Source organism: Ziziphus jujuba, chromosome 3 (genome assembly GCF_031755915.1).
Source record: "Ziziphus jujuba cultivar Dongzao chromosome 3, ASM3175591v1".
In the NCBI taxonomy this organism is placed as follows: Eukaryota; Viridiplantae; Streptophyta; class Magnoliopsida; order Rosales; family Rhamnaceae; genus Ziziphus; species Ziziphus jujuba.
This window is the reverse complement of record NC_083381.1, coordinates 7,448,517-7,592,695: the sequence shown is the minus strand read 5'-3', so window position 1 is coordinate 7,592,695 and position 144,179 is coordinate 7,448,517. Positions and strand designations below refer to the sequence as shown.

Sequence of the window (144,179 nt, the reverse complement as noted above, 5' to 3'; positions counted from 1 at the left end):
AAGGAATTAAGGTTTCGAAGGTTAATGTGATGCATCCCACCAAGGTTTAGGTCGTCTTTTAATACAAAATCATAGAGTAGTTGCTAATCTTCAAGAAAATTGAAGAAACATGAGTCGAATTAACCTACTTGTGATTTGAAACTTAATGTAGTAGTCTTCGCCTTGAAGTCTTGGAAACATTACTTGTATGGAGCCACACGCTAAATCTACACCAACTATAAAAGCTTCAAGTACATTTTTACATAAAAAGAAATGAAAATGAGATAAAGGAGATGGATGAGCTATTAAAATATTATGACTATGTGATCAATTACCACACAAGCAAGGCATATGGTAGCCAATGCTTTAAGTAGTAAAGCTACTAAATCCATAAACTATGCATAGTCTGTCCAGCTTCCTTTGAAGATTGAGTTAAAGAAAATGGGATGGTAATGCATATGCAACCCTCTAGTGTACTCTTAGCAAGTTTTCTGATGCAGCCAATGTTAGTAGATTTCATTTTGGAAGTTCAAATGGAAGATCGGAAGCTGAGAATAATCAAAAGCAATGTGGAAAAAGGACTCAACATAAATTTCTCCAATAGAAAGAATGAAGCCTTAATGTATGGAGGAATGCCTTATGTTCCTAACCTACCAGAGCTAAAAAAAGAGATTTTAGATGAGGCACATAGTTTGATGTACGCAATGCATTCAAAGAGTACGAAGATATATCAGACATTAATAAAGTACTACCAGTGGATTGGCATGAAAAAAAGTCATAAAATTCTTATCAAAATGCTTGATTTGTCAACAAGTAAAGATGGAAAGATAGAACCCTTAAAGACAATTTCAACCCATGCCCATCCCCATATGGAAAGGGGAGCACATCATTATAGATTTTGTAATGAAACTCCTTCCCACAATAAAAAGATATGATGGTGAATGGCTGGTCATCTATCAACTTACTAAATCAGTACATTTTCTACCGATGCAAAAGCAATTCTCTCCAGAAAAGTTGGCTAAGTTATTTATGAACTATTTAGTGAGTTTGCATGGGTACTAATAAGCATCATATCTGACAAAGATCCGCATTTCACTTTGAGGATGGTGAAATTTGCTAAATGCACTGGGAGCAAATCTAAATTTTAGCACCAATTTCTACCCACAGACAGATGTACAATCAGAATAAATAGTTTAGACCTCAGATGACATGGTAAGATCCTGCATCATGTAATTCAAAGGAAGGTGAGATGAGCAATTATCATTGATGGAATTTGTTTAAAAATATAGTTACCAAGAAAACATTGAGATGTCCTCTACAAGGCACTACAGGGAAGCAGTGCAAGACCCTACTATGTCAAAGTGAAGTGGGCATAATAATGCTTATAAATTTTGTAATGTGGTTAAGCTTGATTGTCTGCAGATGACCATGGACAAGGCCAAAGTTATTCTGGACGAACTAAAGGCAGCACAGGATCAACAGAAAATTTATATAGATATGCAAAAGAAAAATATCGAATTTGAAGTTGATGATTAGGTGTTCTTTAAGTTGTCCCCATGGAAAGGAGTTGTGTAATTTGACAAACAAGAAAAGCTAAATTATTGATACATAGGCCCGTACGAGATAATCGAGAGGATTGGCCCGGTGGTGAACAGGTTGGCATTATCAATCAAGCTAGCACGAGCGCATAATATGTTCCATGTTTCCGTGTTACAAAAGTACATTTCCGATCCACCGCACGTATTAGAGGCACTGAACATCGAGCTAAGAAAACATTTATCTTATGTGGAGTAGCCAATACAGATTTTAGATTATAAAAAGTGGGTGCTTGGCAACAAAGCCATCCACTTAGTCAAAGCCCTTTGGAGGACCCGTCTAGTTGAAGAGGCTACATGAAAACTCAAGGAGTAAATGCAAACCTAAAAACCGTTACCTGTTTCAGTAAAGTACAAAATTTTTTTAGATGAAATTTTTATAAAAGGGTAGATTACAACACCCCATACCAAAGTGTACTCGAATTTTTTTTATCTTGACCAAGTTTAATCGAAGTTGACTAGGGTTAAACAAAGTAGATCCTATAGCTGACTTTTTTATCATGAGATGAATTTTATTTTGACCAAGGCACCATTCTGAAGTAAGCATCGTCTCGAGTTCATAGACCAGTAGTATGCCCAAATCAGAGTTAAGATTAAAAAGTTATGATCAAAACAAAATATGGTCAGGATTGATTGAGCAAGCTTGAGGTTGACTTTTTATTTGTATCGATTATGATTTAACTTGTATACCATTGTACAGTGCTCGTTAATACAAGTTAGTAGACTAGTAGCATACTCAATTAGGACTTACAGTTGAAAAGGTATGGATCTGTAAAGTTTTAATTATTTTTCTAGGACTAACTTTACCGGGTATTTTTGGACAATGTGTGTTGCAACAGACACATGCTAGGTGTTAGCACCCTAGCCACTCCCATGGCTGCACAGTGGCACCAAGGGTGGCTCTAATTGAGCCACTTAGCCTTATGAGAGAAAGGAAGAGGGAGAGAAGGTAATTTCTTTTTCTAGCCACATAGCCCACCTCCGATCGTCGTCCAACCACACGAGCAACCTTGCCAAAGCACCCACTCAATGGTGTCTGTTTGCTTTGCCGACCAATTTCTCCCTTTCTAGCCACCATCTCACCTCACCACTACACCTTGCTCTTGCCCCTCAAAAATTGACCCCCTTAAAATTTTGTTGTCGAAGGACTAGCTACACTCCAACACTAGTGACCTTCCTAACAACGGTGGTGGCTCACCAATCTTCCAATTCTAGTAAGTTTCTGACCAACCTACAACCTTATTCCACCAACTTTGACTCTTTTAAACTCAAATCGAAGGTCCGTTTGACTGAATTTAAGTTAGTATGCGAGACCTTGGGACATTAAATTAACTAAATCTTTTTGATGAGATCCCAACAAATGTCGATAGAATAATTAAATTAACTAAATCTTTTCAATGCTAATTTGGGTTGAAGATTGTATTTAATTCCTCAGGTAAATTATGTGTAAAATACCCTATAAAAATAATATTTTAATGGGTGTTTGTGAATATTTTAGGTACTCGTGTAAACTAAAGAATGGATCCCATGAAGAATCAGTGGCTAATCTTCATCTTTAAGTGAGTAGTACATTTTTCAGAATTTATTTGTGGTAAATTACATAAAACGCCATATGAAGCATTGATAAATATTATGTTATTTACATAAAAAGGAAATTGATATTTATGTGAGTTTAATGAATGTGTTTCTATATACATTGAAAAATTGTTAGTTGAATTTTATTTTTTTTTAAATAAAAATTAGTTCTAATGGAAAATGTATATATATTGGTAAAAGTCATGATTTTTATAGATATAATTTAAATAGGTTAAATAATTTATATGAAGTTGGTGTGAAAAATCTTGGTAAAATTTATAAATTGAAATTGTGGTAAAATTCATCCATCTATATTATTTTCAGATGCATCATACAGTACTAGTGTTCTATACTGTCATTATTATTGATCAAGGCGTAGGTATTATTTCACCATCTTATGGGAGCTAAGTGAGAAAAGATCAATAGGTATTTTACACTGTAAGCATTAGTCGTCTTGCTCTTAGCCATAGTACGACAGGTTGTATCAAGACCCTCCTAAAGTTACCTATCGAAACCCTAAAATAGCCTTGACTAGGAGAAACCCCATCATAATTTCTATAGAAAATCCAACAACATATCCTTTATAAACAGGACTCTTCAAACTTTTTTTTTTGCATAGAAAACTCATTCCAAAAGTATGTATTCACCTTATTCCTCCCTTTCTTACTACAATTTTGTCCACACATTTGAAAGACTTCGATAATAATAACATCAAGGTATAAATATAAAATTTACGTAATAAATAATGAAACATAAATGCCTTTTTATGTGTCAAGATCCCTCCTAAAGTTTTCTACCTAAGATCCAAGACGGCCCCTAACTCTTCCTGAGTTTTAAATCAGTATAGGAAATGCATTTTTTTGAAATATCCATAGCCAACCACGCATCCCACTTCATTCAATCTCACAATTTTACAATACTTTATGGATATACCAACACATAAATGTAAATAAAAATATGATGATAATAATAATAACAAGAGATAAAGACAACCTGAGTCCTAAACCCTAAATCATACAGTCTACTTTTCGACATGTAAGAAATATACAGATACAAACTTATACCGGTAAAAGCGAATAAATTGTAATATATCTTTAAATAAAATAAATTGCGTTAACATATAAATATAGAAACAATACTTTAAATCAAATAGTAAAGGTCGTGGCAACAATTCCAATAATATTATCACTCTTCAGAACCTATGTAAATACATATTTTCTTTATACGCATACACAAATATGAATATGTATACAATTTCTCGAAGGATTTAATGATTTGCCAAAGGGCTAATTCACCTATTCAAAGACTGAATTACCTATCGAAAGGTTAATACACCTGCTCGAAGGTTGAATTACCTATCCCAAAACTAATACACCTACCCGAAGGCTAACACACCCACTCGAAGGCTGGAATACCTATCCAAAGGCTCATACATCCAATGTACCATATGATATACCAAGGTATGGTCTTGTGATATCAACTGATCATAGATATACTACTACCAATATGACTAAGGGTGGTTGCCTATTTTGGCCATCCAACTCACTAATCCTATACATAGCAAAGATATGATGCTCCGTTCATGAGCCTAACTGAGTGACTGCCCAATATGATACGATACACCTAATAATAGCATAATATATATATATATATATATTTACATATACATTGAGATGACATCTTATGCACCATATAACATAGAAGTGCTGCGACACGATGTTTGGCATCACAAGCACCACTTAATAGATTTGAGGGGGAAGAGAACCTACACGTGGCCCTTTAACATCCAAAACGTACCAGTACTAAATAATTTATCATCTTACGACTAAGGGGAGGATGGCCAATGTCGTCATTGTAAAAAATACCTGCCTGCCTTTGCTCATCTTAACACCTATAGGAATGGCTAAACCTATCATCTTTCAGCCAAAAGGAAAATACCCAATGCCATCACTATAAACTACCTGTCTACCCTCACTCACCATAGATTACAAAAAACGACTAAATATAACTTGCACACTAAAATCAATCACAAACATATTGAGAACACAGGTAGTATATAATACATCTATATACTAACTAGTCATATATAAATATGATTATGAAAACTTCAGCTCCTCATAATTATATTTTAAAATCATAATTAAATATTTTAAATAAGTAATTGAATAAATAAATAAATAAACAATTAAATAGATGAATATATAAATAATAAACAAATAGAAATAAGGAAAATGATAAGATTTAAACATAATAAATGAATAATCTTACAATATCCATAAAATCAAACGTAACTCTAACTATTTAAATATTACTCAAAAAACATAACCAGAAATAAAAATTTTTGAAAACTCAAATATAAAAATCATCTTAATATTTAAATACTTTTATAATTCTTAATTCTTTAAAAATCAACATTTAAATTAATAAATATATGTGTGAATAAATAAATAATCTTACCAATCATACATATATATATATATATATATATTTAATCATACACACACACACACACACACACACACACACACACACATATCAACATATACATATACATAGATATAATATATATATATATATAGATAAATAAATAAATAAAAATAAGTAAACAAATAATCTTACATAATCATAACTATAGATACATACATATATTTATATAAATATATAAATAATCATGTTCTAATAATATAAATACCACACTAAATGTAAAATTAGCAATAAATATTTTACAATGCTTAAACATAATTTAGGAAACTTATACCACTTAATAGACTGATTTTTAAATATGAACCTTAGCCCCCAAAACACTTCAATATGAACCCAGGTAAAATTCTAAACATTTTACAACCTTATGCATAAATATATTCCTATATGAACATATATATAAAAATGGTTATATAACACCCCATTAAAGTTCAAAGTTAATGATAAATAATAAATAGATTATTGAATATTTAGTTATTCCCATATCACTTAGAATGGCCAAACTACTCACATCTAAATGTCACACACAACACAAACAAAAACACACACACACACACACACATATATATATATAGAGAAAAATAATCAATCTAAGTCATTAAAACATTTCAAAATAAGGATCATATAAGTAATACTCTTTAATTGCAATAGCAACCCAATGGCAACATAGCAAGTTCAACTAAATCATTCTCATAAACAACTTAAATCAAAATTCCAAAATCCGCATAATAAGATTTAAAATTATAAAATTAATATACTAGCAAGCCCAAAACACAATCTAAAAATTATTCTAGCCCAAAACCAAGTTGGAGGTACCCACAATACTTCACAATAGGCCACCTTCTAGCTCTAGATTGAGTGTCTACAAAAACACAACTAAGATCCTAATATCTCAATTTCATTCCATGATTCAATAAATACCAGATATGGACATCCAATTTGACAAATTACACAATAGACCCGTTTAGCATAAAGGTCAAAATTGGGGTTCAATATCTTGAAAATTAATTAAAATGAATCATTCCATTAGCTCTTAACGATCATTAGGAACCCAATTGTAATGACAATTTCCTAAAGACTTGTCCAATTTCTATCCAATTTCAACATAATCATAAACTCAAGCACCATCAATGACAACTTTCCAAATACTTAACAATAACTTACAATCTAGGTGTCAAATTAAAGCTTATGATGAAAGGATCAAGATGATACCTTCAATTTACCTTACCACTGTCAGTGGTTGCTAGAATTTCGTCACAAAGGTTGTAGCCAAAATGGATTTTATTACATCTTACAAACGACTAAGATTTGAGCTAATATGAGCTTGAAAATGGTCTCAAAAGTGTTCGAATTAGTTGGAAAGAACCACTCATTCGACCTGAATCTGACAGGAAAACAATGATAGGATTCCATGGAGCTCGCTGGATTTCCTCGTTTTCCTGCAAAAACATGTCATTTCATGGTGGCTACGAGTTCCCGTGGTCACAAGCTATCCAATGGTAGTGGTGGTTTGCAGTGGGTGGCAGGAAATTAAGAACATTGATGCAGATGGGTTGTGATGCGTTTTGCCATCGGAAAGGAAAAGATGAAGAAGAAGAAGAAAGGAAAGAAAGGAGGAAGGGCACTGCACGTTAGGGCCGGGGGGTTGGGGGTGTTTCCCCTACTAAAATCAATTTTGAAAATAAATTATAAGAAATTAAAACAACATAATAAAAATAAAAATTGGTTAAATATTAACTAAAGGTATATTATTTATATCTATATAAATAGACCACCGGACATGAATAAAACTAATAAAATAATAATTTAAATACTAATTTATTAATTTAAAACTCAATTTTCGATTTTCCCATTTTTGGAAAAAATAAAAACCTCCACTTGTAAAATTACTAAAATACCCTTAAACATGGTCATAACTTTTGAATAGTAACTTGGAATGAGACGTGCTATCTCTTTATGAATTCGTATTGACTAGCTCTATATAATGGTACATAGGTCAACAGTAACTCTTAAGCACAAGAAAAGTCAACCATGAAGCTCAAATCCGGTCAACATTTAAACCTTGTTTGGATCATATATTCCTAGTTTGAAATCGAAAATGCATGCCACTAGATTATGAACTCATGTCAACGAATACTACACAATGATATGCTATATGCTAGTCAGCACCCAACCTTGAGCATATAAAAAGTCAAAGTTTGGTCTCACTTGGTCAATCCCAATCAACTACGGTCAAACTTGGTTAAAAATTTAAATTTGAAGTGTTTTTTTGGATCTAGGTATTACATGTTGTTCGGCACCTTGGAACGCTAAGGTGTTCAATTGCATATATCTCTTCCATTCTCCTTTTTTAGGGGATGCTTGGAATGCCAAGCACCTTCTGGGAATACTTGGTATAAAGTGTGGTGCATCAAATATACACCAAGTTTATGCTTAAAATAATGTTTTTAGTACATGTATATTTATTGATTTAATTTATAGTTTTTAAAATGCTTAGTTAATCATTTATTAAACTTATTTAAATTGTTTGACTATAATATTTATTATATTATTTTATGTTCACCTTAATTTTATTTATTTACCTTAAATGAAATTATAGGATATTTATCTAAATGACATTCTATTTCATTGTAATTTTATTTTAATTTGATTTTTACTCTATTTTATTTTATCTTCAATAATAATATTTAAATATTTTGAGATACAAAATTCTAGGCTTTATGAAAATGATTTTTAACCAGGGATGTTTTCAAATTAAGTAAATTAGTGAAGGTTTGGGGAGAATTAAAATTTTCTTAAAATTTCCTTATTAACATTATCAACCCTGATAATATATTGCTATAAATGCAACTTTTAGTTTCGAGTTATCAAATTATTGTTTTAATATTAATGTTATTTTAATTGTTAATATTATTGTTATGATTAGATGGGTGCTATTTACAGAGATGATTAGCATCTCATCCGATTCCTCTAAGTACATGTAAGTAGTGGATCAATCGTCTGGCTACAAGTTCCTTTGACTACCTCCTTCTATTGCTGCACATGTAGATATTCCTATTTCGATCTCTCTGTATTATTTTTTATTATTATTTCTCCTGTTTTCCTAATGCTCAGGTTTCTTAATTTAACCTTAGAATGCTCTTGTAATAATTATAGAATTGGTGGCCCGTACAATGGTATTTATGTTTATTAATTATTTTTGTGCTTTTTTTTTCTTTTTCTTTTTTTTTTTTTTTCTTTTTGCTTGGAGTGCTGTAATGTTGTGAAATTTTTTGTAGTAAGTGAGGAGGGATGAGGTAATTGTCTTTTTGGATTGTGTTTTCTATGCATGTAAGTTTTTAATGAGGTACATTTCTAATGGAGATGCTGTTAGATTTTTTATAAAATTTTTGATAAGATTTCCCTTAGCTGAGGCTAAGGATTCAATAGGCAATTCTGAGAGGTCATGACATATTGGATATTTGTTATGACCACTACACATGTATTACCATCCTCTATTATTGAGAGTAATGACGATTTTCCCCATGACGTCTTTTGGATACTAAAGAGTTGTGGAAAACTTTCCTTCTCCCCTTTACATTATGGTGCTATAGACTAGTTGGTGGCAATAAATATATAAGGTACATAGGTTTCTAAAAAATTAGATTGAGATTTATAAAAATGCTTTATTATTATTTTGTTTCTTTAAATCTTAATTATTTCCATATTTAGCCCATTTTGATATTCAATGTTAGCATGATTGCTGTTATAATCTGTGTCTTTAATACAAAAAATCCAGGACTAGAAGGAAAACATGCCTAAAACTCCTTGGTTATGCAGGTTACAAAAAAAAAATTTAATTTTTTTTTTGCCCTTTTCTATCTGCTTTCTTCTCTTTTAACTTTTGCACTTTATATTAATATTTTAATCCTTACAAATTACCATATCTAAATTTTGCTCTCGTCGCAAATCATTTTATAAAGTTGTGTTAAAGCACATCATGTAGAAAACTTTTGTCTCTAGTTACAAACACAAAGTCTATCAACGCAAAGCCTATTAATATTTTTCCCAAAGTTGTAACTCTCAATTGTCTTCCTTTTTTTCTGTTTTCCTTTTTTTAAGTGTTTTTGAACCCTTTAAAAATAGAAGAGAAAAATAACATGAAGGGGATTTAACATGGTTTGGTTAAATATCAATTTACATCCACAAGATACAAAATTCAGAGGCTACATTTTCATTAGGGAAATTATGTTCATACTTTGATATCTAAACTTCAAATTTTGGTGGCTCTGTCAGTTCCTAAACTATCCTCATAGGAGCACCTTTAATATCTAAACTTCTGACTTTCGTGCACTGTTTTAATATTTTTCCCAAAGTTGTAAATCTCAACTGTCTTCTTTTTTTCTTTTTTTTCTTTTTTCCTTTTTTAAGTGTTTTTCAACCTTTTAAAATATAGAAGAGAATAATAACATAAAGGGGATTTAATGTGGTTTGGTTAAATATCAATTTACATCCACAAGATACAAAATTCAGAGGCTACATTTTCATTAGGGAAATCATGTTCATACTTTGATATCTAAACGTCAAATTTTGGTGGCTCTGTTAGTTCCTAAACTATCCTCATAGGAGCACCTTTAATATCTAAACTTCTGATTTTTGTGCACTGTTTGTACATGTAGAGGTTGCAATTTTATAGTTACTTTAATATATAACAAAAGAAATAATCAATCGTATCCAGTTTAATTTCTAAATTAAAAGGGAGTAGTACATGTTTCAAACTTACAAAAGAATACCACTGGGCCAACCTTTCTTAACCGGATAATTATAACATCAAATGGATATATGTATTCTGAAAATTAAAATAAAGCTATAACAAAATACAATGATTTAGAAAGCGTTTGTGGGCGTTCCCTCTGGGCATGCCTTGAGCCAGAGCGTTCCAAAGAGCCCAGAGATGACACTCAGTACTACTACTACTCTCTGATTAACATATGTATCATTTTTCCACGTCAGAAAGCCTTGTCATCCCTTTCTGTAGACACCGTTTTACTCCTATTTTCTTCATATCCGTGTCATCCCTTATTCCTCTACCGGTTCTGAAATGGAACCCACTTCCAGACTGGTCTTTCAACTCGTTCATGGGTTTACTTCTGGTTGTTGGAAATGAAACAAATAAAAAAACTGAATTATAATTACAAATACCAAATAACAAACAACAATAATAAAATAATAAATAATTATTTAGAGTTTAGGATGGCCTATTTAGTTGGATCGAGGCATGCAATAATGTTGTCGTTAAAGAAGATATGCCCCCTTCTGCATTGGATTGTCTAACGTTCCTTCAGGAATCTTATGTGCTGCTAAGAATTCTCACAAACTCCTTAAAACTCCTGTAATGCTCAATATATATATATGCTAAATTATATTTGATAGTAATAAAATAATTTTATAATAATAATAAGAAAACATGGAGGATTTGAGAGGAGTATTCAGAAAGAAGAAGAGAGAATAAATAACTTTCTATTGTTGTGTGTTTCCAAGTGCAATAGAAAGCTTCTATTTATAGAGCTTGGAGCAAGAGATAGTTATGGATATGGATAATTTTTAGGAATAAAAATAGCAACAAAAATGTAACACCCCGTCTCGAAGTACACCAGAAATTTCTCAAATTTGACCGAGGTTGACCAGGTTTGACTATCATTGACCGAGAAGGGATTAAATGTTGACTTTTTGCTTCCAGTGGAATTTCACATTGACCGAGGTCCCATTACAAAGTACACATTGGCATGAGTTCATAGACTAGTAGCACGTCGAAAACGGAGCTATGGTTTGAAAGTTATGAGCAAAACAAATTGAGGTCCAAATTGTCCAAGGGTACCGGGTTGACTTTTTTTTTTTGGAGATATGAGCTTTGACTCATGTACGAATGTAAATTACTTCTCAATACGAGTCCGTATACTAGTCGTACACCTGATTTGGACATTTTGTTGAAAAGTTATGGACCTGTAAAGTTTTTCAAATACAATATTATTTTATTATTATTTTTAAATATATTAACAGTGTGCCACGTGTGACTTAATAAAGAGTGCCATGTGTCACAATGAGGAGATGTCACATTTCAACCATATTAATTACTATATTATCTTAATTTTATTTATTTATTTTATTATTTTATTATTTTAATATTTTTATTATTTTATTATTATTTAAAAATAATAATAATATTCTTTCTTCCTCACGTAGGGAAACACCCACGAAAATTTCTTTCTTTTTCTTTTTCTTTTCTTTTCTTCTTCTTCTTCTTCTTCTTCTTCTTCCTTCTTCCTTCCTTCTCCCTCTCGACTTCACCCCGTTTCTCTTTTTTTTTTTATCATATGAAGCCACACACGCCTGATGGGGAGGAAGAAGGGGAAGATTCCAACCAGCAGCCAGAAAATGGCGACCAACCATCGCCGGATCGGGCTTCGTTGCCGACGATGGCAAGATTGGCTCCGTCGGCGATTCGACCACCACTCAACCAAATTGATACTCCTTTCCACCTATTTTGGACCTCCAGAGCTCGATTTTGAGATCCATTCAGCTCAATTCCTTGTCGTCTGGGAGATACGACAAGTTGAAGTTTGGTCGAAACATCCTGTCCATTCTACCGGTCCCTGCCGATCAAATTGAGTCCAACGGAGATCGGTAACGTATTCCTTGTCCCCTTAGCTTTCCGTTGATACCTTATTTACTAATTTTGGACACCGTTTGTGTTAAACCTCCCGGGTACCAAGTATTATTTATTCGAATAAAATATTAATTTATTTGATCCTATGTAATATTGTTGTTTTAGGAGCACGTGTGAACCGTAGAATTGATCCTATGGAGGATCTTGGTTGGATTGCATACACGAGGTGAGTGACCCACCTTCAAAACTATTTTGGGGACTATTAAAAATATATATTTTGTGTTATTTGAAATTATGAAAAATAAATGTGTTTGACATTGAGAGGAATTGATATTTAAAATTTATGATGTCAAATTATGATTGATTAATATATGTATTGTCATCGAACTATATTTTGGGATTGTGAAAAAAAAAATATATATATATATATATATATATTTATATATATTTATATATATATATATATGGTGCTGATTGAATTTATGAAAAATATGCTATATATGTTTAATATTTGAGAAATTGTTATTTGAGCTTATGATGATGATTTATGTTGACTTAGTGCATGTATTGTTATGTTTTAAATTGTTATTTTGAGCTTATGATATATATTTTGGGTTTTTAAATAAATTATGTTTTAAATTGTTATTAAATTTCTTTTTGAATTTATGATGCCAAAAGTTTATTGATTTAAGCATATATTGCATGGAAATCATATATTTGGTTTTAAAGAAGTTATGGATTTAAATTATGATCGATTATTGTTAAATTTATATTATGGAATTTATTGCGTATAATAAATGTACTTATGTGGATCTAAGCAAATATGAAGTTTATGTGATTTTGATGTAAATTGATTTTAAGATTTTGAGAAAAATAATTTTATTAAAGTATTGAGTTCAAAATCCGTATTTATACGTTTGATTATTTATGGATCAAGTTTTCATGGTGTTGAAAATTGTTATATTTAAATGGATGGATTTGAAATTGATGGATTTTAAAGTGATGGATTTATGATGAGGATTAAAGAAAAATGTAGGATTGTGAATTTGAAAAATGGTATAATTCCCACGGTGAATTTTGGAAAAACTTGGTATTTTAATAAATTTAGTAATTGATTTTAGACGTAGCACTCATACAGTACTGGTATTCTGTACTATATATGTGGATATGATTAGCGCGCAAGTTATAATGTCTCCCGTGAGTTGCCATCGGACCGAAGGCAGGCAAGTTTGATATTGGCCATAAGCCGCCCCCTCCATGGCTGGGATTACGGTTTAAGCAGCGGCGCTGTCAGGACGCCGAAGTGACCGTATGCAAGCTTCTCTCTTTAACCTCCCGCCAGATGATGCTCGGGATGCTGGATATCATAGGACATCACTGGTATATAGTGTGGTGCGTCAAGTATTGTTTCTCATATATAAATTTCAAATCCTAAAGTTTTAAAGTCGTATTTGAATTAAATGTATTTAACTTGTTTTATCACCTATTTTCAATTAGTATTTTCTAAATGTATTTATTCATATTATATGTCATTTATTTTAAATTAATGTTTTTTAAAATGCATCTTGCCATAAAAATATTATATAGATTGGTTGAATATTTCAAAATGAATATTATAGTATTTTTCTACCAATTATTTTACAGGATCGTTTGTAATTATTTAAATTATATTTTTGACACTGTTTATTTTGATTTATTAAATCAAATTTTATGAATTATATATTGAATTTCACTTTTATGTTATATTTCTTTAATGCAAGTATTCCAAATTTATTTTATTATATTTTATTCGTACTTGGATTATTTAAATTTTTATTAAATTAATTATTCCTTGATTCTTGGGGCATAAAAGATTGGGTGTTGTGAAAATGTTTTAAAAGAGAAACTTTTCCAACTAAGTAAGGATTTTTTAGAGAAAACATTATTTCAAATATTTATTATAATTATTTATTTAATTGTTTGGTATTGATTAATTAAGTTTCTTTTATTGTTATATTATTAATATTATAATTGTGTAATAGATTGGATCATTCACTGAAATGATTAGCATCTTATATTTTTTAAATTCCATTCCTCTAAGCCCAGGTTGGGAGGCGTTGATCGTCTGGGGTGAGCCCGACATCTCAGTTCATTGCCGAAAGTCCAAGAAGCATTTCCTCCCTTTTTCCTCTCCATCTTGTATTGCTTCATCTGTCATTGTATTAATTTCATATTTATTTCTATAATAATCTGTGTACGGATTGGACAAATATTTGTTTAATTGCTTACTGATTCCCTATTATTATTTTGGAATGCTGTAAATTTGTGGAAACAAATTGTAGTAAGGTGGGAGGAATAAGGGGATGTTTCTAGAAGTGTTTTTTGTGCAAATAAATTTTGTGGTAAGTCCAACTCTTAGGGGAGGTTCTGCCGGATTTTCCATTGGAAGATCTAGTAGGGTTTCCCTACGATCAGGGCTTGTCTAGGATTCTTGTGAGGGATCTTGGACGAGACCTGACAAAAATATATGTTAAAAACCGAATTAACGTTAATAAACTAATATATACATTGAAACAGTTGATGAAATAGGAAACTAACTTTTACTAAATGATTAAATACAAATACGTTAAAAGGTACTATCTTGTAGGGACTAAAAAAACAACTTAGACCTAGTCTTTCAGTAAAATCCTTCTTTATATAATATATAAAATAATTTTAATAATTTTTTTAAAAAATCAATTATAACAATCCCCCACATGATTTAAAAATATGAAACTATAACTTTATAAGATCAATATATTATTAACCATTTTTTACTGTGCAATGAGTGTAGGTACCTTCTGGGTTTGAACCAACACTTAGTATTTATAAGTTTCCATCTGAAAGAACCATAGTGAAATAAGTCTTGAACTAGGCTCTTTGAACTAGATTTTCACTTACAATAGACACGGTACAAGTAATTCTTCTTGAGTTCTATTTTGGTTTTTGCTTTAACGGTCATGCATACGTATCTTGTATCATGAGTATTTTTAGGAAATAGCCTCATTTCCAATGGTAGCGACCACACTACGATACTCACCTAGGTGAAACCTCCAAGGGATGTCTATGATCAACTCCCTGCAAATGTACATGCCTTGGTTTCATTTAAAGTTATACTCTTCCTATACCATCACAATTTTAGGTACTATCACCATAGGAATGGAACAAGGAAATTATCCTCAATTATAAAATAATACTTCATAGTCACACTCTTGTTTTTACCCATTGAACCTTTTTCATGTGATCTCCAGTCACAAAGGTTGGGTATCTACTGTGGTGACGCTTAAGTCCCATTCCCCTCAATGATTCGATAACTCACCAACACGCTAAGCCTTTTGTAAGTGGGTCTACAATATTCTTTTCAGATCTGACAAAATCAAGAGAAATAACACCATGTCTTAGTAATTGTTTAATTGTTTTATGTCTAATCTTTATATGTCTCCTCTTCTTATTCCCCTCGATGATTCAATAACTCGCCCACATGCTAAGCCTTTTACAAGTGGATCTGCAATATTATTTTTAGATCTGACAAAATCAAGAGAAATAACATCATCTGTTAGTAATTGTTTAATTATTTTATGTCTAATCCTTATATGTCTCCTCTTCTCATTATTATTTCTACTCTTTGCCTTTGCAATAGTTACTTGACTATCATAATGCAAAGGTACTGTAGGAATTGGATGAGGCAGAATTGGTATGTCTGCTAGAAGACTTCTCAACCATTCAGCTTCATTACTGGCAAGGTCTAGAGTAATGAATTCAACTTCCATAGTTGACCTAGAATTTATAGTTTGCTTTGTTAACTTCCATGCTCCTGCACCACCACCCAAAGTAAAAACATAACCACTAGTGGCTTTAGTTTCATCTGAATCTGAAATACAATTAGTATCATAAAATGTAACACCCCGTCCCAAATCGCACCGGAATCCGTGCATGTTGACCGAGGTTGACCGTTGACCGTTGACCGAAGGGGGTCAAAAGTTGACTTTTTGACTCGGTGAGAATTTTGAGTTGACTAGGGTACCGTGGCGAAGTGCACGATGCCACGAGTTCGTAGACTGGTAGCACGTCGAAAACGGAGCTACGGTTTGAAAGTTATGAGCAAAACAAGTTGAGGTCCAAACTGTCCAAGGGGTGCCGGAGTTGACTTTTTATTCATGCAAGGTTGAGTGTTGACTCATGCATGGTTGTGAAGTGCTCGTCGATACGAGTCCGTAGACTAGCGGCACGTCCGATTTGGACATGTGGATTGAAAGTTATGGACCTGTAAAGTTTTTCAAATATTGTATTATTTTAATATTATTTTTACACGCATAACGAGGTGCCACGTGTGACTCAACGAAGGTGGCCATGTGTCAACATGGTGAAATGACACATGTCAACCATGTGTAAAAAAATCAAATTATTTTATTATTATTTTAAATAATAATATTATTATTAATATTATTTAATTATTTCTTTTTTTTATTTTTTATTTCTTTTTCCTTTTCCTTTTTCTTTTTCTTTTCCTTTTTCTTTTCTTTTTCTTTTTCTTTTTCTTTTTCTTTCCCCACGTGGGAAAACACCATTCTTTCTTTTTCTTTTTCTTTTTCTTTTTCTTTTCTTTTTTCCCTTCTTCTTCCCCGAAATACACACACACGCAGCTTTTCTTTCTTCTCTCCCGACCGTCCCTCTCTCTCCCGTGTTTTTGAATTCTGGCCACCCATAGCCCTCACGCGCCAGCCACCAAGGAAGCCCACCACCTCGCGAGCTTGGCCGCCAAGTTTCACGGCCAGCCGCCGCCGGACGCGCGCCGATCGGGCCGGAGAAGCCGCCGGCCGGCCAAGTTTCTCTCTCCTCTTTTCTTGTGTTTTCCGGCCAGCCCACTCCCAATTGAGCCTCCTATCCCCCTATTTTGGGTCCTCTGAATCCAAAAATGGCCTCCAATCCCAGAAATTCGAAGCGATTTGCGAGATATGGGGAAGTGAACACCGGCCGAAACTTTCCGACCAAATTCCGGCCACCTCCGGTGGAATTGAGGTCGACGGAGACCGGATTGGTGATCCTCGTCCCACAAGCTTCGATTTGGTATATCATTCGACCATTTTGGTTAAAGTTTGTGTTTGAGCCCCCGGGTACCGGGTATTATTTACCCGAATAAAATATTAATTTATTTGACTCTCTGTGAATTTTGTTCTAGGAGCACCGGTGAGTTGTAGAATTGATCCCGTAGTGGATCATGGGTTAATTGCGTGCTCCAGGTGAGTGACCCACCTTCAAATTAATTTTGGAGAATTTAATTGATGAATATATTATGTGTGAATTAAATATTTGGAATTTAATTTCTATGTGCCAAATATTTATTGAATTTATTGTAGAATTATTTATGAATTTATTGGATTTAAGAAAATGCGAATTCTACAATTTATGCCATGTGGAATTATTTTATGGTTTTGAGGATTTTGAAATTGGTGTGGTTTTAATGGTAAATTGGGCATGATTTGATTTTCAAATATTTCAAAGAAAATATTTGGTTATATTGGTGATTTCAATTTTTATAAAATATGCCCATGGAATATTATGAGATTTGATTATGATATTTCGAGAAATTATTTATGCTATTGGGAAAATGTGGATATTTGAATTGATGGATTTGGAAGTTGGTGGATTTGAAAATCATGGAATTTATGGTATGGATTATAAGGAAATTGTGGAGAATTTCCCGGTTCAAGCGGATGGATTATGCCCGCTATGCTTATGAAAAATGTGAAATTTGTTTTATGATTTAAATTTATGGATTTTATGATTTTTAGATGCACCGTGCACGTACTGGTGTTCTGATTATGTGATATGGTATATGTGATATGGTTAGTGTGCACACGGTTGTGATTAGCGCGCAGGTGGGTGTGATTAGCGCGCAGGTGATGTGATTAGCGCGCAGGTGGGTGTGAGTAGCGCGCGGTTGATATTATGAGGGTGTCCTGTGGATGCCATCGGAGAGGGCGGCCACCCCCCTTTGGCCGGGACACCAGGTTAGCAGCGGCGCTGTGGGACGCCACGCGACCGTATGCCGGTTTCTCTCTATAACCTCCTGTCTGGCGGTACCTTGGGACGCTGGGTACTGTTGGCGCCACTGGTATATAGTGGGTGCATCAAATGATTTTCAGAACTGTGTTTTAAAAATAAAATGTTTGGAAACTGTATTGGAATTAAAAATATAATATTACTGTTCGGATATTTATTTGATGTCTTGGTTTTCGGGGAATATGAATAAAGGGTTTTGTGAAAATGTTTTAAAAGGGGAACTTTTCCAACTGAGAGAATTGTAAGGGTTTTGAGAGAAATTATTATTTCCAAATAATTATTATTTATACTTATTACTGTGATATGATATGGTATAGTAGTAGGGTCGCTCACTGAGATGATTAGCATCTCACACTCTTAAATTCCGTTCCTCTAGGTACCAGGTTGTCGGCGTTCACTCGGAGCGGACTTGATCTTCCTCGCTGTTTTAGTTCGGCAGTACCCTGTTATTCTTTTATTGCAGTTGTAATATTTCTTTCACTCTTGTTGTATTTATTTTGCACTGGATTACTGTATTTATTTTTTTAAGTACTGCAATTTGTGGAACCAATTTGTAGTTATGGGAGGAATAAGGGGATATTTTTGAAGTGTGTTTTCAGTGCAGGTAAATTTGTGGTAAGTAAATCCCTTAGGGGAGGTGCTGCCAGATTTTCCGTTGGAAGGTTCGGTGGTATTTCCCTGGGATCAGGGCTGTCTAGGGTTCCGGAGGAGGAATTCTGGACGGGTCCTGACAGTTGGTATCAGAGCTCTAGGTTCTAGTATTCCTAAGGGACTGTGCATTGTTGTGCATCCTATCCGTGTCTAATCTCTCGTTTTACCCGTGTGATAGCGTTCTTTCTGTTTGTCTCGAAGTAAATTCGTTGCCCGAGTTTGAATAACTCTAATCTTCGAGGGTGTCAATTAGGATCATCTAGCCTAACGGGAAATTCCTATGGCCTAGTCGATGGTCGAGGATGCCTTTTCTTTTTGAAGGTCAAGCTTATCATCGTGAATGGTATCCGTTTCGTTCATGGAGAAGAATGATGATTGCCTAAGGATGTGTGTTGATCGATTTCAAGGCGTCAAAATATTTTCCCGATCGATTATCAAAATTTAAATGCTTTTCAAAGTGGTATTTGAAATTAAAGGTGTTTTATTCAAGTATTTTTGGTTTGTGTTCATACATGTATTTTTATGTATGTTGTTTGAATATTATACTGCACCATATGGAGGCGGCGAACCAATGTGGTCCATGTAGAGCTAGCCCCATGATCATGTTGCCTACGAGTCCAGGGAATTGGACGGCCAATATAGGCAACCACCCTGGTTTGTATTGGTAGCAGAGTGTCGGCGACAGTTGGAATCATGGATTACGTAACATGTAGAAGGTGTCGTACGTACCTCCATTACAAGCGTGCATATTTTATTTTATGCTATGGATTTTAAGATATGATTTTCAATGTGGAGTTTTAACAATTGCCTATGCAAGTTAGGTATATTTGAAAAATATATTTTATTATTTGTTTTATGTTATGGTTTTTCCAAAAGCGACTTAAGGTTAAGTATCGCCAATTAAGAATCCAAAGCAGGGTATCGTTGAGTTCAAAAAGCAGATCTTAAAGGAAGCACGCGATTCAAAGTATGCGATACACCCCAAGGGTACCAAGACGTATGGAATGCTCACTGGATGACATGGTGGTTTGGCACGATAAAGGAAGTTGCAAGATCCGAATAAAGGTACTTAAGTCACCGACAAGTAAAGTAGGGAGATGTAAATATGGATTTCGTGCTTAAACTATCGTTCACAAAGAGAAGGTACGACAGCGTTTAGAGAATCAAGCAAGATCCGGATAGCGACTAAAGTTCTACTTGGTGGTTGATGAGGTTAATGAGATGAGGATGATTCCTTAGGCATGGTTAGATGATTAAGCATGGTTATTTTCATTCTAGAAGCTAAGATCTTGATATCTTATTTCCTTGGAGATTTAAGGTTCATATTGGTGGTGTTTTATCTATTTAAGGTGGTTGATATTGTTGGTGATAATTTACAATGATAAGGAGTATGATTTTTGGGACGTAGTTAGAATTTAAGAAGTGTGGAATACTTTGTTGGGTTAAGGATCTAGTGATTTGTTCATAGTATTGGTGGTGATGCTAGAATTAAGATTTAAATTTCTTATTGCTTGAGGTGTGGATTCATGGAATTTATTTAAAATGAGGGAAACTTAGGGTTTTCAAGAATGGTATTTGGATGTTGAGAAATTTTATTCATGACCTTGATGAATTTAGTTAAAAGAAAGATTGATGTTTGTCGAGGTTAAGACTATTGGTTAATCAATGAGGAGCAAGGGTTTTATAATTGTAAGTACTAGGAGGGTAATCAAGGACAAGTGAATTAATCTCAACCTTAACTTGGTGATACCAGTATTTGAGGAAATTAGACTTAAGTTCTAATCTTACCTTTTGAATTGCTGATCGAGTTACGAGAGTTGGTTGTTGGTTTAAGGATGCATGCTTCAGAAGCACTTTATGGTTAGCGTTCGATTATGACCAAGATGACATTATTGGTGGATTGGTATGAAGAGAGAAGTGGCAGACTTCGTATCAAAGTGTTTGATTTGTCAACAAGTGAAAGCAGAAAGACAGAAGCCTTTGGGACTACTCCAATCTTTACCGATTCCCGTGTGGAAGTGGGAAGAACTCAACATGGACTTCGTATTCAAGCTTCCTTCCACACCTAGAAGGTACGACGGCATTTGGGTAATCATTAATCGTCTCACCAAGTCGGCACACTTCCTACCGGTACGAGAACATTTTTCACCCGAGAAGTTAGCTTAGTTGTTCGTGCAACGCATTGTAAGTCTTCATGGAGTACCGTTAGCCATCGTCTCCGATCGAGATCCGCGCTTTACTTCACGACTATGGCGGAAGTTGGCTGATACACTAGGAGCAAGACTTAACTACAGCACCGCTTTTCACCCGCAATCTGATGGACAAGCAGAGTGCACAATTCAGACATTAGAAGACCTGCTAAGGTCTTGCATTATGCAGTTTCGTGGTAGCTGGGATGAACAACTGCCATTGATAGAGTTTTGTCCTCCTGCGTACCGTGAGGCGAGAAGGAGAGAGTTCGAGGAACTGCGACAGGGGAACATGACAGTGACCGAGTACGAGAGGAGATTCCGAGAACTATCAGAATTCTGCATGCACCTGATTCCCGACGATCACACGAAGAAGCTGAGGTTCATAGACGGATTGAAAGAGAGCATCGGCTACACCCTTTCTGGATCAGTACATCCCACCTATCAGTCCGCCAGGGATGCAGCGCTCGAGCTAGAGAGACAGGAGGAGATACACAGACCCTCGAGGCGCAGATCATTCGAAGGTTCGTATAGCGGAGTACCTCGACAGGGGGGCAGCTAAGAAGAGCCATAGCTCAGGCTCAGACAGTGATGGGTTAAGCCCACGAGGCAGATTCCAGAGGAGAGATAGTTATCGTATGCCCCAGCCAGCTCGCCATTCGATCAGTGTGGATACAAGCTCGTATCAGCAGTCACGCATTAGTTCTCCGCGGATTTGTCCACTTTGTAGGGGGAATCATTCTGGGCAGTGTCAGATGGATGGTTTATGCTTTCGGTGTGGGCAGCCAGGCCACATAAGGAGGGATTGCCCTTATGGTAGCGGCAGTGTGCTAGGAGCAGGTCGACGGACACAGCATACGGGGATATTTCCAGGACAGAGTTCCCAGGGGAGTCAGCCAGTAGGAGTTTCTTCGGGATCAGTCCAGCTGTCTGCAGGATCGAGTCGAGGTAGAGGAAGGAGACCCCAGCAGACAAGTCAAGGCCGGGTGTTTGCTATGACGCAGCAGGGAGCCAGGACTACACCCGACGATTTCACAGATCAAGTGATGGAAGCAGACCTGATCCTGTTGGATCTATCCGGACTTGAAGTAGTGTTGGGCATGGATTGGTTGGCAAGGAACTACTTAGTCGAGGAAGCGACATGGGAGCCCGAAGCGCAGGTGCGTGATCAGAACCTTTGTTTGTTCCAGTGACGCGCGGAAATTTCGAGGACGAAATTTTTGTAAGGGGGGAAGGCTGTAACACCCCGTCCCAAATCGCACCGGAATCCGTGCATGTTGACCGAGGTTGACCGTTGACCGTTGACCGAAGGGGGTCAAAAGTTGACTTTTTGACTCGGTGAGAATTTTGAGTTGACTAGGGTACCGTGGCGAAGTGCACGATGCCACGAGTTCGTAGACTGGTAGCACGTCGAAAACGGAGCTACGGTTTGAAAGTTATGAGCAAAACAAGTTGAGGTCCAAACTGTCCAAGGGGTGCCAGAGTTGACTTTTTATTCATGCAAGGTTGAGTGTTGACTCATGCATGGTTGTGAAGTGCTCGTCGATACGAGTCCGTAGACTAGCGGCACGTCCGATTTGGACATGTGGATTGAAAGTTATGGACTTGTAAAGTTTTTTAAATATTGTATTATTTTAATATTATTTTTACACGCATAACGAGGTGCCACGTGTGACTCAACGAAGGTGGCCATGTGTCAACATGGTGAAATGACACATGTCAACCATGTGTAAAAAAATCAAATTATTTTATTATTATTTTAAATAATAATATTATTATTAATATTATTTAATTATTTCTTTTTTTTATTTTTTATTTCTTTTTCCTTTTCCTTTTTCTTTTTCTTTTCCTTTTTCTTTTCTTTTTCTTTTTCTTTTTCTTTTTCTTTCCCCACGTGGGAAAACACCATTCTTTCTTTTTCTTTTTCTTTTTCTTTTTCTTTTCTTTTTTCCCTTCTTCTTCCCCGAAATACACACACACGCAGCTTTTCTTTCTTCTCTCCCGACCGTCCCTCTCTCTCCCGTGTTTTTGAATTCTGGCCACCCATAGCCCTCACGCGCCAGCCACCAAGGAAGCCCACCACCTCGCGAGCTTGGCCGCCAAGTTTCACGGCCAGCCGCCGCCGGACGCGCGCCGATCGGGCCGGAGAAGCCGCCGGCCGGCCAAGTTTCTCTCTCCTCTTTTCTTGTGTTTTCCGGCCAGCCCACTCCCAATTGAGCCTCCTATCCCCCTATTTTGGGTCCTCTGAATCCAAAAATGGCCTCCAATCCCAGAAATTCGAAGCGATTTGCGAGATATGGGGAAGTGAACACCGGCCGAAACTTTCCGACCAAATTCCGGCCACCTCCGGTGGAATTGAGGTCGACGGAGACCGGATTGGTGATCCTCGTCCCACAAGCTTCGATTTGGTATATCATTCGACCATTTTGGTTAAAGTTTGTGTTTGAGCCCCCGGGTACCGGGTATTATTTACCCGAATAAAATATTAATTTATTTGACTCTCTGTGAATTTTGTTCTAGGAGCACCGGTGAGTTGTAGAATTGATCCCGTAGTGGATCATGGGTTAATTGCGTGCTCCAGGTGAGTGACCCACCTTCAAATTAATTTTGGAGAATTTAATTGATGAATATATTATGTGTGAATTAAATATTTGGAATTTAATTTCTATGTGCCAAATATTTATTGAATTTATTGTAGAATTATTTATGAATTTATTGGATTTAAGAAAATGCGAATTCTACAATTTATGCCATGTGGAATTATTTTATGGTTTTGAGGATTTTGAAATTGGTGTGGTTTTAATGGTAAATTGGGCATGATTTGATTTTCAAATATTTCAAAGAAAATATTTGGTTATATTGGTGATTTCAATTTTTATAAAATATGCCCATGGAATATTATGAGATTTGATTATGATATTTCGAGAAATTATTTATGCTATTGGGAAAATGTGGATATTTGAATTGATGGATTTGGAAGTTGGTGGATTTGAAAATCATGGAATTTATGGTATGGATTATAAGGAAATTGTGGAGAATTTCCCGGTTCAAGCGGATGGATTATGCCCGCTATGCTTATGAAAAATGTGAAATTTGTTTTATGATTTAAATTTATGGATTTTATGATTTTTAGATGCACCGTGCACGTACTGGTGTTCTGATTATGTGATATGGTATATGTGATATGGTTAGTGTGCACACGGTTGTGATTAGCGCGCAGGTGGGTGTGATTAGCGCGCAGGTGATGTGATTAGCGCGCAGGTGGGTGTGAGTAGCGCGCGGTTGATATTATGAGGGTGTCCTGTGGATGCCATCGGAGAGGGCGGCCACCCCCCTTTGGCCGGGACACCAGGTTAGCAGCGGCGCTGTGGGACGCCACGCGACCGTATGCCGGTTTCTCTCTATAACCTCCTGTCTGGCGGTACCTTGGGACGCTGGGTACTGTTGGCGCCACTGGTATATAGTGGGTGCATCAAATGATTTTCAGAACTGTGTTTTAAAAATAAAATGTTTGGAAACTGTATTGGAATTAAAAATATAATATTACTGTTCGGATATTTATTTGATGTCTTGGTTTTCGGGGAATATGAATAAAGGGTTTTGTGAAAATGTTTTAAAAGGGGAACTTTTCCAACTGAGAGAATTGTAAGGGTTTTGAGAGAAATTATTATTTCCAAATAATTATTATTTATACTTATTACTGTGATATGATATGGTATAGTAGTAGGGTCGCTCACTGAGATGATTAGCATCTCACACTCTTAAATTCCGTTCCTCTAGGTACCAGGTTGTCGGTGTTCACTCGGAGCGGACTTGATCTTCCTCGCTGTTTTAGTTCGGCAGTACCCTGTTATTCTTTTATTGCAGTTGTAATATTTCTTTCACTCTTGTTGTATTTATTTTGCACTGGATTACTGTATTTATTTTTTTAAGTACTGCAATTTGTGGAACCAATTTGTAGTTATGGGAGGAATAAGGGGATATTTTTGAAGTGTGTTTTCAGTGCAGGTAAATTTGTGGTAAGTAAATCCCTTAGGGGAGGTGCTGCCAGATTTTCCGTTGGAAGGTTCGGTGGTATTTCCCTGGGATCAGGGCTGTCTAGGGTTCCGGAGGAGGAATTCTGGACGGGTCCTGACATAAAAACCTTCCAAGACTACAGGAAAACCAATATAGTTAATACCATAATCGATTGTACCTTTAAGATATTTAAAGATCCTTTCTATAGCAATCCAATGATTACTACTAGGATTACTATTATACTTGCTTAACCGATTAACAGCATAAGAAATATCAGGTCCTGTGCAGTAAGATAAATACATAAAGGAACCAATAATTTGAGAATATAAAAGGTGCGATACTGCATCACCTTTATGTTTTGTTAACTTTGAATTATGATCAAAAGGCTTCACATCAAAAAAGTTAAACTTTTCTAATAAATTTTCAACATAATGTCCTTATGTCAAAGTAATACCTACATCACACTTTATTAGTTTCATATCTAAAATAACATTAGCAATGCCAAGATTCTTCATATCAAAATGCTTAGACAAAAACAACTTTGTCTCATTAATGACATTCAAACTTGTACCGAAAATAAGAATATCATCTACATATAAACAAAGAATTACACATGCATTTTCTAATAATTTAATATAAACATATTTATCAACATCACTACAAACAAAACCCTTAGAAAGAATTATACTATCGAACTTTTCATAATATTGCTTTAGTGCTTGCTTTAAACCATAAAGAGATTAACTAATTTACAAACTTTCTTTTCTTGACCAGGAATAATAAAACCTTTAGGCTGGTCTATGTAAATCTCTTCATCTAATTCACCATTTTAAAAAGTAGTTTTTAATCCATTTGGTGAATTTCTAATTCATAAATGGCAGCCAAAGCAACTAAAACTCTAATAGTAATGATTTTAGTAACAGGAGAATAAGTATCAAAGAAATCAATACCTTCTTTTTGTTTAAAATATTTTGCAACAAGTCTAGATTTAAATTTTTTAATGGAGCCATCAGTTCTCAATTTTTTTCTAAAAATCCATTTGTACCCAATTGTTTTACAACTAGGAGGAAAGTCAGTTAAAACCCATGTATTATTTCTTATTACTGAATTCATCTTACTATTAATAGCCTCTTTCCAAAAATGAGCATCAAGAGAACTCATGGCTTCACTAAAATTCTTAGGGTCATTTTTTATCAGCAAAAGTTAAAAAATCATTTCCAAAATTTTTCTCAATTTTATTTCTTTTACTCCTCCTAAGTTCAATTTGATCTTCAAAAGGAACAAATTAGAAGTTGAGTTTTCACTAACTTGTTTTGAAATTTTATCTTTCAACGGAAAAATATTTTCAAAGAAAGTCGCACCATGAGATTCTATAACAGTATTCATAGGAAAATCAGAAACATCATATTTTAATATCAAAAATTTATAAGTAATACTATCTAAAGAATAACCAATAAAAACACAATCAATGGTTTTAGATTCTAATTTTCTTTTTTTATTTATAGGAATACTTACTTTTGCAAAACACCCCCACACTTTGAGAAATTTCAAATTAGATTTCTTATTTTTCCAAAGCTCATAAGGAGTTTTATCAAAATTTTTACAAGGAATTCTATTTAGTATTAAACATGCAGAATATAAAGGTTCACCCCATAAATTATTAGGCAAACCAGAACTAATAAGCATAGGATTTATCATATCAAGTAGTGTTCTATTTTTCTTTTCAGCTACATCATTTGATTGTGGTGAATAAGGCGCAGTTACTTGATGAACAATACCATGTGATTCACAAAGTTCATTCATCTCATTAGAAGTATACTTACCACCTCTATCAGATCTCAAAATCTTAATTTTCTTTTTAAGCTGATTTTCTACTTCAGCCTTATAAACCTTGAACATATTAAATAATTCACTTTTAGAATTAATTAAATAAACATAATAATATTTAAAGAAATCATCAATAAAGGTAACAAAATAACATTTACCATGACAAGTTAAATTATTATTACAATCACATATATCACTATGAATTAATTGTAACAAAGTGGTTTCTTTTTCAACAGATTTAAAAGGTTTTCTATGCTGTTTTGCTTGAACACAAACATCACATTTTTCAAAAATAAAAGAAGATTTTGGAATAAGATCTAAATTCATCATTCTCTTAATAAAATTGAAATTAACATGTCCAAGCCTGCCATGCCAAAAATTAGAACATTCAACATTCATAACAGAAGTATAACAAGTAGACAAATCATAAATATTACAATTTATAATAGGAAGTTTAAACAAACCATCATAACCTTTGCCAATAAAACAACCATTCTTCGTAAGTACAACTCTATTTGACTTAAATACAACTTTGTAACTATTTTGAACCAATAAAGAAGTACTAACCAAATTTTTTCTTATATCTGGGACATGCTTATCAATATCTAAAATAATAGAATTGCCAGAAGAAAAGTTCAATTTCACTTGTCCTTCTTTTATTATTTGAGCCAAATTTCCATTTCCTGTACTTACAGTTTTTATGTTTGACTCCTGATATGAAGAAATTATTTTTTTTTATCAAAAAAAACATGAACATTAGCCCTTGAATCAATCCACCAATCATTTGTTTCAAGAATAAAATTTGTTTGTGGGCTAGAAATAAAATATTTGTTAGCATGAAAAGAAGAATTTGTCTCCAGGATGTTTGCTTGTGGTTTTGTGCCAAAAGGTCCATGGGTATTCTGAGTAATTCCTTTTTTGAAAAAAACAATGTTTGGCTTTATGATTTATTTTGCCACATACCTAACAAGAACCCATCTTTTTCTGAATAATAGGTTTATATTTTTTATCAAAATTGTTGGCATTTTGGTTTTTGTTAAAACTAATTTTCTTAAAACCTTTGGTTTTTGGTTTATGCAAATTTTCAACAATATGGGCTTTGGCTTGAAAATCATTTTTAGAAGATTTTAAAGTATCACAGTGTTTGTCTTCTGATGCGAATCTGCACGAGCCCGCACAACCAACAACCTGCTGGGATGCTAACCCGATACGGATGAAGGCCGGGCCATTCACTAGGGCTCAAGCTAAAAGGTTTAAGGAAAATCTTGCTGCCTTTATCCAAGGAGTAATTCATTCTCATGAGGACTTATTCATACCCAAAGATCCAAGACCTGTTTTGAGCATACAAGTGGTGGAAGCCGATATGGACCTAGGTAGGGTTTTGGTACATTTATGGAGTCCGAGTAACAAGAAATGGTTCCAACTCTTTATGGATTCAATAAATATCACTAAGAGGTCATGGAAAAAAGTCAAGGTAGAAGTAAAACCAACTTGTACAGACTTGTACGGACAGCTTCAAAATTTGCTGCATTTTCCTCTAACTTTACTGTATTTTGCTGAGTTGGCTTTTTCTCTTTCCTCCAAGCAAGGGAAACATGTGGGACTCCATAATAATCCTATTTGGCATCCTACGAAGCATATAGAAGCTGATTTGGAGCTCAAATTGGTCAAAGATTGATCAAAGTCAATTTAGTCAAAAAGCTAGTATTTTAGTTTCCTAATTTGATTTTTACTTTTTGTTTTAGGAAATTACCTTTACTTTTGGTTTTTATTTATTTATTTTCTGGAAAAATAAGTTTATAAAATTTATTATTTTATTATTTTCATTGCAAATTAATTAATTCCTAATTCAAAATAAGGGAATTAATTAATCCAAATTAGATTAGGAAAGGGTGTGAAATTAGGCAATTTCCTAATTGGATTCTATGTTGGCTGAAATTTCCTAATCCTTTTAGGGTTTTATTTTGTTCATTCAAAGCCTACTTAAAGGCTTATTTTCAATGATAAATCAAGCTTGAATTTTATATAGAAAATTATTTGTGAGATTGAATTCTCTTTGTTCTTTTGAACACCTAAAACACCATTAGTGAATGAGTGTTTTAGTTTGACTTATCAATAGGCCTTCCATCAACTATTGTGACATCTTCATTATATACCAAAATTTCTAATCACAAGTTAGTTAGGGGTCAAGGTGACCATTAAAACTTGAACATAATTAGAACCAGGCTAATATAATACGGGTTTAGATGCAGGTCATCCTAGGTTCGTATCATTTGATATCAGAGATTGGTCCATGGGTATTTTGAGTAATTCCTTTTTGGAAAAAAAAAAAAAAACAATGTTTGGCTTTATGATTCGTTTTTCCACATACCTAACAAGAACCCATCTTTTTTTGGATAATAGGTTTATCTTTTTTTATCAAAATTGTTGGTATTTTGGTTTTTGTTAAAACTAATTTTCTTAAAACCTTTGGTTTTTGGTTTATGCAAATTTTCAACAATATGGGCTTTGGCTTGAATCATTTTTAGAAGATTTTAAAGTATCACAGTGTTTGTCTTCTATCCTAAGACAAACAAGCAATTCATCAAAAGAAAAATCTTCGGGTTTTTGTTTTAGAATTCTTTAAAAACCAGACCAAGAAGGAGGCAGTTTTTTAATCAAAGAAGCAACAAGTAAAGTATTATCCAAAACAATACCTTTTATTTTCATATCAAAAACAATATTTTTCAAAATCATGAATTTGATAAGAAACAGATTTACCATCAATCATATGAAAATCAAGCCATTTTTCAATAGAATATCTTTTAAAACCAAGTTTCTCAGTCCCACATTTTTGTTCTAAAGCATTCCACAATTCAAAAGCATATTTATTAGAACAAAAAATACAATAAATATTTTTAGACAAAGAACTAAAAATTCTACCATGACATAACATATCTTTTTCATCAAAATCATCATCAGTAGAAAGAGTTTAAGAATCCTTACCAAAATCTAAAAATACAACAGATTTAGAAGAACCAATAGTTTTAGAAATATTTTCTTTTATTTTTAAAGATTTAAGAATAACAGAATAAAGATCCAAAGTAGTGGGCCAAAATTTCATTTTTTGTTGCCAACATTTGAAATTTTGACTAGAAAATTTTTCAAGTTTGCAAAGAAACAGAATCAACGGATGCCATAGTATAATGAGATGCTATGAAAACAAAAATCCTAATAGAATTTCTTCTCTAAGAATGTTGGAACTAAAACAAATAACAAAAGTGAATTATAATTACAAATACAATATACCAAACAACAATAATAAAATAATAAACAATTATTCAGAGTTTAGGATGGCCTTGTAGTTGGATAGAGGCACGCAATAGCATTGTCTTTAGAGAATATACACCCCTTTCTGCACTAGGTTGTCTAACGTTCCTCTCCTAAGATACAACAATCCTTCAGAAATCTTGTGTGCAACTTAGAATTCTCATGAACGCCTTAGAACCTCCATAATGCTCAATATATATATACACTAAAATATATTTGATAGTAATAAAATAATTTTATAATAATAAGAAGAAAATATGGAGGATTTAAGAGGAGTATTCAGAGAGGAGAAGAGAGAATGAATAACTTTCTATGGTTATTTGTTTCCAAATGGGAAAGAAAGCTCCTATTTATAAAGTTTGGAGCAAGATATAGTTATGGATATGGATGATTTTTAGGAATAAAAATGGAAACAAAAATAAATGTTAGAAACCAAATTAAAGTTAATAAACTAATATATACATTGAAACAGTAGATGAAATAGGAAAATGACTTTTACTAAATGACTAAATATATATACGTTAAAGGGTACTATCTTGTAGGAACTAAAAAAAGAACTTAAACTTCTTTCAGTAAAATCTTTTTTCATATAATATATAAAAATAATATTTAATAATTTTTTTAAATCAATTATAACACTGGTTTCGTGTGGAATGTTTGAAGGTGAAGAGAGAATTGGCAGGGAAAAAAGTGAAGAAGGGCTTGATTATAAAGGGAGGCGCTGGAGGATTATGAATATGCAAAGTTGTCATACAAAAAGTAGATAAATAAATTTGCAGAGCAATAGACATGAAAGTCAACTAAGTGGGCTAGAGAAAGTATGAGGAAGTAGCTTTCTTGTTACTGTATGGCTTTGGTCTTCATTGTTGTCACACTAACTATCTTCTTCTTTTTTATTATTTTTTATTTTTTTTAAATTTTTTCACTTAAACTTATGCAAAATAAGGTTTTGAAATTAGAGAAAAAAAAATCAAAATTTGAAATATGGGTTAGTTTATGTTTGAGACACTATATGTAATTTGTACTACTGCAAAATATTTGAATTTCAATTAATAACAATTTTGAGATATGGGTTGTTGTGTTTGAGGATTTAATTCTATCACTTTTTTTGATTTTGTCATACCAATTCATCTCCAAAACTTGAATTTATTTTCTTAACAGGTTCAATTTGTAAAAAAAGAACAAAGAAATTCAACGACAAAAAAATACGAGGACAGGGAATAAAACCCATGAGAAGGAATAAGGAAAACGATTAGAGAGAGAGAGAGAGAGAGAGGGAGCAGAAAAGAAAAGGAACAAACGGCGTGAAACGGAGAAGACAGGAAATATTGCTAATATGGAATAATGAGATATATGTTAATTAATGTGACGCATTAGTATTGAGTGGTCAGTACTCCGGGAGTACTAGAAATTTTTCTGTGGAACAAGATATTTGCTTTCATCAAAAAGAGAAAAAAGAAAAAAAAAATGCTCATCTATTTGCCCATTCACACCTTGCACCATAGATAGATCTTTTTGCCCTCATCATCTCAAATAAATCATCTCGGTTTTCAAAGATTGTACACAACAAATCAACCAAATAAACCATGAAGACTTGTAAATGTTGAATTGAGTGCATTAATTTTCAGATTTGGCTTTATATTCCATTCTAAGATTTGTCTATATTCCTTTCCAAGTGGTGTGAGCTATTTTTTCTGGTGAAAGCAGTGATTTGAAGTTAGATGGTATGGTGCGATGGGTATACGGCAGTGGACATGTTTCACGGCATTGGATTTGAGAGGTTAACTACGTGACATGGGAGAGGAAGAGATAGGGTTGGTGAAAAGCTACATTTTATTTTTGGTAATTGTGCTGGAAAAATGGATTGCTTTTATACGTGTTTGTATAATAGAAAAATTAATAGGAATCTAAAATTAAAAAAAAAAAATTTGTTTAGATGATTTCTAACAAAAAAAAATTTATAAAATCCCGTAGAAAATAAATCTTATAATATAAAAAAAAGATAAAAAATTAATTTTTTTAAATAGATGTAATTTTAAAATTTTCTAAAGAAATTAATATATTTTTTAAATATAATTTTATTTTTTAATTTGAATATATAAATTTATTTAATTATTTGTAAATTATATATTGTTTTTATATTATTTACCAAATATTATAACAAGAATCTAAGAAAATTTATTCCTAAAAAACTAAATTTTGAAAGTCAATTTGCTTTGATAATTTTTCTTCTACCAAACAGATTGTTATTCATTGTGTTTTTCTGTTTATTTTTTATTTTTATTATCATCATTATTATAACTTATTCTTGCCTTGGGGACATTATGTGAAAAAGAAAAAAATTTGTGGGATGGTTAATATAATGATTAATGAGGAAAGAAGATAAATATAATTACTTTTGATTTATTAGACACAATAGAATATAAAATATTATTTCATTTTATGATAACTAAGAAAATTATATCTTATCAAAAATAAAAATAAAAATAAAATAAGGAAAGTATATATTGAAAATAATAAGATATATGAATTTATATATTTATTTAAATAAATGAAATTAACAAAAAGGAATATAAAAACATAGGCTATGCACTAAAATTCATAATGTTAGAGTTGCAATTATATTTATTTTTATCTTCTTCTTTTTTTTGGTTATTTATTTTTTATCTTACTTTTTTGTGGTTATAAAATAATTATACTTGTTACAGATATTAATTAGTAAATAGTCGAAATGCTTACCCCTCAAGGCCCTAGCGCTTCCACCTAATCGTATGATAGATAAAACGTCTCGTCTTACACCTGCGCTTTTTAAATTTAACTTATCAGCAACCTGTTGCTATAAACATTAAAAAGATAATAGAAAAGAGAGGAGAGAGGGTCAGTGTAACACGATATCACTAAACTTTTCTTAAAAACAAAAAATAAGAAGACAGCTGTGAAGTATAATTAATTAATTAATCTTAGATTTTTATTTAAATAATTTTATATAACAAAGAATATAATCATTTGTAAAAGTAATTAACTTAATAGAATTTTATTTAATAAATTCATTATCTTAGAAAGCATTTGCATTACCATGGATTAATAACATTCTTAAAATAACGTATAAAAAAGACAATTGTAATTTTATGTCTTTTAACATGTTCACTATTAATTTATTAAATTAAAATATATTTTAGTATTTAATCGGTTGTTTTTAATAAACTATTTAATTGGTTTGAAAAGGGCAATCTGTGTGCTTTTTTTTTTTTTTTTCTCTTTTTGATAAGAGGGTAATGCCTTATACATAATCATGGTTAATTAAGAGGTTTATTTGATATTTTAATAGTTTAGTGGGTTATTTGTAAGTTTTAAATAGTTGTAGGAATTTATATAATTTAATAACCCTAATATTTATAAATTTAATCTCCTCTATATAGGAATGGAGAAGGCTAAAAGGCAAATTTTGGTTGGACCTAATTGAGAATTGGTTATTTAGGTGTCAGTTTGTTAACATATTTTATTTTTTATTTGTTATTTTTTCTACTAAATTGTATATAGTTTTCAAATCCAATTGTTTATTTGTAATAGCTGAATATTTCGACTAACTATAAGTTAATTGTTTATTTGTGATAGTTGAATATTTCAATTAAATATGAATTTAAGATAAATAACTAAAAAAATCACAAACACATCAATGAAATTGTGTTTTTTTTTTTTCCTTCTTTTATATTGGTAGTTAATTAATATGTATAGCAAACTCCAACTAATATTAACAAATAATTATAATAAGCAAACTCATATAATTTAGTGCAAAAACAAAAACAAAAAGCAAAACCCAAACACATCAACAAACCCACAAAACCCAAACACATCAACAAACCCATCTTACTTTCTTTTTTCTTTTTTCTTTTTTTTCTTTTTTTTTTGTGTGTGTGTTTGTGAGCGGCGGGGGGAAAGCAATTTGGGATGTACTTATAAACGTTTCCTTACCAGAGTGGTAAGCTCTTCATGGGGTCCATGTATAGTCTTGGTGAGACCATTTTTCACCCTCACAGGACTAGCTAATATCTCGCTCTTTAATATATGTGTGTGTAGTGTATATATATATATATAAATTCATTCTATGATGTAAATATCCATAATATAGTTTTAGAATAGATATCAAGTAATATGTTTCTTGATGATTTTTACAAGCAACATATTGCCAAATATAAACATCGGTGATTTCTGCATTATAGAAAAATTATACACATAATAGGAAAGCGAAGGAGTTCAAACTCAGATTTTGGCAGAGAAAACAGAGGTTTTAGTAATACATGTATAAATGTACGTATATTCCATGCAATAGAAGGCATGAAATGGGAAACATCAAAGAAAAAGGCAATGGAAAAACAACAAAGAAAAAGGCAGAGTAATACGTTGCTTCACTGGTCGATGACTTCTCATTGACTTAACAAAAAAAAAAAAAAAAATCTTCGTTTTATGTGTTTTTCTCCGAGGAATCAATATTATATAACCGATGCTTATGTCATTTGTACATCTATTTTCTACATAGCCGACCTTTCATTCCAAAGTGATGTCTATTCATTTACAAAAGCATTATAAAAAGAAAAATTAAAATTAAAAAGAAAAAAAGAAGCATCAGAATAATTGCATGCCTTTGCTAAAAATACCAATATATTGGAGATCTTGTAAAGTGAAAAGAAACTCAACATATATAATTGTACTGTGGTGTGTATTCTTTTCTCACATTGAATTTTCTGCCGATTGGGTACTTATTCTATTTCCTTAGCTTCCTATTTTCCTTCACTGGTAAGGAATTTAATTGTTTTCCAGTTTGCTCTCTCTCTCTCTCTCTCTCTCCCTCTCTGATACAGAAGTTTGGAAAATGGAGACAACTGAGGTGAAGAAGGAAAGAGTGGTTGCCGGTAGAGGCTTAATAGATTTTGTTTTCTCTTGGTCGCTCAAGGATGTTCTTAATAGCAATTTCTATAAGGGCAAGGTACAATGCTCACCAATATTGAAGTCATGGATATGTGAATATATTATGTTGATCATATTGCACTTTTTTATTTTTTTGTCTTTTCTTTTTTCCTTCGTTTTGCTTTTTTGGGTAGAATTTGATTGCTAACTTGTTTGAGTATGAATAAGTAATATGCTTCTTCACATGTGACTAAGCATAGAACATTGAATTTTAGGAATTTTTTTTTCCTAATTGAAAAATGATAAGAATGTAAGATGGTTATTTCTCTAATGTTCTGTATCAAACTTGCTCTGTTCTTCAAAAATTATCGTATTCCATGTAGATGGAGGAGTATGGATCAACTTTGACGTGGAGATTTAATATTGTTTTTGAAAATAATGGGTAGTTTTTTGTGTGCTTACTTGAATTCCACATAAGAAATTGAAATCATCCAAATTTGATTTGGAAATTTAATATTGTTTTGTAAAGTAATGGGTAGTTTTCTATGCGCTTATTTGAATTCCCAATAACAAATTGGAATCCTCTATGTGGTTTTCTGCATAACTTTGATTGGACAAGAGGTTGTTGGTTAAATGCAGTTGGTTCATATGAGTTTATGTGATTTTCTTAATCATGTTTCTCATTTTAAGAACCATGATGAAAAGTTCTAAATATGCAATTAACCTTAAAATCCTCTTGAAAATCCACCCAAATTCATTCTGAAAATTATTGTTCGTGAACAGATGATGAAGATCCCAATGACATTTTCGTCGGTAAGAGAATACAAAAAGTCATTCATCCTCCCTCTTTTGGAGGAAACTCATGCTGATCTTTTATCAAGCATGGCATCACTCCCTCAAGCACCTTCATGTGAAATAATCTCTGTCAAAAGAATTACTAAAGATTATAAACCTCCAAAAAATTTATTTTACAGCGTTGCACTGAAACTGAAAAAGGTGAGGAAAAATAATGAAGAATATGAATATGAACCTCAATGTGGAGACGTCATTGCCATAACAGATGCAAAACCGAAATCTCCTGGTGATCTCCACGGGCGTAAAATGTCTTATGTCATTGCAATTGTCCTGGTAGCACAAGAAAATCATACTAGACTCTCAATATTATCCTCAAGGCCTATTCTATTCGTTGAAGAGAAAATGAAAAATATCAAGAGTGGAACTATGTTTGCTATCAATTTGATAAACCTGACAACGAATATTCGTATATGGGAAGCATTGAAAACTGATGTGGAAGATCATAATCTCAATATTATTCAGCAAGTTCTTCAAACCAATTTTGCTGTAAGCTATGTTCTTCTTCCTCTTCTTTTTATCGGTGTAATACTTAGGTAGCTTATATAAAGGCTTTTAAATCTGATTATGGTTGTTTACAAGTATATCGATATGTTATATATATATACTGCTTGCAGGATGTAGAAAACTGTAGTATATGTCAACACCATTCTAAAGAAAAGCGCAGTTCAATGTACTCAAATATGATTGCCAGAATCCGCTCTTCGGAGTTTAATGGATCCCAAGAATCTGCAGTGTTAAGCATCATAGATACGAGGGAATGTCATCATCAGAATTCTGTGAAACTGATATGGGGTCCTCCAGGGACAGGGAAGACAAAGACGGTCGGTTTTCTGCTACATTCTCTTCTTACGATGAACTGCAGAACACTCACTTGTGCTCCAACTAACACTGCAGTATTGGAAGTGACAGAAAGGCTTCTAAAGACAGCCAAAATGTCACTTGAGTATGGTACATATGGTCTTGGAGACATAGTTTTGTTCGGGAATGGGGAGAGAATGAAGATCGAAGATCACGATGAACTTCTCGATATCTTTCTTGATCGTCGTGTTGATTGTCTTGAAGAGTGTTTCGTATCATCAACTGGATGGAAAGAGAGTTTGATATCCATGATTAGTTTCCTTAAGCACCCTAAGAGGCAGTATAGATTGTACCTGAGAAATCGAGGAGTGCAATACTACGAGGAGGACAAGGGTGAGGAGAATGAGTTGTTGGATGAAATCTCTAAAGACAAGAAAGACAAGAAAGGCAAGAAAGTATTGAAGAATGTCATTATTGAAACCGTAAAAAAAAACAAGGGCAAGAAAAAAGTGGAGGATACGATATCTTTGAAGGGAAAAAACCAATCCAAGCATAAAGAAGAAAAGGAAAAGGAACAAGCAGAGGAGGACAAGAAATGCGATGGTCCTTTGACATATGAGGAGTTCATGCAGAAGAGGTTTAGTTGCATTGCTAAAAGGCTGTCTGATTATATTGTGAATCTGTACACACATCTACCAACATCTTTTATTTCACAACAAACGGTTAAAAAAATGATTAGAGTTCTTGATTCTCTCAAATTTTCTCAAAATTTGTTGGATAAAGAAGTATTAAGCAGAGATGAAGGGGGTGGTTGCTTAAAGTTCAATGTTGCAAGAACAAAGTGCCTTAGTGTACTAAAATCACTTCCTCAAGAGTTTCCTGTTCCTGAATTTAGTGACAGTTGGGATATAAAAAGATTCTGCTTGGAAAATGCATGCCTGATTTTCTGTACTGTATCGAGTTCTGCTAAGTTACATACAGAAGGCACGAGTAATCCATTAGAGCTTGTGGTTATAGATGAAGCTGCTCAGCTTAAAGAATGCGAATCAGCAATTCCATTACAACTTCCTGGTGTCCAACATGCTATACTCATAGGAGACGAACGCCAACTACCTGCAGTGGTCAAAAGCAAGGTTTTTGAACTTTACTATAATGTTAATTCTATGTGATTTTTTTATTTCTTGTTTGATGAATTTTGCAAAGCTTTGTTATATATAGCATTCTTAAAATTTAGTATTATTAGATATCTGAAGAAGGAGAGTTTGGACGAAGTTTGTTTGAGAGATTGGCATTGTTGGGACACAAGAAACACCTTCTCAATATGCAGCATAGGATGCATCCATCCATAAGCTTATTTCCTAATGAGGAGTTCTATGAGAACCAGATTTCAGATGGTAAGAATGTTAAAGGAAAAAGTTATAACCAGTGTTTCCTTCACGGAAGGATGTATGGATCCTACTCTTTCATAAATGTTGCACACGGAAAAGAGGAATTCGGCTACAATTATAGTAGGAAAAATATGGTTGAGGTTGCTGTGATATCTGAGATTGTTTCCAGCCTCCACAAAAGTATGTATTCTTAGCAAACTACTTGAAATTATTCATAACAAATTTGTTTTGCTAGAAATGATTTTATAAAGGATGCAGAGTAATTTTAGTGTCAGTACTGCTACAGAATTTAAAGAAACAAAGAAGAATGTCAGAATAGGTGTCATCTCACCATACAAGGCTCAAGTGTATGCAATTCAAGAGAATCTCAAAATATATAGTGATGATGCCAGTAGTGATTTTGCTGTAAGTGTTCGATCGGTCGATGGCTTCCAAGGAGGTGAGGAGGATGTTATTATCATCTCCACAGTGAGATGTAATGGGAATGGATCTGTAGGCTTTCTTTCCAATCGTCAAAGAGCGAATGTGGGATTAACTCGTGCAAGGTAGTAAGTACACGTGCACAAACTCACATACACACACACACATAAAACTTTGCAGTTTGAACTAGTTTTTCAGATTTTGGTGTTGCAAATGGTCAATGCTATTGCTACAGGTACTGCCTTTGGGTATTGGGAAATGCAGAAACTTTGATTAGAAGTGGATCTGTTTGGAAGAAACTAGTCGTTGATGCTAAGAAAAGACGGTGTTACCATGATGCTGGTGAGGATAAGAATTTGGCATATGCTATGACAGCTGCATTGGTTGATCTTAACCAGCTCAATATTTTACTCAACATGGATTTACTTTTGTTTCAAAATGCAAGATGGAAGGTATACTTGATCTTTTTAATCCTTTTTATCCTAGCACTCAAAACTCAGAAACTAGTAAAACATTAAGTTGCCAATAACTGTAAATTTGTGCCATATTATTAGTCCTTTCCTTGGTAGCAATTACAGAACTTATTAGCATTTGAATGTACATTTTTATCGAAAATGAAATAGCCAAATGATTTGAATTCGCTAAAAACATGTGGTTGTTTAACTTGAATTTCCATTCACAATGTAGGTATGCTTTGATGATGCTTTCTGGAGATCTATGGTAAGAGTTAAAAACAATGAACTGTGCAAGCAAGTATTTTCTATGTTAGAAAAGCTTTCGAATGGCTGGCGTCAACCTCACAAGGGAAGAAAACGTATCGTTCATGATAAGATTTCTTCCGAATTGTTGGAGCATTACAAGGTCAATGACCAACTCTACCTTGTTTGGACAATAGATATTATACAAGAAAATTCAAGTCACATTCAGGTTTTGAAGGTTTTGGATATTCTACCATTATCAAAAATAGCAGAACTAGCAAAGCAGCTCGAAATATTATTTGAAAGCTATGAGTTGGATAAGATTAAACACTGCAAGTACAAATGTAGTGAAGGGTAGGCATCGTTTATACTTTCCGGATTTTTCAGAGAAAGTTTAAATTGTTCTTTTATATTACATAACATATTTGTTCTTAGTTATGTTTTTATTGTATCAAAATTTAACATTTTGCAGGGATTTGATTGTTCCGATGAGATGGTCAGTCCCGAATGTCTCTGCTAAAGCCTATCGTGTGAAGTACTTGCTGTCGGAATCACTGGCTGCACTTAGTCTAAGTGATGATTAATGAAGAACCTTCAACGACAACTAATAGGGGTGAGTAACTATTTCACAAATTTCAAGTAAAAATGTGAATAATTTCATGCCGGGTATAGGAATTTTGAAACTCTGCTTCAATCCATACAACTTTTTTACCCCCTTACATATATCTGCACCTTTTCATTTGATTTCATGGTTTTAGATTGTGAGGACCCCATAACTAGGATTGTGAAAGGGTTAGTGATATATTTGTAAGTCCCAAATGAGCCACTTTTCTGATATTTACTAAATCAAGATGGGAAAGATTTCATATGATGACTAATGGGAAAGAAATTCTCTGAAAAAGGATATCGGTTTTCATTGCTTCCTTAAAAAATAAATTTATAAAGTGACAGATATAATTTAAAATGATATATAAATATATATATATATATATATATATGCACGATAAGGTGGAAACTATGCTTCCAAAACATCAATATCCAACATAACTTGGAATAATGTTTCCAACATATCAAAGCTCATATATCTACATATAGATATGTATTAGGTTTCTATTTCTGATGAAAGCATGTAAGAATTTTTATTACTATTTTTATGAAAGTTTTGAATATTCATATTTGGGATCATTTGCAAAAGCAACATAATTTGCCACTTAAATTGTCCCTAAGTATAACAAGAATTCGGTCCGGTGAATGGGTCCAATTGTGTGGTTCGGAAATAGAGTACGTGATAATGGGCCTTGGGTTTGGTAGTTCAAAAAGCAGCTTTCTGGCTTTTTTTTTTTTTTTTTTTTTTTGAAAACCCCATAAATTGTTTTTAGTCATTATTTTCTAAAAATTTGTTGTGTCCAAAATCCTTTTACGGGACTCAAATTTTATGATCCAACATTCCTTTCAAAGTTGAAAACAAAGTTAAACGAGGTTATGCCAAAATTTAAAAATGCAAAAAATGACGCAAGCTTTTCAACTAACAATTAGAACTATTATATTTTGACATTTCGAAAGACTGTCCCAAAATGTAAATTTAAAAAGGGGAAAAAAAAAGATTATTCTGAATGGCTGATTTTACCATCAACTAAAAGTGTGAAAATTACGAGCAATTAGAATAATAGTTCCAAGTAAATCAAATTACAAAGCTTGGCTTTGTTCCTCCAAAATCAAAAACAAAAACTTCACAATCAGTTTAGGGCCAATGTCCTCTCAATAATAGGAGATGGTCCAACCACCACTGCTCTGTAGATGCCATTTGCTTGTTCTAGCTTAAACCCTTCTATCAGATTTATACATTACCAGCTTCTCATCCTTAATGTGTTCCTAATTATTCTTCCTTTGATTTTCTTTTTATTTTTCCTAATCATCATATGAAAATTGTTTCCCTGATTTCCTTTTAACTTTACCATTGAACAAAATAGAATCTAAATGAAGTTTGTGAAAAACTTAATGTGTGTGGTATTCTCTAATTTTTTTTAAAAATGCATCAAGAAAGATAAATTTCTGGAAATAAATTCTCATCAAAATTTACCACAATCCAAAACAAAGCTAAATTGTTAAGGTGTTGTTTGTCATAATTTTTAAAATATTGTTTTTGGCTTGTAAAGCTCAAAAACAGTTTATAAATATGATTTCAAGAAGTTTTACGAAGAACTTCACATTTCAAAAAAAATAAAAATAAAAAATTCTAAATAAAGTAAATAAAATTCTTAAAGAGAAAACAAAAAATATTCTTCAACAAGAAACAAAGTAGAAATTTAGAATCATAGATATTGTTTCAAGCATACGCACATACGATATTTATTAAGTTAAGAGAAAATATCTTTTAGTTATTATTATTATTATTATTATTTCATGATAGTGATGGATTCTTATACGAGGAATCAAGTATCACTACCACTGTATTGTTTACTTGTATGAACAAATATGCTTTTAAGGTTATTTGGAGTTTTAGTCCTTAACTATAGAATATTTGATGCATATAACCCTCAAATTTTTTTCTTCTATATTTTTGTCCTTTAATTATGGTAGTTGTTGCATTTATTTTATTTTGACATTCTTTCATGAGACAATTAATTAATATTTTTAAATGTGTAATTTATTATGCAAATGTATTTTAAACTCCAATTACAAAAGAAAAATATAACTGCACAAACAAAATGTGTCTAAAAAAGTGCAAAAACAAGAGAAATACAACAAACATTGCAGTTTAAGAAAAGATCAAGTGTAGAAAGTGTCAAATACTATATATATACATTGAATCAAACACAGGGACTAAAAAATATGCAAATAACCATATATGTTATTAAAATTACAATTATGAATTAAAAAAATAAATAATAATGGATAAAAAAAACTTTGTTTGGGATGGAAGAAAGTGGCGGCACAACGCAGGTGGAGGTGGCACTATCGCGTGAATTTGAACAAAAAGCAAAATAGAGCCGTCAAGCGGAGTCGTTGTCGAGAAAACAGTTTTCGTAAAAAAAGTGGGGACAAAAGCGCCATTTCGGATTTGTGGACCCCACCAAAAACCAAAATCAATTGCCTTTTTTTGGGGCAAAAGCTACGTCACACCCAAACAGTTTCCGCATCTTCTAATTTGCCCGCCAAACGCACCTTCTCTCTACCTCTATCTCTCTCTCTAACTTTCTCTCTCTCTTTCTCGTTTAGTTTTCGTTTTCTCGCATTTTCTCGGGAAAATGGAGGTCGACGATCGCTTGGCGGAGCTAAACCCCAAGACGAGAACCTGCGTTGTTCTTGGGGGCAGAGGCTTCCTCGGGCGTTCGCTCGTACTCAAGCTCTTGGAACTCGGCAAGTGGATCGTTCGAATCGCCGATTCCGCTCAGTCCCTCCAACTCGATCCCTCTGAGTCCGACTCCTCACTATCCCATGCTATTTCCAAAGGTCGCGCTTCTTATCATTGCGTCGACGTTCGGAACAGGTCTTTGATCCTCAAAGGTAATTTTCGGGAATTGCATGAATTATTTTTTTTTACGTGAATGTTAAAGATGAGGAAATTCGAGGAAAGAGTGAAATTCTAAGTTTAGGTGGAAATGGAGGATTTTAGCTGAGAGTGATACTATTTTTGGCGATAATTTTGAGCATTAGGTTTCGTTTAACATGCCTATTTTTATTTATTTATTTATTTATTTTTGCTGTTACTGAGAAAATTCAAAATGGGAAATTATTTATTTTAAAATAATATCACCATAACCTTTGAATCAAGGACCTCTATATGTATCACCATAACCTTAAACAATTAAAATACAGAGGAAGTGTGCGGGACAGTGAATAGTTCACTTATTTATTTTAATTGGTAGATTCAGCATTTACTTTAGGATTTAATAGCAGTAATGGCTAATGAGACTAGTACTGCGTTAATCTTTTCTAAAATCTCCTTCTGAAGTTTGTCATAAATGTAATACTCCCTATTTTAAATTTGGTTGAAGTAAAGTTATATGAGGCAGGGATTTGAAGGAATAAATGCAATATTTCTCAAAGTGAATTCTAAAAGAAAGGAGGAAAAAAAAAAAAAAAAAAAAAAAACCAGTATGCTAAGTTACCGTCGATTCCAATAAGACTTTTGGAAAGTGGAATCAATTATGTTTTATCAAGGAAACGTAATAGATAGAATTTAAGACTCTGTATTTGTATTAAGTACGTTTGATCTTGTTTTGCTATGGCCGTCCCCTGCTAAGCTTTTAGTTCTTGTAATATCTAAACCGGGGTTGAGAAATTGACTGTGTATATAATGGTAAACACTTTTTGTAGCTGTTGAAGGTTCTTCTGTTGTGTTCTACATGGATGATGCTGATTTACGGGCACATGATTTTTACCTCTGCTACATGATTATTGTTCAAGGTAAATCGCTTTTTTGCAAAAACCATAATAACCCTGATAAATTCTTACCATAACTTCTTTTCTTTTTTCGAATAAGGTAATGATTTTTTGCATCTTGGCTTCTCATTTAGGTGCAAAAAATGTCATCAATGCTTGCCGAGATGGCAAAGTGAGGAGGCTAATATACAGTAGTTCTGCAGATGTTATCTTTAATGGTTCATGTGATATAAATAATGGAGATGAATCATTGAGGTACCCTGGGAAAGTAAGTCACTTGCCAAAGGTCTTCTTACTAATGAGTTTGTTAAATTGATTAATACTTTCTTTTCTTCTCTAATAAACTTATAAATATATATATATATATATTTATGCATTGTTTCATACAGTTTGAGAACATATTAAGTGACCTGAAGGCTCAAGCAGAAGCGCTCATTCTGCATGCTAACGATATCGATGGCCTTTTAACATGTGCAATACGTCCCTGCAATGTATTTGGACCAGGAGATACACATCTTGTTCCATATCTGGTGAACCTGGCAAAATCTGGTTGGGCAAAGGTTTGAGAAATATTATTCCATCCCAATATATTATTTTTGAACTATTAAAATATGACGTAAATTGTGTATTATCCGAGAAGTATTTAGAGACCTACTGAGAATAATGCACCGTAATTCCTTTCTAGTAGCCCTTTATTTTATAATTAAACTCCTGTTAGCTCTCTCTCTCTCTCTCTCTCTCTCTCTCTCTCTCTCTCAATTCTTTCCTTGATAACCATCTAGTTTTATTTCTTCAGCACCTTTGTCTGTTTTACAAACTAAAATGTCATTTCCAGCTGATTTATAACCTAGAATAGAGATTATTCCTTGTTGTATGAAATTTTGTTCTTTTAATGCATGGGTGTTGCATTTTATAAAGTCTTCAAATTCTCAGCACATTAAAATTATTCTTTGATTTTTCTTTCAAAGTAACGGAGATTCTCATTTCAGTTTATTATAGGGAATGGTGAAAATATGTCAGACTTTACCTATGTTGAGAATGTTAGCCATGCCCATATCTGTGCAGAAGAAGCTCTAGATTTTCGGACATCCTCTGTGGCTGGAAAGGTGCTTCAACAGTCGAAAATACTCCTGCTGTACTGATCTTTTTGTCTTCTGTTTCTAATCTGGTCAATGTTCAACTGTCTCAAATTGTAGGCTTTTTTCATCACTAATCTTGATCCTATGAAGTTCTGGGATTTCGTGTCACATATTTTGGAAGGCTTGGGATATCAAAGGTAAGCATTATATTTGAGAAACTGTTTATCCTTTTGTTGATATATCATTGCATCAACAGCACCTAGTGCAGTTGAAATTTATCATGACGTAACTGCAGAACAGTGATCATACATTGTTCTTAAATATCTGTGCATATTTTATATTGAAACTTCCATCATAGTCTATCTATATGTGACTATACTGAAGTTCCAACTTGTGCTAATTTGTTTTTGCAACATTATGTTGAAGACTCTATATTAAGTTGGAAAGACAGAAAGAAAGAAAACAAAATAAATGGAAAAAAGATAATAGTTTAAGCATCCTCCTGGAGACTGAAAAAGACAGTGAAATAAGTGGGGAAGAGAGATATAGACCTACTCATTATTATTTTTGTATAGGATGTTTATCTTACTAACTTGCTTGTGATTTCACATTTACAACTAAATCATCCAAGGCTAGATTTTATACGGTACTGGTTGCTTTGTTTGATATTAATTTGGTGGTATGATCATTCCTTTTTCTTTAATGGCTAAATTCGTAACTGAGAATCAAGTGCCAATATTGTCTTTCCCAACTGCTAGCTTTAGGAAAATAAAATAAAATAAAATAAAAATAAATTTTACTTATTTTGACAGCTTAAAATGATTTTAACACTGTACTCACTTCTGTCTGTTTCTAACATGTCATTTCTTTGACGATTTTGCTTAAAGCTTTTGAGCATGCTACCATATTTGGTGCTATTATTTGAGAAAATTTTGGTTTTATTACTTTGATGTTTATGTCGTATATTCTTCAATGCTCTGTTGTTGCCTTGGACTGCAGACCCTTTATCAAACTTCCTGCAAGGATGGTTTTGGATGTTTTCATGTTCATCAAAAGGATGCATGAAAAGTTTGGGTTCATAAGATACAACCATTCTCTGCTAGTTCATTATGTTCATCTAGGCTCATGCAGTAGAACTTTCAACTGTAATGCTGCTCAGAAACACATTGGATACTCACCAATAGTCTCCCTACAAGTAAGTTGCGTTTTTTATGTTCAGTTTTCTGTTTTGTGCGTATGCACATTCTATAGAAAGGTAAGATAGTTGACAGACTAATATGCAATCAAATTTCATAAAACGGATACAAATTCTGAAAATAAAGTTTTAGAACCAAAGACTTGTGAATTTGATCAGATTTGATCTTCTGGTTTTGAAGATTTAAATAGAATTGGATGTTTGTTATGCACTGTTTGGTGGTGAATAATTCCATTTAAGGGATTAGAAATCCAGAAGTTCCCTTGTTCTTCATCATATCTTTCAATGTTAGCATCTGGCTTTGGGATGTTTGAGTGGGTCATGTCAAGCAAATGTACTAGAAGTAAATAAACTGGAATGGTTCATTCAGGATCTTTTTATTGGAATGTTCGTTTTTTTTTCCCCTCATGCTAATTACCAAATTGTCTGAGAATTGAAAGCTGTTTTTGCGAGTCCTTTATTGGCAAATGCTCCATCCAAAATAATTCTTTTTCAACTAACATGTTATGCTGAATTTAAAGCACCACACTATTGCTCAAGCTCATAGCATACACAAAACAAGAAGGTGCTGCTTCCTATAGCGATGGTGCCCTTATTGGTTATGTATCTTTTTATGAATTCAGTTACTGAAAGGTGCCTGTATTGCATTATTTGATATCTTAATATTGGAATCGACAGTTTAAAACTTTCATTTGTTTTGTGCTAATTTCTGATCATTCAGGAAGGTATCGCTCTAACTATTGGATCGTTCTCTCATTTAGCAAAGGACATGTCTTTCTCTAGATGTAGTGATCTTGATGAGCCGTCAAAAGCGGATAAGCTGCTAGGCAGTGGAAAAGGTAGGAAGGTTAATTGATTAAACTATACAATTTATTGGACATTTTGTTGATATTAGATTTCTGGGCACATATTTGCAACTGTTAAGTCGTAATGCAACATGGCATTTGTCTTCTTTTGCTTTAAAATTTCTAGATCATTGTTGGAAAGCATTATTTACCTAGCACATTGATTGATTTAAAATCTTACTCCTATCAGAACTCTGACTATTTACCTAATTCTGTTGATTATTTATCTGGCTTGATTGAGTGTTTATTTTTCCTAGTTATTTAAAACTGACCAACTAGGGATAGGCTCATTTCTGACCCTGCAAAATTATTCTTGCTCCCATGCTCCTAAACTTGGTAAAATCCAGGTGCCGCCGTATGCTTCTCAACATAAGGCGTGGTTTTATCTGAAGGACCTTGTAAGTTGGTCCTTTTCTTTCCTTAGAGTGACAGCTAGAGATTTGATTATCAAAATGCACTTGTGGAGCATCATTAAAGGACTTCATTTGTTGAAAACATGTTTCCAACTTATGCCCAACTGATTTTACATTTTTAGTGATGCATCTAGAATTCACAGGCATTTCATTAATAGGGTTTAAATTATTAACTCAATCATGCTTTTAGAATGACTTTAAACAATGTTACTGCAGTTGCAGAGGTTTTGCTGTGGCGTGATGAGAGGAAATCATTTACATATTTCATTGCTCTGGTTTTGTTGTTTTACTGGTTTTTCCTTTGTGGAAGAACTTTTGTAACATCTGCAGCTTACCTTCTACTGCTACTTTCGTTTATTCTTTATGGATATGGCATTCTTCCACCAAACATGTAAGTATTCATTGTTTATGGAAACTTTGGCATTCAGTATTGTTAAATTCTACAATCCAAAAACTTTAGCTGTTTAGGAAGTGAGTCGATCTATGTATATCAAGCTAGTAATGCTGTTTAGCTGTTCAAAACTTTTAAGTTAATCCTGAATTGGATCCCAGATTGATGGGTTAGTGTGAGCTTATCCATGCGGTTATGCACTCTTCAAATAGGAATCCATTTTCTGAAAGGTCTTGGCTTTCGTGCTTTGGTGGGTCTCTGATGATTATAAGAGATTCCCAACATATCATAAGATTCCCTTTCTTGAAAATCCGCATTTTGCAAACCTAGAAAACAGATGGAATTCTAGGATTCCTCCTTGTGGCAAATACTTTTATGCATACTTCTTCCGGTTGATCTATACCATACTCTATTCGCATAAGATGATACACACTGGCTAACAGTCCAAGGGAAACTATGAACCAGAATAGAAGAGCTCGCCCAACCCATGAGTAAATATTTTGTAGGAGCCTCATTAGGCTGTACACCTTTCTTGGTATATCCACATAATTGGTAGGAGCATAAACTGAAACATTCTAGAGCTACAAAGATAGTTATTAAATCGTTAGCACCGCATAAAAACATCCTGCTGTGCAAAATTTCAATGTTGAAATCGAGAGTTCATATTCTTTTTTTTTTTTTTTTTTTAACCTATTCTTGAATCATAAGTTAATGGGAATAAATCCCCAATAGATCATTGTGTACTATGAGGACGTTTAGTCTGTGAGCAATATAGGCTATTCAGAATTCTTGGTAACACAAGCACTTGACTAATAAATGCTCCTATTACTAGTTTTAAGGTTGATGCATCTTGAAGTTTCTAAAAGGTTCGATTTGCCTATCATGTTCTTATCAAAAGCCTTTTCTTTTTGCAATATTGAACACTGAAATGTCCTTTAAAACTTGTTGATGCAATACTTTCTAGAGTAAAATTTTTGTCCCTTGCAGAGACTGTTTACACTTTGCAATGCCTGCATACTTAGTATAAGATGCTGCATATATAGAGGACTTGTTGGCGCAATACTTTCTAGAGTTAAATTTTTGTCCCTTGCAGAGACTGTCTACACTTTGCAATGCCTGCACACTTGGTATAAGATGCTGCATATTTTTATCAATCATGAATGAGCAAAAATATCAACTGTCATTCTGAAGTGAAAAGGAAAACTTGGATGTAAAAATAATCTGGTTTCTCATTGTATGCTGATTTTGGTTTATGTTTACTAGACCAAAATTTCTTGCTTATCGAGTGATTTTCCAAAACAATATAAACCTGGGGCATTTTACTTCTTCATGGGGCTTTTTGTGAAGAACCAACATTTTTTGGAGCATAATGAGCATACTGTTCTGGGAGTGAATAACTTCACATGCTTGACCTCTTTCTTGCACTGTCCATAGCACCTGGGGAAGTGACCAGAGTTTCTGTTGTCTATTACTTTAAACTTTACTATTTTGTTTTGCTTATTGTCATTTGTTTTTTTTTTTTTTTTTTTTTTTTTTTAAATAACAATTCAGTATGTCATCTCCAAGTTTCATCAACTCTTTACACAAAAAGCTTTATAATACAATTTGGTTTCTGAACTCAATTATTCCCAATTTACTTCAACTGGATTATTATCAAGTCATAATTAATGAAATTACAGAAAATGTTATAATGGCCTTTGAATATGTGGTATCTGTATGATTTGGTCTATTACATGAAAAACCTCTGTAATGTTCAAGCGTGTTCCATTCTTTCAGAATTTATTTTATTTCTACTGATTATGATGTCTTTCTAATAGATATGGTTTCACTGTTAAGAGATTATCCTCATCTTGTTTTGAGACCTCTGAGATGGTAGTGAAAGATTCAATTCAGAACATAGTACATTTCTGGAATGGAGGGATGTATTTTATAAGATCAGTGGCGCATGGACAAGATTGGAAAGTCTTCTTGAAGGTATGGCCTGAGATAATAGTTTTTTTCTGTTCTATTGCATACTTTATCTACACAAAGTCATGTTTTATGAAACTTTATGTTCATATGATTTTCTGTTCATGCACTGAAATTTGTGAACTGAGTTTGCTAATTGATCTCTGACATGTGAGCATTTTTTTTGGTTCTTTTACAAACTAAATTCTTTTTATAGGTAAAAGAAAGAATTTAATTGCCAAAAATAGCTTTCCTGCAGCCCTAAAAAACAGGACCTCGGGGGTTAATGTTGGATGTTCCTAGGAACAATTCATTGCTCTCAAAACGTTTCAATGCTCTGAAAAGTCATATTCCTTTCCCTCCACAAACCCCAGAAACTGCATAACAATTCTAAAATCTCACAATTCTGTTCCATACAAACATCACTGACGGTGGGAATGAGGGCACTGGGATTCTTTTTGTGGTTGTGGACATCAAACCTAAGTTGAATTTACATTTTAGGGGCTAGGGAGGGAGGTGACTAGAAGTGTCCACATGATTCACAAGGCTTTTTTTTTTTTTTTTTTCCCCTTAAAATAAAAGAATGTGGTGTATAAAGACATGTCTTGAGTGGATTTAACTCAGGACATGGTCTTAAAATGGGATGGCGTCTTGTGTTCTAAATTAAGGGATATGATTTGATGCATCATGGAAATATGAGACACTTCGGGTTATATAATTTAACTAAGAACTCATTTTAAGTGACTAAGCTATTATTTCCAAAAGGATTCCAACTAATGCAATTGTCTGTTTAGAAGAGCTAAAATTGGTTTTTCTTTGAAGGTATATTGCATGAATTGAGTGTCAGAATGTAGATCCAGTAATAAAATTTAACAAGGGATCTTAATATGGGTAAGGAATTTATCTCGTTAGCCAATGAGATTTTAAATAGTTAAAAAAATTATACTTGGCTAAGCATGGTTTTCCTTTTCTCCAGAACTCAGAGAGTTCAGTCCATCATTGCACTCTGTATATCCAAACAATATCAGACTTGCTATTCGCAAGATTTTAACATCCAAACATGCCTTAACATCTTTATATTTCTTTTCCTTTCTCGCCTAAGTTGCACTACAAAACCATTCATCTGATGATTGAGTTGCAAAATCTTCTATGTTGGTGTACGTGTGAAATAAATCTCTTTATCAATATTCTGAATTTAAAAGTCTCTCAAATGAGTAAGAATGCCTTTAAGAGGAAATTGAATTCTTTCAGTTAAATGAAATATAGAAACTTGACCAAATGAACATGAGATCAATGCATGTACAACCCCTTACATTTCTGAACCATGAAATTGTTAATGCCAGGGGAAGAAATTGCATCTGAAACAGCTGTTACTTTTCCTTTTGGTATTTGCTATCTTATAAATTTTCTTATACAATGCAGGTTGTGGCTTCTATCTACTTTCTCAAGTTGATTTTGTCTCAATTCGTCACTACGTTTATAGGCATGGGTAAGGAACTGCCAGTTTTTCCATGCTAGAATTAAACTAATGTATTTCTTATTTTTGTACATTGTATTGATCGATGACATAAATTGCAGCCTTGGTGTTCGCATTCACTGCATTTTTTGTGTATGAGCAATATGAACCAGAAATAGATGGACTAGCAAAGCATCTGATCAACAGTATAAAGGGATCGGCTGAATTGTTGACAAGAATTCTACCACCTTCTGCTGCATCATTTCTTTGTAGTTATGAACCTTCCATCAACAGAACGGGTGGCCCTCCTACAGTAAAAGGTCCAAAATAGTGGTAACATGACATCGATTTTTAGCTCACGTTAAACTGTTAATACCTTCTTTTGCTAGTTTAGTTAGGTTTGTATCAGAAAAGATAGCTTTGTATATCTTAACAACATATAAACCAGAAGGGATATGTTTTGTGTATAGATTGCCTTTTTCTTGCTTTTAAGACTCTTGTTGATTCTGAAAACTGGAAAAGTAGGGCCAGTCCATGCCTTTAGACACATGTTTAAGCAAGTAAAATTTAGGCCATTTTGAAAATTGATAATCAAATGCATCAAAGTTGTGAAATATTGACCTGAAGAGACAGGCTTGTAAATTCCATGGAGTGGTAAGTTTGGTGGTCCACTGCTACCTTGGGTATGGTGCCAAAAATTCCCATGGGTTGAGCTCGATGACTTATTTACTTTGAATAAATGACTTTTTTTTCTTTTTTTTTTTGGGGGGGGGGCAAAAATATAATGACGTCCAAGCAAAGTTTAATAAAAAAATAATGTTAATAAAATATTATTAAATGATTTCTTTTTATAAGAATTAAAATGTATCTTTGAACTTGAGAGGAGTGTACGAAAACAGATTAGAACAATATAATTCTTGGCTATGAATGTTTTATATTGAAATAATATTGTTGTTGCTTTCAAAGGCTTTTTGATATATCTACGTGTTTGTTTGGTGACGTTTATATTTTTGTTTTAAAGGTTTTATTTTAATTTTGTATGGTTGGTTTGTGCTTTAAGTGATAGTTCGAATTTTTCAGCTAACTACAGGTTTAAATAAACACACTAAATGGAAAACTATTTTAAACTGTTTCTAATTGAGTTTCATATAAAAACATTTCCTGTTTTTATTCTTTTTGTTGTTATAAATGACTATCATATATTGCTTATTTATTATTTGTGTATGTTTGATCTCCAAAATAAGAAAAAAAATAAAAATAAAAATAAAAACGGTGTCTTATAACCAAATTAGGGTATTAAAGTGGCTGGTATGTTGAACGACCTTGGGTCAAGGTGTTCTATAGTTGATAGCCGTTATCAGCTCAAATAGTTATTGGTCTAGAACAGAGTCGGTGAGTTTGAATTGGTATGCTACACCTATTTTTCTTTTTGGCTAAAAAAGGGGGACAATCCTCAAATAAGTACACGAACACAAGAATCTCTTGAGGGGAACAAACGCCTATACACAGAAAGCTTCAAATTTTTGCATCTTGTTTTTTTGTCTTATGTTTTAGCAAGCATCAATTCTTTTTAATACTAACAAAAGCTTTCTCAAAATAATGCACTTCTATATCAAAATGCAAACTATAGTTAGCAAGAAATTAGTTAACTTGTTACTCTTTGTATACACATGATTCACTATGAAAGAACTCAAATTTTGTATGCCTGTGGAAGCCCAAAACAGCATCAAATCTGTAACACTAACAAAAGCTTTTTAAAATTAATGCACTTCTATATCAAAATGCAAACTATAGTTAGCAAGAGATTAGCTAACCTGTTATTCTTCCTACACACATGATTTACAACGGAGAAATTCAAAATAAGTATACTTGTGAGAGCCTATGGAAAAGAAAATGAGTTTGTCTGTAAATATATGGGATTTTTCTCCCATTTAGGAAAATTTCACCTAAGTATGCTTGTGAGAGCCTATGGAAAAAGCAATGTGTGTGTCTGTAAATATATGGGATTTTTCTCCCATTTAGGAAAATTTCACCTGGAAAACGTGCGTTCTCATATAGATAGGCATGTAAACATGTTGTTCTAGATGAAATCCGAATAAAATTTCCTTAATGAAAGAAAAACTATATATATGTATGATCAAACTCAAATCGATCTATAAATAATATTAGGACTTCTTTTTTTTTTTTTTTTTTCCTTAGATCACATTAAGACAGATATTTAAAATTATATTTATTAATTATCAAATTTTAATAAACTTAACTTTTTTTAATAGGATTTTAATATATTAGTAAATTCAAATTTAACTATTTTTTTAATTTTAAATTATAACCTTTGATGTTATTCAAATGTAGCATAAAAAAAAATTAATATTAAAATTACCAGATTATCCTATACAAATAATATATATTATAGTTCTTATTGCTATCAAAACTAGATGTTGTCAATTTGAAATTTCGAACTTCGAATGAAAAGCATGACAAATGGAGGGATGAACAGATTTCAAACATTTTGTAAATTTAGTTATATATATATATATATATATATAATACAGTCAAGTTTTTATATATATACAAAAAATCTCTTATGCAAGATTCTGGATTAAAGATAAAATCCAATATTCTAATTTTCCCCGTTGGATCTTACCAATAGTCACAACTAGTTTTAAGTTAAGAAAAGGTCATGTAACCTCCTTTTACCTCATTTCATCGCCAAATTTCAGATTGTATGTGAGATCAATGTTTGCTTCCCCTCCTTTGGTGGATAACAAGAAGCTCAAGAAATTGAAGATTTATTAGGAACTTAATTTCATGTTCAGTTTTAAATTGTTTTAAAAAAAAAAATTCCCAAACTAAACAAGTATAAAAATTCCACAAAAAATTCACCATTACTACTAGCTTGCATATATATTTGAATTTGCAATTTCATTGGCAGTGTTTTTTTTTTTCCTTTTTTTTTCCCCCCTAGAATTTCAAGTTTAGGAAACAAACAAACACCCAAATTTTGAAAACTTTTTTCTTTAAAAAGTTTGGATGCATTCATGGCAGGATAAATCTAACCCTGTATGTAAGGGGGGGAGTAAGATATAAAGTGATAATGGAGTTTGCTTCTTCATATTCAATTTTGGGTGCATTAAGTCCTAGAAAGATGGTGGTGATGGAGTTTTCATGTGAAAGGAGCAGTCGTCATACATATTAAAAGCCATCTTGTACATATATATTGGTATCTGAAGTTTCAGAATGAAGCGAGGGTAAAAAAAACCACATGATTCTTTTCTGTTCAAATAGAATAGTAATAATTGGTGCGATCCAACAGTCAAAAATTAAAATCTATACTTTATTTTTAATTCAAAATCCTACATAAGAGGCTCCGCACGTGTGATGAAGCAAAGAGGAAAAAAAAAAAAAAAAAAAAAACCAAATGACTCTTTTTTATTCAAATATATTATTGATAATTGGTGTGATCCAACAGTCAAAAATTAAAATCTTATACTTTATTTTTAATTCAAGATCCCACATAAAAAACTCCGGGCACATACGCATGCATGTGTGTGTGTGTTCCCACATAAAAAACTCCGGGCACATACGCATGCATGTGTGTGTGTGTATATATATATATATATATATATATAGAGAGAGAGAGAGAGTTAAACTTACATAAGGTTTACCTATTTGTTCTAGCATCAAGTTCTATTTACTAGTTCTTGAATCATTTTAAAAATTAAAATTTAAAAAATAATTAACGATTTAATTTTAGTAATATATTAAATATTTAGAAAAAAATAATTTTATGGAAAATCATAAATTATAATACATATTTAAATTTCAACCATGAAACAATGAAATAATTAATAAAGAAAATCATAATAGTAAAATTATTAAATTGATTTAACATAAACCTAGGTTTTCTCTTTTTTTTTTTTTTTTTTTTTTGATAATTTGTGAGCATTCCCGGACCGCCATTCGAATCTAAACAGAAATGGAACAGAAGTATGATCTTGACCAACTCGACTACAACCTCTTAAATATATTTATATGTGTGAGTAAATATAAATATATTGCTACATTATTGAAAAGAAAAGCAAAATATAACAAATTCAAAGAAACGAAACACCAACCACATCTACCTCGCATCGAAAAAATCCTCTAATAAACGCATTAGCATCAAGGAGGAAGACATCAATCAAGTAATTAGGCCACTTTCAAGCTCCTAGGTCAAAAATATTGAGAAAGTAAAATAATAACAAAATAAACAAGTTGAAGCCTGCGTGCTTCATGAGCAACTTGATTGTAAGTTCTGGAACCCAGTTGAAAGTGCAATTTACGAAATTAGAAACTAAAACTTAGACATGGTTTACAATAAAAAATAGCTTTCCTAATAAAGATTAAGACAACTCGCATTACAACCATTAGTAACAACTAAAGCATCTCTCTCACATAATATGAGTCCATCTTTCGTTTGTAGCACAATTAAAAGCCCAAATACGAATAAAAGTTTCAACTAGTTTTATAGAAAAAGTATGACTAAATCTTGACCATAAATTCACCACCTTGGAAGATGAATATCTAGCAACAACAACCATGCAACAAGAACTTTCAAAGAAAGGAGAATCAAAGCTAAGGTTAATTACATCAAAGGGAGGAGATTTCCAAGAAACAGCAACATGTTATTTATCAGACTTAAAAGTTTGCTTATCTAGCATAAAATCATTTTTAAATTCCTCAAATTTTTTCTCTAAAGAATTTACATCTACTACAGATTTAGAATCTCTCAAAGACAATAAGTTATAAAGGATTAAGTTTTTTTTTTCATAAAAAAAATTCTAACAATAAAGCCCTAAATAAAAGAAAATTATCTAGATCGAAAGTCTCAATGGTTTAGGAGGCTTAACAATAAAATCAATTGAATTTAAAGGATTTGAAAATTGAAAGGATTTTATTCTAATAGACCATTTTCTTGCAAATAAAAAATCTTTGCCATAACGACGATTAATAAAAAAAATATGTAAAATATCATTTTGAGAATTATAGCAAAAAGGGTAGCCAACATTTGCCAAGTTTCAAAATATATGAATTCTTTAAAAAGAAGTGAGAGAATCAATGGCAATCCTCCATTAAAAAAAGGAAAAAAAAAAAATTCAACCTTTCATGAATTTTCATTTTCGACTAATTTTTCCAAGGGTAAATTGTATCCCTCTCTTGAAGTTTGAGAAAATTAAAAATAGCCCCCTCAAATTTAAAAAATTATAAGTATCTTTATTGCCGTCCAATTCCATCCTGCAAAACACTCTCTTTCCTACATGACAAATGAAAATATAATAATATCCTTATCATTTTTTCTCAACAAATCCATGTGGGACCCACATATATAATAATTACTATAAAATCTATTTATAATAATATTCTATATTGAAATAATATTGGTAAATCCATAAAAAGTTATAACTATAACTTATATCATTAATAAATAAAAATAAACTCTATATTATAATAAGTTTTAATTTTTTAAGTGCTGTGTTAATGAACTTTACTTTTATATAATAACAATCACTATATATTATAAAAAATATATGATACTTTGTATTTAAAATTCAGTATAAAATTAAATATTTATATAAAGTTATTTGGGACAATAATTCCCTCTTTATAGTTGTTACAGCATATATAAACTTGTTAGTATATAATAACTCACCTATATAGGTATCTTCTTATTAAAGCCAAAATATTTTTAACCATAACTCTTAAGTTATAACCCTTTGATAATGATAATATTTATTTGGTTTCAATGGTATGATCTTTTTCTCTTCTCCCTCCCTTTTTCTTACTCTCTCTCTCCCTCCTAAGTCTCTCTCTCTCTTCTCTCTTCTCCCTCTCTTTTTCTTTCTCTCTCTCTCCCCCTCCTAAGTCTCTCTCTCTCTCTCTCTCTCTCTCTTTTCTCTCTTCTCATATCTTTCTTTTTCTTTCTCTATTTTCTGACAAACAAGGCTCTCTATCAATTGATGAAAAAATTACCAATTTTTTTTTTCTTCCTCCTTTTCTTCTATAAGCTTGACGATTTAAGAGATTTGATAAGTTGGAGTATCTTTATTCCATTCCATTTTCCTTCTAATTTTCTTTTTCTTTATATTGGAAATAAAAATTTATAATAAAAAAGTAGAGCTTGGGTATCATCACTCTCTTATGCTATGGATATTGCCTCTAATTTCACCATCACCCTCAAAAGGGTATTTGGATTTATGTCTAGATTTTTCAAGAAGTTATATTTCTCCAATTGGAGCACATTTCATAATTTTTTCGAGTTTTGAAATTAATTGTTTTAAAAATACTTTGGCTATTAAAAAAGTGATTATTTTTATATTTAAATGATTTAAGATTAGATACCAGATAATGTTTGTTCATAAGATAACCTACTAACGTATTACATTTGTCCACATTTACCTCAGTAATGTAGCTTGATAATGCCCTACACTTATTCACATTACTCTATAGCATCACACTGTACTAGCATCTCGTGATTCTTTTACTCTATCAATATTGTCCTAAATTTCATCACCGCATTTTAGATAGTATGTTAGGTTTTTATTTAGAGTTTTCAGAAGATCACTAATTTTAAAATTGCTTTTATTAGAGTATGCTTAAATTTATATTTTTTTCAACTTTGTAGCCAACCACTTTAAAAAAATTGACTATTAAAAGAGTGACTATTTTTATAGTTAAATCATCGTTGTTTTACATACCGGATGATATGGATTAAACACTGGATAGCTTTTCCTAGTAAGTTAGTATGCTAGTATCCCTCACTCGCACTCACCTACCTCGGTAGCCTAACACTGTTTCACCTATAGTTGTCACAATCCACCATTTTACATTGTTCATTAATCATATCCTTCTTGCTTTACATTCTTTAAAGTTTACAGATCTTACTTGGGGCAAAGAACCGTTGATATGCAAATCTAAGTATATATATATATATTTATTATTATTATTATTATTATTTTTTTTTTTTTGTGAAAATGCGAATCTAAGTGTTGTCTCTACAATGGTTCCGAAATTTATATAAATCAATGTTAATTATTTTGATCATGCACTTTCTTTCTCGGGCTCACAAATCCTTCTGTTACGAAAACCAATATTTGCATATATAAAAAACTGTGATACATTGTGAAATTAATTCGTGAACCGTGTGTAGAAGGAGGGAGATAAAATGAATAAAAGAGCGGGAGAGAGAAAAAGAAAAATCAGAGAGGAAGAAGGAGGAGGAGGAGAGAGAAAGAGAAAAAAAAAAAAAAAAAGGGACTAGGTAGAACTGGGACTTGCTTTACATCTTTTTTTTTTTTTTTTCCTTCCTTCATTCATTCATTATTATTATCATTATAATTATTATATTATTATTATTATTTGTAAGATTTAATATTATAAAATCATTTTTTTAATATTTATATATAGTTACTAGCATACTGGAGAAAGAAAAAAAAATATAGAGAAAGAATCGTGTTATTTAACAGAATATGTTACTAACACTCTTTGACATAAAAATAAAAATGTTCCTCTGATTTTTAATAAATTATTTAGACCTTCTGGTGGTAATTTAAACAACATTTATACCCCTTAGTCAAATTAAGTTACCTTTAAATATTTTATTTTTTTGTAAAAATTAATTTTTTTTGGTGAGTTTACAAAAAGTTAATTTAAAAACTTGAAAATTTTATTAATCTATATTTTTAACTAATTTTATTTAAACTATATGATAATTTTTTAGTTAAAAAAAATATATGTGATGATTTTAATATAAACTTTTTTAACTAAGTAATACTTTGTCAAATAAATTTAACTAATTATATTATAATTTTTCAAATATATTTAACTATATGTATTTGTCAAATACATAAAAAAATTTCCTTAAAAAAGCTTATATAATTAAAATTATTATATATTTTTTTCAAAAAAAGTTAAAATTATCAGTTGAAATAAAATTTTATTAAAAATATAGAAAAAAATTGAAACTTTAAATTAATTATTGCAAACAAATAAAGAAGAATAAAGTTTTTAAAAATAATTTAATTTTATTAAGGGTATAAAGATAATTTAAATTGCTTTCAAATGGTGTGATAATTTATTTAAAGCCCGGTTGTATGTATTTACACAAATCTCAGGGGTCAAAGTGAAAGATTCTCTTTTTTAAAAATCTTAAATTATTTTTTAAAAATTAAAAATCTTTATATTTCTATTTTTAATTATTTATATTTGTGTTTCCTTTTCAAATTATTTATTAATTATTTTCTAATATATTATTCTTTTAATATATTTCTATTATTTATATTTTTGTTTCCTTAGTCAAATTATCTCCTTTATTTCTTTTTTTTTCATTTATTATTTTTAAATATAATATAATATTATAAAATCATTTTTTTAAATATTTATATGTAATTATTAGGCAATTAAAAAAAAAGAGAGAAATATTTTTTTTTAAGAGGCTGAGAAAGAAAGACAAAAGAGAGAATAAAAATATGTATAGATAAAAAAAATTAAAGAAAAAGGAAATTCCTAATATGAAGAGAAGTAATGAAAAAACAATAAAATTATAAAAAAAAAAAAAAGAAGAAGAAAAAAGTAAGGTATATTGCATTGTGATCCTGAGGCTTACACCCTGCACACAACTCAAACACCCATATGGGGTGCTAGTAGCTTTTAAAAATTAAATGGAGGATTAAACCTTTGTAATGTTTTATTTAATAATCAAAATCTAATAACATGAGAAGGTTTTTGCAATTTAGAAAAATCTCCAGAAGTGGGAAAGGTGGATACAATATATCTTTTTTAAAGTTTCAAGCTTTGAGAAGAAGGAAAAACCTCAGCAATCCTTTTGAATCGCCCTACAAGCTGACTTAATTGAAACCTTCCCATTCTCATTTAAGGTCCAAATCATTTTGAATGTATTAGCACTTTGATCATATAAAATCTGATGAATAAGTTGATGATCACAAAAGAAACCTCCTTGTTATTCAATTATCAAATGTTAATTTTAATCCTTGATTGGTTTTAATTGTTATTCAATTATATGTTAATTTTATTTTTAACATATACAAAAAGAAAAAAGGAATTAACAGTGATATTTCAAAAAAAAAATGGAATTTAAATTTAATAATAAAAAACTAAAATGCTCTAAATATTTCATTTTCTTTATTTATTTATTGATTAATTCTTGAAATGCCAAAATTGATTTCCATATAAGAAATTTTTAAGAGAAAATTTTATTTAGACTTATTCAGTTTTGCTTTAATTCCCAATTGGTCTATTTATTCGTTCATAAAAAAATGCTAAGTTTATTCTTAAAATATAGAAAAAATAAAAAAGAAGTTGATGGTGATTTAGAAAAGAATGGAGTTTAAATATAATAATGAATAAACTAAAATGCTCAAAACAAAATTTTTAATAAAAATAATATTATTTTTCACAGCCAAGCAAGCACACGAAGGTCGTCCTAGGGATGGCAATTTGCCATGAACGGCTTGATATTCATGGTGTATTGTCGTTAACGGGACAGTTTTTTTATGAAAAATTTGGATTGCGATGAATTCGGAATAAAAGTTTAAAAACAAAATCAAGAATGGGTCGGGATCAAGGAATAAAAACCCCTACCCGGTATATATATATATATATATATATATTTATTTATTTATTTATTTTATAATTTCATTTATGTAAAATAACAAAAAAATATAATTGTAAATTTGGACTTTGATATATTTTTTTATTTTAGTCACTTTATTTATATTTTATTTAAAAAAATATTTTTATATAAATTTTTCAAAAGAAATTATATCAATTAAAAAAAAAAAAAGCCATTTCGTTCCATTCTAGATTGGAAAATTCCCATCTCCACTCCATCTCTAATAAAGTATTGGTAAAAAAAAAAGCGTTGAAGGAAACTGATTTCTAAGAATTAGTTTTTTTGAAATTTAGTTTCTAAAAAATATGTTTTTTTGGAATTTTTTTTATAGTGTTGGTTAATTATAGAAGATAATATAATTTATAAGTAATGAAATAAATTTAAATATTAAAATAAAAAGATAAAATTATATTTAAGAATATATATAAAATTAATTTTTTAAAAAATTTTAAAATAATATTTTTTAAAAAGATTTATTTTTTTTTATTTTTTTATTATAAAATTTATTTTCTAAAGTCTATAAATTTTTTTTTCAAAAATCATGTAAACAATAAAATTTTTTACCTTTTTATTCACTTTACCATAAACTAAATATACCATTAAAAAAAAAAAAAAAAGGAAAAACAAACCTGTAGGGTGGAGAAATTCTCCACCGATACTGAAACGGAATTTTAAAAATCCGCCCATCCCACCCGTCGACATACAAATCCGAATCCAAACGTAAATCTCCAGCGTCCTCTCTTAGCAGAAAAATGAAATCCCCCCCCCCCCCCCAAAAAAAAACAAAGGAAATTGTGTACGACCAAAACGTGTCAATCTCCTATTGGGTGCCTCACGAGTTGTACAAAACCATACCCCATTTACGTATGAAAACGCACCGTCAAAAAAACTTGACTTTCTCCAAAAAATAAAAAAATAAATTTGAAAATTACCATATACGCCGTATCCTAATCTTCTTACTCTTCTACTTTGTTATCATCGATTCCCTCTCTCTCTCTCTCTCGCTCTCTCTCTCTCTTCCCTCCAATCCTTTCAAATCTCTGCAAAACCCTAACCCTAATTGCGTAAAGCGTTGAGGATTTTCAGAAGGCAGAAGTGAAACTGGTTTTCTAGGGTTTTTTTGGTTCAGCAATGGCGCCCGCGACAAAATTCGGGAAGCAAGGTTTGGACGATTCGGAGACGCCGTCGAACAATCTCTGGGTTGGGAATTTAGCTAGCGACGTTACGGATTCGGATCTCATGGAGCTTTTTGCTCAGTACGGTGCGCTTGATAGCGTAACATCTTACTCTTCCAGAAGCTATGCGTTTTTGTTCTTCAAGCGGATGGAGGATGCTAAGGCTGCCAAGGAGGCTCTTCAAGGGACCCTTTTGCGTGGGAATCCTATCAAGATTGAGTTTGCTCGACCGGTTCGTTCTGTTCTCTGCATCTCGTTAGGTTTATTTGGTTGCTTTTTGTTGATTTGGATGGTTAATTATTATTATTTGTATGATATTCGATATGACATTGGAGTTTTTTTGGGTTCTGAAATTGGAATTTGGGGTTTAGTTAATTTTATTAAACTGCATTGCTTCTTAATCTGTTTACTTTTTTCGTTTAAAGACTTTGTAGGATGTAGAATCACGATGATTTTTCTTTTTGCCTCATTGTTAACGTAATTGTTTAACTAAAAGTAAGTAATTTGTAAGTATAAAAGATAAGAAGATGAGCAGCGGGGTTGAATTAAAATGATATAGTGGTTTTAGAAGCAATTGAATGACAGGATGCAATTACAAGTGAAATATGAATTAGCGTTCAGAATTAAATATCAATCATTTTGTGCCAGTGGATAATAAGAAAACAGCTATACTAAATTTTATAAACATGACGAAAATTCATTCTTTCGATGATTGTTGTAATTCATAATGGAGCAAAATGGCAGTATGGGAGTTGTCTAGCTCTTTCGACAAGTGTTGTAACTCACAATGGGGCAAAATGGCAGTATGGGGGTTGGCCGACTCAGCTCTAAAATTTGATGTTTGGGTTGGATATAAGGGTTCTTATTTCTCAAAATAATACTTGGAATTAGCAATTATATCCTAAATATGTTGAATCATTAGGAATTGTCAGTATGTAATCGATTTAACAGTAAGATTCACAAAGTTTATTATAAATGAAAGTTGTAAGATGCATTTAATTTTATACTAAGTCTCGTATTAACCTGTATGTGTAATGTATAATTTTGATATCTTAAGGTGTTGCTCGAACTTGGTGACTTATGGATTGAGGACAGATGAGTGTGAATGGAAAGTTTAAAATAACTTAAATAAGTTGTGCACCTCAATGTATGTCTAAAATCCTAAATTACTCAAATAGATCACTTCAACAGTTCGATGAAGTTAAGGCACAAGATATTGGTTACCATTCGCTTCCTTCTTTTAACTTCAAATAGATACTTGAAAGCTATTAACGTCAGATGGGGCCCTTGAGTTCTTTGTTCCAACATTCTCAATTGCATTAAATTTATGATAGCAATGAATAGATGTTGGTGCAAAACTAAGCTAATTTGAGGACTCTCAGTCATATATACAAAGTATGGGTGGGTCTTGATTGCTTGTTTAGTTAATCTTTTCTTCCTTATTTATTTATTTATTTATTTTTTTAATAAGGTCTTCATTTTTTTTTTTTATCGATTCCAACAACATTGCATTGCAATTTAGACTTTACATAAGACAAACAAGTTGTGGTTGGCTTGGAAAGTATTAATATGAGCCATGGGTCTAGTTTAATCCTGCTTTGTTCACAGCATTGTAGATTAACTTATTAATACACTTTTTGCAAGCGAGTTCAGAACAGTGTAATAAGTACTTATATTATACGTGGGGATACTATTTTATAAACGGATTATCTTTAATGCACGCTCCATATAGGTTACATGTCCAATTTCAGAAGGCTTCTTGTTGAAAATAGACTCCAATGTATTCCAACTTTTCCCCCTTTGTTTTTTTTTTTTTTTGGTGAATAGAAGCTACAAAATCTCTTCTTCAACAAGTTGATGTAGAGATTTGCCTTTCTGAATATATTTGGAAAATCCAAGACTTAAAAGACTGCTTGTACTCAAATATTCTAATAAAAATATAAAACTTTTTTTCCCCCCATTTTCAATTATTTACTTTGAAATCAATCTCCAAATGTGGGATTCCATGCTCAGAAAACAAAAAACAAAAAAAAATACAAAGAGTAAGGAAGAGCCTATTGAGCTGTCTTAAAACTTTGTACTTTAGAAAGTGGAAACACCCTCAAACTTTACGTCATGTTTCAGTGGTTCCTAACTTTTATTAAGCAATGCCACCCTCGAATGGTGATATAATGTCAAACTAGTCCCTTTCTTTTTTTTTTTTTCTTTTCTTTTTTTTTTTTTTTCTTGACAGTCAGACTAGCCTCCTTGTTAGGTACTTTATTAGAGTTTGGTGAAATTGACCACCAAGCATTCAATAAGTTACTTATCTGCACAATTTATGTTTAAAACAAAGCTTTGGTTGGAAAAAAAAAAATAAATAAAGAATGAAACGAAATATGGAAAATATAATGTTTATTTCATTTTTATTTTTCAATTTTGTTCAAATAAAATTATTTGATTAAACACATATTGTCTATATAGGCTAGGTGGTTGATTTCTTCAAACCTTATTTAAAAAAAAAACAAAAAAAAAAAAGGCTAACAAAGGGACTGATTAGACATTATCTCATACTTTATGGGTGACACTGCTTAGGGAAAAAAAAAAAAAGGGTTCAAGACCAAATTGAGACACCACTTGTAAGGGAATGCCCTTTACAATTGTTGCTTAAAAATTTGTTTGACATGCTCGCTAGGTAGCATAGAACTGAGTGCCCTATTGAAAACACTCATACCAAGAAAATAAAAATCCATTACATCACTGGGGGATGATTCTGTTGCTTTATTGCAGCAAATAAAAAGTTTCTAGGAAAAATTTTGCAAACCTCAAATTTGAACCATGGTCTTATTGCCTAGTGGGACTTGAGATCTTGCTTTACTATTTTAGATACAATAGGCTTTTGTTCCCTACCTTTAATTTGTTTTATTATTAGCATAATGTTTTGTTTTTTAGGAAGTGACTTTGGGGCTAACAAATGGGCCATCTGTAATCTTTAGTACCTTGTTTCATTAACTACACCAAGATGAGATTCATAGGATCTTGGATTGAGGAAAGCTTAAATAGTTATAAGCTCTATCTTCTTGATTGTATTTTTCCTCCTGCTATAAAAATTTGATTTGGAGTTGGACATTGATAATGTTGGAGGGGGTAAGACAAGGACAAAGAAACTGCCTTGAGACCTGTCTTTTGCTCTAACATGTGCCTTACTCCAATGGTTCTATTATTCCAAAGTTTTGGTTGTAATTGTTTTGGTGCTTTGCTCATATATGAAACTTGGGAGTCGTTAGGCAAGGAGTAGTTGAGTTAGATGGCCCCTTTTACTAGTTTTGTGGCTGATATATGATACTTGGGATCCCAATCTGAGGCTAATAGGCAAGGAGTACTTTTGAGTCTGATGGCTCATTGAGACTCTTTTAGCTATGGTATGTGTTGAGTTATAATCATTCTTAGAAGTTAATGTTACTAGAAAATTGCACTTCCATCTCAAAGCCTGTCTAATAGACAAAATAATTTGAGCCTTACATTAAGGAAAATGATGGTCATAAGGATTCACACACAAGATAAGTAAACAGCTTCAGCTTTAATACCTTGTCAAGTTATTATTGCCGCCATAAACTTAATCTATCAGTGTGTAATGCATGATATTATTAGCCTTGATGGTATGTAGTATGCATAAGTTACCCTTGCTTTTTAAAGTTAGAAATAGTTTTTCACCGTAATCTCAAATTTATGTGTTACATGAAATGCTTTATTGATTATTCCAGAAAAGTAATTCACAAAATGGTTAATGTATTGGGTTGAATATTATCACATGGTGTTCATTTGGTTCAGTTATGTCTTTTATCCTAGGGGTGAGTTGTCTTCGATGTTGAAATATACATTATCTAGTGTTTTGTAAGCTAATTCCTAAATATGCATTTGTTCCCAGCACATGCTGATATAGCTCAACTTCTATATGATCTTGTTGCATTTATATTGTGGGTGGTATAATTCTTTGTGGGATTAAAAGCCATTTGATCTCCCCCATTTTTTAGCCTCATTTAGTGCTTCTACCAATTAGATTTTTAAGTCAACAATTTATTTTTGCTTTTTTTTTCTTTTTTGGTTCTTTTCCTCTTTTGTTTCTTCTTACCTTTACATAATAGTTATGACATTCATTTTTTGGTTTAACAATTGATTTTAGGCAAAACCTTGTAAACATCTTTGGGTTGGTGGAATTAGCCCATCTGTTTCAAAGGAAGAACTAGAAGAAGAATTCTTAAAGTTTGGAAAAATTGAGGACTTCAAGTTTCTCAGAGACCGCAATACTGCATTTATTGAATATCTTAGACTTGAAGATGCTTCCCAAGCAATGAGGATCATGAATGGGAAGCGTTTGGGTGGTGACCAGATACGTGTGGATTTTCTTCGGTCACAGCCCTCAAAAAGGGTAAGTTTAATGTTTCGAGCATCGATGTTATCTCCTTGAGATGTAATTATTGCTTGTTAAAGAATGGGGTTGATGGAATCTTTCCAATGAAACTCTGATTTGGTAGACAGCAGAAATTAAATATTAATATTGAAAAAATGTTGACTGTTACACTGATCAAATTGAAAAAAGGCTTATCTATTTGATCTTATGAATGCATTCATGTTAGTATTTTCTACCTTTTTGTCGTTATTATCTTGCTACCTTCCGGTCATAAATTGTGGTTGTTATCTCAAACTTTTAAAGTGTGTATCATGTCTTAATGTATTACTTGCATGTTTTTTGTTTTCTGGTTTGGACTTATCTGGTTATAAAAATGCTCTTGATTCTTCTTCCTTCGGTGACATAAACAACAATTGTTACCTTTTTTATTTTTATTTTTATTTTTTTGAGATTGGCTATGCCCTTTTTTTTTCCTTTTCTTGAATTAAGGTTTTGTGTCAAATTACAACAGGAGCAATGGCCAGACTCCAGGGATGGGCAATTTCAGGGTAGGAGCCTGGGGCCTGCTGATTTGCATACTGGGCTGAAAAGACAACAGGTGAGTCTTGACCTGCAATTACTCATTTGCATTTATTTTAATTATTGTGATGCTATACTTTATTGATCATGTCCATATTGCTATGCCTTTTTCTGAAATGTGTTTTAGCTGTTTTTTTTACTTGATTGGCATTATTACTGTTTGTAACTCAAGCAGCACTTTGTAAGAACTTGTATGGAGTTCATAATTAAAGAGGCCTTTTCATTGATGAGTTAATTTTCTTATTTTTTTATGGCTCTGCAGTATTCTCAAGCTCTAGGATTACGAAAAGGAGATGGCCAGCCCAGTAATGTTTTGTGGATAGGTTATCCTCCTTCTGTTCAGATTGATGAACAGATGCTGCATAATGCCATGATTTTGTTCGGTGAGATTGAAAGAATTAAAAGTTTCCCATCGAGGCACTATTCTTTTGTGGAATTTAGAAGTGTTGATGAAGCTCGGCGTGCCAAGGAGGGCTTACAAGGCAGACTTTTCAATGATCCTCGAATTACCATTATGTTCTCAAGCAGTGACCTTGCTCCGGGTAAAGAGTACAGTGCTATTTATACTGGAGGTAAAGGGCCCAGACCAGATATGTTATTCAATGAACATACTTTTCGACCTCTGCAAGTAGATGCGTTTGGTCCAAACCGTTCAATTATTTCAAGTGGTTTTCCTGGATCACTATCATCTGGTGGCGTTCTTGGACCTAATGTGCCAGTGAGGCCTTTTGGTTCTCAAGGTAGATTTGAACCTCTGCTTTCTGGCTCAGAACTTAATGATTTGACCAATCTTCCTAACTATCAGGAAGGTAATTCCAAAAATTTGATTGGTCCAAACTGGAGACGGCCGTCACCTCCCACGCCTGGCATGCTGTCTTCCCCTGCACCAAATATAAGAACACATCCAAGATCTGCCTCTAGTGCGTGGGATGTGTTGGATGTTAACCAATTTCAAAGGGATGCTAAAAGATCCAGGATAGATGGTCCTTTGTCCATTGATGATACTTCTTTTCCACTAAGAAAGATTGATGATAATGTGTTGGGTTTGGAACAATCATATGGGCTTGGTCAAGTTGCTGATGGCAGTGTTTCTGGTTCATTTGCAAATGTTCAAGGGAGGAGTCACCTTAGTCCTGTTGGTGGAAGGATCTCAGCTGGAGGACCTGCCCTAGGTCATCCTGATAACGATTTTGTGTGGCGTGGCATGATAGCTAAGGGTGGGACTCCTGTTTGTCATGCTCGTTGTGTTCCTATTGGAAAAGGAATAGGAGCTGAGCTGTGAGTATAACTTATTATTCGTTTTCTTTCATGTATCTGATTTTCCCTTTTGCTATTGTGTCTATTGGGGTTTGGGGTGCTATACTTCTTTAATTGTTTTACTTGGTACATGCTTTGTGGTTGCATTTTGCTTTGATCTTTGAGTATGTTCTTGTTATACCTTATTGATCTTTTGGGAAATTGGGTTGCTGTACTAACCAATATTTTTTGTGTTGTTAGTTATATTATTTCATATAATGATGTAATATAACTGTTGTAATGTATCTGGTAGGATAGATCAGAAATATAATGAGGTTGATTGATGCCTATCTAAATTTCGGTTTTGTATGTCACTACTTTTTTCATGTTTACATTAGCTGTCACTTTTTGTTTGTACCCTATAAACTTGAAAATTTGCATGAACATTTTGATTTCTATGGTTCTTTTTCTTGCTTGGGTTCATTAGGTTTTTATATATTTAGTATTCTATAACTCATTGGTATGAATTTTGACTGTTCCCTGGCTTTTGATATTTATCACTAGATTACTTTTTGAGTTTAGTTGTATTTCATTTTTTGGTGGGTGAAGTCGACTTACTAGAGAGAGAGGGAGATGGAGGGGTGTAAAGGTTTTGAGGAAATAGGGGAACAAAATAAAAATCTGTACTAGCTGTATGTCCTAGGGGCTATGAGGCTTCTTTCCTTTTTTTTTTTTTTTTTTTTCTTTTCGCCCAGTTAATCTAATCTCACTTATTGTTCATAGTGGTTATTAATTCTATTTCAAATAATTATTGAATGGGTTATTTGGGAGAAAGATTCAGTACAGCTTGTTTTCCAGATGACACCAAAGGGATAGGCAGCATAGGCTTGCATTGTTTGTAATAGATTTACAACATCTTTGTTATTGTTTGATGTTCTCTTCACTGTTTTACTGCAAATTAACATTTTTATGCTATTTCTTTATCATCTTTGACTCATATGAAAGTTTTTCTTTTTAAAAAACAAAAAAATTAGGAACATACATTTTGTATTCATTTTGGCCAATATGGACTAAATAAAAAAAACTAATCCGACTTCTGTGTTTGAAGATCTTCTGTATTGTTGTTCTGATTTTCAAATGCATACTGAGAGTTTAGAACAACTAATTAAATCCAAAATAGATATTTGAGATAATCATCATGGTCATCCTTTAATTCTGATTTATACTTTCTTCTTACCACCAGTACCTACTTTTCTAGCTGTTCATGTTTATGAGAGTATCCACTATTTTGCAGCCCTGAAATCATCAATTGCTCTGCTAGGACGGGTTTAGATATGCTTACAAAACACTATGCAGAGGCCATTGGATTCGATGTTGTTTTCTTCTTGCCAGATAGTGAGGATGATTTTGCTTCCTACACTGAATTCCTCCGCTACCTAGGTGCAAAAAACCGTGCTGGTGTTGCCAAGTTTGATGATGGGATGACCTTATTCTTGGTTCCTCCATCAGACTTTTTGACAAAGGTCTTGAAAGTTGCTGGTCCTGAACGGCTTTATGGTGTTGTTCTGAAGTTTCCTCAACAAGTACCTGGCAGTGGTTCCATGCAGCAACAGTCACACCTGCCTATTCCATCTTCACAATATATTGAGAGACAACACATTCCTCCTTCGCAGGCTGAGTATGGTGTTATACCATCGAAGGACGAACGAGTTCTGCAGATGGATTATAGCAGGGTTTTGCCAGAAGAACCAAAGCTTCCTTCAAAGCCTCATTTTCCACCTGCTAATGATTCTTCTGGATTGCAATCTGTAGCTCATGATTATGCTCCTAATAGTGCTGCAGCTATGTCACAAGCTGGAGTTTCATTAACACCTGAGCTGATTGCCACTCTTGCATCCTTGCTACCTGCAAATGCACAGACTTCTGCTCCAGAGGGTGCAAAGCCATCAGGCTCATCAACCATCACGCCTACATATCCATCTGTTGCACCTTATAAAGTAACCCCTTCTCCTGGATGGAAACAAGATCACCACCAGACTTCTGACCACACAGGACATGCACTCCAACAATTGGGAAGTCAGTTTAATTCTCAAGGGCAAAATCTTTCACAGTTTCAGCCTTATCCCTCTGTCTCAAATGTACCTGGCCACTCTGCACAATCGGTCCTTGGTAACACCCAGTTCCAAGACTCTGCTGTTGGTCTATCGCAGCAGGCAACAGTTTCATCTAGGCCCCCTAGTAGTTTTCCAGTATACACCCAAGCTGGACAAGTGGCTGCTTCCCAACATCTCACCCAATACCAGGTTGATGGTCCCTCTGCAACCCAGAAGGGCTATGGGATTGTACATGGAACAGATGCTTCTGGGTTGTACAACTCACCTGTTTCTCAGCCACTAAATAATTCTATGGCGATACCTAGTCAGTCTTACAATGCCAATGCTGTGCAGTCGCAAACTCTGATGCCTTTACCTGGTGATAAGGTGAATGCGGATGTCCCAAATCAGGTGCAGCAGCTGCAATCTGCACTTCTTGGAGCAGGTCAGAGCACATCTGAAGGTGAGGTTGATAAGAACCAACGGTATCAGTCTACCTTGCAATTTGCAGCTAGCCTTCTCCTCCAAATTCAGCAGCAACAGCAGCAGCAGCAGGTTGGTACTCAAGCAGGACGGGGATCTGGCGGTCAACAATGAAGTTGCTTCTCTTAGGTAATTTCTCCTTCCATGACTTCTGCTTGTTGAGTTCCTCTTGGAGTACAGATATAATCATATATCTTCCTTGAATATGTATGCTTGGGAAATTTGATGTTAGACTTTTTCTTTTGCTTGCATATGGTGAGTTTTGTAAGCTTGGATGTTTTTATTTGTTAGTTGATGTCCTAGGTCTAGCTTAGCATTTTTTATAGGGAATTTGGAACCATATAAATTTCCTGCTATTTAAGCCACTCCAAAGTTGTTTATAAGTGATTTGTCAGCGTAATTTGAGTTGGTGTTGGGATGATGCGGAGACAATCGTTAGATCTGTTCAATGGCTTAGTTATCAGAGATAATTTTGATGGGGAGGATTTGAGTGATTGGGCATTGAAGAGATATCTGAAGTAGCACAATATTTTCTGTACTGGATTTTAAATTGTTATTTGCAGTTGTAACCTGAATATGCCTTGTATTTTCCATCGTTATACGGTTCTTCCCCATTTGGAAAATAGTCTTGGTTATAACTTATCTTTGGTTGTGTTGTCCATTATTTCTATGAACTTTGTCATGTCATGTCTTACAAAATGATTGGTACATTTTTTGTTCATATATTTGGTAACTGTTCTATAATATAGGATATAGTAAGCCAATGCTATGGAACTTTGTATATATTAACAATACATTTAATGGGGAAAAATATGCTGACCTTATGTTTTGCCAATATTTCAAAGACAACCTCCCCTCCGCTGGAAATGCTTACATTACCGTCAAAAGCTCATACCTACTCCCCTATGTTAGTCAACTCAACAGAATATACTCTTTTGATCATTTTTAACATTTATAAAGGCAGATCTGATGTTGGATTATTTGAAATACCATTATTATTAACTCATTATCTACCTTAGAAATTACATGTTTAAAACTAATGTAAATTTTTTAATTGGAAATATTTTATTTAGTTCAGACTTTATTTTTCTTTGGAAACTTTTTTTTCTTTTTTCTTTTTTGAAAATACCTTATCTATTTATCATTTAAAGAAAATTGTAAACTTAATTATTTGATCTAATTTTTTGAAAGCTAAATAAAAACTCCTATGGATGAATATTAGCCTTTTCAGTATATTTTCTTCCTTCTTTTATTTTTTATTTTTCATGGGCAAGGTAAATGTTATTTTAACAAAACCTAAGGAGCTTTTGTCTAATTTATTTTGTGAAAAGAAAAGGTCAAAAAAGTCATTTGATAACTGGTCAATCCAAGTATTTTCAGCTCAGGGGAGGTTCCTATAATCGGCAAATCACAAGGGATGTCATGTTTTCCCTAGTATATATTTATATGAAAAGGAAGAAGAGGGCTTTTTTGTTTAATGAAAAATTTCACAGCCAGAGCTGCTTTTTAAAGCACCTGATGAAGGGCTGCCTTGTCAAGAAATGAGTTACAAAACGACAGAGCAGAAGTAGAAGCAAATATATTAGAATTTATTCAATGCATAGTTTGCTTTATTTGCAAAACTGAAGCAGAACACTGTTGAAATGCGTTACCATGTTGCAGTTTTCTCTTGTTGGTATCATGTAATTTTCGTGCATGATGTTACATACATATAATTGCAGTGGCATTATAGTAGCATTCTTTTTGGGATTTGGTGTAAGTTACAATTATATATAGAGCAAGCCAACTTTATTGTCACATATAAATATTCAAATATTCAAATAAAATTATAATAAAAAAAATAGGTTATTTCCTTGGCAAAGAGAATTATAGAATTGGAGTATGAAAATTCTTTGACCCCTCACTCCTGACACCAATTTTTTGTTGGAAAATGGTCTACCTTTTCCACTATGTTTGAATACGCACGATGTGCGTAAGTTGTATAGCTGGTGAAGCTACAAAAAGGTGTCGTAATTAAGAACAAAGAAATGCCAGAATGCCAAGCTAAGCTGGAAAAGGAAGAAAATAAATGCATTTAGAGTAGCATGTGAACTCTGCATTTGAATGGTATTTTGTATTTACTTAGTATCTCTGACAATTACATTTATCTTTGATAAACTAGTCATTATATCTTCATGCCCAACATATAGCAATGAAATGTACTTGACATTAAGAAATATGGAGATTTAAGCAGTATCTGTCAAGGTCTTTAGAATGAAAGTCCTGCCATGCAATCGTGTCATTTTATAGAAAGAGCTTTTATTTAAAGTTATTGATTGTTTTGATTGAATATTAAAAAAAAAAAAATTATGAATTTTCTTAAATTTATAAGGATTTGATTGGAAATCAAAAAAGTTCATTGGAAGGGAATGTGGTATTCTTGCATAAGTTCTGGGCTCTTCAGAAAAGGCCAAAAATGTTTTTAGAACCTTAAAACACTTTTCTATTTGTAACCAAACAGTTTTATTTTTATGAAATTGAACATTAGGTGCCTAAAAGCTCCAACAACTTAATATTCTATTTGTAAAACCTTTGATTGGTCGATGTTTCTGAGTATATGCAATTAATAAATCACTTAAACTATTTATCATCTGCTATTCTCATTGCTTCTAACTTTTAATGCAATTTATTATGTCCATATTTGGTAAATCTCGTGTCCTTTTGGCCTTTTATTAGATGTCATTGGAGGTTTTCATATTTAATTGTGTCCATTTGTAGTTGATCATATGTTGAAATTTGTTAATGGAATATAACGGTGAAAGTATACTCAAGATTCATCTTTTGCTTTTCCATTCAAAAGTGGAGCAGGGAGGCTTTTTTGTATTTTTAAAAATGATAATTCAAACTATGGTTGTGTTTAGTTTTTAGAATGAATAGTTGATCACGTGTCTGGTATGAAGTTCTTAGAAAGTGTTGATGGAAGGTAACTGCTTTGACTTTTGTTGAGTGTTGAAGGCAACAATTTTGATATTTCTCTTAAACAAATCAAGTTGATTTTGTTTGTTTTTGGTTGTACTCAGTGTGGATGAGGTAAGACAAGGAAATTAAATTGCACTATAACCTAAGTGTTTACATTGGCACTTATAGTGTCTTTTAAACTTCCAGTCTTTGAGGAATCTGACAAGTACTTTCTTGATTTCATATTGTTGAGTTCCATTGTTCCCAAAAGAAAATGTTGTTGGAAAGTGGGCCTTAACAATGCATATGAAGCGTACATGGTATACAATAGAGAGTTTTAATAATGCTTTCACTCTTCTGAGGGCCTGTCCAACTACAGAATAGAAATTGGGGCCAGTTAGATAATTAGGCTTTAATACCATCTTCAATTACCATATTTCAAAAGTTCAAGCTGTTAGAAAATGAGCCCAACTATTTATATGAAGCTGCAATTGTTCTTTTTTCCATTTCCACCTGTCTTTTTAAATTCCTTGGCTCAATGACGTTTTCTGCAACTATTTATATCCAGCTGCAATTGTTCCTTTTTCCATTTTCACCTGTCTTTTAAAATTCCTTGGCTCAATGACGTTTTCTGCCCAATAGACGCTGGTGTCATGATGTCTACTTTAGCAATCTAGACTACACAGACAGTGCGGCCTAACCGTCAACATAGGAGTTTTTTTTAGTTCTTGGGAAATGGAAGTATCTTTGAAATTGGGAAACTAGAGGTCCTCAGGCAAAATAGAAGTTATTTTATCAAACTTTTTTCCAAGACTTGAGGAATATAAGAAAGAAAATTTGTAAAAAAAGTGAAGAATTAGTTGATAGCCAAGGTGGCAGTAGAAAATATTGACATCAAGTTTTCTTGATGGAATTAAATGTTTTCAGTTGTCAGTTTGTTTTGTTCTTTCCATAAGTGCCCTTTTCCTTAGATTACCACGGCATGTGTTAAATGGTTCTCTAGTTTTGGTATTTCCATCAATTTGTTCCATTATCAATCCTCCGCATATTCACAAACATTCTTCCTACAATGAGACTCAACTTCTCCATTTCTTATTTGCCTTGCCAAATTGCCAACATCTCTACCATTTGGAATGGAAAGACTTAGTGCACCCAATCAAGGAGATTACAAGTGCTGAGGACTTGGTTCAAATATAATGTAAACTGTTTGATTAGCTGTCACACATTTTATCTCTTATATAACCTACAATATTATTGTAATTCTTTTTGATCACTTATATCATCAACCTAGACAAAGTGAAGGTTCCTTGGAATATTAAATTAGACCTATTAAAATTAGATGAATCAACAAGGAGTCTAACAAAGTGATATGTTAGAGTGTAAAACTGGAGCTTATACCTACCAGAGATTTTTAGTGGCTTTTTTTTCCCTTTGCGATTAAGAGTCGTAAAGAAGTTATTTTTCGTATTTTATACGATTTGTAAATATTTAAAATTGTGTTGTGGCATTTTGGGGATAGAAACTCTCCTTTGGGGAACTACGATAGAGACTTAGTCGGGCTATTTTATTTCATTATGTGTTGTATATTACCCAAATAAGCATTTACTCTTGTCCTTGTCATGTAGTGAAGTCAATTAAGATAAGTCCTCTTTTCTAATTTATTTAAGTTGGATACCCATTTCTGCCGATGAGACTGGGGCATTTAATTTTCTAGAATAGAGGAAATTATTCTATAACTGCATTTAATGTATATGAAACAAGCTTGTTTCACCTTTTTTTTTTTTCTTTTTTTTTTCTGTTTTTTTCATTAGTATTTATAGCTTGTGATTTTGGTTTTAGTATGCATTTCCTATGCTTCTCTTGCACTCGTCTCTTTTTCTTTTTATATTTTAGAGAAGTATTTATAAAAGTGATTAGAGTTGGCTACAAATCCTTCTTCCAATTTGTTTCCAAATCATATCCCTTATACATCTGTAATGCTCTATTCTTCACCACATCTCCCTGTGTCCTTGTAATTTAGTTGCTTCTTAAATATTTTAAGTAATATGAATTGTCCTTAGTTATTTTTAAATTTAGATTCTTTAAGGCTTGTACAGCTGTCAAAACACGTTTATTATACAGTTAACCTCCATTTCATTGGACAGATTGTTGGAATTTTGTATGGGTTTTTATGGAAACTTTACCAATACTAAATAATTAGCAGAGTTCCTAGTCACAATTCCAGGATTTATTATGTCTGCAGACTTAGATGAAGAACTTTTTTATAGTTTTAAAATAGAAATGGTTTTCCTTTTGCTTCTCATGGTGATTTGATTAAAATGTTTTGAAGAATTGAGCTATAGATTGTCAGCAGGGATGTATTTGATTATTTGTAGCTTGTGAACTTTGTTTTTTTATTTTTTTTTTATTTTTTTTATTGCTGTTACTTCTAATGTTTCAAAGATTCATTTATGGACCCCTGCAATTCTCAATGGCTTAAATTATGTCTATAGTTTGACGTAGTATGTTTAAGGCTATTTTCAGATTCTTTTCAATGCCCACTTATCAGTCGGTATCAGGGTTTGGGAGTATTTGGTAGTGATGAGTGATGAGTGATGAATAGAAGTCTAGTAAAGTGAATTGTTTAGAAGATTCATATAACCCATGGATGGGGAGCAGTCTACAGAGTGTTTCTTCGATAAGCTATTGGTTCATTTACTTGCGATAGGGAACTAGATAGATAAGTTTACAGAGTTTTCCTTTTGTTTTGATTTGAAAATTACCGTTTTTTGACTGGTTAGTTCTCCACCCTGGTGTAGATTTGAATATGCTTCTGCATTGTCATTGATATTTCTGTAAGTATTTTACTTGTTAATATTATATACCTGATCTTTTCCTTGTGTTTAAATTTTATTTTATGCAATTATTTCTGCTAGTTTTTGCTTGCTAATATACCGATGCTTTTATCTTTGAATGTTGTTACTGCTTTGCCAATTTTATTATGACTGTCCATAATGCTGTTAGTTTCATTGTCAGTGCATCTCATCTGGTATTATGTGTATTGCATGGTATGCATGGATAATTCTTCTTTTCTGATCAATTAGTTTTACTAGTAGCATTTACAAAGAAAATTATTATTCTAGAAAGCATGATATATTTAGTTTTTGTATCATCCATGCCTTCTGCTATAATTTTGTTGCTTGTTATATCTTACTTTTATCTCTAGCATATAATTTCATATATAATATACATCTGCGTGATCTCTTGAAGTGGACATGTCTTGATCTGCTGCCTAAGTTTAGGGTGCATCTTTTTTGAACCTTGTCAAATTGTAACAGTGAATTTTTAATGCATTATGTAAGAGTTCTAAATTATTTTTAGTCTATAAGGGATTTTTAGTGGATATATAATCTTTGTAAATATAGAGTTATCAAGATTCACAACTTGAGAAGGGTAGCCTAATCTTTCTGCCAATGTTCGATTTGGCGTTCCAGAAATTTTCCCTTTTTTTTTTTTTTTTCTTCTTCTTCTTCTTTCATACAATAATATGAAATTGAAATGGAAAATAAAATCGTTTGGGCAAAGAACATAAGGTCGTAACATGATGTAATACAACCTAATAACATTTTCTAACAATAAAAAGTACAATACCTGTAGGTAAGCTTACCTCTACCTTCCTCCACGCTGGACAGAGATAAATGTTTTCCAATTAATGTTAAAACTTATAAACACCTCCTAAATGCTGTTGTCAAATAATTCATCACTGGTTTGATTCTCTAGGAGCAATAATAGAAATATTTCTTTAGCTGAGTAGGCTTTCAGTGGTATTTTGATTATGGATCTACCCCGCTTGACATTGATGGTAAAAATGCCCCTTCCTGGAGTCGTCCGAAATTTGCTGTAGAATATACTGCAGCCCTCCAAATAAATAACTCCTTATCACGTATAACATAGAACTAAAAATGGGGCTAAGGATTTAGTTATAGTCTAATATCCCTCCTACCTGTTTTGAAAATGTCTTTAAGACACAGGCATAAACGTTTTTTTTTTTTTGTTTTTTTTTTTTTTAAAGTTTGTGGTGCAAATGGTAATCCTCATTTCCTGAAAAATGTTAGGCATCCTAAGCTTCCAATTTCTCAGATTATTGTTGTCATAATAGTTTTCTTACTAATATGGAATTCCACCGTGCAAATGCGTTGTTGCTATGAGTTAATAAATGGAAAGTTATGTTGTTAAAGTAGATTCATATTGGAACTATTTTGTTGAAGTAATGGACTTGATGTATGAGTAAAACAATAGTAATCAGAAAACAATAATGATAAGATACCAGTTGCTGCGTTGTCTTTTTCTTCAAATTTAAGAGTTGTTATTCCATAAATTAAAAGGGTAAATCGGAAAAGATATGGAGTATTATTTTGAAGGAAAAAAGAAAATCTATGCTGTTTAGGGTTTCCATATTTGGTTAAACTTATTGCAACAAATTGAAAGACGTATAGGCTTGTACCTCGAGCATTTTGTCATTGCAAATGAAGACTTGCTATAACTGAAACTCGTCCAACAATTGTTTCCGGTAATACAACTCTTAACAACAATCTCCTATGGTTCCAACAGCCTCCATTTTGCCCCGTTAGTCTCTTCGCTCGTCCATTAAGATAGATGATAATTAGATTCTGTAACATGGATAATATCTATTATTATTCTACAAAGTTAAATGGGGAAAAGAACGATAAAATCTATCTTAATTTTCTTTTGTGATCTGGGGATTGCCTGTAAGAAATATAAAAGAATAGGGTATGATAAAGTTGCAGCTCAATGATAAGACAATCAAATGCTTGTTTGTATTTCTGGTTAGTGTTATACATGCATATGCATTGCTGTTGAGTACTGTTATTTCATTCCGCTCACATAAACCTTGCTTCTCTATTGCGTGTTAGATTCTTGTTTCATGTTTTCTGCTCTTGATAAAATAAGCCTTTCTGAGACAATAAATATGCACATTACTTAGAAAGAGGTTGGTTCTCGATTTTTCTAAACAAAATACAGAATTGAATTTGAATAAAATTGTCCTTTGTTGTTGTGGGCATAGGTCAACAAGCATACAGCATTTCGTGTTACAGAAAACTGGGTAGCATCTTTAGAATATGACATACTATCCCTCCCATATAACATAGGAACATTCTGTTGGTAAGCTAATGGTAAGCTATATCTTCCAGCTTATTACAAAATTTAAATGATCTATTCCTAGGTGGTTATGATTAGATTCATTTAGATCCTTTATATCTAGTTTCAAAGGGACAGTTGATACTGTTTTTACAAACTGAAAATGCGAAAAAGCTTGTCAGTCGAATTTCTGGGTTTGCGCTAGTAGTTAACTATATGTGCAGCCAAATCGTTAAAAATTTCTGGGTTTGCGCTAGCAGGTCGAACTATATGTAGCAAAATCGTCAAATGGTCAATTCTAACCTGCGACGCTACATATGACAAAAGATTAGTAAGATTAGTCTCTGGTTTCAGTACTTGAAGAAAGGAAGTTGAATTTTCGCAAATAAATCTACGTTTAAGATTTAGCTTATATATTAGTTGCGTTTAAGCATTTTTGACAGTTTGAATTTCTAATGGTTTCCTTGTCTACAAGCCATATAGCGGGAAAGAACTTGAATATGAACTACCAATTCTACTCGAAATCGTTACGTACTAATTCTCTGTAGTTGGGCCTGCTTGGCCAGTAAGTGGAAAAAAAACCGTGTCATTCATAGAATAGAAAAAGATTAAGGGATATATATATATATATTATAGAATAAAGCGGCCCAAAACATTGTAAGAACCAAAAGAAGAATATTAACCTATCGGCTTTCTCCACCTTGCGCCCAATTCAAAATTTTCGAATCGTTGGTAGCTTCTTGAAACAAAATATGAATCCTATTTCTCTCAATTTTTTAAAATTTATTTTATTTTATTTGTTCTTATTGCGTTTATTTTATTGTGATATTGTATGAAGCGATGCCTGATGTGGGTTTACGGTGAAGCTTTTTGAATTTGCGTAGAATCTGAATTTTGAGAATAAAAGAAAGAAATAGAATTTTGAGAGCTTAAAAGAATCCAAAGTACTTTTTGTTTTTTTTTCTTTTTTTTCCTAACTTATCAATTCTAAACCTGTAGGTGTAATGGCAAAAGGATAATCAAATCCAATCCAGAAACTGGGTGTTCGCTTGTGATATAATTTTGGGGTTGTTTTCAAGGCATTACCAGTCAAAAAGGGTATCAGAGTTTATCATTTTCTCGGTATAGTGTTAGAAGAATGTACAATGCAATTTCCCCTTAGCTAGTCTATTATTTTTTAATCTGTTTATTTATTATTATTATTATTTTTTTATAAATACTTTCTTTTTAATTCAAGCGTTTACTTATGGAATCTCTCTCTCTCTCTCTCTCTCTCTGTGGTAAATCCACAACAATTTCCATTTTCTCGCAATAATTTTTCAATATGGTAAGAGTACGATTACTTTTTAATTGCGAATGGAAGGAACGTGGATTTGAATATGTTAATTGACAATTTTTTTTTTTTTTTTGTTTTTTCCGTAAACATGTTAATTGACAATCAATGACCAGGTCAAAAGGGTATCAGATTCTAACGTGTTTTGGAGGATTAAGAATATATAAATTTTCGCGTTAAAGGACAAAAAATTTGTAATGAATAATAAATATTTGGACGTCATTATATATAAAGTTTTTTTGTTTTTTTAGGTCAATATGTATATGGTATGTAGAACCTAAAAATTAAAGGGTAAATTATAAAAAGTTCCCCTTAAAAAAAAAATTGCTTTCCCACCTAGACCCACCCATAAAAAAAACAAGAAAAAAAAAGTTTCAGTTGCTCTCCTAAAGTTCTAGGCTGTATTTGGAATCAAGGTTTTAAATACTTGAAATTTTTATCTAAAATTTTTTGAAATTTTTATTTTTTTTAAGAAGTTGAAAAGAAATTTAAGAGGAGTGTATTCAATTTAGAGTTTGATGGATTTAAAATGAATTATAAACTTTAAAGGATTTGATGGATTGTTATGGAATTCTACAGATTTCATAAAGATTTTATAAGAATCCAATGAAATCTTTGGATTTAAAGCTGAATTTTATATTGACAATTTTCTTCACAATTTCCCTGTTAAAATCCTTTCAAATCCATTAAAATCCATCATTTTTTAAAGTCTTTTAAAATCAATAACTTTTTGAATACCATAAGATTTTAAAAGAATTCTATAAAGTCCTAATTGAATACATCTAGATTTTAATGGACTTTTATAAAATCTATTAAAATCTGAATTGAATATCATTAGACTTGTATGGACTCCCTTAAAATCTAAATCGAATACCTCAAAACTTTAAAAGACTTTTAAAATCCTTCAAATTCTAAATTGAATACATCCCTCTAAATCTCAAATAGAAACGGATAGAATTTTTATAATATTAATTAAAATTTTAAAAATTTCACTAAAATTTTTGTAAAAATTTTTATTAAAATATTCATATTAAATTTTTAATAGTTTACTTAAAAAATCTATAATATCCCTTCAAATTTCAACATGTTCTGTGTAAATTTTTAAAACTTTTATGAAAATTTTAGAAATATCTATAAAATTTTTAAAATTTTTTTATAAAAGGATTTATAAATATTAGTGATGTTTAATAAATTATTCTGATAAATTAACTTTAGTGATAATTTTTTTTATTTTTGAATTATTTTTTAAATATTTAGTAATATAAATAAAATTGAATAACCTTAACAGGTCCTATTTGTTGATAAAGTATTATTTGTTGATAAAGTATATATATACTTGTTATACATTTTACGTAAAATGAATTTATTAGAATTCCATAATTACAAGTGAATAGTTGACTATATAATAATGAAAAATAATAGTATAAAATAATAATATTGAAATACAATATTATGTAGAATTAGTATTAATAGTATTTGAATTAATAACATTAAAAAAAATAATAGAATATATTATATTAAACATCAAAGATATCTAAAAATGAGAATGGAAAAGAGATCAACAATTTTCAATCACCTAAGAATTCTATGAGTATTGAGATGATATTTATGGAATATAATGTAATTGTAATAATTATTTTATTTTAATTAATAAATAAATTTATCAAATATATACTATTTTTGCATATTTTTATTAATAATAATTTATTTATGATCATTACTGTTTACTATAAATTAAATTGAGTAAGAAAAATATAATATCTATTCAATATTTTTATAATTTTTATAATCAATTTGATAATTAATTGATTAAATAAGATAATTCTAAAGTTTTAACAAAATATTTTATTTTTAAAATAAATTTTCATCATTTTTTATGAACTTTTATCGATATTCGATATTTTTCGATATTTTTATGAAAATTTTCATATTTTGAACCTTGTTTGGAATTGATTTTGAAGCTTTGAAATTGATTATCAAAGAATTTAAAACTATTTTTAAGTGTTTGGTAAATTTTAAAAATTTTGTTTTACAATAATTTATATATTTTGATAGCTGTTTACTGGCTTTTGAATTTTGATTTTACCTTTTTCTAATGATCTATAATTAACATATTCCAATTTTAAACACATTCCAATTTTAGCTTATATTTGGTATTGCTCTAAGAAAATCAATTTGTTATGCTGCAAAAGCAATCAGACTAAAGAAGAATAAGGTAAATGTTTGGTCAATTATTGTTTCATAATTGGTATATGATTCAAAATTAATATTTGAGTGTCTGATAAATTATAGTGTTTAATTTTTGTTTCTGTATATAATGACTAAGCACATAATTTATTATCATCTTTGTACTTGCAATGTTATTAATTATGTAACAAACATTACTAAATATTTAGCATCATTTTTATTTTCTTCACAACTATAGTAAATGAAAAAAAATAAATAAATAAATAAAGAAGAAGAGAAAGTTAGATCATACCTATTGCTTGTGATCTATCAATGGCCAACAAGAAAAAAGAAAAGTAAAAAATAATTTCATAACATGAATCCATCGCCATTGGCTAATCCAGTAGAATATATTGATAACTTTGTTCAGTAGAATACCAATAACTTTAGAATAAAAATGATAAGGATAAAATTGATACATTAATTATAGACAATTTGAGAAGTTAAAATCAGAATATCAAAAGCTAATCTTTTACTAATTTTCAAAAACATTTGTTAGAGAATATAGATTTGTACAAAATCAAAATTTTTAAATTTTACCAAATAAATGAAGTGGTTTTAGATTATTTGATAATCAATTTTGGAGCTTCAATATCAATCCCAAACGGAGCTTTAAGTCTATTCTAGTAGATTTACCTCTATGCGAATGGATTCACGTTAAAAGTTAGTATTCTATTTTTCTTTATTTTTTTGTTGGCCATTGACAAAGCGCAAGCAATATGTGTGGTCAACTTTTTATTCTTTATTTATTTATTATAGTTTTTTTTCAACATTTATTATTGTTATCAGGAAAATAAAAATTGAACTAAATATTACATAATGATAATAATAATAATAATAATATTACAAGTAATGAGATGATAATAAGCAATGTACTTTTTAGTCACATATATAATAACAAATAATTAAAAATTATTATTTATTAACATTCAGAGATTAATTTTGAATTGAATAACACTTATAAAATAATAGTTTGTCAAATATTTGACTAATTTTTTTTTTCAATTGATTTCTACAACATAGTTAAAGTTGATTTTCTTAAAAACTACAGCCATACCAAATTAAATTTAATTATTGTTAGCACTTCTACATTCACCAAATTTGTTTACTTACCAGACGTGAAATATACTAATATTTGAAAAAGTAATATATAAATTAAATATAAATAGGTAAAACTTTAGATGGATGCTAAGAACTCAATGCAAGTTTTTGTTATATCATTTGTAAACAATCTGGTATCCCATCATTAACGTTCTTGCACTGCCTTCTATTATTCATGTATAATTTCAAATTGCCTTCTTTTTCTCTCAAATTTTTTTGAACAAACATTTTTATGAGATTCCTCCCTAAAATTCAAATAAATAGGTATATAAATACAAACAATATATATCTAAATTTTTTTTTTTACATAATAATTAAAAGAAATTTGAACAACTTATTCATGTTTGCTTTCATTTTTTCACTATATTTGTCTATATTCGGACACTTAAATATTGACATGTAGGGTTTCACAATGATTATAAATTATAACATCCATTCATACCACACCTTAATATTGTGTGACTGTTATATATGTATATGTATATATAGGAATTTGTCTATTTTAGGACATTTTGATAGCTTTCTCATCAAAATGTTATTTATCAGCTTTTAAATTGTTTCAAATGCTAATATTTAAATATACATACAAATATATACTTAGATAATTAAACAAGAAATCAATACATATTTCTATTTATTTATTGAGAAAAAAAAATACTTGCATATGGGAGTGAAAAAAAAATATATTAACAAAGAAGAGAATACATACTTATATATGCACCGGATATAAAAGAGAGACATTCGTGAGAGGATTTTACAACTAACGTTGTTCTATAACTCTTTCCTTTTTATTTGTTTATTTATTTATTTTATTTTACTTTTTTCTTAGCTGCACTTCCCTAATCCTTCAGCAACCTCAATCTCTGTCCAAGGGCATTATTTCCCTCCATTATTGCAATTCTATTTCCATGGCCGAAAAGATCTGAAGCCAATGGCTTTAAGATTGCAGATGGAATCGCAGTGGTGTATCTTCCAATAGTTGACAAAGTTCTACTAAATTGGACATCAAATGTAACGTCAATGGAACAAATTTAGATACAAAGAGTTGAGAAGTGCAACAAAGCTGGTCCTTGCTTCTTGAGAGTGTCTTCTTAGCTTTGGAGTCCAAGTACATGATCAAAATAACCGACACATACATAAGCCTTTGACCATATTATGCCGTCTATGTTTAAATGCTCTGTTTTGTTCGATTCTGCAAATTCTGAATTTACATTGGATCCAAATTTAGAGCCATTGATTCATATATGCAATTGTAGTAATGGAGGTGAGGAACTTAGTCATAGATGAAAGTTGCCGGGAAAAAGAAAGTGCAAGAAAAAAAAAAAAAAAAATGTTGTTGAACAGCGTTAATTGCTAATTTTCAGCATTAAAGTAATATTTTTATGGTAAACATGGTTGTCTAAATGATATTGTGTACCACATTATATTCTATCTTAATACACAATGTGTATTTAATAATCTCTATAAATATATTATTAGTTTTAAAATTGTTATCTGATAGTATCGTATAAAATGTTTACTATTATAAAATGTTATGCTATTAATTATATATATATATATATATATATTATCAATTGTTTTTAAAAAATTGACCTTTAAAAAAAATATATTTGCTTTTAAAAATAAATTTTACAATGTCGAATAAAGCCTTCAAAAGTAAAAGATCACCTTAATAGTGACTACAGTAAAACTTCTATAAATAAATATCTATAGGACTACTCTAAATTATTTGTTTAAAGAAGTTATTTATTTATTTATCGTTAAATAATTTATTAATTTATAGATAAATGAATATTTATTAATTTTGAAAAGAAATTTATAATATTTTTGAGAAAAAAAAAATACTAACTATATGATATACTAATAAAGGAAAAGAGCAACCATGCTTGATCAAATCTAAAATCATCACAACTCAATAACAAATAAATAAAAAATCAATAGAAAATTTCATTATGTAGAGAAGCTTAATAATTGAAGGAATAAAAGCTATTCAGTAAAATTTTTTTATATGGTAAATAATATAGATTATTTATTTTTTATAAGTTTAATTAATTATTAATTTATGTCTTCAATGGGTTCTAAAGGATTTTTTTTAAAAAAAAATATTATTTTATTTATCTAGTGAATTAATTCATTTAATATGTCTATTGGAGCTAAGACAGAATAATTTTATTTATTTAGCAAGCGTATCCATTTATCAATATTTTACTTCTTTTTTTTTTTTTTTTTTTTTTGATCATGTTAACTTGACAGAGTATTTAGACAAATCAATTTGATAAGTTTTTTTAATAGCGGTCTGTTTTTTAGATATACTAAAAAAAATTTTAAAAATAAATAAAATCATTGGAAACGTTCTTTTAATAATTTGAAGAAGGCATTGAATAATCGGTTGGGATCATGAGTTAAATTTAGAGGTTAATATCATTTTACCTCTGCATTATTATTTTTTTCTTGTAATCTAATTATGCATTTCTAATAGATGAAATTAACGATACAAATAATATAATTTTATTTACAAGTTGTTTAGTATATTTATTTTTATTTTTGCATCATGTTTGTAATTAATTTGTCCCAACTTATTAAAGAAATTGCATGATTGGATTAAACGACAAAAAGATAAAACTTTAGTGTCGCAATGTGATATTTTATAGTCTAGAGAGCAAAACGAAACCTGGCATAGTTTGGGGTGGAAATTATTTCGGAAAATTTTAAATTTATATTAATTAATTAATTTTTCAAAATTGAATAAATATTTTAAAAAATGCTTTTTCACAATTTTGAGGTCACATAGGTTGTTACCTCTTACTTTAGTAAGTGTTTATTTACAATGAATGCTATCTTTTGAAAATATATTACTTCATAAATTAAAAGTACTTTTATATTTAATGAGATTCCATTGTACAGCCAAAAAAAATATCCTTTGTTGCATGTTCTTTCAAATTCTATAAATAGAGTTATTATTATTTTCAATTCAATTTATATATCCACAGTACTAGAGGATATAATGTTACATATATTGTGGGAAAGTTCAAGTGAGTTTAATCACTGTCTTAATCATTTGAAGTGAAGAAATTTTTGTATTTTGGGAGATAATTGTTATAAAAACTATAAGCATATTAAATGGGGCAAAATTAATTTTAAGAATATAAAGGTCAACTTTAGGAAGATATATTCAATCTTAATTTTAAATGATTTTTTTAAGGTCGAAAAGGTTAGATCAATATAGATTTAGATTTTAAAAACTCTATAAAAGTCATAAATTATTGAATATGAACTTTTAAAAATTTTTAAAAAGTTTATCAAAACAAGAAGAATTCAATTTAGATTTTTTAAAATCTTTAAAAGCCATCTTCTAATCAACTAAAACTTCTTAAAAATCTATAGAACTTTTATTAAATTTTTAGTTAAAAATGGAAAGATTTATTAGCTCACAATTTCTCTTCCACCTTCCCCCAAAACTTTTGTAAGCTTTTGAAGACTTATTTAATAGCTCCAACTAAAGTTTATATTATACTTCATTTTTGAGACCCCTCCCTCTTGTTCTCACTCTCTAGGCTAAGGGAAAACAAAGGCCTAACAAAAATAATAATAATAAATCAGTTTAGTATCTTTTTCTCTGTGTTCTCGATAAAACGATTGTTTTTTCTTCTTCTTTTTTCTCATAAAAATGCAAAAATTGATTTTTTTATTTTATTTTATTTTATATACAAATACACCAAAGTGCAATAAACCTATGATTTGGTTTGAGAAATAACCTCAATGATTATTTTTCTTTTTTTTTTTTATGTTAATTTACTTTTGCATAATATAAAAAATTAAAATATCTAATGTATTTTTAAACACTGAAAAAATATAAAATAATTATGAATTTCAATTGCTAATTTTTGTAAATAAAGTTTCATTATCAAGGTAATTTTTTTTTATAAATATTTTTATTGATATGAGAAATAGATTTATGTTATTATGGAGTCAATATTATATTTAAAAGTTAATGAAAGTTTATTATTGTTTTAAAATGAAAATCTATAAAATTCTATAATGGGGTGTTTAGTAAAATGGAAAGTATTGAAATAAATTAATTCTTGGAAATTAGTTTTTTGGGATTCAGTTTCATGAGAATGAGTTTTTTTGAGATTTTTTTTTACAGTATTTGGTTAATTATAAAAAAAAATAGGACTTACAAGTAATTAAATAAATTTATATATTAAAATTAAAAGATAAAATTGTATTTAAAAAAATACGTAATATTAGTTTCTCAAAAAATTTAAGAATGATACCTCTTTCGTTTGATCCATTTCCCTTGTCAGTTTCTCATATTATGAGATTTATTTTCTATTGAAACCCATAAATTCCTTCTCTTAAAAATTATTCAAATAGAAAAAAATTTTACTTTTTTAGAAAATTTTAGATTCCAACTAATTTTACCACTACCCAAACACCCTATAAAAGTTTCTAATAAATTTGTAAACTCTATAAAAGTCTATAAAAAAAAAAATTTAACTGAAAGTTTAAAAAAAACTTGTTATAATTTTTATAAACTCTACAAAAGTCTATAAAAGTTTATAAATTCTACAAAAGTTATCCATTTAAAAAAAGTCCTTAAAATTCTTTTAAAATCCATATTAAATTCACTTCCCTTAGTCTCCATCTGTATACTAAACTTTTTTTTTTAATATTATTTACTTTATCCTTATAATTATATTTTAATACTTTATGTTACTTGAATAAGTGAATCTGTTTTGCGTTTAAATATTATATGGTATAATATTGAATACAATACATACTAATTTTTTTTTCTATAATTATTAAAATTCCAGCATATTGCATCATATACAATGTATAACCAAATGACTAAAAAGTTAAAAAAATAATAATTTCAGGACCAAAGTTTTAAAAATTAAGAAATCAGAATGTCATTTTGGATATAATTCAGAGATTAAAAAAGCTAACGAACCCACTCTGAAAAAAAAAAAAAAAAAAAACACTGAAAAAGATGAATCTTCAAAAATTTAAGTTATAAGATAGGCATAAAATTTGCACGAATCAAGTGGTCAAATATTAATTGGACAAAGGTGTACAATAAATTATACTCCTTTTTTTTTTTTTTTTTTGCTATAGTAAATTATGCTTCAAAAAAGAAGAAAAAAAAAACTTGTAGCATAAATTATTCATATATATTGTCACTTTCAATAAAGAAAAAAAAAACGAATAAAAAACGAAATAATAGGTCATTGAATTAAAATACAATTCGGCATAGCAACCATCCATCTAGAAAATGCTTCGGTAGGGCGAGCACGGTACAGCTGTCCCGCCGAAAATTTTCTCTCACCATCTATAACCCTAATTTTCACATTAAATACAAAAAAGAATAAAAAAAGAATAAAAAGGGAAGCATACTGAGTTAAAAATTATTATTCAAATCCCACCGGACAATTAAAGTCAACTTTTATTTGTCTTTACATTACATTACAAGTGGACAATCCTTTTTTCACTCAACCTAGTGACTTTTATTTTTCAACTTTTTATTTTAATTATTTATAACACTATTAAAAACCAAATAATGTTATTTTAGAATTGAGGTTTGTTTTGGTCAAAATATATTATTTTAGGAAAGAAATTAGCAGTTCTAGAAGCATCAAATAGTAACTAAATTTATTTATTAAATAATGGGATAAATAATATGATTATATATTTATGATTGAAAATTTTATATAATTTATATATGAATAAGTAAATTTTTAAAAGATTAAATAAAATTTAATAAAAAATTAATTAAAATTTAATACATCATCTGTATATTTTCCATTTGATAAATGATTTGATATTTCACACAAAAATCTTCATGTGATAAATTAAAATGAATGAGAAGGACATTTAAAAAAAAAAAAATATCTTTTAACGACTTGATAATTATGGTCTTTCTACTACTTTTAAACACCACCCTGAATGTGACCAGTATTTCCCCCCTACCCCCACGTCGCAAAGAACCTTCTATTCTATTCTATTTCTTTCTTTATTTATTTTTCTTTCTTGTCCCCAAAAACGGATGAAACTGACATTGATTTGGTTGGCTGTGGAAACAGATCGTGAGACTCGACTTGTCTTGGCATGTTGATACGAATTTCAGGTATTTTGGGGATAAAATGAGAATTTTTAGAATTGTTTTATGATTGGCATGCATCTATATATATATATATATATATGAAAATTTTATGATGAGGACGGTGAGGATATATATATATATATATATATGGAAATTCTATGGTGAGGACGCTGAGGACGGTCCGTATGAATACCGCAGTATTAGTGATGATTTTTCATAGTATTAACGACGGTTTATTAGAAAATTATCATCAATACTATAAAAAATCGTCACCAATACTATGGTCCGTATAAAGACCGTCAGTACCATAGATGGACTGTGTATATATATATATATATAGATATATGACATTAGATCATTAATAGATAAAAATCATGAATTAGTTTTGACATTGATAAAATACTAATGTTAAAAAATTTTAAAAATCATAAATTTTTAATCATAACTTAAAACTAGATATGCCACTTATTTATGAACTCAAATCAAATAGTTCTATTGTATGATATACTGATTAAACCAAAATTTTTACTATACAAAAAGTCAAACTAGGAATCCATAACCTGACCAATTGATCAAATCGGTCAAAATTACAAAATTGAGGTGTTTTTCTAGGACATGTTTATAAGGTTATTATAAGTGTCCACCTTACTTTCACGTGTGCATTTGAATAAACCCCACACAGTATATAATTATAATTGACATTTATCTTTAAAGCAAATAAATAAGGTACATCAAAACTGTATCCAATTATTTATAGTCCAATATAAATATGATTGAAAGTGCTAATTATATTATATTTTTTATTTGTAAAATAATATTTATGATATTTTTGTTTCATTCCCATTGAAAGCTTATATTTCTTTATTTTTATTCTCTCTATTTAAGCATTGGGGAACCTTTTTGGTCGGCACCACAAGGCCTTTTGACGGCTTTTTAGAGGGTATTAAACCTACATCATAAGGCATTCTAATGATTTTTTTCTTCTATTTTATAGATTCATAAATTCTTCATGCGCAACTTTGATTGTTTATTTTATCTCAAATTAATATTTTTTAAATTAATCAATTTATTTACATCCACAATATAAAAAAAAAAAAAAAATAAAAACTATAAATGCATAAAAAAATGAAAAAAATAAATTTAGCAGTAATGAAATACAATAAGTCACTTTTACAATTTGTAAAACATTTTAACATATATATTCAGCCAAAAAAAAAAAAACATTTTGACGTATATTAATTGTAAAATCCATGAAAAAGAGAAAAGTAAAATAAGGAAAAAAAAAATTACAAAAAAAAATGTATTTTTTTTGGGCCATACGGTCCAAAAATCTCTAAAGCTGGAAATTATCAAATGATATGATATGATATACGTACATCTTCCCTCAAAACCTTCTTTCCTTTCTTTGTCTCTCAGATCTTTCCCCCACTTTCTCAAAAAACTCTCTCACTACCGCTTTCTCTCTCTATCCATGTGAATTTTTTTTTTATTTTTTATTTTTTATTTTACATTCAAATAGGGCTTTCTACGAAAAGCCGCTGGGATTCTCTTTCACTTTACCCTCCCCCCAATTCGAAGATCTGTCTATGAAAGCTGCGTAAGAATTTTTCGTTATTCCCATTTTCCCAGAAAAGAAAAAAAGAGAAAAAAAAGAAAATTCCCATTTTCCCATTGTATTTCCTGGAAAATTTTATGCTGTTCTCACGCATCGTCAGAAAGCTTTGCTTTTTAGCTCTCTTATGGTTTCCAAGGGCACGCTGAATATTGGGTTTCTTTAATATGTAATATCTTGGCTTGTTTCGAGGCACTGATCTGATCTCCAGGTTCTAGATTTCCCTTTTTTTTTTTTTTTTCTTTTTTTTCTTTTTGATCTGTGTAACTTTATCAATTCTAAAACGCCCTTTCTTTGTGTTGTATTAGAACGTATTTCCAGCTCTTGTTATCTCTATTCTGAATTATTTGGGTGAGTGGGATTCTAGGGTTTTAATCTGTATATGTTTGCTAGGTTTTCTTTGTTTTCTGGTGTCCCAAATTCTAGGTCTTGTTGAATCTTGAAGCTTAACAAGTCTTTGCTGCTGTTGTTGTAGTAGTTGTAGTTGTTGTTTGTCAGTAGCATATAAGACAGAGTCCTTGTAGTTGGGAGGAAAATATATTATCTCTTGGTTTGGAATCTAAATTTTGGATCTTTTACTTATAGGGTTTTTCCTTTGTTCTGGAACATCTTACCATTTCTGTGCATTTGGGATTGAACTATTTTGAGGTTATATCTTAGGGTTTTTAGGACTTTCCTAGATGGATAAAGACAAGTCTTCTGGCCATGGTGGAGGTTTACCGCCTCCATCAGGACGGTATTCGGGCTTCTCGCCTTCTGGAAATAGTTTCAATGTGAAATCTGAGCCATCCTCGTCGGCTTCGTTTCCGCCATTGGCCCCGGGTGCTACTTCTGACTTGGGTCATTTTGGTCATGGAATGTCCACTGATTCTGGTCGCTTTAGCCATGATCTTAGCAGAATGCCAGATAACCCACCAAGGAATTTGGGTCATAGACGAGCCCATTCGGAAATCTTGACCCTTCCTGATGATATTAGCTTTGATAGTGATCTTGGTGTAGTGGGTGGTGCGGATGGACCTTCATTTTCGGATGAGACCGAGGAAGACTTGTTGTCGATGTACCTTGATATGGATAAATTCAATTCATCATCTGCTACATCAGCCTTTCAAGTGGGCGAGGCATCTTCTCAGGGAGCACCTTCGACTCTGGCAGGGGCGCCAGTTTCTGGTGCAGCTGAGAATGTTGCCATTGGTTCCAATGAGAGACCCAGAGTTAGGCACCAACATAGCCAGTCCATGGATGGATCCACAACCATCAAGCCAGAAATGCTTGTCTCAGGTTCAGAAGACTTATCTGCAGCTGATTCAAAGAAGGCCATGTCAGCAGCTAAGCTTGCAGAGCTTGCTCTAATTGATCCCAAGCGTGCTAAGAGGTATTATTTATCTATAATTCCTATGTTTTTCCTTAATTACCTGAAAATAAATGAACTTGTTATGCATGTAGTATGATTGGCTTAATTCCATCTGATATTACTTTTAATTCATGTATTTATTTATTTCACCGTTTTACCTTAACATGCTAAGTAGGTGTGTTTTTTTATTTTATTCTCTCCCCCTTTTTTTTTTTTTACTCATTTTTTATGCTTTTGTTTTATGGGAGCATATTTATTAACTAGGCCCCTTGCTATGATTAATAGGAATGATATACCCCTAATAGATGAGAGGATCTTCTGGGAATTTTTTTGTATGCTGAGTCAGTGCCTGCTTGTTTATGTTCGTGTGCACTAAACATTTGTGTATTTTTGTAATCCTAGTATTTGTTTATTTGTATAAACCATTTTTTTCCCCCCTTTATATACAATTTTAGGTTCATACCATATGCTCAAGGTGTGTTTTGTATTTCATTATTCCAGGTCACTGCTGTATTCGCTCATTTTTAGTCACATTATAGTCCTGATAAACTATTTTGGTTGGTTGGTGCCTTCGAAATTCTTTGTTTTCACTTGTATCTAAAAGTTATGCTTAAATTTATCATTTGTGTATATTATGATCACAGCATAATCAAATTATAAGGTTAAGATTGTTAGGGAGCCAAAAAGAAACATCCTCTCCCTACAACAAATACTTGGCAGTCTTGTCTATAAGTTACAAGAAATGATAAGTTTAGGGTACAAAATGTAACCATGGAAGTGTTTTGTACTGAGTTGGTGCAAACTTGAATCAGTAGGTGCAGTGGATGATGATGACCTCTGGGATGGCTGTAGTTAGATTTCTGGAAAAGAGAGCTGAAATTAGGAGAGAGAAGAAATCTGTTCTAGGTGTCTCAAATATTTAATTGGTTTAACAAAGATATTCTTTTAGTTATATAAATTTACTCTGCAAAATATGGAGAGGGGATGTTGGCAGGAATTTGTTGTAGTTGTTCGCTAACTTATTTGATTTGCTCAAAATTCGTCTTCATAAATCATCAATATGATATTTTTGGTTCTTAATTTCACGAAACTGAACCAATTAGACTTCCAATGTTACCTCAGGTGCGCTAATTTTTATATATATATATATATATATTTTTTTTTATCAAAAATCGTATGTATTAATCATCAATACGATCTTTTTGGTCCAATGTTACCTCAAGTGCCCCATTTTATATTTTCTTTTAGTTTTATTCATAACTAGGGCAAATGCATTAGTTCAGTAAGAGAGGTTTGGGCTTCTGTAGCCAATGTTAATGTCAGGAAAATGTAATATTTCGTTGAGCTATTTGTTTGGTTTTTCTTTTTTAAGTGACACCTAATTTTGTTCATTGAAAAATTGATTTTAACCATACCGTATATTGCTATGGATGAAATGTTACAATGACAACAAGTTGAACGTTTCTATGTTTGTCTGCATGCATTTGGACTCATATTTTTAGTTGTTTGGTAAAGTTGTTCTGTGGTTGTGTTGCTTTTGGCTTGTATTGGATGAGGATGATTTGAGCAAAACAAGTGACCTTAATATTCTTCTGTTTAAGTAATGTTATTTTCAATTTAGATTGAAAGGGATCAGTTCCTCAGGCGCAGAGTACCTGACAATGGCATAAGATCAGTATTTCTCTGTGAAAGGGGGGTTTCCTAGAATGATCTCGATGGTTCTCCTTTAAATTGTTTTGAATATAACATGACTGTGATTCTTTAGAGAAGTTGGGTTTGGTTAGCATTAGTGCATGGATAGGTTGGTGTGGTTATGTGGGTTCTCTTCCTGTTGATTTTGCAGAGGTTGTTGGATAGCATGCTCCTGCAAGAGGAGCTATTAATGGTCCATTGACTCCCCCTTTTAGTTGATCTAAATTTTCTTTCTGTGGTGGCTTTCCGCTTTGTCTCTCTCATTCAGTTTACCTTATAACATCTTCCATCGTAAATGAAAAAAAAAAAAAAAAAAAATCATGTTAGCTGGACCTTGTTATGTGTTTCACTTTAACATCATGCTAATATCTTCCTTTTGTTTTGTGTAATAGAATCTGGGCGAATCGGCAGTCAGCTGCGAGGTCAAAGGAAAGGAAGATGCGATACATTGCTGAGCTTGAACGGAAAGTTCAGACCCTACAAACGGAAGCAACTTCCTTGTCTGCTCAGTTGACTCTCTTGCAGGTAAATTGCATTGGCTCAGGGAAAGTCATCATCATGTTGTGTCCACTTTCATCGGCTTGGTGATTGTTAGATATATATTTTACCCTACTGTAATTTGTGGTTATGACCCATATAACATGTTCAATGAGAACAGTAAATGATACTTTTCCTTGTGGTTTTCACGTGACCAGAGAGATACAAATGGTCTTACTGCAGAGAACAGTGAATTGAAATTGCGCTTGCAAACAATGGAGCAACAGGTCCACTTACAAGATGGTAATGGTTCGGCTTTATACTATCAGTTCTTGTTCTAATTCTAATTGCTTCTATCAATGTCTTCTCTTTTTGTCAGTTTTAATCTTGAGTGAAATGCATATGGTCTTTATATGACATTAATTCAAGATAATTATTTGTCCATTTTCAGTTTTATCATGAATATCTAACAATAATTCATGTATGAGGCAATAAATAAATGTCACATGGCTATATGTCATTTCCTTGCAGTTTCAAAACATGTCATTGAATCTTCTTATGCTTGTTTGATTAAATCAACAATAACCTGTAAATGGTTCTCTTTTTTCATCATTCAAAGGGCAAAAAGATATATGCATGCCTAAATATGACAAGAAAAAGGTCTTTATCCCTTTCCTCCCTTTCTCTTTCCTCTCCATTTTTGGAGACCAGTGCTGCATCAATTTCTCTTTTTTGTTCAATCTTCTATTTTTTCCCCCATCTAGGAGACTCTACTCTTCACAGTGATGCCACCATTCTTTGCTAAGTTTTAGCTTTGTTGGTGCTTGCAATTGCAAACTCAATTCGACACCTCAACTTTCCCTCTGCTCTCGCTCTCTCTGACTTTTAAATATATCATGATGACAAAGATAAGAAATTATTTCTAGTCTCTTAGCTTTTTTGCATCCTGTATTTCGAGGGTTAGACTACATTTTTTTGATAATGTTACTGTATCTATGGGATTACATTGTCTGGTATTACGTCTAGAAAAATGTCTTTCTGGCTTAAATGACCTGTTTGCCTGCCTCACCTGTTTAGTGATCTTCCCAGTAATAGAATTTTCACAACTTAAAAGAGGCTTGTAACTGGATGTGCATGTGGAAAATTATGGATGTAGTAACGTTCAATTGGGAGGGAAAAAAAATGAGGTTTCTGTTTTTTTGTCATAACAATAACAATATCGTTTTTCCTTTTCTGGTAGCTTTGAACGATGCATTGAAAGAAGAAATCCAGCATTTGAAAGTTCTTACTGGCCAATCTATGGCAAATGGTGGACCTATGATGAACTATGCTTCTTTTGGTGGAGGTGGCCAGCAATTTTATCCTAACAATCATGTGCACACTCTTTTAACGGCACAGCAGTTTCAACAGCTCCAGATTCATTCTCAGAAACATCAGCATCCATTTCAGCAACATCAGCTGCATCAACTTCAGCAGCAACAAATGCAGCAGCAGCAGGAACAGCAGCCACAGCAACAAAGCGGGGACTTGAAAATCAGAGGAACCATGCCATCCCCGAGCCAGAAAGATAATAATGCATCAGATGCCAACTCATCTGCATCCAAGGATTGTTGAGAGGAATATGCATTAGGTTGGTCTTTCAGTCTTTTTGTTCAAAATAGTAGTTGCTATCTCACCACATAGGGACATTTCCTTCTTTCTTCTATTAGCCCTCGTTTTCACTTTGCTTTTAGGTGCATCTGCATAACATTATTTGTAGGCTGTTCTATACATGATTAGTTCAAGATTGAATTTGTTTGTTATATATTTCTTTTGGTATAGCTCAGGTACCTTGTTGTTGGTATTCCTCTTTTTAAGTTTTAGATTCTTAGCAGGTTTATTGTATGGTGCTTCTCTCTCTCTCTCTCTCTCTCTCTCTCTCTCTCTCTCAAAGCAAGAAAATAACAAAGAAGAAAAGCAGGATGCTTGGATATTATATATACTTGGTTTATATAATTTGATGGTCAAAATTGATGAGATCCATTTTATCCACATGATGGTTTTAACATCAATTTCCATTATTAGCTTTTGGATGGCATTACATGTTAGGATTTGACATCCAATTATTAATCAAATATGTTTTAATGAAATATTAAAACTTGGGCAATGATTTGATAAGAGTGTTTGTATATATATATATATATATATAATTTGGCTATAGTGGATGTAACAAGCGGCGGGATGTAGGTCGTCCTTCATTTAGTAGGTAGGGGTATTTTGTCCTCTGTATATGGCCATTGCAGGAGGGTCAAGTCGAAAAGATAAAGATGTGTGCGTGATCCAGATGGACAAAGTTGTGGGAATTAGATTATGCTTTATACTCTTAATGAGCTCCAAAACAAGGAATAAGGACAACCAAAAGTTGGTCTTAGACAGCGGCAATAACCACAATTTTTGGATTAATTTAATGACAAATATTAATTACATAAAAATTGGAGTGAAAGCAGATTAGATCCTTAGGTTCAATTTGTCTACAACAGATGCCAATTCAATCCCTAGTTTTGTAATTTCAAAATTGTTAAATCATCAACCGGAATTTTAAAATCTTTTGCACTGGTGGCCATTCACCAGTGGATAAACAGCTTGTCAAAATTTTCATTTTGGCAAATGACATCATTAACTTTCGCATATAAGCGTATGTTTGGAAAATGATTTATAACCTTCTCATGTATTTAACTAAATAACATGTATTTCCTTGCCAATATCCTTTGTATTTTAAAAGTTGAAAGTTACGAAAATAAATAAATAAATAAATAAATAAAGTAAATGGTGGAATAGACTTTTATGATCTCCTTCAACTATTGCGCAATTCAAATAATTTTCTGGAACCAAATAAATTACCAATACATAAAGATGTCACATTAAACCATATTGTTATCATATCATCAATAAACATATTTTATAAGAAACATATTTTATATGTATAACATGCCAGTCACATGAATATGATTGCTAATATTGCTAGAATTGTCAGAATACAGAGATCATCAAACACTCTTAGTTTTTAAATGGACGCTCTAGTTTACCCACTATTTAAATTTATGCTTTAAATTTTCAATATTTCCAGTTAAGTACTTCAATTTAATTTTGGTTTCAATTTAGATCTACATTTTCAAGTTTTTCAAAATTTTAATTTTGTTTCAATATGGATATAAAAAAAAGAAAATTTAGGTCAAATAAATATATTATTATAAATCCAAAAATATTATTAAATTAAAATAACATAAAAAAGATAAAGTTTCTTCTACTATAAAGCATAGTTAGTTAAATACGGAAAAGAATGCGTAAACAATATGAAAGTGTATAAATCGTTCTATTTATTTTAAATGCATAAAAAAATTCGGCCAACAAATACATAAATGAGAAGTTTATAAATTTGGTACATACGTATATAATAATACATTATAAGTTAAAAAATTTGAGAAAAAAATATAGATATTAAATATATATTAAAATTACTTATTTTTAATAGATATGATAAAAAAAATATAACTATTAGTAAGATAATAATAGTTTGATAAAGTAAAAAAATTTAAGAATAGTAAATAATCAAAAGAAAAAAAGGAACAAAATCTTTTTTTTTTTTACACATTTTTTATGTTGTTTTAAAAGAGAAAAAAATAATTGAAATTATCTATTTTTCCAAAATATATATATATATATATATATATATATATTTGTGTTTCACTTGTATAATAGAGCAATAAGTTTTATAAGTGTTTTAATTTGTTTTCTTAAAAAAAAAAATTATTTTTCCATACATTTGAAATTGATATGCAAAACCATTTTTTTTTTTCCAAAAATAAATACATACCTATATTATACGAGTGCCATTCCCAAATTTACTAAGTAGGGTTGCGCACAGGTCGATTTTATCAGCTGCAATTTCAATTTTTAGACCAAAATGTTTGATATGTTGGTTTTTTAATTTCGGACATTTAAACCGGCCGAAACAAGTGCTGAGCGGTAGAGGTTTCTGGATTTTACATATTTATTTTTAGGGGAATTTGGCCCTTTGTCCTGGCAGGACGTTAACAAAATATACCCCCTCCTCTTTTAATTTTTTTTTTTTTTTCTTTTTACCCTTTAGTATTAATTAGAGTCTTAAAACAATTTTAAAAGACATTCACATCTTTTTACATTAAACTTCAACCTATTTCCACGAAAAATCCTTATTTCACCCCACCCCACACCATACCCCACACCGAAAACCCCTTTTAACTTTTCAACTCAAAAACAAAAATCCACTTTTTTTCTATTTTTTCATCCACTTATAAGCATCATCAGGTAATTTTTTTTTTTTTTTTTTTTTTTTGTTTATTGCCGTGTGTATGTATATATATTGTGGATTTCATATTTACATCAAATACTTGTAATTTTAAGAATATATAACATTTCTTGAGTACAATGTGATATATTTAGGAGTGTGAATCGTTTATTGATGTTTAAAACCGGTTAAAAATTTGAAATTTATGTTAGGTTAAGGTTTTTGTATGGAGGTTATTAAAATCTAAGTTTTAGGATAGATTGAAACTGGGTATCAGTAGGAAATGAAGAGACAAAAAAAAGGGGACCGATTTGGCCTGAAACGGTGGCCGGAGGTGGGAGAAAAGGCCGGGTCGGAATTCGGGTACGAAACCCGGTTCTGGCGGGTTCGGGTCGCCCGGCTGGAGGTTGAAGGAGAGTCGAACGACGTGTCGTCTATAACGAACGACATGTCGTTATCTCGGTCAGCACAGACGACACGTCGTTAATGAGAAACGACGTGCCGTTTTGATGACGTCATCGATGACGTCACTTTTAAAAAAAAAATAAAAATTAAAAAAAAAATTAAATTTTTTTAAAAAAAAAAAATTTTTTTTTTAAAGAGTTTTGGGGATCAAGAGGAGAAAAAATATATGGAGTTGGTTAAGATTTATGGTTTGGCACAAGCTTAAAAATTAAAACCGATATAAATTAATTTTGGAAGTGATAAAAAAGGTTGAATTGGTTTGATAAATAAATGTGTTTGATCAAATTTTATGTTATTTTAAGTTATTTATACGTAGTTATATATATATATATACATATATATACACTTTAAATGTAGATGAAAATGAGCAGCATTGGCAATTTAAATTGAAATGGTTATTTTGTATTGTTTAGAATTATATAAATTCTGTATTCGTAATTTAGTATTATGGTTATTTATATATGCATACATAGTTGACTATGTGGCTAAAGTTAGATAAAAAGTTATTGATGTTGTCAAGTTATATTTATAGGTTGTATTTTATAATGGCACCAAAAAGGAATTTGCGATCTCAATCGAAGAAGGGAGTTAAGAAGGTGCAAACTAAGAGACGCGATGGCAGCATATCAGCACCCGACTCTAAGCGTCGACGAACTACTAGGCAGCAATCCAAAGCTGAGAAAGAAACCACCAAACTTCCAGGGCACGTTCCACTCTTCTCTTCCTCATCTGAGATGGTAAGTTTTATATTCATTTATGTAGTTTGGTGCGGTAAATGATAATACATCTGTTGGTATTTATTCATAAATGTGAATACTCAAGAAAAACTTCACTCGATGGCCATCGGTAATTGCCGATAGGCCATCGGGATTTTTTTTAGTTCATCGTAGGTTGATTACCGATGGTTTCATCGGTAATTACCATTAGTGCAAAAATGTGAACCCATATGTCTTAACATTTGGTTGAAAATTATTATTATCAAGGTAGGGTGGAAAAATAGGGTATGATTAAATGGTTGACTTCCGTTCCATTTATGTAATTCATTTTGTAGGCCAACGACGCTCCAAAGGAACAGATCTTTCAGAATGCCGATATATTTAAAGTTAGGGCACATTCATTCGGAAATCCAATAGAAGCGAGCGAAGTAATTACAAGTGTCCTCACAAGTGAGCAGCTGGAAAAGTATAGACAAACATGTTTTGGACACTTACTTGATATGAAGAACCTCAAGTTCTCTGGTCATCTAGTGCATCACATGCTTTGCAGACGAGTTGTGTCCAACGATCCAGAAGTACTGGAGTTTAACTTCGGCTGATCTGGAGTGCGGTTTACAAAGTGGGAATTTGCACTAATTAGTGGCTTAAAGTTTTGTAGGTACCCTTCCATGTATGATATGCTAAATTCAAAAGGAAATGAGCTATGCACGAGGTTGCTAGAAGACAGGACTGACTTGAAACCGCCCGAACTAGCTCGAATATTCAAGGGTACACATTTTGTGGATGATTGGGATGCTGTAAGAATTGCGTTACTATATTTCTTAGTTCATGGTGTACTCGGAATGGATCCGAGGGTTCAAATAAATAGAAAATTCGTTGATTTGGTTGCTGATATCGAGGTATTTAATTCCTACCCTTGGGGCTTTGTGAGCTATAAGGAGACGATTGACTCATTGCACAATGCATTCCACCATAGAGGATGTGCAGTAAAGAATAAATCACAGTCATATGACCTAAAAGGTTTTCCATTGGCATTTCAGGTACAATAATATATTTAATACATGTAGTGTTTACTTAAAAATTACATTTAATAACTTATAATTTATATTTTGTAGGTGTGGGGGTTTGAAGCAATCCCTGATTTTGGTAACCATTTTGGCGAGCGGCGGGAAACCCGTTGTCCGAGGATCCTTGGATGGCATTCTACAAGTCAACCGAGCCATTTTGCTGTCCATTATTGGTTCACCTCAAATAGCAAGGTGAGGCAAATTTATTTAGACTACATGGTACGACTGCATTCAACTTACATTACTAATGTCCAGTTTCCAAATTTACTTTTTTTTTCCTTTCTTTATTTCATATAGTATGTTGTGCACTGGAGGTTAGACGCTACCGATGAGGAGAAGACTATGGATTATTGGCGAACAATAGCAATGAACATACATAAAGTTCGCTATATGACACCACCACTTGTAGCACCGATAGCGACCATTGGTGCTAAAGATGCATCCAAAGCTGAGGAGCATTCTAGTGCCCCTCCAGATGCTAATTTCAGAGTATGCAATTGTTACTTGCATGCAAATTTGTATTTCATATGTTGTACTAATATATATTGACTTATGTTTTGGATATTGATATTGATTAGCTTGCTTGCTTGGAGGCAAAATTTGATGAATTGAAGAAATTTGTGGATGATTGTCATCATGAAGTGAAGCAAGAGATGGCATCGTTAAGGAAGATGCTTAATTCTGTTATTGACCAACTAAAGCATCAGGTATCATTTAGACAACATAGTATACTTTAGGGTTTCAGCATTATTAAATTATATATTGTAATTCAATAATTACTTGTTGTTAGTTTTTGGGAACTGCAAAATAACCATTGTATTTTGCAGGCCGAACATCATATGCACACCCATTCACCGTCATCTTCGGTGCGACCATCATCCCCTCTGGCACCGTCATTTGGAGAGCAAGCCAAAGAATTTGATGCACCCATAGACGGTTCCAATAGTAGGAAGGAGGATGAGGATTGTACAACACTGTTCGAGCCTATCGTACCTGGAAGAGCCTATGTGGAGGATTCCTGGGCTTTGGTGCCATATCGGCCTTTGCATTTGGAGTGGGATATCAGTGCTTCAGCTGACAGTCCACATCATGACCAATCAGCTGAGAGTGAGGTGGAGGCCTGGACGCATAAAGTTGGTGATAAAAGCCGATTCAGTAGAGTTTACCACCAGTCACATCATGTCATCTCTCCTTATACCAACCCGTATAAGAAGAAGGTCAAAATTAATCTTAATCGACATATTGATGCATCGAAGGAGAGGGCGTTCAATGAGTGGTATAGGATGGCACCGAACGGAGCAACCGTGTGTACATCTTATATGATGGTGGGGAAGAAATTTTTTGCTGAGCTACTTACCCCTGCAGGATGGTTGAGTTCCGATGTAAGTTATATACTTTACTTCCATATGAATTCATTGTGTTCGTACGTTTGGAATGATGTTTTATTTATCACCTCAGACTTGTTTTTTATTTCCTTTAATGTTTTTTGCAGCATATTGATATTATTTTGTATTTCATACGAAAACGGCGGTTTGAGAATGAGAAGATGTTCACCCACAAGTGTGCTATATTAGACATGTTATTTTGGGTAAGAAGATGGGATGTCACTGCGTTGCTTAATGTTATATTGATGACATTTTATATTGTATCTGTTTAATGATTTGGCAGTCATCCATTAAAGGGCGTTATCCCATATGGGAGGCATCTCGAAGCACATATTCATGTGATTCGACACTTTGTAGCTATGTGCATGGGAAGTCACCCAAACTTAGCGCGCCGTGGTGGAGATGTGATTATGTAAGTCTATACATATATTTAAAAAAATTCTGATTAAGTTTCTCAATTTGTGGATAATGAGATTACGTTCTAATTTTCAGGTGTACATCCCTGTCAACAATGGAGGCGCCCATTGGTTGGCAGCATGTGTGGACTTGAAGGCTCGACATATTGATTTATACGATCCAACTATGGGAAATAAATATGTCCAGAATAAAGAGTTGGACAATGCGGAATGCCTTAAGTATATGCTGCCTTACCTATTGAGGGATGGGGGATATTACGAGAAGAATCCGGACGTGCTTCCCACTTTAGAGCCATTCACGATGACTATGATCAAAGATGCACCCCGCCAAGATAATGGGTATGAATGTGTTGTCATTTCCAACCACTTCTATTGCTGCTGTTTAATTGTGCTTACGTGTGGAAATTCACGTGGTTGGTTTTCATTAATGCTATTCTGCAGGGGTGATTGTGGGGTCTTCGCTTTGAAATTTATTGAATACAAGAGCAGTGAAGAGAACCTTTTATTTGGCCCGGAAGACATTAGCTTGTTTAGAAAAAAATATGCTATTGACTTGTACTTTAATAAATTTTCAATGTAGATCGTATGTTTAATGTTATGACACCCTATATTAATGTTATCTGAATATGCTGAATCCAGCTTTAGTAATGATAACCGTTGATAAAATAAAAGAAAAGAAGTGATAAAAATTCAAACAAAGATGATTACCGATACGCTTTCGGTAACATCAATTCACATATTTTTTTACTCCAAAGAGTCCACTAATGCGTGTTTCCGGCAACAATATGCAAAATATACATTCATCATTGACCTTAAACAGAAAAAATCCCAAAAATTTGGAAAAAATTCTCAAATTGGCAAAAAAATTTGATTACCGTAGGTTTCATCGGTTATTACCTAGACCCCAGTGGTAATCACATTTTATCAATTTTTTGGCCCCCACAAGTCCCTTAATGAGTATTAAATGCAACAACATGCAAAATATACATTCTTCAATGATCCTAAGGAGAAAAAACCCCAAACGTTAGGAAAAAGTTCTCAAATTGGCAAAAAAACTTGATTATCGTAGGACCTTCGGTAATTACCGATGAAACCTACGGTAATTTGTTTAAACTTGTTGGAAAATTTACCGAAGATTTCATTGGTAATTACCGAAGGCCCTATGGTAATCACATTTGATAACTTTTTTGGCCCCCACAAGTCCCCTAATGTGTGTTAAATGCAAAAACATGCAAAATATACATTCTTCAATGATCCTAAGGAGAAACAATCCCAAACATTAGGAAAAAGTTCACAAATTGGCAAAAAAACTTGATTACCAAAAGACCTTCGGTAATTACCGATGAAACCTATGGTAATCAGTTTAAACTTGCTGGAAAAATTATTAAAGCTTTCATTGGTAATTACCAAAGGCCTTATGGTAATCACATTTAACAACTTTTTTGGCCCCCAGAAGTCCCTTAATGTGTGTTAAATGCAACAACATTCAAAATATACTTTCTTCAATGATCCAAGGAGAAAAAATCCCAAAAGTTATGAAAAAGTTCTCCAATTGGCAAAAAAAACTTGATTACCGTAGGACCTTCGGTAATTACCGATGAAATCTATGGTAATCAGTTTAAACTTGCTGGAAAAATTACCGAAGGTTTCATCGATAATTACTGAAGGCTCTACGGTAATCACATTTGACAACTATTTTGGCCCCCATAAGTCCCCTAATGTGTGTTAAAAGCAACAACATGCAAAATATACTTTCTTCAATGATCCTAAGGAGAAAAACCCCCAAAAATTGGCAAAAAAATTTGATTACCGTAAGGCCTTTAGTAATTACCGATGAAACCTATGGTAATCAGTTTAAACTTGCTGGAAAAATTACCGAAGGCCCTACTGTAATCACATTTGACAACCTTTTTGTCCCCCACAAGTCCCCTATTGTGTGTTAAATGCAACAACAAGCAAAATATACTTTATTCAATGATCCTAAGGAGAAAAAACCCCAAAATTTCTGAAAAAATTCTCATATTGGCATAAAAATTTGATTATCATAGGACCTTCGGTAATTATCGATGAAACCTACGACAATAGATTTATATTTGCTGGAAATATTAACTATTATCGTAGGTTTCATCGATAATTACCGAAGGCCCTATGATAATCAAGTTTTTTTGTCAATTTGAGAACTTTTTCATAACGTTTAGGGTTTTTTTTTTTTTTTTTTCCTTAGGATCATTGAAGAATGTATAGTTTGCATATTGTTGCATTTAACACACATTAGAGGACTTGTGGGGGCCAAAAAAGTTATCAAATGTGATTATCGTAGGGCCTTCGGTAATTACCAATGAAACCTTTGGTAATTTTTCTAGTAAGTTTACCATAGGGGTTTTGGTAATTACCGATGAAGCCTACGGTAATGTTTCAAGCAATTACAAATTGAATGTTTTCACTTATTAATGTTGTTTTTTCTCTTACTTTGTCAACAGTTATCATCAATAAAGCTATATTTAGCATGTTCTTGGTGGAAATACACACGATCGAAGTTGTTGGATGGAATTGTGGTGATTCTTTTACGACAATTACCGACGATGCATCGGTAATTACTATTGGGCAGTAATAGCATCTGTGAAATAGTAAGAAACCTACAAAAAACTGAACAAAAACTGAACAAAGAATGATATTTTAGAAACATAATACAACAGATGACTTTGCCAACAAAACAACACATAAAACCACCATCTATTATGCCAAAACACATGTTACGCGGTTGAGCTACTAATTGCATTCCTTACTACATTGCATAACACACGCATACCACATAACATGCCCCCATTGTCTTAATATAGCATAGAGTGATTTATGGTCCTTCAGTTGAATGGTGCTGTTGGTTGGTAGTGCTATCAAGAGGTACAGCGGCCGAGCATGGTCGGCTACTGTGACCAATCTGTTTGCACCTCCCGCATCTATATTGATGACACTCCTCTCCTTGAGATTGAATCCTCTTCTTTCTTGGTCTTCCTGACTGTTTGCCAATCTTAGGTGGAAGTACAAGCTAGTTGATGATATCATATGGAGCATGCCACTGACATTTATCTCCAAGTGGATATATGGTTTCCGAATATGTGTTACGGAGTGAGTCAACTGAGTAATGCGCCGAGCAAAGGATATATGGAGAAATATATCGATGCGTACATGCTGCAATTGCATGGACACAAGGAAATCCATCAATGTCGAATTCCTTGCATGAGCACGTCTTATTTTCTAAATTGACTACTCCAACGAACATGCCATGGCCAACAACTTGAAACTCATATAAATTCAATGGAATAACACGTAAGCCTCTGCCATTATTTGAGCGCTCCTGCATGATATTTTCCAACCAATTAGTAACAGGAGTTTGCATTGCAGCTGTGTTATTTCGATGTTCATACCACCACTTTTGCAAGACATCATGAATGTGATCTAGTAGTGGCAAAACAGGTTTATCCCTAGCATCAAGAAGCATAGAGTTCATGCTCTCTGCATTGTTAGTGGTCATTATGTTGTATCTATTGCCTGGAAAATGTGATCTAGCCCACTTGTAGGATTTGCATCCTTGAGATATTGTACAACTTCAATACTAACCCTTTCTAAAAGCTGCATGGTCTTATCATAATCCTCAACAATATATGCTCTAGCTGCATCATTAAAAGTTGATATAATCAGATTAACATTACCTTTAAACTTCTTGGCACGCAAATTTGTACCAAGATGATATGTGCAGTGGCCATGGTGATTATTAGGGAAAACTGTTCGTATCGCTTTTGTAATGCTTTTGTGTCTGTCCGATATAAAAGCTATATTCGGATTATCCCCAAACGATTCTTAAATCTCTCAAAAAACCACGTGTAGGCCGCATCCGTCTCCCCAGGGCCTATTTGATAAGAAAGTGGATAAATTTGATTGTTCCCATCCAAACATGATGCAATATATAACAAAGCTCTATATCTATTCTTCAGTGTAGTTCCATCGACAGCTACGACTCTCCCATATGCTGAAACCCTCTGATGCTAGCTCCAAGTGCCATGAAAAAAAATAAAAATCTGTTTTGATCGTTAGTTTCAATTCGAGTAAACGTGCCCGGATTTTGCTCTTCAAAACGTGACTCCATAAAGGAAGTTTTGCATATGACTCTTTTGGCGTACCCCACAAACCTGATAGTGCAACTTCCTTAGCGGCCCATGCTTTATTGTAGCTTATGTTTACTCTGTAATTAGAGTGAATTTCATGCACGATATCTCGGGGTTTGTATTGCCGTGAAATGCCATCAAACTTTGGCTGGATGATGTCTCCGATAACTGAACTTATTACTTGACGATGATCCCTTTTCATTATATTTAAAAAGCAAATATGCTCATCCTTGAAGGCCCTAATCATGAAGGCCTCTGTATTCTCACCATGTAGCTTGGTAGCACGCAATCGCCACATGCAATTGTCGTTTACACATACAACCTCATATCGGACCTTATTTGACTTATTGACCTTGAATTCAAAATTTCTCCTTAGTGCATAAAGACTAAGCTTCTTCTGTAGCCCATTCTTATTCGAAAGGAGCTGGTTCATTCAAATGATTTCATGGTCATTGACAGATGAGAAGTGACGGCTAACCCTATGTCCATCCATGGATGCGGTAGAATACTAACAAATATCCAAATGTTTTCGGTATCAGAAGAAGCAAGCACATCATCATTCACATTATCAATTGGACTATTATCATAAGGAGAATCACCATGTCGACTATCACCTGTTGAAAGTATTGAATGTTGGGTCCAACAAATGTCACGTAACCCATCTTCACTATGATCAGTGGTCACCTTAACCTCAAATTGTTCATCTTTATCATAATCATGGCCACGATATTCATTCAAATCATTAAGGTCGAAGCACTCATTATCATGATCATGTTCCACAGATTGCACATTGTTTTCACAAATTTGATTTTCGAAATGTCCAGGTTGAGTTTCCAGCACATGAAGCTCAGTCGCTGGGGACTGCATGTCAGTGTCAGAGGTACATATAGCTATCTCTGGAACTTCAGATAGTGGGGCAATAGTCATAAATCCTGAACTTGTAGGTATGCTATTCACAACACATCCAGTAGTATTAATACTCTGTGGAACCCTGAATACCACATCAACAATAAGTGGAGATCTGTCTTGAGGTCTGTGTGAACTATACTCTTCTATAAAACTTTGTTGGTCTTCCTCATTTTCCACAACGTACGGCTCGCATGACAAACACACATGGTATATAAACTTGAAGATTAATTGAAGTTGTATAGAATCCAAGTTGAGAGCATTGTAGACATCTTCAAGTTCTGCCAATGTACAATTTCTCTTGATACGTATAATCTTCATTCTTTGACGTTAGTATCTCCAAGTACCTTCAGAACATAAACTCCATGTTCCATCATAGAACAATAGAACTGAAATTTGTGACATTGAGCACAAAGGGTTTACCAATTCAAAACAGAGTAAGTATCTCCTTGTCACAAGCTTATGGTAATTCGTGAGGTTGTATGACTAAAAATAATTGCAATCGTTGAATCTTTGCTGGAAGGTTTAACTATAATCCTAAAGCAAAATTAATGAAAAAATACAAATGCATTTTCAAAAAATGAGTATAGAAAATAAGCCAAACAATTTTGTGTAAATGTTGCATATTAACGCCTAGTAGAATATCTAATAACTCTTGACAGACATAGTAGATCAAGTAGAATAACATGTCAAGTTTGTAATACATGTCCAGTTTGTAATACATATGCTAAATCATAACATAACATTAGCTTGAATGGATGCAATGTTGACATTGTGGTGATTTGTGGATTATTTTGTTCACGATCATAAATATAGTTACATTTAGTATGTCCTTTGTATACAATAACATTATCCAAGTTGTCAAATTCGATTGAGGTACTTTGCTTTCAAAAAATGGAAAAATTAAATATACCGACGGAATGTCAGTAATTACCGATGGAACCGCCATTAAATTTTCCAGCAAGCAAGTGTTTCGTAATTACCAATGGACCGTATGTAACGAACAAAGATTGTAATTTTCAAATGGAAATTTCCAAACCATATATGGATTGTTTTATATAAAATCAAACCAACATATAACTTGCACTTTTATATCATATCAAAACGTGACAAACAATGAATCCAATATAAGGGGAAAATATATACATATATGTACATATATATATATATATATATACATACCAAAAATCTTTAACTCTGCTTCGTACAAACGTTCACTTTAATTACACATTTTTGAAATCTATAGGCTCCAGAATGAAGATTTTCAGTCTTTTTGTTATCACAAAAGGTTGGGAGTATGCAAGGAGATTGAATTAAATTGAAGGTGATATTGTGTTTTCTGCAATGGTTGGTCAGTGTGAAGAAATGTTGAAAGGTACGTAACCAACAAAAGAGAAAGAGAGAGGGAGACACACAGGATTCATTGAATGTGGTGGCAAGGAGAGGAAGAGAGAGGGATAGAAGTTAATGAGGATGGATGAGAAATGGGAGATGATAAAACAATTTGTTTAAATATTTCCACTTTATTCGATAGTTAATGAGAAATGAGGGTACATAAGAAATGAGAGATGGTTCCATTTATTCAACACTTTCATATCCATTTATTTAAGCATTTTCCACAACTGCACAATTGATTCCCTCCTGGGAATAGTCAAAAAATCTAAAACTAACTAAATTTCAATACATACCATTCAAACAAGTTCAAATGGTCTCAAACTAGAGAGCCAATATTTGAGAACTCAATTACCATTTAAATTCTCATCTTTCTTATTTCTTACTTTTCTATCTTCTGAAAAAATATGGAGAATTTAATAATGAAATTGGATCCTTAAACTTCCTCTTGAAATGAGAATCATGTAGAAAAACTAAAAACTAAATCTGAATTAGCAAGAGAAAAATATACAAGTGTTTTATGAATACAAATATATTTTTATTGAGTCGATGAAAATTACAAAATTTAGCACTTTCTTTCTTGGAGCAAGTTGTACACTTTGATATTTCTAATCCATATCAAATCCCTCTGATAATTCCAATTTTTTGATTAATTCTAAGTTCTAAATATTAAACCTTGCTTAATAGCCAACAAAAGACAAAGTTGACACCTAATAGGGTCGGCCAGGTCCTGTTCCAAATCTGGTGCGAAGGCCGTCATAAGTCCGTGAAACTTGTAGGAGCCGTGGATCATCTTCTGGGATCTCGCGTCCCTGCAATTTCATAAACAAAAAAAAGTTCAGAAAATTTGTCAAAAAAGATGGAAAATTGGAAAAGAAAAAGAAATTGAGTCACGTGGATGGGTATATATATATATATATATATTATATACTTTAAATTAAAGTGAAACAATAACAAGAGACTAACTTTTAAGCCATTGTAATATGCTTCCACAGCAGGAATTGAAGGAGTAATCTTCCGAGCTTGCATCAAGTCCCAAATATAGTTAGCAGTAGTATATCCACCAGTCTGCAAATAGCAAAAGGAGTTCTTGAATGAGAATATTTCCTCAAACGCAGAAACATAAAATTATCCATGAGAAGCCACAATAGACAAAGTACAATCACCCTTCTCATCCCAAGCTAATAAAAAGGGATCAAATGAAGCTATTACAGCACCTTTTCGCCAGAGGCTATAGGGAGACGGTCACTCCTCATTTTTCGGCTCAAGAAAAAGTCCCTCTCAGTCATTTTTACCTATGGTGGAGAATGAAATCACGTTAGGCCAAGTCCTTGATTTATGTTTTAACTCAGATAAGAAACGGCAATTACTCAACCTACCAATGTATCTTGTGCAAGTTGCATTCCCTTGGGGGTATGCCCAATCATGGCTCCCTCTATAAGTGTCTGGAGCATATATTATACAAAATTAACATCCAGCTATTAGAATAATCCTTCAAACATTTCAGAGAGAACAACACAAATAATATACTTTCTTGAGTCTTAAATGGAAAATGTGCCAAGCATGAAGGTGTATAATATAATAGAATAAATAGCAACATTTATATTACTAAGCAACACACAACTAGCCAACCATAAATGCTATGGAAAGAGTTTATGCATGGCAAAAGGAAAAAGAAAATATTAGTTTTCTGGTAAAAAAAAAAAAAAATCATAACATATCAGATGTCTGGATGGACCATGTGGATACCCATGAAAGGGAAAGTGTTGTTGTATTTCCTGAACACGTGTAGAGTTCAAAGAAGGCAGATTATTGCACAACATAATCTGACATCAAGTACTGTCCAAAAATGATTTGGCTGATCAGAAATCCAATCATCCAAAAATCAGGTTCAATGTAAATTCTTACTAATTTCAAAAGGAACCAGAAACTATGAAATAGCATTCAAATATAGAGAACGAAGATGCTTTGACATAATGCCAAAGATTTTTTGCCACCAAACTTACTACATATAGTTCTGGCGCTGCAGGCTTTTTTGCATTCATGTGGTCTTCGAAAGTTTTAAGAGCATTATCAATGTCCCTTGCACGTAGATAGCACCTGAATCAAAGCGCCAATGACAGAGACCAGTTTCTTACTGTGAGCTAATCAACTAACAAGATATTTTACCAGGAAAATTAACAGAATAAATAGGACATAACAGAAAAAAGCATCTTCTAGGGAATAGAACATAGCAAGCGAAACAGAACCAATTTAGAATCTCCAAAAGAATTTTTTCCCATCCAATGAAGATAATATTATTAAAAAAATCACTTACCTCATAATTTGCATTACAATGAAGATATCTGGATGTTTCTCATCCTTTGAGTTTCCATCAATTGACATAATAAACAGAGATTAAATAAACAAAGCTAAAATAGCATTAAATTATTCATAGAACATATATAAGCCACAGGTATACTAATATAAAGGTATATTACTAATATCAAGAAATAGCAGACAACAGAAAAACATAAAGTAGATAGCAAAATAACAAATAGAATAACAGATCCACAATTGCCTATACACAAAGAAGATAATAGAGATTTGCTTGTTGAGTGATGTTAAGCTGAAATATTAGAGATGCAAAGAAGTACCTCTACATTTCCCAGGTCTGCACAAGTGTGAAATGCAACATGATATATAGTTAGTTTGCCTATTCAAAAATCCACCACGCCTTTGAACATATTCAGCAGTGGGAATATTATATAATTCCTCCTCAGCGACACCCATCATCAGATTTTCAGCTGAGGCACTGGATGCTTCAACTGATGTCCACTCTTTTGACCACTCGACGAACTTAATGATCTTTCAGCAAAGGGAATATCACAGAAAACATCAAAAGCTAATGATATGAAAGCCTAATTTAAGAAGAGAGATCTTATAGTAATTACTTTAGTGGCAAAATCTTCTGGAACAGGCGATTTGTTCTTAAGTGCAGCAATAAGCCCTGCATAGCAGAACTTGTTCAACCCCAGACCAGCTGCAGTCATATCACGAATGATCGCATATCTGTAGATTAGAATGAAAGTTTAGTTTGTTATATGCCGAAATTAACCAAAAGTAGATCATAAAGCATATAGGACAACTTATAAATTAATTTGCAGAGCAGGCATTTAAATGTAAAATTTTGGAATGAATTCATGTAAAATCATCCACTAAGGTAAAATAAAGCCAATTTAATCACTGTTATAGCAGACTATCAAGTTTCCAGGCTAAGGTTTATGACCATAATTATTGCAATTTGCAACTAGGTAAAACAAGACAACTAAAAGAGTGGCATACACTCGACCTATACGGCCAGCAGCAGCACATGCATTGAGTAGACACACATAGGTTTGCACCATTGGCTTCACTTCATATTTCCTCATCTCATCCAAAATCTTCAATCATGTTGAAAGTAAACAGATCAAAATTTACTCCAAAATCCAACATAAGTTTATGGATTCTAAAAAAATCTGAAGACTTACAAAACATCTAAGAAACAAACCCGAATTGCCTGGTCAGAGTACTTGCATTTCCCACACAATGAAACTAAAATGTTGTTTAAAGTAACCTATAACACAAAGCAATACATTGTAACAGCTAGGGGAAAAAAAAAGAAAAAAAAAAAACACAAAGTAACTTTATACAAAATTTCCAATCTTGAAAGAATCTAATAGTCAGCAGATAAGAATTAATGCAGATCCATGTGAAAGAAAACAAAAACGAGAAAAAAAAAAAAAAGCATATATATACAAATACATACATCAGGGACCAAACCCATGGATTTCATTCGCTCAGAAAAGTAGAAAGCGTCCTGCAAGCGAGAGCCTTTCATGGTTCCAACGATGAGAGAATGGAATGTATCCCTAGTTGGCTGTACTCCATCCAGCATCATATCATCATAAACATCTCTCAGCAAGAAATGCCTACCACCACCGTTATAAAATAAAAAATTAAAAAAAAAAAAAAACACACACAACTTTCACAATTTCTCCCCCAAAAAAAAAAAAAAAAAAAAATCCCAAAATCATAAAAAGAAAATCAAAATCAGAATCTACCTTCTCTGCGCGGTGAGAGAATCGATAATAGTGTTATACTCAGAGACATTGCTTGCGTAGTTCCTCCTTGCGTATTCCTCTGTTGAAGCCGCAGTGAAGTATCGCCGTCCCACCTCTCGCAGCAGTGAATTACGCCGTCCTGAATTATAACAATATAAAATATATTATTTATTTAAAAACAAAACTATTTCATTATTAGCGAAACGAGTAAGAAAATGTCTGGGGAAAAGCTTAAGAATTTGAAAATGGAGAGGAGAAGATTACCAGTGATTGATCGAATGAGCCTCATGCTTTCCTACTTCGCTGTTGCCTGCCTGTTGCTTCTACTCCGAGGGCTCTCTAAAACCCTGTAGTTTTTCTCTCTGAGTCGCCTCTTCACCATTTCCTTCAAAACGCAGAGTCTCCAAGCTTACAATCCGGTCGATGCGAAAGGAAACAGAGGGCTCCTAATGGGCTGGATATTGATTACAAGGAGAAGAGAAAAGTCGGGTGAACAAAAGGAGAAAAAAAAAAAAAAAAAAAAATCTAATTTGGAAATAAAAATATTTTGGAATTATAAAAAAATAAAAAAAATATAAAAAAAAAATATCAAACGAAGGATAAAAATCGTTAAACTCATCCTTATGTGGACATTGGCCCTAGGACATACGATGTAGAATTCGTCTATTGTGCGAAACATTCATATTTTTTTATCATCCAAGTTTCCGTACTAATAATAATTTTTAAAAAAATTATCATCAATATTATTATACAAAAATAAATATTGAAAATCATTATCAATATATACATTTATACTATATAAAATAATATTTTATATATAAATATTAAAAAATTATTTTTAAAATTATTTACTCGGTAACGGTTGGTTTTATTTCTACTTCGATTTACCAACCATTTGATGGTCGGTTTTTTTGGTTTTCTGATCATTGTGCCCACCCTTGATAGAGTATACTTTGATATATCCAAACTGAAATAAAACTAAAATTGAAGATTTCAAAAGAAAACATTGAAAATTGAGCACCCAGATTGAAATTGGGAACAAACTTGAAGGTCCAAAAGTACAGTCAACAGTATATTTTACAAGAATTAATGCAAAAGAATAAACAGTCCCGCTTTGTCAGTCAGTTGTGACAAATATATACCAGATCAACACATTATTATTTAATTAAACACACAACTATTATTTCAACTTGAAGTTGGTTTGTAGTTTCACATATTACAGAAACATGGAGATAAACAACAGCAAGGCAAAATTAAACTAGTAATGTATTTTTCATGTATGCAAATAATTTTAAGATACAATAGAGGGAAAATGAAACAGATAAGGATAATCCCAGATCTCTGGTGTTGCTTATTTCCAATATAACAACTTTGCAAGCTGTGCATTCAGAAAATATAATCAGGACGCTGGAGGGGAAATCTTGCCACTGCTACTTCAAACGAGCTGCCTTCCGGCTCGGTCAACCTAAAACAAAATTACCAACTTAACTACAGTTCGACAGAAATAACACATAATGTAAGCATAAGTTTGTATTGCTACGAGACGAGTGTCTAATACAAGCACAATGTATTGCTAAGAGTGTATATATGCATTCAATTGTCTGAACATTGCAGCAAGAAATCAGTAACCTAAGATTTTGTCAGCTGCTGATCGTTATAATAAATTCTTAACCAACATCCATATTCATTGAGCTTATTTTTAATATCTTTTCCTATTGTTTTATAATCAAACTTGAAGCTTCCACTCCATGATGGGCATACAGCAAGGCCAAGACGCCTCCTGTCACAATGCAGATGAACAGCAATTCCTAGCTATTAGTCAATACAATTTATGCCTTCCAATCAAGTGGAAAGGGTTTAAGATCCATATTTGTCGCAATAAACTAAGAATTATAATTTTGGTCAGATTATTATCATACTTCAAAACTCAAAAAATCCAAGTACGTATATTAGGATGGGCTAAATTAGATTCTAAGGTAGGAGTTGACATAAAAGTAACACTACAGGTATATAAAATTTATTTACCAAATTTTGGATACCAATGATGGGGTAGCATTTTACTTGTTAACAAAATAATGAGGCCCCAATGTGAAGGTGGGTGGAACCTAATACGAGCCAATACATTGGTGCCACCTCACTTGGTATCTGAAATTTGTTAAAACAAATAGTGACTCTAGTATTATGTTCATATGAAAGCACTCTGGCCAACTAGACAATCAATTAGAGAAACAAATTTAAGACTAACCAATTCAAAAGTGCCCAGAAATTAACTAGGAATTGTTGAATGCTCATTATTCCTATGCCTAACATATATTGGACCCTTAGTTTTGGCTTTCAAAGAACCACTTCCACCTTACTACTCTTCACCCATTACTGCACACTCATGGCAATGAATGACTAGCATATGAATTTTCTCAGAGTAGGCATTTGGAACGCTCGTCTCTTCCACACTTTTTGTGACTACAATAGACATGTTAATTTATCCTTTCAAATTGTGCAATCTGAGAATATATATCACTCAACAAAACCTTCTTGAAAAGCAACTATTAAAATCACATTATGGCCCAAATCAGCTGACCTGATCAAACTAAAGCTTGATGATATGAAGCCAACTTGAAATGAAACTAAAGCTCAATCTGATACCTATTCAACTCGACATCAGAGAAGCAATATTGAATGATTTTTTCTACTTGAAAACTTAAAACAATCAGAGCAGAGACAAATAAGATGTGAAACATCACATACTGTCTACTGAAATTATTCAAACCTGAGAAAATAAAGGGAAGAGAGAGAAAGAGAGAATCTTAAGTATCTATACTGTATTGATTAATATAAACTTAAAGACAGATAAAGGCTTTCTATTACCCCACCCCTCCTTTGCCTCAAGTATAGAGCTGTAAAGTGCATTTACTCTCCCCAACTCTCCCGTCTCCTTTATGGCCTACCTACCTAAATTGTCTTGAAAGTTGGGCTAAAAGTTGGTTTAAAGGACTGTAGTATACCTGCCCCATTTGCAACTGAATCTCTATGTACCAAGAAAATAATAATATCAGTGAAAGATGTGAAAAATCCTATCAACTACATGACAGGCATTGCTCGAGAAGCAGCGCATTGGTTTTACTTCTTTTTTCCTTTGCTTTTAAGAAAAGAAAATATTCTTGTTATATAATTACTGGGACTCAAAACAAAATAACAAAAGATTGGTAAAATTCGAATCCAGAGATAGGATCCGTTTGTTGTCCTATTATCTATCTCTGTCAAAACATACCAGATTAAGCATTGGAAAGAAGCATATTTTTTCAAGAAATGAAAATGCTAGTGAGCTCACATGGCCATATATCACTTTAATCAGAGCTTGCTATCTCATCAAGAATGATTCATATGAAATACCTGCCAGGCACAAATGTGAAAGAACCTTCAACAGAACCAGTTGAAGATGTTAGAGGCGTGCAACTCTCATAAACAAATTCCTCTTCGCCTGGTTTCAAGAGTGGAAACTGCAAACACATGAGAAGTTAATTTTTAAAACATTTCAAACATCAGAATTTATTTATTTATTTTTTAAAGCATACTATACAACTCTACGTTATAATTCAAGAAAGTACCATAGATCTACGAGTTAAATGAGAAGGTTAAGGTCCTCGACCAGAAATAAGTAAAGCTAATTTTTCTTGCATTATACTGAACTGCTCAGTTCAATTTATTTATGAGTATCAGCAAGAAAGGTACCATACCCAAAATCTAGCCAGACTTTACTTTTCTTGGGGAGGTCTAAACTCAATCTTCAATATCAATGAGCTTCAAGGAAATTAGGGAAGGCAAAAACTGACCCGCAGCAAGGGAACCATTTTGTTATGTTTATAGCCAAATGGTTCCTCATCCCTCTTTATAAAGTGGAGATCATCTCACAAAGAATTTTAAGGAAAGAGATGGTTATCTGTTGAGTGATGTCTAATTTACACATGGAAAAGAAAAGGGAAGGAGCAGGGACACATTGATTTCCATGAACAAAATACATAACTAGAAATAATAATCACAAAAACCTAAATTAAAGGTTATCACTTGATCAGACCACCAACTATCTTTTAGCTTTTGCTTTAGATGCGAGAGAAAACTTTTTTGTGCATACTGCACTTATGTATGCATACAGTAGCAAATTATAAAGGAAAATGATCACATACATTGACACAGGCTTCTACTTGTTTGAGTTAACAAACATCATAGCTACAGCTGGTCTAAAATATTACCAAGCTCAGGTCAGTAACGAGTTAAGAGTTTATGTAATAGAACTCAAATTACATTTATAATTCCTGTCATCCATAAGATTGTTAACTCACAGAAGTTCAACTTGTAATAATGTCAAAACTACAAACTTGATCATCATTTTTGTATTACATTTTTCACCTGCAGCATTTTGATTAGAGAAAAGCAAAGGATTAAAAAAAAATAAAATTATTTCTATAATTTTTTTGTGCCTTTTTAGATTTTTAAAGTGAGGACATACTAAGTTGTCTTACTCTGGCATTGTTTATTTCTTGAAAGCCATGTCCTAATAGCTTTTTAACAGCAATGCATTACTAAAAAAGTTGAGATTAGTAGAATTATGAGAAACAAGACAATAAAAGAAGCAACTTGCATTACATCCTCCAAAATACATTGCCTTGGACTGACTACCTACCAAACCAAGCAAATTGTTCAATTAGATCCTAAACGTCACAATGAATCAAGACCTTAATGACTCGATGCTTCCTAAATTCACTCATGTCAGAGAAACATGATGTTCAAGTTAGTCAAGGAAATTGATAAATCTGGAAAAAGAAGCTTTTATGAAGACTGTCATATGACTCTCAATTTTTCCATCAGTCAGTTCACTTAGGATTTTGGCTACCATTTTGGTCAATTCCATGAATCACTCGATTATCTATTTCTAATTTTCCAGGGAACTCAGTATCTCAATCACTTTATTCAATCTAAGATGGGAGCTAGTTCAAGGACTTTCACGTGTCCTCTATTATTGAGTTTTCAATCTCATCATTTGATAAATTCACAGATTTTCACAGAAGAGTAATACTATTAGAGGCACCACTAGTTCAAGATAATAATGAAGTAAGAAAGAAATAATGAAAGATAGGAGTAACTACCAGTAGATAACACTACATTTGGATTCAGGAAACAATTTAGTCATGACAGATAGAGTTAAATCTATATGGGTCTCAAATTTCCTTGTTTTTGCGGTTAAATCCCTAGCAACTCTGTTACAAACAGTTAAAAATTAGATTCATTTTGAGCAACCTTCTACTAAAAAACTTTTGAAAGATAATAATTGACTGAACATATCATACCTTTCCAATTACAGCTTCTGCATTAACATCAGATGTTACAGTGTCATTAGCACGGATGATCCAGTGTCTCCAATGAAGTTGGCAAGAGCTGAATGACATTCCATTGACGATGCATCCTTCAGGAAGAAGGGACATACGGATTAAATATGCAAACAGATACTTTTCCTGGTCATTTTTAAGGTTGGCATTCTCTGGTACAAAAACAGCAGAGGCACGAACCTGAAATGAACAGTCATTTGTTAGCTATCTTCATGCAATAATACCGAGGATGATGGCAGTTACAAACTATAGTAATGTTAAATCATCAATTTGGAGTGAACAAACAGTTCAGCTCAATTGAGCCTTCAGATTTGTAAAATAAATCTAATCCCATCAAAAGCGCAACCTAAGCCAATGAAATAATACATTAAGTAACACAGTTAGCATTCAAAGAATTGTCATCAAAGTAAAACATCATAATTGGTAAGAGAAACACCCATCAAAATCTCTTCATACACAATGTCTATGGAACATGGAAGATAAAAAAGGCATCTAAAGTGCCAAGAACAGTTTTGTTTTATTAAGAATCTTTTAAAATGATTACTGCCAGAACAGTTTTGTTTTATTAAGAAGCTTTTGAAATGATTACTATCAACATATCAAGAGAAGCTTTTGAAATGATTACAAGATCTCCAGCAGATCTGAATCTAAATTATGCTGAATATCTAAATCTAAATTATTCTGATTTCACCTCACATTATTGGTTATCTTTTTTTATTATTGAATTTTGGTCATTCTTGCAATAGTAAGCAGGTGGAAAGCACTGAGTCATTGCAATTCAACAGATAATGGCCATTGTATTACTAATTTCCAATATGTTCAATGTCTGCAAGTCACATCTAACTAGAGGGATCATAACGAGGTTTGAGTTTTGCCACCTCTATAATGGAAAAATGCTTTCAAACATGGGTGTCAGATAATTGAACTAGGATTACAACAGGGGGCAGACACATGGAAAAATTGCATTCATACATCATAATGATTCACAATGCTAACTTTTCCTTAGTATGCCCAAAGCAGAGCAAAAAAAGAGATCCATTATCAGATTTGTGCGATCACTTACCTTTACACCATTGGTTATAGCAGTTGAACAGAGGGGAGTTTCCTCCGGAAAGAGACTGATACATTTAATATTTCCATATTCACAAAGTTTGATAATTCCACTTTCTAAGCGACGAACATGTTCTTCTAACCACAGCAACGTAGCATCTTGCTGTTGGTCACCATTACAATCATGTACTGACCTTATTAATTCATCTGGGACACATGGAATCATTTCTCCATAATGTGGAAGGTTTTGTGTACCAACATAGAGTTGACCATTGAAACAGTTTAGGAAAAAGAACTTCTCATCAACTGTGGAAGAACAAGCAACAGCGACATACTTTGATTTGCCAGGAAAATGAAGTTCACGTCGGATCTCCCTTGTTTCCAAAATAACTTGACGTAAAGGTAGCATATACACATTTACACATTGGTCATAAAAAATATAACCACCTATGAGACCCAGTGGACATCCAAAAACACTTGTTATGTAATCTTTCCCATGAAATTCTTGACCATCAACAAAACGATAAAGAACCCTTGTAGGAAGTGGCAGTTTCACTTTCAATGCATTCTCCAACTCCTTTATATCATCTTCTGTAGCACCTTTTCTAAGTGTAGCTCCAGCCTCTGGAAAATTTACCGCCAACCAACTTCTAAGTCTGTCCCAACATCTTCTAACTCGCTTCACAAGTGACCAAGGATATATACAAAACTCTTTGCGCCATATTTGATAACATATCTGGGAGATAGAGAGAGAAGATGGGAAGAAAGTGAGAGAAATTAGCACAGGAAAATGCTTCTCCACTTGTATTATTAAAAAGTTCAAATCAACCAAAGAAAAAATGATCTTATCCTCAGATACTTCGGGCTAGCTACATGTAAATTCATTTTTCAGTTTCATAAAAAAGTTAAAAGCACTGATGACATAAAATATCCCTAACATCTACCCCATAAAATGGTATCAACAATCATTTAAGCATTGCGTTAAAAAGAGTTAATTGTATAAGAAACCACACAACGAAAAACTGATGGAATCAATTATGAGAGGCCATTTCTTTTGGAAGGTAAAGAAAAGTCTTGGATGACTTTCTCAGCTCATATTAGCATAACAAGGTGAAAATCATAAAAGTCTTCATTTTGACCCAACAGAATTAGAGTGAGCCAGCGGGCCAATTACCGAGTCACGTTCATTTCTCAAGCTCCATCAACAAAGACCCCACAAAGACCATACCATGATATTAATCAATGCAAAAGCAACCAACTTTACTAGCAAATGGGAACAAATGAAACCGACCCAGAACCCAAATCAGTTGGATAAGCATTAAAAAGCAGAGCACAATGAAAATCCAGCAAGTTTCCAACAAACCCATATTCTCTTTGAAACAAATAACAAATTCCAAATAGTTAAAAAAAAATTTTCCTTTTTATTTTTTTTATTTTTTTTCCGTTTCCCTGAAAAAAAAATTGGTTTAAACTGATAGAATTACCTTGAAGGAAGGCGTGGGATTGCCGAGAGGATCGATGGGTTGGGAGAGGCCGAGTTCATCTGCACAGAAACGAGACCAGAGAGTCTCTTCGGAGGCAGACGACCTCAATTTCTTGCTAACGCAGGAGGATTTGGCAGTGTCTTCGGGTTCTAATTTGCTTAGAATCAAGTTCAGAGCCAAATCCCCAACAGATTCCAAAGCCATTTTCTCTTTAATTGTTTGTTGTTTTCGAAAGCTCTCTGAGTTCGAACAAGAATTTTTGGTCAACTACGTTGCTCGCTCGATCGCTCCCTCGCTCCCTCCCTCCCTCGCCTTCTTCTTTGCGTTTCCAGTGTTTTCTACTCGGCGTTTGTACTCCCAGCTCAAACCGAACTCGTCTGTACCCATTCGATCCAAACCCGTCTATACAAACGGTAATTTTTTGGTTTGAAAAAAAAAAAAAAATGCTTTTAAATAAATTTTTTGGTCAGGTTCAAAAAATGGAGGAAAAATTGAAGGTTGAAATCATAAAAATTTATTTTAAAAAGAATTAGAGAAAATTGATGAAAATATATTTTTAAAAATAAATTTTTTTAATAAAATAAAAAAATTTATTTAATCAATTAATTATAAAAATTGTAAAATAATAAATGGATTTTTATATTTATCTTATAGTAAAATAATGATTATAAATATATTATTATTAATAAAATATACATATTTAATAAATATTTTATTAGTTAAGACATATAAAATAATTATTATAATTAATTATATATTATAAAATATCATCTCAATAATATAGAATTCTTGAATGGTTGATAATTATTGATTTTTCTTATATTTTCATTTTAAGATAAAAAAATATGATAAGTAATTATTAAAAATTATATTTTCATAACAATTTTGATATAAATGTTAATCCACCAACTATATGGATTTTGTATTAAATATGGCTATTTTTATTGATAATTATTATATGATATTTGTTCACTATATATAAAATTATTATTGTCTAATGGTTGGTATCGAAACGGTATCCATGAGTTATTACTTGATGGTATTATATAAATATTTGCAAAGAATATATTCTTTCATATTTTTTTAATAACATTTATTATTTATTTCACATATATATATTTATATCTATATTTTTATTATAATTTATATCAACTTTATAATATTTATAGAATTATTAAATTTATTATGATAAGAAAAATAATGGATAGCTAGACAATTAAATATCAATAATATTTATTAAATTTTTGATAAAAATTTTAAAAAACTTAAATGTAATAGAATTTCCATAGAAACATTGAAACTTTCTATGGAAATTATGGATTTCTAATAAAACTATAAAAGAATTGAAATGGATATTTAATAGAAATTTTTATGGAAATTTTGTGGAAATTGAAAATTTTAAATATACATAAAAATGTCTATCTGTATGAAAATAATATGTATGCTTTTACATACACATTGGTTTTAGAATACCTAATTTTTGGTGTGTGTATGTAAAAGCATCTCTAATAGAATTGCATTACTAAACTATAAAGTAGAAGTATTGACAAAGTTGCTCTTGGGGTCCTTTCCAAACATCCTAGAAGATCCTGCGTAGAGAAACCTTATTGAATTGGTATTGAAAATTTGATGAGACTTTTCCGTAAATTGGATATGATCTAACAATACAGATAAGATATTATAAATATTTTTTTTTATAGAAGTTGCACAAAATCATTAATTAAATATAATATAAAAGTCATACATACTAGGTTAATCTATCAGAACAATTTAAGCAGTACAAATGAGCAAAAACATAATATTGTAAATATTTGCAAAAACATAATATTGAAAATATTTTCTCTAAAGACCTCATTTTCAATTTTTGAATGTTTTTCTATTTTAACATATAGTTTTCATAAAATCTATAATTATCCGCAAAAGATAGTGATTTTTTAAACCTTTGAATAAGAAAATTAAAATCTGATACTATTCATTACCTCATAAATAATTAATATTTTTACGAACCATAATTTATAGATATTGGTAATAAAAGATATATAAAAGCATATAAACATATACTGTATCGTACTATATCAATTATATTCTTGTGTACCATATCTATCACCATAATCTATTGTATAATCGTAACTAACATCCTAGTATGTCATCGATTATCGGAGGAAGGAGAAACTATCAATGCAACCCTCAGCATCTCAAAAGTGTCACAAACTAGGAATTCCCATCCAATCTCAAGAATCACTTATAAAGCAGGGAATTGTTAAAAAAGTACATATTATCATAATTCAACAAATCTATATCCGTGACACAATATGGTACACAATAATTTATAACCTATTATCCAACTTATAACATAAAATATTTATAAAATCTATCAAATAATGCCCATAACCATCATACCAAAATATTCTCACAATATCCAATATATATATATATATATATATACATACACACTTTTATAGCCATATACAAGATCTATTTATGCCAAATCATTCTTTACCACATAATATGCTAAATCAAATAACTCTTTCATAACATATAATAAAGTATATGATATAAATAATTCAAGAAATAATAATAATAATAAGATAATTTATATATTATATAAAATCACACATAATTTTCAAAACCATTCTAGAAAATAAAGTTCACTTATAGAAATACAACTCACTATTAATCTATAGTTGGATCGCCTCCAATTTTCATCTTGAGACCTAAAATATTTCTAAAATTTCCTAATTAGGCACTATAATTCGATAGAATAAAATCGTCGGTACATATTTAAGGCCAAATTCGTTCTCACAACCTTGTAATCCCAATTTCTGGTGTCGAAAGTATAATGTTTTGAAATTTTCTAAAGACCCTAATCTTAAAAATTAATTTTTTTCAATTTAGGGCCTAATTAATGAAATTGAAACATCCAATAGGTCCTATTAAACTCCAATTACACTTTTACAACTCGAATTTGGCTCTAGATCGTTTGATTATAGTCTAATTTTATCCGATAATTACCCAGTTTACTTGGTTTAACCAAAACTTTGAAAAATACCCAAATGGTGTTGAAAATTGCAAATAATAATATTGTTGGAAAGTTCACGAGACAGGGATTACGATGGTGAACTTACCTTGTCAAAATTATGTCCTTGATGGTTGAAAATTCACCAAAAAGCTACGGTGAAGCTTATATCTTCCAAACCCGAGGGAATTAGAATGAACGGACACCAAATATGGATTCAGAAGGGTTAAAATAGATGGGGTAAGATGGACAATAAGCTTGGGTAGGTTAGGGAATGGCCAGACTGGAGTTTTACCATAGCTTTGCAACTAGTGACGACGATTACGAGAGCATCGTTGGTTGAAATGGCTTGAAATTTCAGACTTTGACAAATCTTAGGGTGGGCAACCTTCTTGGGCAGTGCATGTGGTGCAAGTATGTTAGAATGAGCCTAGATCTTGGTCGGAAATGAAATAGCCACCTTGAGCTTCAACTGGTAGTTGTCGAGGCGTGTGGTGATGATTCATCAAAAAATTTTAGGGTTTTGGTAGCCGGGAGGTGGGCCACCAAATGCTCAAGTACACATAGTAAAATGGCAGTTAGAGATGGATTAATCGAAGCAAATAATGGTGGTGGATAATGGTCCAAGGTGGTTTCCAGTGGTTTTCTCACTGTTTTTGGGTTTTTGATTGGTATTTTAGTAATCTTGGTCTTTTAAGAGAGTTTTCAGACATGGGAAACCCTAGGCACTAATTTCTAAGCCTTATATAGATTTTGGATCTAATATAGGACAAAATGCACAAGTTTGAACACTATGACAATTATATCGCATGAGAAATTTTACAAAACCAGAAATTTTTATCCTAACTTAGAATCGGGTATGTCTCCAATCTACGTATTCATATCAACTAGCTCTACGAAAATATACAAGTCAAAACCAAAATTCATCTTCAAAGGAAATTCATTAGTCAAAACCATAATCCGTCTCCAAAGAATTTGATTAAATTAGGTCAACATTAGTCGAACTACTCAAAATTTTCAAATTCATTGTGTTTTCTAAATATGGGTTGTTATGTAAATATTCAAGTGTCAAAATCATTATCTCCCAAAAAAAAAAAAAATAAATAAATAAAATTTGATCACACTTACAAAATGCAATTTGGTCAACATTGATCAAACCACTCAAAAATTTTGAATTTTGAATTTATTTGGTGATCGTTATAAAAATATTTTAGCTTCTCTAGTGGTAACCTGTATTCTTGACAAATTGCTTTCTTGGTATCAAATTTGATACCAAATTTGCAATTGACAAATCTTAATAATGATACAACACATGGGGCCAACATCATTTTGTTAATATGATTTTTAATTTTTAACTATATTTTAATTGATAAAATAAAAATGAGTGTGACTCATCAATACTTAATACTTGAATCTTAAAATTTTGCTTTTTGATTGGTAAAAGTGATTGCTATCATTCTTTAATAATATAATAATTGGATGATAATATTTTTTAATATGTACCATTGGAAATACAGATTGGCAGGACTCATCTACGATTCCTTATTGAAAAATTAGACAAACCTTGATCCCAAAGGAAAACCTACCAAACTGTCTTATAAAAAATCAGACAGCATCTCCCTAAGGGTTGAGCATGCTCTAAAAATTTCTAGAGCAAAAACACTCTTATATCATACCACCTTATTCTTTTCATATTACTATAAAATTTTCTATGAAAGGCAGCACTTCAATAACAAAGTATAAGAATATATATACTAGAAATAATTTAATAAACAAAGATTACCTTTGAAATATTCATGTCTTCTCATACCACCCACTTAATACAGTATTACATTTCTATATCGCTTTATGAACATACCAAATGCATAGATGTAGATAAAAAGGTGATGAAACAACAATAATAATAGTAATATTTATAGTAATAGTAGTACAACTTGCTCGAGGACTACCACAATTATCCGAAGGCTACTATACTTGTCCGAAGGTCATCATACTTACTCCAAGACTGCGATACTTGCTTGAAGGCTGCGATACTTAACCTGATGTTGTAATACTTGTCCAAAAGCTACCATATAATAATAATAATAATAATAATAATAATAATAATAATACATGATAATAACAATAAAAAATAATCATAATAAATAATAATAATGAATACAATAATAATTTGTAATAATGATAATAATATTATTAATAAGAATAACGACAGATAATAAAAAATAAATAAATAATAATAACGATAATAATAATCACAACAATTAGTAATAATAACTACGATAATAATTAACAACAACATCAATGACAAATAATAATAATAATAATAAAAATAGTAACAATAACAACAACAACAATAATAATGATAAATAGTAATAATAATTAAAAAATAATAATAGTAAGTTATTAACGACAAATAATAATAAACAAATAATAATAATCACATACCAATTGATAAATTTAATAATAATAATAATAATATAACAAACAAGGGTAATAATAGAAAATTATATACATGAATACATAGGATAAAATAAAATAAAGTAAAATAAAATTTAAAAAGTTATAAATATATTATGAAATATACATACTCGTAGTAAAGGTACGTACGATACCATATAACATGCTAATACGCGATACCATGATATCAGTTGTCGTAGATACACTGTTACCATTATGATTCGGGGTGGTTGTCTATAATGGTTGTCTGACCCCCTAAATTTGTAGGCAGTAAAGTTATGAAGCTAAGCCATTCATGAGCCGAATCAAATCGTTGCCCGTTGTACGGTGTGGTACGTACACATAATATAATATATATACACGTGTATATATATATATATAAGATACTTGATGCACCATATGATATATCAGTGGTGTCAAATTGTACCCAGCTCCTAAGCACTACGTGATGGGGAGGTTAAAAAGAGAAAGTTGCAATCAGTTACCTTGGTGTCCCATGGCACCAATTGCTAATAACTTGTCATGGCTAAAACAATTGTCTTTCGACCGAGAGGAGGGTGGTTGATGCTCACTGTGCACTATACTTGCCATATCTCAGGCCCATAGTTCCCATCGGATGGCCATACATATGTTTGCACTAACCCATAATAACCAACCATCCTGCGATCAAGGGGAAAGACGACTGGTGCTCACTCTGCATTATACTTGCCTACCTTCTCTCAACACAGCTTATAAGGGCGACCATGGATATAACTTATGCCCTAGTTCATAACATAATGGACAACCATGCTACGGCCAAAGAGAAGGGCGACTGATGTTTATTGTACAAATATACTTGCCAATCCTTACGTCCATGACATCCACAGGATAGCTATAATATAATAACAAACATCTTGCAGCTAAGAAAGGGTCGATTGATACTTACTGTGCAAATATATTTGTTAATCCTTAGATCCATAGTACCACAGGATAACCATAATATAATACACAATCATCCACAGGACGATCATACATATTTGCGTGCTAATCAACAATACAATACAGAACGCCACTACTGTATGGTACATCTAAAAATTATGAAAATTTATAATTTCATAAATTTCAAAATTTGATAAAATACCATCGCGTTTGATACACTTTTGTTAAACTCATAAGATTTCATATTTCCTTTTTAATTAACCACATAAATTCAACAATTTTATAAAATAAATTATTACCACAATAGTTTCTTTAAAATCATTAACACAAAATTTATATAGCAAATGTATTTATATCACATAAGTTTTACACAATAAAATTAAATAACAATTTTTTAAAGTTTTCAAACAACACAATATTTTTAGAAATTTTAAATACACAGAGAAGTTGATACTTTTTTTCAAAAAGCATTGACTTTGGTACGGATCCGCATATGGATGGTCCGTACTATAGAATATCCCTATATATGTATAACCAAATATATATATATATATATAACACAAGGTTTATGACAAATATATTCATAAAAAAATGTATAACAAATATACTTATATATATATAAACTTAATTACTCACACATGTATATTCACACACACCCATATATATATATATATACACAACTTTTTAGAAAGTGTGTACACATTCATATATGTATATATGTTCACATATATATACATATACACAAATAAATGTATAAATATATTCATCTATAGATTTTCATACATATATTCTCACACACACACACACACACACACACATATATATATATATATATATTCATACATTTAAACATATAAATACAAACCTGTACAAGAATATTTTTAACAAGTATAAATGTTCACATATATATATTTTCATATGTATACACAGAAGTTTTCAACAAATATATATATTTAAATAAATAAATAAATAAATATATATATATATATATATATGTATATATTCATATACTCACAATATATATATATATATGTATATACATTTTTACATATACATATATACATAGATATATACATACAAAATATATGTATTTACAAACATACATGCATGAATACATCTAAACACATTTATATATTCAATTTCACACAATTTTCATACTAAATACAATAGTTCACTCAAAAATGGTAATTTTCCAAATATACCATCAAAATTCAAAAATAGGCTGCCAATAGAAAGCTAAAAGGATGAGGAGCACTAAACTAACCTTCATTGGGCTCAACGTCCCCGCCATTGGTAGGAAAATGGCCGGAAAATTTTGGCCAAACTCCCTTTCAATGTATCTCACAAATGGAAGCCATTTTTGAGATTAGGAGAACCAAGATAAGGGGGATAGGGTATGAAAACGAACTGGGTCTATTAGAGAATAGTGGAATCATGGGAAAAAGAAAGATCGCCATTGCCGGTCTGGTCTGGGCTCGTCCGGTGATGGCTAACCAAGAGATGTTGGCACCGATGCCACCGTGAGGTGGGCTTTCCTCATAGCCGGCCTGTGTAGTCGACGGTCTCCTGAATGATAATAAATTGGTTGGAGTTGAGAGAGGGGGGGGGGGGGGGGGGTTGTTCCCCCTTTTTGCATGTGAGGGAGAGAGAGAGATGGGGTGGGGAAAGGAAAAGAAAAAGAAAGAAAAATAATTTTTTTTTATTTAAATATGACACTTGGCCTTCTAGGTTGTGACATGTGGCATCCTCGAAACATGACACATGGCACAAATCAAAGATCCTTTTAAATATTTCATTATCCGATAAAGTCAATACTGGAAAATTAAGCATGATGCTAATCTACAGACTCATATTGACGAACACTATCACATGGTATATGAGTTAATATCGACATCCATATAGATAAAAAGTCAACCCTGAACTTGCCGATCAGTCTGGATCGCATCTTGTTTTGACCATAACTTTCTAACCTTAGCTTTGTTTTGACCATAACTTTTTAGCCTTAGTTTCAATTTTGGCATACTACTAGTTTATAAACTCATATTGATGAGTATTTTGCCATGATATCTCGCTTAACATGAAATTTCTCTCATAGTAAAAAGTTAATTGTAGGATCTACTTGATCAAACTCGATTAATCCGAATCAAACTTGATTAAAAATTCAAACTTGTAGTATTTTCTTGGATCAGAATGTTACACTAATCCTAAAATTTAATAATAATATTGACATTTACCATGAAAAAACTCATGCCAATATCTTCATTTATCATTAAAAATGCTCTTAAATTATTTTTAGCATATTTTTCAGTAGTTTTGAGACAAATATGGTGCACTTATTATTGTCACAACATACAGGAGCCTTTCTAGGGTTGCCGAGCCTATAATTTTTTATTTTCTTGTTGCATATATGCATTGTATGCCTTAAAATTGCTAAAACATTATACTCAAAAAACAGTTTTGAGGACCTAACTTAAAGTGCAACATTTCATTAATCATGATCAAAATCCAATCAAAGATCAAAACGAATAGCCATATTATACCTGATCAGTAGATGCCTCAACTTTTCAAAAGAAAGTTTCATCATAATTACCAGACAAAGCTGTCCCAATCATAATGCTATCTAAACTATTACAACTTAATAATTCTGCATAATACCATGGTGATTTTATTTATTTATTTTCTTTCTTCCGAAGAACAATGTCCAAGTGTGCATAAAACTTGTATATTATATGACAGACAAAAGCAGGTTCTTATTCTACATAACAGAGTAGCCGGGACCGCCTCCCCCTTCGGGCACAGTCCACATAATATTTTGCTTCGGGTCTTTGATGTCGCATGCCTGAAACAAATTAAAGTTAGAGAATTGGTAAAACAAGGCATGACATGAATATAATCCCCCTCTTATCTTTTAAAAATTTGTTCTTCTTTTCTTATATAAGCTAGTCAATTACTGATCCTAATCTCTTGAAGTATGTTACAAAATGTTGGTATATATATATATATATATATATATAATTTTGGTAATAAAAATGCAGGTATATGTTCGAATACAATTTAAGGAACCCAAATGCAGATGCAGCATAGTACAAGTGCTTGTGAAAAGGTACAAAATCAGCAAGAATGGATGCAATTTGCCAGATTGAAGAAATAAAAGAGGAAAGGACGACCCATATTAAAAAAATAAGAGCATAAGTTTCATTTAGACCCTTTAAATTTTACTATAATTACACGTAAATTTTGTACTTTTGGAGTATTATCATTAACCCCTCTCTCTAATTTTCCATATCTATCAAAATATATCAATTTTAACAGTCAAAAACTAAATTGAGATTAAAATTTAGTACTTTATGATCAAATAGCATGATAAAAATATAATTTTGGTCTTTTAGCCGTTAAAATTAATTGGTCACAACGAACAGATGAATTTATATCGATAGATATAGAAAACTAAAGGGGGTAAGTGACGATTTTCAAAAAACGTGAGATTTAAGTGTAATTAACATAAAACTAAAGAGATCCAAATAAAATTTCCCCAAATAATAATAATAATAAGTTCCTTTTTTTTTTTCTTTTTTTTTTTTTTTTGGTGTTTTTTGATTTTAGTTTCTTCTGTGGGTGAGAATGATGATGACCAAAAGGTGGAAGCAGTTAGATTCTAAGGGAAAACTCTTTCCTTTGAGTTTATACCAATCATCGCCTTTATTCTTCTTCTTCTTCTTTTTATTTATTTATTTGGTAAAAAGACGTGTTTAGCATTTGGGATCAGATGTATTTTCATACTGCCTTCAACTTACCTTGCAGTGTAGGCAATTTTGGGCATTGATGTGCAACTTAAGCTGACCCTTTTCATCTGGGATGTACCTATATTTCCAATCAATATGTATAAGAGGCAGTTCATTAAGAGTAGATCGTTAAAAGTCATAGTCTGAGCTATTAATGGTTATTACTCGTATACTCGTGCAGGACAATATCGTGACTCAGGTCCAGCATATTCAGGCAGATTCACGAGCTCAGGAATCTTGGGGTCCCTCAAGCGAAGGTGAGGAGGTTGGTCATGATCATGATTTGTGTTACTCCTAGACAATAAAGAAACAAAAATTAAACAAATAAATAAATTTACATATATATATATATATATATACACACACGTATATGAATGTCAATGTGAGAAAAGAGCAACGAAATGGCAAACAAGAAAAATATACAATGTCCAGTAATTTATAGGCATCAATAAAAAAGCCTTTGTTCTGTTTTCCCAAAGAAAGATACTAATTTCTTGGCATCTTAAAACTACCATTTTGCTCTTTAGAACAATCATTTAGTCCTATTTAAGCATAGACAATTCACACTTTAAGACTAAGACTTTTGGTTTGATAACAAAATTTCTAGAGCTACATGCACAACTCTGAGAAAGGTCAGAGTAATGTAACCAAAGCACAAAGTTAAAAAAACATAGGTTTGCAAGGAAAATTGCATCTATGTCCCTCCTCCAATCAATATTGCAGGATCTGCTACTTAATAAGGGACAATGTAAGAGTGTTTTCTGTGTCACGTCTCCATTGCCTTCCCTAATAAAACGAAAAATGAAATTATGAATTGAAAAAAAGTTAATGTTTAAAAACCTGTGTAAAGAAGTTGGAACATCAAAAGAGAATATGCCATCTGGCTTTGGATACTGAACTGGATGATGTTTCCGTGCAACCTGTCAAAAACAGAGTTCAAAAAGCAAACTATGTTTGTTATAGAATACATCCATACGATAAAACTGAATTCGAGTTTAGTTTACATGATGTATATAATTTGAAGTAAAACTACAATCCTTGTGTCTTAAGTTTTCCAAACATATTCCTCTACAATAATGCAAAGAAAAACTGCAGCCACCACAACAAAATTATCAACCTATAAATTATTATTTGACTCCAACAGCTATTATGTCTCAAGTTGATCGGAAGGAAAATTAGCATTTTACAAAAAATCAGAAGGAACAATTGCTATATGAGCATTCTAGCATGGCAACCTAATGTACTTGTGGTTTAGGATCAAGATTGGTTTTTAATTAGCATACAAAGCCCATAAGTATATAGACAACATATATCCAAGCTTTTAATCATTAATGTTTAAACATTTATACTTAATAAGATGCCCCTTCATGAAAATACTTGAATATGCTTAAGTGGTAAAAGAAAAGGCTGGCTAACAGATAATGAGACAACTAAAAAAATAAATAAAATAAAGCATTGCCAACTGTATGTCTCAAGCTAGTGCCAAAAATTTGAACACTATCTCACATCTGTTGCTTCATGATCAGGTTTCCCATGCTTCAGCGTGAGGGGTCCCTTCCCTTTCAGTATATAGCTGCAAGGAGAAATTATTGATTAGCAAGGATGAAATCTCGGTAATTGTCTTATAGACAATGCAGTCAACAGCATAAAGATCTTACTGCTCCAAAGCACTAATAGCCAGGCCAGGAATAAGTCCATACTCAAATGCCTACAACAACCAAAAATAAAAAATAAAAAACATGAGCATTATAATTAGAGATACAACACCTATTTAAGATAATAGGAAGACTGTCTTGCACATTTCATATTTAGCATTATGATGCTACTTGTCAGATCAATTAGGAAGAATGATTTTAGTGTGTATATGTGTTAGTTTGATATACATGGTTGGACTTAATAGTTGATTACTTAAGCTTTTGGGATTGATGATAACAAGTGAACTAGAAGAGATTAGAAATATTGTGTACATGAGGATATACCCATGCAGTGGGCTTTGGTCTTGACCATCTATATTTTGGATAAAAACATTACAGTGAAACCTTTGATTTAGGGTTTTCTGACATGATGGGTTGGCTTAAAAATAGAACAATATTTGTTTTAGTAATGGTCAGGAACAATTTCTTCCTTCCTCTGAATATCTAACATAAGCATAGAGTAAAATTCGATGGCCATGTAGCTGTGGGATCCCATATCAATTAAAAAAGTTGATAAAATTTTCTTTAATTGAAGTTAAAATTCAAACTGGAAAGACGTGAAGTATTAGCAAACTTCTTTTAAATTTTTTTTTTAAAATTTATTTCCATTAAAAAGTGAAGGCTTGTTTGTTACGGAGTTTTGACATGAACCATCAACTGTAAAGCCCAATAAGCAAATATAGAGCTCAAAAAAGCAAAAAGCCACCCATAAAATTATTAGCCAAAGAGGGAATATTAGTTTAGAAATTAATGCAAGACAAAACAAGAAGTTTGCTTTACTAACCGGTCGATAGTTCCTAGCTCTGTACAGTTCTTCCCATATCCATGAGTTCTTTAAACTATCCCAATAAGTTTCCATGTTTGAGCCATCATGAAGTGTGTGAAATGTAGCTTCTGCTGCTAGCATTCCTGTAATGACAAGGAATTCAACCAAGTAAAGTAAAGAGACAACAGAAACTCTTCAAGTATTCTACTTTAAACAGATGAAAATCCTTTGCGAATTCTGTAGAATTTCAATAAACATTTTTATACTGGGAACTTGTGAGATTGTTGTAGATGAATTATCAACTGGTCGAACATGAAAAAATATCAGATATTTAACGAAGTGAACTTCATTAGTTCCATTACACATTGAAATGGAGATGACAGGTTCAATAAATTGTATAAATAACAAGCATATTAAGTTTGCCACCATATTGCCCAGTAATTCTTCATATAATTAAGTTATTGATGACTCAAAGATTAACAATCGGATTGGTTGCATGAGTATTTTCTTCAAAATACTTGACAATCCAAGTCCTATCACTTTCTTTAATAACTATATCATTACTCGCTACTATCCCTCATGTTATTGCGAAGTATTAAAACAAACAGTCTCGATTAAAAATGTATACTTCTATTCGAAAGATATATATAATGACCCAAAATTAGTTAATAAGGTTATAGTAAATGGTACCCGATTTCATAGCGGTATGTGTTCCCTTAATTTTAGGCACATTTAAGAAGCCAGCCGAGCATCCAATAATTGCTCCTCCAGGGAAAACTGGATATGGGATAGACTGAAATTTAACTAATATCATATTTGTATTTGTATAACATGTAACACCCACAATCATAAGTAATAAGAATAAATACTATAAGTGAACTAATAACACCCAGCTGTTCTCCTGCTTGTGTCTCAAGTAGCTGCATGTACCATTAATCCCAATGATTGCCAATTATTGGGCCCCCGTCATGTGAATATCCTTCAAATTCTTTAATCTAAATCAGCCAGTAATTAAATGATTTAAGATAGCACTTGGCAGAAGCTAATTTTGTGCTTACAGTATATTCGAATAAATTAAATTCATTGGATCACAATATGCTTTTACTTGAAGAAATTTAGGGAAGCAACATTTGATATTTGTTGATGCATTGCCAAATACACAACATACCTGAAAACCTCCTTCATTCAAAGTTCGAGCCCCATACTGGAGGACTGTCCCACCTTCCAGCACTGGCTTGATTGCAGGATGTTGTTTAAATTTCTATGATCAGAATAGGGGCTTAGTAGAACTTCAATTTTTGTACAGAAAGTGAGATGTAGTAATGGAAAAATCTATCTCAACAGATTTAAGAGCTACCATAAACTAAAATATATCAAAGCATTCTTTCAAAATGACATACTTGATTACACTCACAACCAAACTTATATCATCTTTAGAATTTTTTCATGATATATCAATTTTCTTTTATTCTCACAGATAATGCATGCTTGTCCCTTCTAGGAAATCCAATAAAACATCTCCACTTTCTTATGACATATATGCATGTCACTAGAATGTATCTACCCAATATGCTACAGAGTCTCTTAGCAAATAATCATAATAATATGCTACAAATGCATCTTAGATACAACCACCAGACATGGCCCCAGTGAAAGATTAATAAAAGAGGAAAAAACGAGAGCATAACCAGTCAGCCCAATAGTGTAAAATTGACTTTATTGTTTTTTTACTAATTCAGTGCAAGAACACAGATCCAATAGAGATGCCTTTCAAACAAAGAAGAAATTATCCATTTAAATATAGAAACAAAGAACTAGTTTACCTGGAACTCCTCATAAGGATTCAAGAAAGGGTTGTGATAATTCAAAGCAACAACAAGACCAATAGAAATCTGAAAGGTCACGTAAGCCAAGAGGTAATAACAAGAAAAATTAAATCAGGATAATCCTTTGAAAAAAACAAGACAACTATAAATTCTTAAAACTTGAAGAAAGAAGGACAAGTTTAAGGCTTAAAGAAAAAATTGTATTACATCTTCAATGTAGTGAATCCCATTAAAACAGAAAAAGAATAGAGAAAGAAATGTCCTCCATACCTGTCTATCTTTCATATGGTACAGAAATGATCCCCCATATGTCTTTTGATCCAAGGGCCATCCCAATGTGTGGAGCACATAACCTGGTTTATGCTTGGCCTCATCAATTTCCCATACCTGAAAACAACAGAGCTTTATAAGATAAAAAGTGCATTAACTTTTGGCGCCAATCAAGAGGATGACAATAAAGAGATAGTTTATTGTCATTGGCTCCAAGAGGAGCTTTATATATTCATATCGTGTTATTAGATTCCATTTCATCAAATTTCTATGATATGCCAACTAATCCAAAGGAAATACATCATAACAAATGGTCAAAGGATATGTTAGCAATAAAAATATATCCAAAATCGCTGGTGAAACACAAAAAATAAAAATCATTTGGACTTTTATTATCAGATTAACATTAGCACAGAAAAGGACACGCTAGGTAGCACCTAGCAGATTGGGTGCAACAATTTATAGGTTAACAAGGAAAACATATGTTATTCATCCTAGGCGGATGACAAACAAGAATTGCTAGAAAGTTTCTTTAAGAACATAGTAAAATACATTGAAAGTTAGTCCACCTCTTTGATTCCCAAAGCATAAGTCTGATGTTGAGCACGTCCCTTCTCTCTCAAGTTGTATTTTTTAAGTACTTTCTGTTAAAGAAAGAGACCCTAATATTAGAGCTACAGGTTGATTTAGAAAGAAAGGAAGTTTAGAACAATACACAGCCATTGAGGCTACAAATTTTTTTTTTCTTTTACTGGACAATAAAAAGATTCTGCAAACCTCTGATAATGATCCCCGGCAGCCCTCTGAAAGAAGTGTTATCCGTCCTGCGTTTACCAATATGTGAAAGCTAAATTAGAGTATAAGAATTATAGATTTCCAAAACTTATACAATCCTCAGGTAAATAGCAAATTTAGTTAAGAAAGCTCGACATATTTCCATGCATGTTCAGGGTGTATAAGCATGGATATTTACAATTATCCACAAAGATACATATATATGTAATATATACATTGCATCTACTCTGAAATAATGGCATACATAGATATCATCTGTGCTGATGATGGACAAACCTAACATTTCATAGATGTTATACAATGTGTATGTTATCACAAGCATGCTTTAATACACACATGACAATGTGCACGTTTCCACATGTGTGTGTGAGAGAGAGAGAGAGAGAGAGAGAGGTGGCAGGGGAAGGACACAGAAAAGTAAGATCAACCTTTCAATTCTACCCCAGGCTGAAAATTTTCCTTCTTTGAACCATCTTTTGAGATTCCCATATCATTAGTTCCAATGCCAACAACATTGTCATTTGAATCATATAATATCTGATAAAATACATAACCAATAAATAGAAGTATTCAACAATATACTAAGCAATAACATGACAGTGTCGAGAGTACCTCACTAGCAGCAAAACCAGGGTATATTTCTATTCCCAATTCTTCAGCCTTAGCTCCCATCCAACGGACTAACTGACTTAAACTACGTCACAGGGTTCAATAAGAAGCTTATTTAATGAAATTAACATTGTATACTATAGATCAGAAATATTTGATAAGTAAAGCAAACAAAAGTTCTGCATCATAAAAGTGGTTGGGAGTTCTAAGGAAATATATGATGACCCTAACGGTTCTTTTTTTTTTTTTTTTTTTTTTTTTTTTTTTTTTGGTGGGATCAAAAACCACCTGGTGTTCGCCATTCGAAACTAATAGCAATATTACAAAATAATAAAAAATTCAGGTTTTGCAAAAAGATAAACTAAGCTCCACTAACTTCAATAAGGATTACATATTGAATATGAAAATAGATGCCAAAGGAAAACAGCCTCATAATAATTTTGCATGAGAATTAATAGGCTTATGGAAGTTAAAACCTAGTATTTCAGTAAAGTTTCACATGGCTAAATAAAAAATTGGAAGCCAGATATTGCGATAAAGTCTTGAGAGCTTAATTTTCTAGGAGAATTACTAAGGATGAGCCAAACAATCATTAGATAGAGAAAGAAAAAGAAAATAAAAAAATAATAAAGAAGAGGATTTTTATTTTTTATTTTTTTGAAAAGAGAGATTAGTAGGGAGGTTGAAGATATTACTTTCATGAGTACCTGATAACATAGTTTCCTTTATTATTAAAAGGACATGGCAATGAAAAAGCGCGATCCTTTGAAAGAAACCAAAACTTGTCAGAAGAAACAGGGACAATAATGGGTGACTGCAAACAAAGTTCAAAAGCATATATATCAAAATTAGTAGAAAATGTTCAGTTATGTATTTTTCATGCTTATTACCAGTGAAATTACTGCACTTTTCTTTTACAAAATATTTTAGTTATTACATTACTCCTTAATAAACAATTATTTTTAAAATTTGGAGTAGAACAACCAAGTATACGGATGGAAGACTGGCAGATAGGTTTGTTTCTCTTACTTCAAACAATAAAAGTATCATAAAGGAACTATCAGGTGCTCTGCCTAGATGAAGCTTGAAAATTGTAGTTTCTTCATAGGAGAAGCTTGTCAATTTAGCTAACCAGAAGCATGAGAAAACAATTTCCTTTCCTCTTTCTCAGATCCATTTTGACAAGATGACATAGGGGGGTTCTAACTTTTTATTTAGGAGACATTAGCAATACCCGCTATAAGGAGATAAATCTTACTGAATTCTAACTTTTTATCTAGGAAACAAATTAGCAATACCTGCTATAAGGCAGATAAATCTTACTAAGGATCAACTTATAGACATTATCTTAAAAATGCATAATTACAAAGTTCAATCAAAATTATATGAAATAGAATTAAAAAAAAATAAAAAAAATGTAGTAAGTACCTCCTCGTGTTTCCATTCTGGAAGAAGCTCATCTAGGGCACGGGGTTCAAAAACATTGCCGGAAATGATGTGCGCACCTTTAAAAGTAGTTAGGAAGAATGATTAAAGCATAACCAGCTAAATATTCCACTTTTAGAGGTCAGGAAAAGGAAAACGAAATGCAGCAACAGCAAACTGACATAATAAATTAACAGAACATAACCAAGAAAAGTCAGATTTCATGTAAACTAAAAAAGAGAAAAATAAAGAGAAGAAAAGAATTTCCATCATCCAACACAGAAAAATATTTGTAATAACTGACATAGGAAATAATACCATAGCTTATGCTACTTGCCTATGGCATTCAGTAGCATGCTTTGTGCTCTGCCGCACAACTCCAGTTGAAATTATCAATCAAGATAATGTTTTTCACTGGCATTAGGAATTACTGTTCCGTATCAAATTAATTCTTTCTTCCTTCTAATTCGTTCTAGAATTGCATATCAATATTTACATTAATCACATATCTTAGCTTTTCATGTTTCTTTTCCATATAAAATTCTAGTAAGAGTGAGAAAAAATTGTAACTTTTTCAACCTTCTCAAACCAGGGTAATTCTGAAGGCACCTTGGGCTAGATTTCCATATAGCCAAGAAGCTGGAACCAGTTAAAAACATATCAACTGATCTATTCCTTAATCCAGTTAATTGAGGTTGACATGGTTTTTCACAATGCAGCCTACCAAGATCATCTTCTATATTTCATCTTAGTCCAAACATCTCCTTCACAACCAAAGTATAATAACATTTGAAAACATAATATTGGAATTCCCACTCAAGACGGTCTCATCATTATAACCAATTTAATATGGAAACAAGAACAACAATTACATTATCAAAATAAGTGTAGAAAAACATAACAACAAGATATGCAACCAAAATAAACAAATTTATGTAAGGAGAAAAAAAAAACAACGATTTCCAAGTCAACTACAGTTAAAAGCAACATTCAATTGGTGAGTAGGCCACGATTCTCCATTTTCACCACCAAGAAAGCAAATAAGAAGCAAAGTTTAACAAAAACCATCCAACAAAATGAAAACCCAACGAAGCAGAAGATATAAAAAAACATACCCACTTCGGCACCTTTCTCCACAACACACACAGATAAGTCAACATCTTTTTCTTGGCACAATTGCTTCAACCGGATAGCCGCTGATAAACCAGCAGGTCCAGCCCCAACAATAACAACATCATACTGAATAGACTCTCTGTTTGGTTCACTACAGAAACTCCTGGATTCACCCAAAAAGCTTGTTCTTCGACCCCTCATAAATCCACTTCCGTTTCTTCCATAATTCCTCACACTGACCAACTTTATCAAATATCCAGATGAGAAAAAGGGTCTAAAACCAATTTGGAAGTTCAAAACAGAAAATTTACAACCCTGATGGTAGCCATTTTGTATCTTAGCTAAATTTGTAGGATTGGAAACGTTTGAATGAGACCCAGAAGAGGGATTGAACAGGCTGGTGGAAGAGATTAAAGCTGAAGTTGTCGAATTGCGGAGATGGGTATTGAAAAAGGTTGATGAAGAAAAGGATTTGAAGCTGGTGTTCCTAGAAGAGTTGGATTTTATGAGAATCCTGAGCATGATTCAGAGAAGAAACACTTTGGATTAGTTCATAAAAAAGACAGCGTTTCGTTTGGTTTAATTTACAAAGAGTTAACGCTGTACCAAATCGAAGTGACGATGAGGAACCTTTGATTGGTATTTATACCCGTTTGAGTTTGACAGCGAACCGACGTGGAGCCAAAATCCATACTCATTCCATGGGTTATCTAATATCTATTATTATGTTACATTGTACTTCTTTTTTTTTTTTTTTTTGGGATAAAAATATTATACAATACTTTCTAATATCCAATTCCTTTCTTCAAGAAAGAGGAAGAAAGAGGAAAAGCTCATTTCATTTCATTTTATATGTCCATTTTTTTTTCTTTTTTCTATTTTTGTTTTGGAGAAAATTACAGGAACATTCCTTCTGTTTTACAAGTTTTTGCATAATTGCCTATACTTTTCAAAACCATAAAATAACCCCTTAAAATTTCATTTTGGGAAATTGCATGTAATATATATTTTTCAAGAGTAAATATTGTAGTTATAATTGTATCCATTTTTTTTTCCAGTTGGTGCCCCTCACAATTATACTCATAAGGTCCTAGGTGTGAGACACTCCATCTGCCTCTTTTTTAAGATAAATTAAAAATTATTGTAATGATTCAAAAAAAGAAAATTTTTTATTTTCAAATTCCATTTAAAATTTTTCAATTTTATCATAATTATATTTAAACCTATATTTTTAAAAAATCATCATTAATTTCTTTTTAATATTCTATTAAAAATATATTATTTGTCATTTTTTTTGGGTTAATTTTTATAATTAAAGACCAAAAGAGGTTATAGATATAAGAGATTTTATTTGCTTCTCTTTTAAGATAAATAAAAATTATTGTAATGATCCAAAAAAGAAAACTTTTCATTTGCAAATTTCATTTAAACATTTTCAATTATGTCATAATTATATTTAAACTCTGTATTTTTGAAAAATCATCATTAATCTCTTTTTAGTTATCTATTAAAAATATATTTATTTGTCATATTTTCTTGTTAATTTTTATGGTTGAAGACCAAAGGAATGTTAAAAATCAGCCGTTCACAATTTAATAATATTGTGACAATATAATTAACTGCTAAAATTAACAGATGAAAATTGATAGAAAGAACCTAAGTGGCGATTCTCCAAAGGCATGGGGTTTAATTGTAATTAGGGCAAAATCAATGGGATTTAAATGAAAATTTTCCTCTTTATTTTAAAAACAAAACCTACTTTCTCAATCCATATTTCAACTTCTTCCTCACTGTGTGTTTTAACAACCTCTATCCAACATTGTAACGATCCATTTTGAGAAAATATCTTAAATTTGAATTTTTGAATGATTTAAATAAGGTTGATCAAATTTGATCAAATTAGACTTTTATATGGGATAAAATTTAACTTTTTTTGTTGTCAACTTTTTAGATTTGACTATACATCATTATTTAGAGCTTGTTAATATGAGTTTGTAAATTGGCGACATATACCTAATTTTAAGTTACGGTTAAAAAGTTGTAACTATAAATGTTTTATCTATGTCCAAACCTGTCTAAATTTTTGTCCTTTAGTGGATCCAAGTGCCCATACATACGTGGAAAGCAACCAGACTTTAAACAAATTAAACAATATCCATTTTGTCCTTGAAACCCCCAGTAACCCTAAAAATCGGATCACCCACCTACAAACCCAACCTATTTTCGCAATCCACCACCAGTTTATCCTATTTCAATAGAATTGATCTATTTTTTGGTCAAATCTTGCTAAACGTGCCAACCATCTTATTGTCCATAGATTTTTCGACCTCCACCCAAACTTTCACGGCAAATAGACAGTGGATGCACCCAAAATTGGTGGTCTAATGCTGGTTGTTGTTGTTCATTGTTTTGCTAAATTTTAACCAGTTTTCAAGCCGAATCTTGACGCAGGAGCCCTGCCTTTTTGTTACCCATTGATTTTCGATCGAATCCTCAAAATTTTATGGTGAACATATCAATGATATGCTAAGATCGGAGAATTTTTCGACGACAACATGAATTTTCCGATCATTTCAGGTTTCAGAGAAGTGTGGCCATTTTTGGCCAACCCATACCACCCCATTCCCCATACCCCTATATTTTGAATGCTCTATATCTATTTTTGACCTTTGTTCATCGAAACTCGTCATGGTTTGTGAGATCAATCAACATCAAGTTTAGCCGAAAATTTGGTGGGATTTTTTAGTCAACGGTGAAACTTTTAGACTAATAATGTCAATGGGGTTGGTTTGGGTCAATTTTTTAAATCCCATCCCCATCCTCGTGGGGAACTCACCACCTCGTCCCCATGGTTTCCTCCAGTTCCTTGGAGGTGGAGTAGGGATGGGGATTTCCCAGTCGGGGGACGGGGCAACACCATTCCCTGCAACACCAACCTTTTTTTTTTTTTTTTCTTTGGTAATTGATAGGTCAGGTTAGGGGAGTTCTTGTGGGGAATCCCCTAACGTGACCCATTCATGATGTAATTTTTGTGTTTGTTTTATGAGAAATTTATATAAAATTTTTTTCTTTTAGAATAAAGTGTAAATAAATGTCTAAACTGCAATAAAAGTACAATAAAATACATCATGGTCTAAATACACAACAACAATAAAATACATCTTTAAAAAATATAATGCAATATAGTGCAAAACTCCAAATACATAAATATAAAGTTTGTAAAGTTATGCATATGATAAAGTTTACTTGTAATTTTTTTAAATCTCCATGGAAGAAAGTTCTATACGAGTTGATTGCTACAAAAATAAACAAAAGCATTAAATAATATCAATAATTTTTTTTAACAATTTAGTATACACATTTTTTTTATAATAAATAAATATATAATTCAATTTACCTGCTCACCACTTTCTATGTCACTTATAGTATAAGAGCAAATTCCAATATAAGGTGAAGAATATGAAGCTAACAAAAATGAGACTAGTTAGCTAACATTAAATATAAAAAAATATTTAAAGCAAAAATATGTAAAATTTTATTTTTCATATCGTTAACTTTTGCCCATAACCAATTTGCGTAGTTTGTTTTCTTTATTGTACTTTCTTATAATTAGGTTTGTGGTAGGGTATTCTTATATAGAGGGGTTGTCTTGATATGATTTTCACTAAGTTTTTTGATTTATTGTTTAGTTGGTTTGGTCTTTTTTGTTTGCCCTTCTTAGGGATTTTATTTTATTTTTGTTTTTGCTTGATCAATTTTTCCATTTTTGTGTTTATAGTTTTTTATTGTCTTTTTGTGTTTTTAGTTATATCCAAATTAGAGTATCCCTAAGAGACTCTTTATTTATTTTTTATTTTTTATTTTTATTTTAAAGAGCCAATATGAGAAGAAAACCTCCAATTCATGTTTCATTTTGACTTTTTAATATAAAGAATTAGTTTGAATATCTAAATATTAAGAGCCAGAACCACTTTA

General features: G+C 31.9%; 7 protein-coding genes and 1 pseudogene across 13 annotated transcripts; 5 read left to right on the top strand and 3 right to left on the bottom strand.

The window, feature by feature from the left end:
• The first annotated feature begins 35,063 nt into the window (after positions 1–35,063).
• LOC125423615 (uncharacterized) lies at positions 35,064–40,318 on the top strand. Of its 2 annotated transcripts, XM_060815257.1 has the most exons (8): positions 35,064–35,334; positions 36,039–36,596; positions 36,725–38,041; positions 38,152–38,476; positions 38,583–38,841; positions 38,952–39,168; positions 39,404–39,768; positions 39,887–40,318. In XM_060815257.1, the coding sequence occupies exons 1-8, from the start codon at positions 35,221–35,223 to the stop codon at positions 39,996–39,998; spliced, it is 3,267 nt and encodes a 1,088-aa protein (XP_060671240.1). In that variant the 5' UTR covers positions 35,064–35,220; the 3' UTR covers positions 39,999–40,318. The 2 variants fall into 2 exon arrangements, with proteins under 2 accessions (XP_060671240.1, XP_060671241.1); XM_060815258.1 differs by lacking the exon at positions 36,039–36,596 and having other exon boundaries at positions 39,887–40,316.
• Positions 40,319–42,534: 2,216 nt separating this feature from the next.
• LOC107405093 (3beta-hydroxysteroid-dehydrogenase/decarboxylase) lies at positions 42,535–51,618 on the top strand. The gene is made up of 12 exons (XM_048478016.2): positions 42,535–42,921; positions 43,735–43,824; positions 43,935–44,068; positions 44,190–44,360; positions 44,790–44,906; positions 44,997–45,076; positions 45,879–46,074; positions 46,796–46,913; positions 47,549–47,723; positions 49,541–49,697; positions 51,093–51,159; positions 51,249–51,618. The coding sequence occupies exons 1-12, from the start codon at positions 42,663–42,665 to the stop codon at positions 51,455–51,457; spliced, it is 1,773 nt and encodes a 590-aa protein (XP_048333973.1). The 5' UTR covers positions 42,535–42,662; the 3' UTR covers positions 51,458–51,618.
• A 10,090-nt stretch (positions 51,619–61,708) lies between these two features.
• On the top strand, positions 61,709–80,077 carry LOC107405094 (flowering time control protein FPA). 2 transcript variants are annotated; one of them, XM_048477828.2, is made up of 6 exons: positions 61,709–62,200; positions 66,131–66,376; positions 66,870–66,956; positions 67,200–68,215; positions 69,468–70,878; positions 78,752–78,938. In XM_048477828.2, the coding sequence occupies exons 1-5, from the start codon at positions 61,925–61,927 to the stop codon at positions 70,861–70,863; spliced, it is 3,021 nt and encodes a 1,006-aa protein (XP_048333785.2). In that variant the 5' UTR covers positions 61,709–61,924; the 3' UTR covers positions 70,864–70,878; positions 78,752–78,938. The 2 variants fall into 2 exon arrangements, with proteins under 2 accessions (XP_048333785.2, XP_015867588.2); XM_016012102.4 differs by lacking the exon at positions 78,752–78,938 and adding an exon at positions 79,825–80,077 and having other exon boundaries at positions 61,710–62,200.
• Positions 80,078–90,981: 10,904 nt separating this feature from the next.
• LOC107405095 (probable transcription factor PosF21) lies at positions 90,982–96,604 on the top strand. 2 transcript variants are annotated; one of them, XM_016012106.4, is made up of 5 exons: positions 90,982–91,411; positions 91,861–92,572; positions 94,636–94,768; positions 94,939–95,023; positions 95,961–96,604. In XM_016012106.4, exons 2-5 carry the CDS (start codon positions 91,881–91,883, stop codon positions 96,332–96,334), a joined length of 1,284 nt encoding a protein of 427 aa, XP_015867592.1. In that variant the 5' UTR covers positions 90,982–91,411; positions 91,861–91,880; the 3' UTR covers positions 96,335–96,604. The 2 variants fall into 2 exon arrangements, with proteins under 2 accessions (XP_015867592.1, XP_015867591.1); XM_016012105.4 differs by having other exon boundaries at positions 90,983–91,411; positions 91,786–92,572.
• A 2,130-nt stretch (positions 96,605–98,734) lies between these two features.
• On the top strand, positions 98,735–103,740 carry LOC132803291 (uncharacterized). Its single transcript, XM_060815944.1, has 11 exons — positions 98,735–99,046; positions 100,024–100,228; positions 100,543–101,247; positions 101,323–101,466; positions 101,572–101,763; positions 101,853–101,981; positions 102,102–102,656; positions 102,767–102,862; positions 102,943–103,071; positions 103,152–103,414; positions 103,517–103,740. The coding sequence occupies exons 3-11, from the start codon at positions 100,876–100,878 to the stop codon at positions 103,653–103,655; spliced, it is 2,019 nt and encodes a 672-aa protein (XP_060671927.1). The 5' UTR covers positions 98,735–99,046; positions 100,024–100,228; positions 100,543–100,875; the 3' UTR covers positions 103,656–103,740.
• Positions 103,741–110,001: 6,261 nt separating this feature from the next.
• On the bottom strand, positions 110,002–114,192 carry LOC107405092 (pentatricopeptide repeat-containing protein At4g35850, mitochondrial-like; annotated as a pseudogene).
• Positions 114,193–114,772: 580 nt separating this feature from the next.
• Positions 114,773–121,916, bottom strand: LOC107422115 (F-box protein SKIP16). 4 transcript variants are annotated; one of them, XM_048477150.2, is made up of 5 exons: positions 121,534–121,915; positions 120,063–120,785; positions 118,961–119,179; positions 116,947–117,115; positions 114,773–115,083 (listed from the first exon to the last, which is right to left on the bottom strand). In XM_048477150.2, exons 1-4 carry the CDS (start codon positions 121,735–121,737, stop codon positions 116,996–116,998), a joined length of 1,266 nt encoding a protein of 421 aa, XP_048333107.2. In that variant the 5' UTR covers positions 121,738–121,915; the 3' UTR covers positions 114,773–115,083; positions 116,947–116,995. The 4 variants fall into 4 exon arrangements, 3 of the variants coding, with proteins under 3 accessions (XP_048333107.2, XP_015887009.2, XP_048333108.2); XM_016031523.4 differs by having other exon boundaries at positions 117,009–117,115; positions 121,534–121,913; XR_007241940.2 differs by lacking the exon at positions 114,773–115,083 and adding an exon at positions 117,353–118,870 and having other exon boundaries at positions 117,009–117,115; positions 121,534–121,916.
• An 8,522-nt stretch (positions 121,917–130,438) lies between these two features.
• LOC107422108 (electron transfer flavoprotein-ubiquinone oxidoreductase, mitochondrial) lies at positions 130,439–140,844 on the bottom strand. The gene is made up of 18 exons (XM_048477495.2): positions 140,207–140,844; positions 139,095–139,171; positions 138,374–138,480; positions 137,670–137,751; positions 137,486–137,594; positions 137,040–137,086; positions 136,832–136,906; positions 136,263–136,379; positions 135,990–136,058; positions 135,335–135,427; positions 134,857–134,959; positions 134,185–134,309; positions 133,365–133,414; positions 133,213–133,279; positions 132,547–132,626; positions 131,872–132,000; positions 131,719–131,785; positions 130,439–130,763 (listed from the first exon to the last, which is right to left on the bottom strand). Exons 1-18 carry the CDS (start codon positions 140,724–140,726, stop codon positions 130,680–130,682), a joined length of 2,001 nt encoding a protein of 666 aa, XP_048333452.1. The 5' UTR covers positions 140,727–140,844; the 3' UTR covers positions 130,439–130,679.
• Between the last annotated feature and the right edge of the window lie 3,335 nt (positions 140,845–144,179).

Bases quoted from the DNA above. Each gene is read 5' to 3' on its own strand.
- LOC107422115 (XM_016031523.4), bottom strand. From the start codon at position 121,737: ATGGCTTTGGAATCTGTTGGGGATTTGGCTCTGAACTTGATTCTAAGC. The intron at 120,786-121,533 runs GTAATTCTATCA...TCTATCTCCCAG, and splicing joins ATCCCACGCCTTCCTTCAAG to ATATGTTATCAAATATGGCG. The intron at 115,084-117,008 runs GTATTTCATATG...ATTTTGTTTTAG, and splicing joins TTCACATTTGTGCCTGGCAG to GTTGACCGAGCCGGAAGGCA.
- LOC132803291 (XM_060815944.1), top strand. From the start codon at position 100,876: ATGTATGATATGCTAAATTCAAAAGGAAATGAGCTATGCACGAGGTTG. The intron at 101,467-101,571 runs GTGAGGCAAATT...TATTTCATATAG, and splicing joins GGTTCACCTCAAATAGCAAG to TATGTTGTGCACTGGAGGTT. The intron at 102,657-102,766 runs GTAAGTTATATA...TGTTTTTTGCAG, and splicing joins CAGGATGGTTGAGTTCCGAT to CATATTGATATTATTTTGTA.
- LOC107405095 (XM_016012106.4), top strand. From the start codon at position 91,881: ATGGATAAAGACAAGTCTTCTGGCCATGGTGGAGGTTTACCGCCTCCA. The intron at 94,769-94,938 runs GTAAATTGCATT...TCACGTGACCAG, and splicing joins CTCAGTTGACTCTCTTGCAG to AGAGATACAAATGGTCTTAC. The intron at 95,024-95,960 runs GTAATGGTTCGG...CTTTTCTGGTAG, and splicing joins ACAGGTCCACTTACAAGATG to CTTTGAACGATGCATTGAAA.
- LOC125423615 (XM_060815257.1), top strand. From the start codon at position 35,221: ATGGAGACAACTGAGGTGAAGAAGGAAAGAGTGGTTGCCGGTAGAGGC. The intron at 35,335-36,038 runs GTACAATGCTCA...GTTCGTGAACAG, and splicing joins GCAATTTCTATAAGGGCAAG to ATGATGAAGATCCCAATGAC. The intron at 38,042-38,151 runs GTTTTTGAACTT...TAGTATTATTAG, and splicing joins CTGCAGTGGTCAAAAGCAAG to ATATCTGAAGAAGGAGAGTT.
- LOC107405094 (XM_016012102.4), top strand. From the start codon at position 61,925: ATGGCGCCCGCGACAAAATTCGGGAAGCAAGGTTTGGACGATTCGGAG. The intron at 66,377-66,869 runs GTAAGTTTAATG...AAATTACAACAG, and splicing joins GGTCACAGCCCTCAAAAAGG to GAGCAATGGCCAGACTCCAG. The intron at 68,216-69,467 runs GTGAGTATAACT...ACTATTTTGCAG, and splicing joins AAAGGAATAGGAGCTGAGCT to CCCTGAAATCATCAATTGCT.
- LOC107405093 (XM_048478016.2), top strand. From the start codon at position 42,663: ATGGAGGTCGACGATCGCTTGGCGGAGCTAAACCCCAAGACGAGAACC. The intron at 45,077-45,878 runs GTAAGCATTATA...CTTGGACTGCAG, and splicing joins GAAGGCTTGGGATATCAAAG to ACCCTTTATCAAACTTCCTG. The intron at 46,075-46,795 runs GTAAGTTGCGTT...CTGATCATTCAG, and splicing joins CACCAATAGTCTCCCTACAA to GAAGGTATCGCTCTAACTAT.
- LOC107422108 (XM_048477495.2), bottom strand. From the start codon at position 140,726: ATGCTCAGGATTCTCATAAAATCCAACTCTTCTAGGAACACCAGCTTC. The intron at 136,059-136,262 runs GTATGGAGGACA...GTGACCTTTCAG, and splicing joins ACCATATGAAAGATAGACAG to ATTTCTATTGGTCTTGTTGT. The intron at 131,786-131,871 runs GTAATAACCATT...TTGGAAATATAG, and splicing joins TGTCCTGCACGAGTATACGA to GTACATCCCAGATGAAAAGG.